Raw genomic sequence first — 144,179 nt, forward strand, 5'->3', positions numbered from 1 at the left:
AAACATACCGGGCTTGTTAAAGCATTGGATCCTATCTTTGCAAGATCCCCTTTTCCTGTTGGGGATATGCTTTAAGCCTGAGGTTGAGCACGGGGAGCTCCGACAGCAAAGCAACATAAACCACTCCCACCGCTGCCTGCTATGACACTGAGCGGAAAAATAAGATAATTTCACCAGCACCTGCTCCTGCCATGAAAATGCATGGAGAGGAGCAGAAAGCTGATGGAAAAGTGCCCCTATTCAGCACGAGCACTCCCATGTCACGGCAGATTTCCTTCCGCAGGGACGCGAGCTGTGTTGCCAGTCGGTGCAGGGCTGTGAGGTGGCGTGGTAATTCTGGCCCCAGCAGCCCCTCTGGGGCTGTTTCAGCAGCCTGGCCAGCCCAGCCGAGTGAGTGTTCCCCTCTGGGACTCCTTGTACAACAGCAGGGAGTCAGAGCCGATGCTTTCCCACTCGAGCATCATCAGTCTTGCCGTGGAGGAGTGGATGAGCAACCAGAGTAAAACCAGCAGATTGCTCCCAGGCACGGGCATCGCTAACGCTTCTTACACAGAAAACAGACAGCCTGATTTTGATCTGGGTGTGCGTGAGTGCCTGGGTCTCCCTCGATGAGTTTTTGAATCTCCAAGTTTGGTGATGGAGTTGGCATTTCCAGGGCCGCATCACGTTCACGTCAGGTCAGGTTCTGCCAGCAGGGAGCCCACATGCCAGAGGGAACATGGTGGGGATGGACCTCATAGCCTCCCAGCTTCAGCAAGAGCTTCAGCTGAAGCTTTTATTTCCTTAGTAAGTCAAAGCTGAGACAGAGATCTGTAGAAAACCATGCGGTCACAGCCCTTTTCCTTGCTGCTCTTCATCTTTCCTACCCGGCCTCCCAACACGCTCTACCAGCCTGCTTCGCTTTGGGAGTACAACACTTAAGAGGAAAGTGAAGTTAAATCTAATGGGCATAAAAATCATGTTTTATAATTTATAACAATTTTATCCCCTGTACATCTTCACGTGTGCCACAGGCTTTTCTCAAGGCCTCAGTTCCACAGCCAGGACTCTGAAATCACAAAATGATCTCATGCATTTTTCTTTGCTCTCATTTCAGTCTCCCCACCCTTTTCCACTGTATTTGCTACAAATGAAGCATGCCTTCCAGTATTCATTTTTAACACTCTTTTTTAAATTCCATTCTAGCCTCTTCCTCCTCCTTGTTTATTTTTTTCTTCCTTTTTGCCTATCTTTTGTCTATCAGTCCTTCTTCTTTCCTTCTGCCCTATTTCAAAATCTCCCTATCAGCTAAACCTACCGTCTCTAAAGAGCAATGTTGTCTGCTTCAATAGGAGCCAGGTTAATCCCCATGGCTTTCATCTTCACATACTTTCACATACTTATTTATTTATTTTTCCTGCATCCTGTTCCTGACCTCCCTTCCCATCCCCGTTCCTGTTTCAGTCTTTCTCCCCTGCACCTTGCTTGAACTTCTCTTTCCACTGCTCACCTCACACCGCTCTGCTCCAGCCCCTCCTTGCTTCTCTCCTGCCCTTTTTCATCTAACCATCTCAAGACAAACAAGCTGCCTAATCTACCATCTAGCTGGCTATTGAGCTTTCCTGTCCACACCCACCGCTGCTGTATGTGAGCACCTAATATATATTAAGATTAGGATCTCTCTTGTACCCTCCCCCTGCCTTTCCAAATTATGTTGAAAAGATTGATGTGTGTGTTTTTATTCCAGTAGTTCTGCCTCTTCCTTCAGTGCTCCTTGATGTCCTGGAGAAACAGAGAGCCAGGGATGTGTTGTACAGAAAACTGTTGTTAGTGCTTACCCTTTAAATACATGAGAGCTTCACTGCCTTTCTCCCAAAAGACGTAATGACATTCAAGTCAGTGGAAAGACTGAGACTAAACTCACCAGGAGCAGGAACAGACCCCTGGGAAAAGAGAGGTTGCAAGGGGATGTGTGAAAAAAAAAGAAATGGATGTGAGAGAGGTTTGCAGAAGATACGGGAATAAAAGGGGTCATTAGAGGAAGCCCATGTCACCTGAAATGTGATCTTCTCCCTTGTAATCAGGATCTCCCTTGAATTTTGTATTTTCCTAAAACCAATCATCTCTTCCCAGGGTGGGTCTTCAGAGGCTGACCGAGACAGCAGGGTAAAGGAGGATCCACCCACCATGATTTCAGCTATTTCTTTGCCACAGTTCATAAGAAAGCCATTTTCCCACAGCCACTGCTTCCCCCGAACATCTGCGCTATTCCGGGAAATAAAACAGAAATGTGGGACTTCTGCTTCACCCAAACTGAACCACAGCAGAAATATGTGTAGGTCTGGAAGGGATTCAGTAGCCCTGACAATAGCAAAGAGGAATGGATCCTGCTCCTCTCCATCCCCAAGTCTTCCACAAAAACAGAAGAAGACAAAGAGAGACCCTTACTGGAGTCCCTGGTCTCTCCATGGGGCCAGGAGGGAAAGGACACAACAGAAACCAGCCAGAAGGGTGGAGAGATACAGACCTCTCCTCTCCTAGATGCAAGAGAGATGAGGAGATGGGAAGCGAGGACAAAGGTCTCTTTGTGGTCTGTGAAGTGTCTGGGAAAAGCAATAACCCTGAGGGCAGGGTGCTGGGGGTTACACGGGAGCCTGAGCACAGCCTGGCGGGTCAGAGATCTCTTTGGTGCTACACTGGGAGAGGGGCAAAGGCAGAGTCCTTCTGCACCCACCTTTTGGAAGGCATGCTGCCAGCTAAGGCTGGCTAGGCTTCTGCAGCAGGCAAGCACTTCTCCAAAACACAGGGGATAAGCGCAGAAAATGCAGACAGGAAAAACACCCTGAGCTGCGAGCCAGATTTAAAATAAATAAATAAAAGAAAAGGAGAGAGAAGGAGAGAGACTGGAAGAGAGACAGTATATGGAAGGAGAAAGGGGGAAATAAAAACAGGATCATAGAAAAAAAAATATTCAAAATCTATTAGTTCACCAAAATGCAGATCAGCAATGTTCTGTTAGATCAATTGTGCCAGTAAACTAAAACTGCCTTGACTTGCCCGATCTAGTCACCAGAGTTCTTTAACTGTATTAGCAGTAAATGATGTGTATTTTCCACAAGGTTCTTGCCACCAGAATTGAGCTCCTGTAGGTTTAATTTCTCATCCTTTCCTTCAGCAGGAGCTGAAACGGAAACAATGAAAAACTGGATTCATGCTGCTCACTATTTCTCCTCTCTTGATTACTCACACTTTCTACTACTGGCTGTGTAGTTAGCAGCTCCTCCAGCCATGGTGAGGCTTTGCAGCACATACAGCATGACAGCAGCTGCATGTCCTATTCTCAGATCCTGAAACCACAGTATTTGGGGAAAAGTCACATTCAGACATGCAGTCCCTTTACCAGTCTTCCACCGGTACCTAGTCTGTGGGGCTGCTGCCTCTTGCCACAGGCTGAGGGAAAAGTAAAAAGGAAAAAAAAGGAAGGTACAGTGGTTGGAGAAGGTAAGTTATCGCTTAATTTTAGGCATGGGGCTCTACTTCAGTAGCATTTGTGGCCCAACCATCCTTTATCATACCCAGCAGATCCCAGTGATCGCCATACTAACTAAGCTTGCACTGAATCTCACAGGTCTGTTGTCCTGGTATTCCTACAGAAGGGGGATCCGAGTAAGTACTAGTGCCTGCCAGAAGTACATCTCACATTTCTGCAAGGCCCCAAACCTGCTTCTTTACGTATACCCACAGGCAACAGCTCATCACTACTGTGTAAAATGTGGCCTTGCATTTCCTGAATTCAGTGCAATTAAAATGTCAGTCCATAACACTGAATAAATATAGTTTATTTTTCCACTGATTGTCTCATAGATTCAGAGAAATATCTGCAGGAAGCAAAAGACATTAATTCTATGTCCATTCAGATGAATTACAACCCCAAAATAATAGCTGTGGAGTTGTTTGCAAAAATCAGTAGACTACAAAAACAACAGTGTGTAGTTTGGGAAGAAAGATAATTGTGTTGATGTACACAAGAAGAAGAAGGGTTGCAGTATAAATAATGCAAGAGCAAAGGAAGAATGGACAAACAAAAAGAGTGTATTATTGGCAAAAATCAATAAGAATCATCATACAGTTTTTATAAGAACCAACCTTTCCTGGATACGTAAGTGCATGGGGTGTACCTTGGTAGCCTAAAAATCAGAACGTTAAGGAGAAGTAAGGAAAATCATGTTTTTACCACTTGTCAGATAAAACACAACATATTTCTGAGTAATTAAGGCAGTATGCCTGCTGGCAGAGTAGCAGTGTACAATACTGTCATCGCTATATTGGGGGAACTCGGACCTGCCAACTCGGAGAAATTGTGGCTTCATAGAAATTAGCAATTCTATCTGATTAGCAATGAAAATATTTTTTTCTCCTTCCTGATACAATGTCTTCCCTTTTGGGGATCGATTTCTTGGGGATCTCCACACATCAAACTTCAACACAAAGAGCGTGCCTGATGTAGTTCTGGAGACCAGCTGCATCGCAGAGCACAATTTAGGAAGCATTCTCAGAAAAGCACTTCTCTGATATTTAAATGCCCCAGGTGGCGAAGAGAATAGCTTTTCCGCCGTGCCCACAGGCTGCTTTTCCCTGCTGCAGTGAATTGAAGGGACCCCAGCTGAAACAGCAGATCATGCACCGTGTTCTCGGTGCATCTCGGGGTGCTTTTCTTTCCCTCCATAAGAGCGTCTTGATTTCTTAGTGGAAACTGAAGGATGCTTATGTATCTTCGTACATCCTTGCCACTCACAAATAATGGATAAGACTTGAGAAATGCATTTGTGTTTTCTCTGCAGAGAAAACTGAGAGGACTGAGGTCAAAGAAAACTCACCATCTCCCTGACACCAGTCAACATGTGGCATCTGCACTTAACTTTGCTCCACATGCTTTTGTGTTATCACTCCTAACTGCTTACGTCTGCTACCTTGAGGCTGGAGCAAAGGTGTCCCACTCTCGTTCCTTTAAAAACGATTTGGAAAAGGGAAACAAAGAAAAGTGAAGACGTTTCTCTAGAACTGAAAGGATGACTGGGGGGTAAATGCTCAGGCAGCATGAGTCACGCTGCTTTGCTAGGAAGGGCCTCTTATCCTACACTGGGGGTGGATCACTCTGGGCCTTTTTTACTCAGAATGCTGCTTATAAACTGAGCAAAGCCCAGGCCATGTCCTTTGGGGTAACTGGGTGCAACAGGATCGCCTGTAAGCCAGCCAGCAGCAGATGAATTACCCACTATCGAGGCAGTCCCCCCGTGTTCCCCACGATACGTACTGTCAGCCCGTGGGCAAACAGCGAGCTATTTAGTCAGTGCTGGCCTCCCCTCCCTGCTTCTAGCTGCAGCAGCACCGTGTTAAAGGGAGCAGGAAGCAAGGGAAGTTCCTACTCCCAGCCATGTATATAAACAATGGTTGCATCAATGCGAATGGAAAGGGACCCTGTCCAAAATAAACAGCCAAAACCAGTAAGTGCTTCAGGGCCTGACGGCCGGTTTCCACCGAGCCCAGCCCTCACAGAGGACGCCTGGAGATTTATTTCCCCTGCCGTGGAGCCGGGGGAGGAGGAGGAGGGAGCTGGCATGGCCCGGCTGAGGAGGGCAGGCCACTGCTGCCATGACGGCCCTGACCCGCCACAGCCCGGGGGGACAGCTTCCGGCAGAGGGACAGGCTGGGGACAGGGACATCTACGTCCTCACCCCGTGTGGCCCTCGGGTTCAGCACAGGGGTCAGGGCCCTGGGCTGCCTGTGCAGTGGGAACTTTCCCCCAGGACTTTCTGGCTAAGTGGCTGCTACGTAGATGCAGGCCAAAGGGCCACTGTGGACTTGAGGGCATCTTCCGAACCCTCCGTGCTGACCCCACATCTGAGGAGGGGCTGGTGAACAACATCCTCCTCTGTATCCCGTTTTCCATGTGAAGGAACCTGGGCAAGGAGGCTCTGTTTTTACTCCAAAGCTCTCAGACGCCTAAAATATTGTTTATGGCCCAACAAAAGCACCTGATTCTTGCAAGTGCTGAACTGCTCAGCATCTCTTCCAGGAAGAGTTCATGCATTAGGCAAGGCTGACTTCAGGCTATGGGGGTGATAAATCAGCTTGAAAGAACACTAGGGATTATCACCCTTGTTCCCACTGCAGCAGCTTCTCTGCTCTCCTTTCCCATGAAGGCAGCATCCCCTGGCAAACTCAACAAGCAATCCCTCCTCTTCTTTCCTGATGGTACAAGCTCCTGCCTCCACCCTCCCATGTTTTCCAGGTGGTTGCTGGATGAGCAGGGAGGGAGAAGAGGAGGAGAGGTGGAGCTGGGCATGGCAAGACTCCAGTGCCACAGGGAAAGGACGAGAGGGAGGCTGGCTGGGAAAGCCAGCACCACACAGAGCTGCCAACCCAGCAGAGATAATTGGGCAAAATTTGCTGGGAGAGGCTGCCTCCCTCAGCTCTCCACCTGCTCCGGTTGCAGCAGCAGCAACAGAAAAGTCAGCTTTAGACAGAAGTGTGGAAGCAAGAGAAGAAATTCAGTTGTTCCTGCAGCACAGGCAGGTGCCATCTCCTACAGGAGATGAGCTGAGCCACAGAAGAGAAGAACTACATCAAAATCTGTGCTCCTCTAACTCATCAGCCCCCAAAAGAAAAATCTCCAGCCTTGTCAGCAGTCTTGGGGCACATCTGCTGAGAACGGCACCCCACAAAATGTGTTTTTACCCATTAGCAACTTTGAGCGCTAATGGAGACCTTACTTTCAATCCTCTGAGCAGCTTCTAGTTCACCTCTCCGAGTTCCTCGAAGAGTGTTTCCAGCCCCTTCAGGACCAACCTGCTCACCTGGCTCCCAGCCTTCCAGCTGGAGCTTGATTTTGCATGGCATCCTTTAATTAGAGAGCAAGATAGACCTTGTGGTCAGGGCGCTCCAAGGGAGGGCAAGTCCTGGGCTCCAGTCCCCGCGTCCAGACCTGGGACTTGGCACGCACTGGTGTCTGCACATGAGATGAACCCAGCATTCCTGTTGCTTTTTTCTCCTTCCCTCCCACACACTCCATAAATATTAAAGCCTTCCGCACCAAGCAAAATTGCTACCACAGCATACTTGGCATCGCTGCCCCATAACACCTTCTAGTTTCATGGTTCAGATGCTCTCTGGGGAGCTGGGACATTGCACTTCACAGCCACCCCTCAGACAGATGCCGGGAAGCCACCCAGCAGTGGTGGCAGGGCGACACCATTGCTGTCAGCTGTGCTCTGAAGGAGCCAAATATCTCAGTCTTAAAGGCCACATGGAGATGTCTCCTCTTGGTGATGGCCACCGCGAGTGGATGGAGGCACCCAAGTCCTGCTCTGCATCTTGGCCCGAGCAGCTGCTGGTTTCAGCGATACTCAGGCTCATCAGCATACAAATACCTTTTGAAGATGGGACTCAGAGTACACTTTCACAACTGGCTTAATACCATCGATGTGAAAGTGGCTGCCAGCAGGGACAGTCCCACTCTGCCTCCCGGCAGTGTGTTCCCAACCCTCCTTCTGCACTGATACTGCTGCTAATGCAGCTACCTGTTCTCTGAATGATGCTGGAAGCATCAAGCTGGAAGATTTTTTGTGTGTGCTAGTTTTCAGCTGGATCAGTTCTGTGGTCTGGTACCAGTATCACTGCAGGAGCTTCAGTGGAGGACAGGGGACAGGACAGGACCAGCCCTCTCAGTGCTGTACAGACTTAAGCCAACCAAGAAATAGCCACCTCTGTGTCTTAAAATACATAGCCCTTTGAAAACAGAATGTGTATTCTCAGATTGATCTTAAAAATAAGACTTACATGTTTACATTTACCATTTTACATTTAGATGATGAATTATTTTAGCTTTCATTAATATTGTATGAACAATACCAATGAAAGCTGAAAGAAATCCACCCTCTGTTTCGTTAAAACCAGGTTTCTCAACTTGTTTACATGGGGCGCTTTTTGCATTACACTGAACCTGAATACCAAAGCCAACATCATAAACGTATACAACACAATCCGCCAGCTCCTGTGCTTTTCCTTGTTTTTGTCTAGGCTCGTTACAGGGTGTATTTTCTTCCCAGTGTGAGTGTGACGCTACAATTAATACTAATGGCAATTATCAGGGCACATCAAAAGACGAGCACTGTACACATTAGCAGCAGAAACTAGCTTTCTGCACTGTTGGCTCTGTCTTCAGCACAGCACTCTGGTATTTCTCAAAGTACGGACTGGTGATCAGCCATCATTCTCAAAATGTTCTCAGAAAAGCAAGGCCTCCACATCAAAAATACTGGGATAATAAAAGAAGCCAGGTTTAATTACATGATTCAGACAAGGAAATATCATGGAATCGCCTAACATGCTGTTACTGACAATTATAGTTGAGTTCAAAACTGAGACCTTTCTCAGTAATGAAATGAATATTGGTTTACCAGGAATTCCAGGGAGGAAAAGCCTCAGAGAGCTGGGAAAGGGAATTGGGAAGGGACGAGCCCCTAGGACAAATGGTCTTCAGGGAGCAAAGAAAACGTGTAAAAGGCATGGGCAGCCCGAGTGAGCAAGCAACAACCAAGGCAGGTGGTCGGAGCCACCCTGAATGTCACCCACTGGCAGATAACTCAGATAAAAAACGAGTGAGGTCAACAGAGGTTCGGATGAAAGAAAGAAAGGCTATGGCAGGCTTCCTCTGTAAGCTGTTCACAGCTGCGGGGACAGGTTCCTTTGTGGTCAGGAGTTTCATTAGCGTATTGAGTTGGTGGCTTTGTCTGCTTCTAGCTTCGGCAAATGTAAATAGGCAATTTTGTAACTAGCCCTGCAAAAATGCCAAGTATCAGCGTACCTGTCAATGTACCCTAATGAGTGCGTGTTTGCATAACTCTTTAGCTAGGTGCATACAACCAGGTTCAAGGAGTATGTGCCATGAGAAATACATGCATTCCAATTCCAAAATGATCTGATAATAAGAACGCAATGTAAAGTAAATGAACAACATGCACGAAGCCTTGTAGGTTGCTTATCCTACCTGAAACCTGAAGAAAACCAGACTTCAGTTCCAGACTTCCAGGGGAGTTCGCTCATTCCCCTTTTCCTGCTGACAGGCCTGGGGAAGCCATTTCAAATCTGAGCAAAGTGAAATGCAATACCTCAGAAGTACAGATATTAAAACTTGAAAAAATGCTTTTAGGTATGCCTAATTGGGACCTCGTGTCTCCTTGGGTCTGCTTTTAGACCATCCACCTGCAAGAGAGAAGGGGAGCAGGATGTTACACATGAACGTTGGAGAGCTGAAACTCTTTGCACGCAAAAAAAAAAAAAAATTAATAATCATTCTCAGATTCCAATAAGATCCCTGCTGAGTGTGGTGTAAGTGAAAGCAGCTGACCAGTCAGGCTTCCTGCAGACCCATAAAAAAAAAAAAAATGCTGAAAGGGTGTAGCCTATCTAACATATCTAATCTCTGCATTCAAACAGCCTCCATCCATGCCACATCTGCTTGTCGGCAGACAAGTGCTGACTTGGCAAGTCTTTAATCTGCCAGCCTCCAGGTGTTTTGATAAACCACGAATGCCGTCAGCGTGGGCCTCAGACAAATCTCTCCTGCCCCGTGCGTGGTGGAAAGCCCTCTGAGCGTGGGCAGCAGCCCTGTCGCTTGGCAGCGGGGAGAGGATGCTCCTTTATTGCCCTTCCTTGGCTCCCCATGAGAATCCACGCCAGTTTTGGGGCAGTTATGGGGCATGAGGCAGAGGGATCCCCCTTTTTGTGTGCTCCCTGCTCTCCTGCAAAGCCCAGCTGTGGTGCACACAGCTTCACCTTGTCCTACCCTGGCATTCCTCCCTCCGCACCAGCACGCACGTCAATGGCAAAGCAGCGATCCCACGGCGAGGGGATCATCCTGCTTTGAGTTATTGCTGCAGACATGGTTCCTGCCTTCCTGGTTCAAACACGGATGAAAAGGGAGATGTGTCTAAAAAGGCTCGGCCCCAAGCAGTGCGTCTGTGCCTCTGGGATGACAGCCCTGTTGCCTGCAGCCCAAAGTTGCTAAGGTAAAACAGACTGGCACCAAAAGAAGGAATCACATTAGGATCACTTGTATGTAGATAAACATGATAAAAAAGGTACAACACCCTAATTGGTACTGTGACAAACCTCACAAACATCTCTAGGTGAGCTCATTTGCTGCCTCGTGATTTAATGCGCAGGCCCTGGTTATCTCTCCTCTCTCTCCAAGCTTCTTCCGTGCCACCCCTTGCAGAAGAAAACTCAAAAGCGCAAAAACTAGAAGGTGTTTCCCTCACTCTGGATCAAGCAAGTTTGAGATCGTTTGACAGGAGAAGGAATATTGCTTCTTATAAAGAGTGTTGATTCTGGCAGCTGGCCGCTAACAAAGAGGTGTACCATTACTGCACTCCTATTTGCAAATTTCCTTTTGGAAAGGAGCTTATAATTTAAATCCTTAAAACTAATTTGGACTCAGACTTGTCGTGCAAGTCTGTGGCCGGGAACAAAAAATGGTTTTGCAACTTCAGAACTAATATGTTTGGGTATTTCTGCTTGTTTAAAGGTGACGACGACAAATAGCAGAAAAATGCATGCAAAGCTGGAACTGCAATCGAAACGCTCACCTTGCATGCACTCTGTCCAGATTTTATGGCAGGTTATAATCCGACGTGAACCTTTATTTTATTTTTTTTTTTCACCTGTGCATATCATCATCTAAGATCCTTGAGCTCTTTGGAATATAGTACCTCGCACGCTGTGAGCAAGATATAAATAATAAAAGGCAGTGCTTCCAGACAATCCCCTCCCATACTCAGTGCTTCAGGGAAGTAAGTCTCTGGGAGAAATTGCTGCAGACTTTTCCGCAGAGAGATAAGCTGTGCACCAAGCGAACAGGCACAAAGAGAAGCTTCCTATAATCTTTTTTTTTTTTTTTTTCTCCTTCTGGTAGAACAGGGTGCAGATCTTAACTCCATCATAATGAGGTCCTAATATACCCTTCCATCTGGCCGCTGATGGCTGCTCATCTTTCGCTACTGATGACTCGTGTGTCTTGGTGCAAGTGCCTGGGGAGAGAGGAAGGGAGAACAAAGCAGAAAACCCAGATCTCTTCATCAGTTAAAAACCTTTTGCAAGCAAAAAAAAACTTCCAGAGAGGCAGGAGGAAGATGACAGCCTGGCCTGACTCAGCCTCATCCACCCCCTTCCAGCAAGTATTGACCGCCGCGAGCTCTTGGCCACAGCACAAGAGGCTTGTGCCCGGGAGAGGAGGCTGAGGAGAAATGCAAGCCCCCAGCGGGAGGGACAGCCACCAGAAATGGATACGGCAGCCCACCTCTGGGAGGGGACGGAGAAAACCCGCTGGTGCCAGAGGCAGAGATGATTCATGCAACGCGCACTTAATCCAGCCTGTCCAGGACAGCTGCCGATGGTCAAAGCAGCCTTTGAAAGCCGTTCTCTCCGTAGGGCTCGTGCCCGATCCCCCAAACCCTTATTTTATAGCTATATACACACACATGCCTTGAGACCAAACCTCAGCGTTGCCCCTGTTTGTCCTCCCGTTCTTTTGTATATACGAAAATAAGAGTTAGCTCATAAACTGCAATGACGTGCGCCGGGCACTTTTATATACGAACTGATGCATCCCGTGAGGAATGTCCTTGAGGCTCCTTGGCTATAAGATCCCTTGGGCTGTAATCAATTCACGAGTGCAAACTGTTCTGCGTCTCATTATTTATTACTCTGCTTACTGTATATCGGGCCTATTTAGTTTCAACGAGCTAAAAACTCCAGCTGCTTGTCGCCGTGCGTCCGTATATCCCACTGCTTTGCACGTGGACACTGCAGCTCCACGAGCTGGCTTTCTGTTCAGGCCTGGCGTGGAGAGCAAGGCACTTATCAGAATATTTGGCATCATAAAGATACTTTAAGTTAGATTCGCGTCACATTTCATTATCACTTACAGGTATCAAAAGCGCTTTACTGGAGCAGACTAAAGGTTTGCTGGACTTGGTATCCGATCAAGAGCACTTAAAGTTACCCAGTCCTTCAGAAGAAAATGTGACTCCTAAAAATAAACTTAATTGTATTACCTAGCACCACTAATGGATTTTATTTTTCCCCAGTTCAGCATCTGACATACAAAATCCGGGCACTAAAACTTTGCATTTCCATCGTTGCTTACTGCAGTGTCAGGTGCTGGTATTTACGTAATTGCCCGAGCACTTTTCAGGCAAAGTTGCTTTCCTCAGCGGTGCCAGCCACCAGCAGCTCCCTTCCTTGTCCTTCGCGTGCCACACACATCCCTGTTGGTATCTGATATTATTTTCCCCTCCCCTGCATCATGAGATTGTTCTCTTGATCCTCAGAGCCTCGATTCGCCCAGATAACCTTGAAAAAGGGGAACTCTGAAGCAGCTCCCAGGTGGAAGGTGACAGAGTCTCTCCTGGTGGGCGTCTCAGCGGTTTCTTGCCCAGGCTGCTGCCGGTCATGAGGCAGGGCCCCACGCAGGAGCCACGTGCAGCTGGAGAACCACGGGGTGGTCACCCACACAGGACAAGCCCTCAAAATGCTGTGTCATCCCCTCAAAGCACCATGTCATCCTCCTAGAACCACATCTTCTGCCACCCACAGACAGATTTGTAAGGGAATTCCTCCTTTACTGCCAACTGCTGCTAGTTTTTAGCTGCTCTTTCACTGAAAAAAAATCTTTTTTTTTTTTAGGATGCAAAGCAGAACAGATGTCGTACAGGGCGATCCTGCACTAGCATAACACCAGCTCTTTTCCTAGCGTTACTCATCCTTCAATTCAGCAGCTCCCTGCCTCTTGCGCAACCCCCAAGCAGCGCAGAGCCTGAAGCTGGAAGTTAGCAGGGGTTCAGAAGTTAGTGCTGCTGCGTTAGCTGGTTGAGTCCGGACTTTTACAAGCCCTCCTGAACGGGGCTGGAAGGCGGCTTTCAGCAGGCCCAGCACAAGGCAGCAGGGCCGAACAGCTTCTTCCTCTCGCCCTGGGGTTCAGGAGAGCAAAACCCCACCACGAGGCACCCCAACTTGTGCACCCCATCGGCTGGGCCGTGCAACCAGGGTAATCCCCCTCGTTGCTCCCTGGACTTTTTCCTGGCATCCTCCCAAAGGGGGAGGGGAAGGGAGGGCTAAAAACATTACAAAAGAGAACAATCAGCACTAAGCTTAGAAAATCATCCGGCCTCCTGAAGTTCTCCTTTACCTTAGAAGGGCAAGCCTTCTAAAATATGCATTTTAAACATACTTGCAGGCTGATTCTTTTAGCTGCACACACACATCAACTCGTACGATGCCTGGAGTGCCTGTGCTAATTTACTACAACGCACCAACAGAGGAGCTGGGAAAAAAAAAAATAAATAAATAAAAACACAAAACACACATACAACAATGTAAGCAAAATAAAAATCCTTAAAGCTAAGAAGAAAAGTTATCTTTAGAAGACACAAACAAACCAGCCCTGTATTTGAGATCAGTAACAGAGAATGAAATCTCAGTGTAAGAAGGTGCCTACACACACAGCATGCCCTTGCCTGCAGGCTTCCTACCTTATGGAAGATGTCTGTACTTATTCAATGGCTATACACACACTTTAATGTAATCAAAGACACTTTCAATATTAGAACTTACTCGAGGTCGAGCCTAAACAGCAAACCTGGTATGCAGACCCAATTCTGAGGCACATTACTTCAGCAAATGGAATAATAAAGAACACAGAAAATGAAATCGATACGATTTGCATAACATAACACCAGTTAACTTCTAGCTACCAAAGAGGGTTGCAAGGAGAGGAGAAGGGGGAGGCAAGCGTCCCAGACCTATTCTGAGGCAGAGAAAAGGGCTGCCTGCAGTGCATTCAGATACCTCCTGAAAAAAAAACACAAGTCATTGCTAGGCTCCGCTCCAGCCCCCATGAATCGCTGCCTGCGAGTAGCCATGACTCCATCTTCTCAGATTCTGTTAAAGAGGCGCTGACCTTCACGCTCCTGCTCGTACAGAACCCCTGCACGACTGGGTTGGGAATAGCTGACCAGCACTGGGGACGCCTACGGTGTGCTTAATTCACTCACTGCCAGTTTTAGATCTGCCGAGTTACCATCGTACCTAGTCACTCCCTTTGGAAACAGAAAAAAACAAAATCCAAACAGCAAGTCTCTTACACACACAGAGAGATTTCTGTGTCTACAAAGGCAGTGCCGGAAATAAGAACAACAGATGAATTTCAGATGTTAAAAATATCATTTAATTAATGAAACATAAATCATACCAAAAAGTTAAGTCACTTTTAGTCAATACATTTGCATTTATTTTAGAATATACTCTACATCTGAGTAAAAAAGTTTTAAATAGGCTTCAGTACATGTACAACCGTGGAACCCTTCATCCTTCCCAGTGAACTGGGGTGTTTGCGAGTCCACTGGGTCCCGTCCCGGGTAAGACGAGCAATTTTGAGCCGGTCTCGTTATTTTCATCGGCTTCTCTTTAGCCTCAGACCGGCCAGCTATGCAACGCGCTCATACACGTACAAATCCACCCTCCCTGCCTGGAAGAGGCACAGCTCGCCCCACACCATACAAAAAAAAAAAAAAAAAGAGGAAAAAAAAATTAATAAACTAGTATCGATTAATTTACATCTCGCTCGCTCTCTGTTTTGTGCGTTGGTAAAAACGACTGCAGTCCCGGGAGCACGCGGGGAGACCCCACCCCCGTTAGGAAAGTAGTGCAAAACAAGGGAGGGGGGGGGGTCCTGCGGAGGGAACCCCGCTCCCACCGCCGCCCCCCGTCCCATCTCATCCCATCCCATCCCATCCCGTCCCGTCCCCCGCCCCGCGCTCCCACCCTCACTGCCCCCAGCTGCCGAAGCCGATCTCCTGCTTGTATCGGTTGGTGAGCACGTTGGCCTTGCGGGTGAGCTTGGAGAGCACCGTGTGCAGGCCGCTGAGGTGGTAGTGGAACTGCTGCTCCAGGTCCTCCTCCGCCTCGCCCTCCTCGGCCGGCCCGCCGCCCAGCTTGTCCTTCTTGCGGGCGGCCTCGTCGGCGGCCGGCGGCGGTGGCTGCACCACGCCCCACTCGATGTCGTTGCGGATGGACTTGAGCAGCACGTAGTGGCTGTACATGTCCCGCCGGGAGAAGTAAGCGCCGGGGCTGGCGGTGGGCAGCGGGGCCTCCCGCTGCGGGCAGACGGCTCCGGCCGCGTCCAGCTCCTCCAGCAGCAGCGGCACGTCGCGCAGCAGGCTGGGCACCATCACCGTCTGGTCCATGTTGTTGACGGCGCCGATGAAGCGGTTCATGGCGTTGAGCAGCGAGTACTTCTGGCTGTACGAGTCGCAGAGCTGCATCATGACGGCGGGGATCACCTCCTCCTGGTCCTTCTCCTCCTCCTGGCTAGGCGCTGCGGCTGCCCTCCGCCGTGCCTCGGCTGCTGCCGTCCCGTGGGGAAGCCCTGCGGGGAGGAGGGCGTTAGGGCTCGTGCTGCACCGAGCTGTGCTCCCCCTCTTATCCCTTCCCCTCTCCCACCCCGGAGCCACCCTACAAGCGGCCCCACCCTCCCCCCTCCGCCCGAGAAGCCAGGAAACAGCCCCCAAATGACACCAACAAAGGCACCCGTGGATGATGGCCGGCACCCGCGGATCCCCGGCACCCACCGTGTGGCGCAGCCGCTCCCCGCCGCCGCCCGTGTCCGCGCTCCCATCCCCGCCGCCCTATTTATAGGCGCCTGCCTGCCGACGAGGTGTTCCCCAGTGCCACCCCCCCGCGCCGCCGGGACAGATAAAGGCGGCGGGCGGCGGCCCCGGGGCTCGGCGGCGGCTCCGCCTCTCTCCCCACAGCCGGGGGAGGGAGAGAGGGGAGGGAAGAAAGGGAGGGGGGAGGAGGCCGCGGCCGCGGGGACGGAGCCGCCTCCGGCGCCCGCCCGCCTCCGCCGGGGGCCGCCGCGGACTGAGGGGGCCACGCGGGCCGCGCGTGCAGCCCGCCTTCCCGCCGCCCTCCCATTGGCTGCCGCCCGCGCGCGGGCGCGCGGCGCCGCGTGCACGGCTCCGCGCGCGCGCGCTCCCCCCCTCCCTCCCCTCCCGTTTCCCATAATGGCGCCGAGCCGCCCGGCCCGCCATCACCCCACGGCCTCACCTCCGCGCCCAGCCAATCAGCGGCCCGGCTCCGCGCCCCCCCCTCCCTCCCCAGCCAATGGGAGGGCGGCCAATGGCATTGCTTGGTGGGGGGGGGGGGCAATCAGGAAGAGCGGCCCCTTCCCCCCTCCCCCCCTCGCCGCGTCCCTGGTAACAGGCGGCCTGCCGCGGGTCACGTGGGGGGGAGCGCGTTGCCATGGCGACGGGGCAGCCGCGGGGAGGGGGGGGAGCGAGGGGGGGCGGGGCCGGCGGGCGGCGCGCGGGGCGGCCGTTAACGGCCGGCGGGCAGCCGTTAGCGCCGCGCTGCCTCAGCAGCCCCTCAGGCGCCGGGCCGGCCGGCCGGCTGCCGTGTTTATCTATCTATCTATCTATTTATTTATTTATTTATTTATCTATTTATTTACTTTTATTTTTTGTTTTTTATTTTTATTTTCAACTTCCTGGCGTTCCGGTCAGCCCTGACGCGCGGCGTGCGGTGCACTCTCTCGGTGAATTAAAAAAAAAAAAAGGCGCCTTAATGCGAGTCTGCGTGCTCAGTGTTAAACCTGCCGGTAACGTGATAACGTGTGGCTCCCTCACCGGGTGAGGCCCATCAATGTGTATCTCTAACCCCCGAGTCACGCCGGGGCACAAAGCTTTGCGTGCAAGTAGCGCTTCCTTAACGTGTTCCTTCGTCTGTGCCTGTTAGCGAGCCACTTCTGATATCGGCAAGTCCTCCGTCAGTCAGCCCTCCGTAAACTCCTATTAGGAGCGCTGAGGTAGGTGGGTGCTGGGGAAGCAGCACCCGGCCGTTCCCCAGAAGGGCTGGCAGTGCTGGCAGCTCCCTTTGTAGGGCCGGCCGATGCCCAGATTGGCTCCTCAGCCAATTCAGGTCCCAGCGTGCGTGCTGGCACGGGGCTGGTGCTGTTGTTTCACACTTCTCTCCCACCCTTTCCCTTTCGGGGTCCAGTGGTACCGAGCTCTGAACCAAGGAAACCCGTCGCCCCTCATCCAAAAGGCACGCATGTGAATTTATCGTTTTAATTGATGTCTCTCCGTGAGTTTCGTATAATCAGCACTTGTAAGCTTAACATGCTAATGAACGGGGTAAGTAGGAACCTAATACGTTAAAGGAATGCAGACCAATTTGTCTGAGTCCCGCTGAGATCTGAGGCATAACTTTCGCAAAGATTTACTCGCGTTTCTGCCTCTTCCTCCTGCTCCTGCAGCTCCTCTGTGAGGGGAACGATCCTCCAGCAGCCATGGACACCTCCAGGAAGGAGCACGAGGGCTCAGGACGAGGCCGTTTGGAGAAGGCAGTGGCGATCATCCATCTCCTCTCCCCCCGGTGAGCGTGCAGCTCCGAGCAAGGCTGCGTCGTGGCAGGGAGAGCCCCGGCAGGCTGCAGGCAGAGCCTTGCTGCGAGCAGGATCACAGCGTGGTGGGAGGCAGCCTGGCGCGGGGCTGCCGGGAAGGCCCTCGGAGCCGCACGGCTCTGCAGCTTGCGCTCGGCGGCCTGCCAAGCCCCGGCTTCCTCAGCAGCGTTCCTGGAAACCATCCCAAGTTCAGCTTCAGGCTGCTAGCCGGGGCCTGGAGTCCCTCGCAAACAGCGCTGGCGGGTCAAAGCAGCCTGATATTCCCCAGACAGGAGCTGGGAAATGCTGCTCCCGTGCTGCAGCCCTCCCCCTATCCTTTTGGCAGCCTCATCCGTCCCCAGTCCCCACCGTCCGCCCGTCAGAGTCGGCACTGCGATGTGATGTGCGGTGCCCGGGACAATGGTGATCCCTTTCAAACGGCTCCTTAGCACTGCCATAATAAGCCTGATAAATAAAACATGGGCTGCAGGCGCGGATTTACTGGAGAGGGCTGAGGGGGCTGTAGCTCCCTCATTAGTATCTCCCGGTGCGGCAGGCGCGCTCCTCATTATGTGGCACGGTAGCAGTTGCCTAGTCATCCGCGGTGCGGCTGCAGCCACTCCAAGGATGCACCAGGGATCCAGGGTTTTTTTTTTTTTTTCTTCCTGCATTAATAACAGGAATTTACCACGGAAAGAAAAAAAAAAAAAAAAAGATGAAAAACCCCACCAAGTTGAATCTGAAGAGGATGAAGGGGAAAAGAGTGTGATACCGAGCCTGATTTTCTCTCTCTCATGTCTCAGTAAATGCGGAGAAATCCACCTGGCCTTGCCACCTCCGCTGCCCTGCCTGGCCCGGCGATGCTCCGAGTGCAGCATCCACCACAACCTTCCCACCCTGCATCATGCAGGGCTCGCTACACACGGGCTGACAGCAGGAAAGGCATCGCCTGCAGCGTCCGTGCAGTTCCTGCTGTCCGCCCTGCGTCCATCCCGATGGAGAAGTCCCCGGACAGAGGGGACAAGCCCTCTGCTTGCCCGTCCCTCCCCAGGCCCCGCCGTGCCTCGACTTCCAGGCGCCTGCCTGTGTGCCTCGGGGGGCCCGTCCCCCCGCTCCCCCTTTGGCAGCGCAGGTGGTAAGGCGGGCATTGTCTCGGCGCAGGGCTCTGCGTCGGATAATCTCAGCGGCTCAACTGTTTTTATCTGGATCTCCCTCCTGAACTGATAAATCTAAATTGCACATTTTCTAAACCGCTTAGCTTAGGGGTAAATCTTGCAGGTATTCTCCGATGGCGAGCTGCTGTCTTTTGCACCTGTCTAGCACCATCTACCGTAGCTTCGCTGTACTGTTACCCCTTCCCTTCCGTCAGCGCGCTTGCCGGTCCTGCAGGAGCTGCCTGCACCCCGAGGAGCTGGCGGAAGGACGTGAGCTCTATTTTCACTGGAGAGGCTCGCCGAAGCTTTCCCTGCTAGCTAGTGGAGCTAGAATTTGGGACGTGGCAGGACGAGGGGTGGGAACGGGGCTTTGTCTGGGGCAAAGAGGGTCCAAACAAGAAGAAATTTTCCAGTCGCTGCTAGAGGATGCCGAGACTTCAGCTGGGATCCCTGCCACCCATTGGGGAGCTATGGGGCTGCTGTGGATTTGTACGATTAACTTTACAAAAAGCACCTAAAGCTGGAAGTCAAAATCAGAACTAAATTGTGCTAAGCATTACAGATGGCACATTTTTTTTCTTAATAAATCTGTTGATGTGAGTATTTCTGCAGGTGATAGATTAACATAAAAACACTGCCAGTCTGTTCCAGGGCTGTAAAGCACAGAACAAGGTACATCTTACAATTTTGGTTGTTGTTGTTGTTGTTATTAATCCCCAATTTAACTCTTTGAAGCTACTTGCCAGGAGAAGTAGCTTGTTTCAGTAGCAAGCAGCATGTTTTTCTACAACCCTTGTGAAAACTGGAAACGAAGTGGATTTGGCAGCTTCGCCTTTAGAGCGCTGCAGCGAACCCGCAAACCTAAAGACCACAGGGTTTTGTCCTGGCTTTGTTTCTTGATGAAGTTCTGAAAAGAGTTAAATTAAATCCATGCTCTAACCATCTGTACAATTCCTCCATCCCCCCAGCGCTGTGTAAGGGGCGATGCAGAAGTCTGAGGATTACCCTCCCCGGTAGTACCATGCATTTGCTAGCTTAAAATTACTCCAACAGCACTTTTTCATTTGCATGACTGGAGAGAATCTGTTTTTGCAGTAAGTTTGTGTTTCAAAGTGGATTTCGGTGTCCATCATTATTGGTGGTTTACAAGACTTCTCCTTTCTTCCCCCCCACCCCCCTCGCCCCGTCTGGGGAAGTGGGAACAAATGAAATAAACCCATCATAAAAAATAATTTTGTCCAGGTGGAACATAAATCAGCCAAAAAAATATTATTCTACATGGCAAATAAAAAGCATATGCTGTATTATTTAAAGCACAGCCTCCATATTCACATGCAAAATTAATGCTACAGTGGGAGGCAAAACTGACGGAGGCAGACAATGAAAATATTAGGAGTAAAACATGATGCCAGGAACAATTCAAGCAGAGCCACTTGCAGGGTCATGGTCATATTCCATTTCAAATGGGCATGGAAATACTCTGTGGGTTATTCTTCTCCAGAGATGCACAGATAATAAGCACCTGCTCCCCATGTCTGCTCGTCCCTTTTAACTGTTGATTTATTGAATGTTTCTGAAAGCTGTGGCCAGGCTAGCGAGGGACACAGACCTCGGCGCCTGCGGGAAGAAATGGGAGCGGACAGAAGCGCGCTGGCAGGTGCCCCGCCGGTGCCACGGGTTGCAGCGCCCAACGGGGTCCGAAACAAAAGCTGCATTTTGTTCCGGGTCCCGAGCAGAAGCACCTTACTGGTAGGTAAATCAGGAGTCGTCTCCTTGCATCTGCTTGTTCCTCCACACCTGCAAAAGCCACCAAAAAAACCCTAAACTATGCTCCTCTCCTCAAACCAGAGCAAATTTTGGTTTCAGAGCAGGCACATTCAGCAGTACATTAGGGCCGAACGTAATCTTTAGACAATGTTGAAGCCGGGTCACTACGAAGACGCTTTGAATTTCTAAGATCTTTTTCCTTGTAATTTAATAAAAACAGTAATAATTGCATAAAGGGCTTGCTTGGCGTAAGTTATGGTCTTTCACTATTCTCTGCTATTTTCTTCTCTCTAGCCAAAGTGGAGCTTTGCAGCCCCGAGGTCCCAGTCATGGATGTCGGTGAGACTGAAGCCCCGCTGCATGGGAGAGGCATGTGCCCGTTTAGAAACAGCAGAGAGAAGAGGCTGTTTAATTAAAAATGTGAATCTGGAAGCGCCGGGCTATTGAGAATCGTTCCGAGCTGCATATTTTACATGCACGGCTAAGGAAAAGGCTCACCGTAGCAACTGGAGTAAGGCACGGTTCAGCTCCTCCACGATGCCAGGCAGTTTATTAACCTGGAACTGCAGAATCACTCAAAATGACATTTAGCGGTGCTGAACTTCTGACACAAATCCCCCAGCGCAAGGAAGCGGAGGGGCAGCCCCGGGGCCGATCGCTGAGCCCTGCTGAGTCTTTGAACAGCAGCGGGAGAAGTGCTGCAGGGGAGCTGGAGCAGGAGGATAAAAGAGCCCTGCCAGAGCCAGAAGCCGTCGCGTTTTAACCCCGGTTCTGGCCGCCGCTGCGGGCCTGAGCGGGTCACCTCAGGCCGGGGATTTGGGAGCAAAGCAGCTATGGGGAAAGCCGAGCTTTGGACACGAGTGGAGCTTTTCCAAATGAAGTTACAAAGAGTTTTGTCGAGACCGAGAGGCCTCCTGGTGCATTTCACAGCTTAACAGCTGTATTCCCCCCTGCATAAAGCACAGTTTTCTCTCCTCCCCAATGCCTTGTGCCATTGGTCCGTGACCAGCATCAGCCAGAGGCCAGGTTTTTCACTTCTGCAGGTACCAGTGGATTTCTGACTTGACAATCAAGAAAAAGTTTCCCCATCCTGACCCATGTGCATGCTCCACGTGTGCTCTGCTGCGTAACTGGAAAGGAGAATTGGGGTGCAGAGAGCACTGCCAAATGTTCCCACACGCCTCCCGGTACGGGCGAGATAAATTTACCCTCAGATGTTTCTCACCTCCAGTAATCCCAACCAATCCAGTAATCTCAACCGGTATAAATAAGGCTGCCAAGGTTTTGCAGCAGGAGAGTTATCGTTTAGCTGACAGTGCCCCTTTAAGCGCTCAGACGCCGTCGTGCCGAGTTTTTCCTGTAGCCAAACAGGACCAGATTGAAATCAATAGCCCCATTTCGCTTGTCACTTACTTAAGCTTGATTTGAACCCATGTTTGTAAAGCTGAGAGGCTTTTCTCTTCCGTCGGTGCAGTGCGGTGCCTCCCGCTGCCAGCCCACCTGCGTGAATTTCACACTCCTGCTTTTAAAAAAGAAATATGACAGACAAGGAAAAAATGTTTTAATACGTGTACCTCGACAGATAATATATAATACCTCTGTTATTAAGACAGGGCTGAAAGGAGGCTGCCTGAAAAGGAGGCACATCTGCTCAGAGCACAGAAAGTCTTTCATAACTCATTCAGAGTTATTGGCCTTGCCCACAATATTAGTGATAAAAATTGATTATCCATTCCTGCTTGTTTCATGATCCATAGTTATTTTTTCATTCTTATTACAAGTTGGCTCGTGCAGAGTGAGACCGTTATTTAAATGCCCAAGGATGAGCACAATACATCTTACTTGCTACGAGCCACACCAACTGAAAACAGGATTTTTTTTTCACATTAGCCCGTCCCTGTCCTAAATGGAGAGGTTATCTGGACTTGGCAACTGTCAAGTTTTCTCTCCTCTCTGGGGAGAAAAAACGCCCTGAGGTCACTGTCTGCGCAGCTGACTGCTGCTTTTTATCCCCAAGTGCAGAGTTTGGGAAAGTATCCCAAACTTAACCAACTTACACCGAGGCAATGGCTAGGTATGGTGTGGGATCTGACACTACCCCCAAAATAGGATAAACTAAAAGGTTACAGTCATGAAGAGGAGTTTATTGACAAAACCATAATTCCCTTACAAAAAAAAAAAATAGGATGGCAACACCAAGATCAGTGCCTTCTTTGCCTTAGGCCTTGAAGATTTCGGTGATTTGATCCAGAACTGGATCCTGGAGATTCCTCCTCTCCCCTGTAAACTCCTTTTAGCATAAGCAGATATTATCTGCGCACGAGAAAGAGGAGAACAGGCTCCCAATAAAAATACCTCGCAGCTCAACTGCATAGCTGGTAGCTTCTCGCAGGCAGTAAAACAGCCAACGCGCAGACTGACACAAAGTGGAAGGGAGAGGTGTTTCCCCGGGGGACTATCAAACACAAAATCTCTTGTAGCTCAACGAGGAGATGAGCTTTCACCCACATTTGCTGGGAAATCTCCCCTGGAGGAAGGGCTGCTCGTCTCGCCCAGGGTCCAGAGCTCCCGAGGGCAAAACCAAAAACCAACGCCGGCGACAGCCGTAAGAAAAATATCTACGAGTGCGTCCCTTTTGTCCCTCCTAGGAGCGACGCCCGACCCCGACGGCTCGCCCCACGAAGGCGAGGGGTGCCAGCGGGCCCCATCCCACGGGGATCCGCTGATTCTGGGGAGCCGGGGGTGCCGGCCGGGGCGGCGATAGCTGGCGCTGCCTTGCCACCTAGTGTCGCCGGCACGGATTGCAGGTCCCCGCCCGCGCCCACCCCCCGCCGCAGCGCTGCGTCCTAATGGCCGGGTCTTGGGAAGAAATCCGGGCTTCTTATCTCGCTGGAATTACAGGAACTTCAGCTTTTTTACATTAATTTGCATCAATATTTTATGCGCCGTAATGGCCGGATAACCCCGGCGCTAAGAGACTCTATTTCATGTTGTCAATAGCGATGGGAAGGGGATAAATTACCACCGGCCGCACGCGCTATCTGTGGCTCATTTGGAAACGGCCCTTTAGCTGATTAGATATCGCCCAAAAGTAGATATTTAGTGTCACTCAGCCCCGCTGCATCTCCTGATTTAGTGCCGAAGCCGTGGCGGGACCGAAGCCATTAGCCAAGCGCCGCCGCCGCCGCTCAACTTGTTTGGCAAACGCAGCCCCTCCGCTTGCGGCTGCCGTGATTTACATATGGAGCCTTGGGAGCAGAGCCAGGTGAATAATTTTCGGTGACAGTGAATAATGAGCCCGATCAGTTCTCCGGGTCCTCCCCCTCCTTTGGTAATTGTCCATGAGTAGGGGCATGATTTTCATCAAATTTATCCGTTCTTCTGAATTATTTGGTGGATAATTTCAGGGAGCGTAGGATGCCTGCAGAGTATGAGCGAGCAGTTTTTTGGCGGAGCACTGGAACCCAGGGGATTTTAGCTGGTGGACTGCAAGTACAGAAACACTGCGCCAAGTCTATTGGTCAAGCAGCACAGGGGTTACCCGTGTATGAAAGTGTGATTTACTTTCTAAAATCATTTTCCCTGTTCATGTAGAGTGTGCTGACTTTGGTGCCATGACATTTTAAAGATTGTAATTAGATACAGGAAAGAAAAAAAAAAAAAAGGCGAAAAAGCTGCAATGCAGTCCAACCTGATTTTCCATGAAACACAGATTAATATTTGCTGAGCCTTTTGGGTTTAGTTTTCATTTCAGCTAATTCTAGTCACATCCAAAATGGAGAGGGCGGATTAAAGTTATTTTGTCTGTCCCACAGTCCGTTCCCAGAATGTAGCACTAAAGTCTCAGCTTCATGAACTGAAGTTGACAGTGGGGGGTAAGACAGACGGGTTTGGATTTGGAATTTCATTCCCTTCATTCCCCAAATCTCCTTGCTGGTAAGCAATTGCAAGAAACCGATTTAGAAATAATTTATGATATTGTTCTATAAAACTTCCTGCTGCAGTTGGATCCATACACCCATCTTCACAGGCACAGGAACTTGTCGTAGGTGAGCGTCAGCATTGCTTAGGTAAGGCCACGAACATAGATCATGTGCTGAGTACGTTAAAAAGTAGATGATGACGGGGCAAAGCAAAAAAGGAACTGATCTGAGCTGGGGACTGAGAGGCAGTCAGGAAAGAGCGAAGAAAATGAGGATCAGCCAAGGAGCTGTATTCGGCACACCTCCACCGCCGCACAGGAAAACAGGGCAACCAAGCGGAAAACTTGGCAGCCTTCAAGAAAAGCAATACCACACCCTGTAGGCTTGGTGAGCTATGAAAAACACCGAGGATCGACTTTACATGCCAGCACAGGATTTATTGTCATCTACAATTCAAATCTTTACTTAGAAGGTTATTGGGTTTGTTATCGAGAGAGAATAACAAAGAAGTGTTTGAAGACTAGATCCAGTGAGACCTGGTTTTCTACCGATTTATGGCTTGAGGCTCAGCACCTAGGAGGACTTTGTACTGCATAATAGCAGTTATGCTCACACCGTACCCTTTCCCTCAGCTGGGAACATTAATAGGGTCTTTTCTACACGGCTTCCCGCTTTCATGCAACCCACAGGAAATTTTTATCTTTGACATCTTTGGCCCTCTGTCAAATTTACTTAAATTGGCCATTGAATTTAAAAACCGTCGAGGTTACCTGGACTGCAAATCAACCCAGGTGATTGAATTAGCCTTGCTTCCTTAGCAAACTCAAAGTTAATCAACACGGAGTTAGGGGGATGAAGACTTCAGGCTTCAAAACGGAATTGAACGGCGGCAGAAAGGATGACCTTTTTGAAGCCAGGCAAGCATTTTCATCATTATCAACAATAATGACTAATAAAGTAACGACAATAACAACTGACCTTTTACGTAATAGCTTACATCCCAAAGTGCTTTTCAAGCTTTTTTTTTTTTTTTCTTTCCACTTTCAAGAGTAATTTTCTCGAAGTGCATTATGACTTACATTTTTTGCAGCATTGCTGAAGGCTAGGCCCCCTTCGGATAGGACAAAGGCAATCACGTGGCTGGCAACACACTGCGCGTCAGCGGAGGGAGAGGAAATTTTAGACAAAGACATTCAGATAGAGTCTCTCTGCAACAGAAAATACCAGGTTTTCTTTACTATTAAACCAAAAAACCCAGGACCTGGTTGGTAGATGTCTTACTCATTGTTTTCTTGGCTAGGCTAGGCAAATAGCGGGCATTATTGTAGATAACACACCCCAAAGCAAACGTCTTGTCAATACGAGGAGCCGAGTTAGGGTTGGAGTTGTGCTGTGAATGCCTAACCACAGCAGTTGATTTTATGAGCCGTGCAGGGATGTGCGATGGCACAGATTATAAAAGACACACAGCACGTGCCAGGTGCAGCCTCAAAACCAAACCAGTAAACGCTCCCATCCCAAGGACCTGAAGGCCAAAGACGTGTTCAGAGGCAGAGAAGTGGCCATCAAAAAAAACCCTTCAGAAGTATTGCTGATGAGCTGCAATTGAGTTCAGCTTTTGGGACGGTATGGCTTTTTTTTTTTTTTTTTTTTTTGGTATTCTTATAAAATAAGAATAGAGCCTCAGATATATGGGGATATGTATGCAAAGAGACAGAGAGAACAAATTACTGAGTGCTGTTTTTTTGACATTTACAGGTTCTGAAATTGTTGGAGGATATATATTGAGAGGAGGCTGCGCTCTCGTTACTCACCTGCCATCAGCACACAGATGTGAGTGTTTCCTCTGCAGTTTAGCAAACACACAGAAAAGGCACTGTGACACTTACTAATTAGTTTCCCTTTGTGGTATTTCAGTTATTATTTTTGTTGTTATTAGTGTTATTATTGTTATCCCAGTGAGTGTGCACAGAGAATGACTAAACGGTTTGGGTAGACACAGCACGATTAGGGAAGAAAGAGGTTTCTAAGCACTTCATTTTTTTTTTTTCCCCATTCCTTTCCCTCCAGCAACAAGAATAAAATCCTGTGGTTTTCATGCGGAACCTTGTGCAGGAGATGGGCAGCAAATAATTAAGCATTCCTTTCCTACAGCCCAGCTTAGGCCTTGTCTGCAAACATGCAGATAATACCGCTGCAGAAATGAGGTATTAGCGGCTGGGTTAGCTTACTGGTAAGGCAGCAAGCGCAGAAAGGAGCTGTACACAGTCGGCACTTGCTCACTGCACTGATCGTTGACAGAGGGTGGAAGCACAACAAAAACCTTAAGGATGGGGAAAAACAGCAAAGTGCCATGGGCTGCACAGGGATGAGCGCCATACAGGCTTAGGGGGAGAAAGGAGTGGCACGTCTTCAGCTTTCCTCGCGCTCACAGGAAAGGGAGTTACTGACATAACCCATGTCCGTCTCCCTAAATTAGACACGAGGACAGCCAGAAAGTGCTGCAGCAGCCCCTCAGGTACATTGGGTCCACACCGGCTGCCGGCATAAGGCTGGTGGAGCAACGTGCATCCTGGCTAGCCAGTGCTCCACCCTCCGGTAAAGGAAACCTGGGGGGCTCCTTCAAAGCTGCTTTGCTCTACAGAAGCTCTGCTATTTTTTTTTTGGAAGGGCATAGGGTAAAGTAACGGATGCAGCTGGAGGTGGAATTGAGTTGAAAGAAAGGTAAGCTGGGCTGAGGTTTCCTTCTGTACTGTACTGATGCCAGCACCACACGCAGCTAAACTGAGGTGCGGGGCTTCAGAGATAAAGGGAGTTAAGGAAAGGGCTGAAACAGTCTTCCGTGTCAGTAACACTGTCAGGAATGCCCTTCCAATTCCTTTTTTTTTCCCAAAATGACAATATGTGAAGTTGTCTGAAGAAGGATAGGAAATACTAATTGTGCGTAAAAGTTCTGCACGTGCTGTAAGTGAGCTTTACCGAGCAGCTTACAGGGGTGAGAGGTCAATTTTCATTGAATTTCAATGGGACTTGTGCATCTGTTGTTTCACCGTCTTGAACAAAATTTTAAAAGTGTTGGCTTTCACAGCAGCAATACTCACTTCTTTCTTCGTAGTGTAGTGAAAACATCAAAGTCTTTTAGCTACAAGCCAATATAATGGACCAAAATTACCATTTTAAGGTTGTAGGCTACTATGTTCATTTAAAGGAAACATTCTGAGTCTTTCTAATCCCCATTCAAATAAATCCAGTGACTACTTTAAAGGATATACAATGATCTACTGTACCCAGCCAGCTCTGCATCTTCTTGAATAACTCACGGAGAGAAAACAAAACAAAACAAAACAAAACAAAACAAAGCTCTGGCCAAATGCCAGATGGAGATATGGTGCAACCTCGTAAATTAAAGTAAGGTGGGGGACAGACAGAGGCCCTTTTAGTTGGGTTTTGCTAGTTAAAATGGTGGTGGTTATCAGGTGCTGATAAACTCCTGGCTACCAATCGCCCAGAGCAGATTTGGACCTAATAAAGCTGTGGGTATCTGGGAGCCGCAGCCTGACATTAAAAGTCCATAAATATTTCAGTTGACTCCACAACTCTGCTGTGCTTGAAATCTGAGTTATTTACTGGAGGGCTCAGGCGTGAGCACAGCTGGAGCACTCAGGATGCCACAACGAGCAGCACGGGTGTAGCACAGCTGATTTGGGCCAGCCTCATGCTTGAATCTCTCAGGATGGAAACAGGGGTCCTTCCCCCTGCCCGCCCCTGGACTTCAGGCTGTTTTCTCTCCTTTTTCAAGGCAGGGAGCAGAGTCACTGCAAAGCGCTTTCTCACACTCCCCCTTGCGTGCTCTCCTCCCCAGCACCGTGGGAAACACCACGGGAATGGCTCTGGGAGGGCTGACTACACCACCCTTTACTTTGAGTTTTTTTCTGCTGGTTGTGGCATTTCCTCTTTGGCTGTGTTTCCTTCCCCGCTCTCCCCTTTTTTTGCTAGAGATCTCTTCCCGTGACTTTTTGTTTTCAGCAGCTTTCCGAAAGCAGAGACACTTGATCATCATCTCAGCTCCACCGAGCATGTTAAATCTGCGCTGCACATCAGCAAATGTCACGCTCTTTGATGGACTACAGTTTAAGAATAAAAAATACGGCCATCCTAACGAAATAGACACTTGTGACGGTGGGAGCCAGAGACCATGGAACATTTTACAGTCGTTGCCACAGCCTGGCAAAGTCCTGTTATTTATTTACAGCCACATTTTGGCCTGCAGCATAAGCCTGACGGGTGGCTGAAGGGGAAGGAGGAGGAGGTGCTGAGTGGTGATGCTGGTAGGTGCTTCACACCTTTGCTCTCACCTTTTCTCTCTGTCCAGTGCCCTAGCTGCCATATTTAGTCTGTGTCTGAGCAAACCAGTTTCTTTAGTAAGCGTTTGAGCTGCATTGCGGGGTGTGAACGCATCAGCCTGCTTTAACCTCCTTTGCAGTTTCTAAATTTCCTTGTTTACCTCTTTCATTCTCAGCTTGTTCGCTGTCGCTAATAACCAGCAGGCTCTACTCCCTTTGTGGCTGTTTTCTCCAGACGTAATTAAATTGTCTGGGATTGACATTTGGCTCGGCTGAGGTTTGGGTTGTATCTTCTTGGCTGCCTCAGTGTCCTCCTTCATTTGGGATTCTGATCACTGCCTGCCCCCGCATGGCACATGATCAATGGATGCTTTCACTCCTGCCAGACTCCCTTGTGCTTGGAATAAGGCTGGTAAGTATTTCTGGCACTCGGAGCACTCCGGAAGGGTATTTTCAAGTCTCAGCCTCAGCTGCAGCGCCTACCGTGCATGCTGGAGCCTGCACCACACCACAGCAATACACGGGGGGCTCTGTCTCTTCCCAACGAGGCTGTGAGCAACCCAGGGCTGCCGTCTCCCTTCACACCCAGCTGCAGCTCTGCTTTGGAGCTTTCCTTCATGCTTTGGTGACTGACAAAACCCTGCCAAAGCAGCTGATTTACCAGAGTCCGCTCTCCTGCTGCTGCCAGTGCACTTGCCAAAGGGTCTAAGGACAACCTGGTGCCTCTGCTGCCCCTCTGCTTCTCTTCCACTGGTACGAAGCCTTCTTTTGCAAGTTCTGTATACAAGCTATGCTATCTGCTCTGCTGTTTTGCAATGGTGCTTTTAATCCCCTAAATTTCAGGTTTGGGAAACAGTGCAGATAGTGATGATAACAGGCCTCATCTTCTCCATGACATGTCGTCGTGTCCCTGGGTGACCGCCGGTGTCTTTCACAAGGCTACAGTTAGTCCCCTTGCTCCTGGGGAGGACTTCTGTTAGTTTCTGCTCTCACTTTTGGTGACATACACCCTCTTGTTCAGGCCCAAAGGCACGTGTACGTGTAGGTCATGAGAATGACCTACTACTTTTCATTGTCAAACCCACTGACCTTAGTTGGTGCAGTGGCAGGTCGCCATTCTAGAGATGTCCGTGTTGGATAGTTTGATGTTGCAAGTTTTAGTCACCATATTAGGTTTCCTGAGTTTTCTGCACCTTTGCTTGCCCACCTGCCCGTGGTTATCTTTGCAGTGACCATCGCCATATCTTTTCATAGTCAGATCCTTAACCATCGGCACGTCTCACTGCAGCTTGCTCATATCCTTCCCATAAAGATCCTTCACTTTCTACCTTCAGCTCCCACCTTTTCCCACTCTGCAGTCTCAGTGACTGCTTCTATCTGGGAGCATTTCTGTGTGTACATCAAATCTGTCTTTTCATCATCCCTAGCAGAAGAGAGGCTAATTATTTCCTCTGAGTCTGTTTAAAGTACCCTTCCACGTTCCCTACATTTTATCTCCTAAGAGAGGCAGTTGCTCTGCAGGATGTATTTCTAAAGTAAGCAAAGAGCAACCTGCCAAGCAAGCAGCCCTCCGGGGCCACCGTGGTGTCGCCTGGCTGTATTCAGGAACTGCTTCCCAGCTCCCTGTTCAAGGCACTGTGAAAGTCAGCTGGAAACTGGGCGCCACACGAGACCCGTTTCGGAAACACGGTAGCTTTAGATTTACTGCTGGGCTTAACACTTCATGGGAGATTACCTCTGTGTGCAGAGATTGAACCTTGCACGACACGGGCTCCTCCAGCTTGCGCTGAACGAAGCATCCTTTATCAGTGACATAGTGGGAGATTGTGTTATTAGCAAGATGAGTTGCTCTGATCTTAGGCACGAGGGCAATACATTAATTTCACCCTCCCTCGGTTAGGCAGCCTTCTCCCAGGCACCTGCGGTGCACAGAAGCATCTCTGTCCCTGCAGCATCAGCCCTCGCCAAGCCCGGGCTGCGCAGCGCGGCGGGCAGTGCTCCTCCTGGCAGAGGATGGAGCTGCCGTGGGCTCTGCGTGCTGGCGAGCAGGCTGGGTGAACAGGAGGAGGCTGCAAAAACCTGGTCTTGTGCCTGTGGTCATGAGTGTGTAGTGAGGCACCTTTTCTAAGCCCGTGGTGTCGGTGCCGAGGTCTCCAGGCTGAATCTTCCCCAGATGATCCGAGTGTCTAAGTGCACGTTTCAGCGGCACCTCATCACACCTGGGCTCATTGGTGAGAGAGAGATTTAGAGAAACAGCCACTGCTGGAGAGAGGGGGCTCCTCTCCTCCTCTGCTCATCTCCCTGGCTCCTGACTGAAGTCACTCCTAGGATGAAGGGAGGGAACCCACAGACACACGGCACCCAGCACAACTTGTTCTCCACCCGTCTGTTGACAGGTCTGTGATCGATCTGGCAGATCGATCAACAGAAACCAAACCGGGGCCAGTTTCAGGGGACTGCCCTTTGCTTGCCACTGACTCCAGAGCTGCCTCCGGGACGGGCTGATGAGGATCTGCCTGATCTGATGCCAGGCGCTGCCAGGGAGTGCCACGGTGCATCCCTCCCCGTGACTGAACTTGAACTGCCTCCGCATCACAAAGCAGCGAGAGCGACTTCGATACGCTCCAGAGGTGAGCCGGCAAGTACAGCTGCGGAGCTTGAAAGGGAAGCACCAGAAAGCAGCAGAGTACAAGCTACTGCTTGTCACCGAGCAGCGACGAACATGAGTGCAACCAAAACAACAGCATTACCCGATTAGCAGCACCTGCAACCACCAGAAGCAGATCTGCGAAGGCAGGGGAGCTGTCAGCTGTCGTTGCAACACCGCTGAGCGTGCCACAATTCAGCGAGTGGGAATAAAGCGCCGTGGTGTAACAGGTGTAGTCGCAAGAGTGCTGAAAGGGGCACTGTCAGCGCTTGCAGACCTGAAATTAGAGCTCCCCATCTTGTGCGTGGGTGCGTGGGAGGTGCGAGGGCGTGCTACACGGCGGCGCTGCCTGACAGCTCCCCCGAGGGATGCAACAACTCTGCGCCCAAGCACAGCGCTGGTGAAACTCCGAGACCTGCCTGCTCACGGCCCAGAGCAAGCAGAGGGCTGCCGAGACCGGGAACACCTCAAGGAAAGCCTGGGGTACGCCTTGATGGGCCCACTCTGCGGGCGTGACAAACACGTCTCCATAAAGCTACCTCTCCGAGACGAGTGCCAGCTCTAAAAGCACTCAGCCACTTTTAACTTGTTCGTCATCTGTCATATACTTTCCCTTCCCATGAGGCAAAAAAATGTATTCAAGTTGAGCCAGCACACAAGATACATGGGTATATATACACAGTGATATTGTTGTTGTTGTTATTGTGATACATGGCATAATAACTGCCTTTTACACGTGTACCCAGACATGATTGCCACCACACACTTACTTTTCTTTGTTACAGAAAATATTCAGTATATGAAATGCCGCCCGAGTGCAGTTTATCAGGTTGTACTTCTTCCACGAGGGGTAAGTGGTAAAAATAAAGAGTATTGATACATTGGGAAGTCCATATAGGGGTTTTTCATGGCTCGGGATTCTTCTGCTCATCAACCTGCACAAAACAGAGACGATGGGGATCGCATGGGGGCTGGTGCATTGTGCTCACCCTCCACTTCACAGCTCCTACAGGACAGGTTAATAGGCTGCCAGACCAATATACGTGGTTTGTTGGCAACAGAGCTGACTCGGGGCTGTGCCTCAGCTGCAGAGATGTGCCCCCTACCCCCTGCCTTCCTCGGGGGCACAGAACTTCATTTCCTTAAGGCACCAAAATGCTGAGAACCTTAATTGGGGAAGAAAAAGGCGAAAAGATGGATTTGAATGGAGTGTTGAAAACTGCGCCACCTGCATCAGTGTGGGCTTCCCAGGGGCTGCCGGGAGACCTCTGCAGTGGGGTCTGTGGGTCCCGTGCCACCAGAGTTGCTAAGGTTTGGCCAGCTGGAGAGGGACCGCGGTAATTCCAGCACATCAGAAAAAAAAAAAAAAAAAAAAAAAAAAAAAAAAAAGGTCCCTTAGCTATTGGCCCCTGGTGCCCCAGCAGCCCTGCCGGAGGAGTTGCCCCGCTTGAGGCTGACCACAGCACGTGGAAGCACGTCAGTCGTGAGGAGGAGGAGGCAACGCCTTGAGCTGCAATCTCCCAGCCTGGTGCTTTCAGCGATGAGCCTCTCGTTTTTCTGGATACACGGCCTGGCAGGGTGCCCTGAGCCTGGCAGTGCTGCCCGCAGCCCCTGCCCAGCCCCACAGCCCCTGCCCTCACCAGCAAACGGCCCCAGCACCCCGCAGCTCCCTGCTCCTACACCTGCCTGCCCGGGCCTTGGGCAGCCGATGGGAAAAAGAGCAAGGGGGGAGAGGGGAGGGAGTTTTGCTGGGCTAGGGTAAGTGACAGAGAGGATTTATGAGCATCTCCCACTGTAATACATGCACTGGTGTGCTGCTCACAGCTCCCGCTGCAACTAAACAAGCACGGCACTGCCAGCTGGGGGGGGATCACCTCCCGTACTGTGTGCAGTTTGGGGCCTCACAGTATAAAAAGGACATAAAACTACTAGAGAGTGTCCAAAGGAGGGCTACAGAGATGGTGAAAGTGTATGAGGAGCGGCTGAGGTCCCTGGGTTTGTTCTGCCCCGAGCAGAGCAGGCTGAGGGGAGGCCTCATGGCGGCCTGCAGCTCCCTCAGGAGGGGAGCGGAGGGGCAGGCGCTGAGCTCTGCTCTCTGGGGACAGCGACAGGACCCGAGGGAACGGCATGGAGCTGGGACAGGGGAGGGTCAGGCTGGGGGTTAGGGAAAGGGTCTGCACCCAGAGGGGGGTCGGGCACTGGGACAGGCTCCCCAGGGATGTGGTCACAGCACCGAGCCTGACAGAGCCCAAGAAGTGTCTGGACAGTGCTCTCAGAGACGTGGTCTGATTTTTTGGTGTTCCTGTGTGGAACCAGAAGTTGGACTCAATGATCCTCGTGGGTCCCTTCGCACTCAGGATGTTCTTTTTTTTTTTTTTTTTTTTTTTTTTTTTTTTTGGTGATGTGAAAACACTTACCCTGTTCCTCCTTTGAAAGGCCACTGGCACAGCCTGGTCTCGAGCTGGTAGCTGCCTTTGCACTGTGGAGTCTGACCTTGGCTCTGTGGCTGTGACATTAGAGGACACTTTCCTTCCTCAGCTTCAACCATTCCTGCAAAAATTACTCTTCCTGCTATAGCAAGTAGATGAATAATGGATATTACAGGTTCCAGAGCACTGTATGAATCCATAGGAGACCCACACCTGGTCTTCCTCAGCTCTGTGCAGTAAGGTCACACCAAATCCTTACCCATAGGTTTATGGAAAAAATCAAAAATCAATCAAAAATGGGCAACGCTCCAGAAAGCAAAAACTGCAAATACGCAAATGTGAAATACCTTTAGGCTACCAAAAAAATATAATCCTCGAGCCCAGATACTTTACATGTGCCAATTACTAATTCAAGTTTCAAAACTAATCACAGCTAGTTGACCTTTTGAAAACTTTTAAGTTGGAAAAAAAAATGCATTTTTTTCCACTTGTAAAACTTTCCTCGGAGTTCTGCCAACCCTTCCAGCGAAACGGGCTGAAAAGGGGGTGAAACAACGGCTGATATTAAACTGAGGAACGTCCTTTTTCCCTTCACACTGCAATCACGGTGTGGCACGCGAATCGGCCTCCCCTGTGCCAGCATCCCCTCAGTCCCCAGTTCTGCAGCCAGGCAGCTCTGGTAGTGAGGGGCTGATGTAGAGATTTCAGCCCTGCTGAAGGTCCCTCAGAGTATGGCTATGATTCCACATGAGAAAATAAAACTAAAAATACGTATCTTGCTGCCTAATCCTCTTTCTCCGTGTCGTCTGCCCCTGTTAGTTCCTGCCCCTACACTCACAGCCTCAGCTCCGTGCCCGACCATATTTCCTTGCCACATGCAGCGGGACGATGCTCTGATTCTGCACGGCGGCCCCCAGGCAGTGCTGCCATGCACGGCAAGCCATCATTGCACTCACTGCTCCTCTGGGCGTTTCATCTGGCTGCACGCAGTGCGGGGAAGTGCCGGGGACGTGGCCACCACGGAGGTGTTTGGGCTGTGAAGATTCGTGTCAGAGCTGGTGCTGCTCTCTCCCTCAGCTCCCCCCTTGCTGCTGGGGCTGCAGCACCATCTCCTGGTCCTCCTGCCGGGCAGCCCCTGCTGCACTTGGAGCTGGCTCCTGCCTCGTGACAACGCTTTGCTCAAAGACACGTTCAGCAAAGGTTCACGCACCGAGCATGGGCACATCCCCACCAGCTTCATAAGGTCTGCACCCAGGGACATGCATCGTTTTGGGCGCTTGCCTTCACCTCCTCGATGAAGACGTTGATTTCAGTGCACTAAACGAAGCAAATGGTCGATGGGCTTTTCATGGCGAAGCCGCCTGCTCCGGCGCTCGCCGCGGTCCGACTGCCTCCTGTTTGTGGCAGCCCTGCTGCCAGCGTTTTCAAACAAAGCTGGTTTAGAATAACATGAATCTGAAATGGATTATTATCGGGCTGACTGCCCCTTGGGGTCTAATGAAAAGCACTCATTAATTCTCAGGGCAGGAGAGCTAATTACTTTTTTTAAAAAAAAAAAAAAAAGACTGTGCTAATTGCCAATAACTTTTTTATTGAATTGGCCCCGTAAAGCCATTTTTTTTTTTTTTTGATTTCCCTTTCAAACTGTAGCACCAAAAGGGCATCGGACAAAAAAAATAGGGCGTGCAGGGCTGAGGTGGGCTTCACCTCGCAGGCAGAGAGGAGGCAGTCCTGGTCCCCGGCCGCACCAGGGACTGCACGAAGGTGAATACAGCAGCACACAGCAGCAACCCGCTGGCCCAGCACGCTGGCTTCTGTACCTGGGAGAAGGACTGACACATCCAGCGTGTGGGTCACAGCGAACTTTGGGATGAAGAAAATTCCGGGCAAGTTTTGCTTGCTTTAATTACAAATAAAAAGACATCAAATCATCGCCATATGTTCTTTCGACCGAGCAGTAACCCACAAGCATGGTGATACAAGTAAATCCCACAAAAGCACACCAAGGCTGTAGGAACAAACCGCTCCTGAGCCTCAGGCCATGCCATGGGTTTATACTGGCCACGAACACCACCGCCCGTGCACTGCAATATTTTTTTTGCAGTCTTGCAGTCCTTACAGCAGGCCAAAATACTTCCTGTTTCAAGCCCCTTTGACTGAAAAAAATAGAGGGATGTGGGTTTTGCTCCTTCTCCCACTCCAGCAGTTCTCCCCCTGGGCATCAGCCTTCCCTCGCACCGTGTCTGCTGCTTCTCTCCTCCTGCAGGTGAAGCACCCGAACCGTGGCTTCCTACCCTGCCAGGCAGAAAGCTGTGCTTCACCTCTGGAAATACTGCTTATATTTAGATGAATACTCTCCTTTTTAAGAGCACATAGGGCTTTTATATATGACTTTTCACTTCTGGAGAGGAAGTGAAAAGGGGGAGCTGGGGCAGCACCGTGCAGCAGCCCCATTCCTCCCTGTGGTGCCCCACGGCGCAGGATTCACTGAGGACTCTGGAGAGCAGCGATGCCAGCAGCAGGGACACGCTCTGGTCTTGGGGCAGGCAACAGGGAAAGGGCAGTGAAGCAGCAGGGCAGACTTAAACCCGTGGAGCAGCTTCCTCTTTTATTTACAAGTCTCTGCTCTGAATTGCTTTTGAAGCTCAAGGACGGACTGGTGGAAGAGGTGGTGTCCCCACACTTCAGGGTCCCCTACACCTACTGCTGCTCTCACACAGAAATACCAAGCCTTTTTGTCCCCATTACCAACTTACAAATAGGGAAAATGGGGGTGATGAAGAAAACACGACTTGCTCACGTGTTTCACGGGGTACAGAAGCGCATTACCCCGTGCACAGCCCTCAGCACAGGCAGCTCCTGGGCACCACGCTCACACGAGCGACACCGCCGACTGCAGGCAGCCAGGCTCATCTTAGCGCCCTGCTAAAAAAGACCTCGTGGTGGCACGGGGCGCCTGCCCTTCCCCATTTCAACTTTTCACGGGCCTTTGATCAGCCCTTCAGCTCCCCGCACATTCAGACGAGGAAGAGACGAGTGCTGCCTCTCCACGACTGCAGCAAAGACGGCTATTAGCCCCCCTCCCCGCCCCTCTTCCCCCCACCCACACGCTTACCAAAATCAAAGAGATGCTTAATGCCAAAATCATGCGCAGCGCGAAGGACAGGATAATTAAACGCTGCAGATTGTATCAGTCACAAGCGGAGAAATTGCAAAGCAGAGGGTATGGATTTGTCACATGGTGAAACCAGCTGTGGAAGGTTTTTCTAGGAGCTTTGAAACAATTCCAGCTCTTTTTTTTTTTTTTTTTTCCAGGGTAATAACATTTTTCTGTCAAAAGCAAGTTAGTTGTTAAAATATGCATAAAGGCATGTCACTCCAAGCTGTGCACTTGTGTTTCATTTGCACTTCCCCCCCTCCCCGCCCTCCCCAAAAAGAGTTTTGTTACAACTAAAGAACAAAAAGGAGGCGGCTAGAAATCTGTAATGGTTCCATTTATTAATACGTATATCACAAATACTCACAATATCAATGCATTCTCGTTGGCATGCTAGACAGAGGCATTATTAAAAAAGTCCTATTTTTTAAAAAGGTTTTAAACTTTTGCTTTCCCCCAAAAATATTTCATATGCCTGTGTGTGTTTGTTTGTTTTTTTTTGTGATTTTTTTTTTTTTTATTTTGATTTGATTCAACGATGTATTTGGTGGCTGCAACCTCGATGCAAAAAGAAAGAAAAAGGAAGGACGGGAAAAAAAAAATAATCTGAAGGCCGCAGTACAGCACGGTTCAGTTAGTTCATAGCTATCTACTGAAAATAAAGGAAGCAAAATTACTGCCTTCACGGTAAGCAACAACACAGCTTAGTAACAGTATTACACAGGATCAGGTTCAGAGGCAAAATGCACTAGACAAAGCCTACCGGGATACGCACTAGGCATACAACACTGAGTAAGAATCAAAGATGTAGAAGAACACCAGGAGCAACGCTTCCCTTCAAGCACAACATTTTAACATCATTTTCAAGTATCTTTATGTTATGTTACCGATTCCTTTTGTTTTTTTTGGGGACGGGGAGCAGGTGGGAGGAAGGGGGAAAGGGCGAAAACCTTAGTAAAGCAAGAAACAAACCGAGAAATTAAGGTTGAAAAACCGAAAGAATAGATATTTCATATACCGGTCTTATATGAACGTGTGCGACACTTATTAACCATGGCGAAAGGCTGGTCGCGCCCTCCGGTCACTACATGCACAGCCTGCTCGATGCTGTTAATGAATTAATTACCTGTGTTAACTTACAATGCAACTACTGCGTGACGAGACGAGGAGCAGACGGACGGCGCCGCGTCCCCCGCCCGGCCTGGAGGTCGGGGGTGGAGGCCGAGCGGTGCCGGCGGCTCTCGGTCACGCCGGGACTCGACAGGATGGTGGCAACACTACACGGGGGGGCAGAGGTCGGGATTTCGGGGGGTGGCGAGCGCGCACGCGGGCGCACGTGCTTGCTTGTGGTGGGGGGGTGTGCGTGCGTGCGAGAGACAGTGTGTGCTATAACATTCGTGTCAGTCTTTCTTGGGTGCTGCTGCAGGTCCCGGTCCTGAGACAGGCTCTGGACGTCGCGCTTCTGAAAGACTGGAACAGAAAGGAAGACAGAAGATTGGGATGGAAAAAAAAACAAGGAATCACGTGGGAAGACTTAATTCCCGATGAATTAAGCGGCATCTTCTGTCTGCAGCACGCGCAGCAAGGCTCACCTTGTTACACCATCTCGTACTGGTTAGCAGTAATAAACCGGGACAGGCAGCACGCCAGCAGCATCCCGATCAACTGTTGCAGACAGGAGGGGAAGCAGAAGAGAAGAAGTTGGGTTAAATGAATGCAGGGCGAAGGAGAGGCCACGGCAGGCCAATATTTCTTGTCCTGGTGTTATCACCCGCAGCAGAATTTACCCCCTGTTTTAGGGACCGCTCTGATTAGAGGAACAGCATTAAAATCTCGTCCTTTCCCACCGGATCCTCCTCTGGATTGTTACCCAAGCCCGTTTATATGACACCCAGCAGGTGTTTTTACTACTTTTCGATCCTGTTTCCACTCCAGGCCCAGCCAGGCACGGATGGGCAACCAGCGGGCCCCACTGCGGGTCCTGACGGCCCAGGGTGGGAATGCTCTCCTTACAAACGATGCAGCACTCGATAAACCAATGTTGTAAATCCAGAAATAAAATAAAGTTTTTTTTAAAAAAAAAAAAAAAGTCTTTCACTGTTCCCCTGGATATTACTCAGATTATTGGAAACAGATCCCTCGCCCCTTCAGTAACCTCTGAGCCAGCTGTTTTAGTGTTTTGTGCGCAGCAGTTTGTTGGCTTTTCCTGCACAGGCCAACAGCATTAACGCGCTGTACATAACTCTGCCTCCCTTTTCTCACTGGGATCGGCCAATTAATTAACTCACGAGCAGACCCACACTGTCACCCTCCATCACCGGCCACGGGGCGAGGCATGAGGGCTGACTCTGACGGAGGATCAGCCTCTCCCTGACTTCGCCCCAAGCATCCACAGCAGCTTTTACCAAGGTTTGGGGTCCCCTGGCTGCTCCAGCTCCCTTGCTGGTGCCCTGGGGTGCCTGGTGGGGACAGTTTGGCTCGTGGAGCAGTGCTCAGGAAGGCAGATCCCAACCCCGTCGCACCACCAGGCCGTGAGTCTTCCCCTTAGAGCCCGCAGCTAATGGCTGGCTGGCTGCTCGCCCAAATTGGCTCCTTCTTTCATTTCACGCTTGGGAGTGTTTGTCATTTCCCCTACAGGATCAGTGCTCCCCGTAAACACTATCATCATTGAAATATTCACCTTCTCCACTGGCCAATTGCTCGATCCCCTGTTACGCTACACCTGCCTTACATCGCTTTGTGGCGGCATCTCAGTACTGAGACCGCTCAAAGGCTTCATGACTCCCATAGCTGATAACCCTTCCTCAACAACCTCCAACAAAAGGCTCAGCTACTAGGCTTTGCAGGCTGTATTTTCACAGCTGCCAGAAGAGATGTGGGTGCTGGAAACGCTCCCCAGCCTTGAAAATCTTACTTGATACCAAGAAGACATTTTAGCCAAGAGAAAACTCCATCCCAAACCCCAAACCGTTCCCCCCTCATCCTACAGTGTTCCTGCGTTCAAGTTAACTCATCTTGTGAGCCTGTGCCACAAGATCCTCGTTATTTCCTATCCCTCACTAGAGCCTCAGTCTTCCTTTGTTGCTATTTCAGACGGCATTTCATTGCACAGCCCCAGACGGCCACAGAGGGGAGGAAAGTTGGGGCAATGCCTGGAAAACAACCATGTTCTGATTTAGCCAAGTCACCCGTAAGATGAATGGCAGGTTACAAAGGGATGCATCTTCCTGATCCCTGGTCCACTTACCAATTCCTGGCCTGGACTATATGCTGGTTTACACATTTAAGTCATTATAGTGCCAAAACATCCAACTTCTGTATTTCAAAACTGATGGTCTGCATATCGAGCCATTGCGTACACTGATTTTGTAAGGCACTTCCAGGTGTCACTAGGGCACAGCAGGGCTGTAACAAATATCTTAGAAGTACTCTGAACACATATAAAACCTCGTATTTCACAAGGCGTGTGGACTTTCACACTGAACCACAAGAGTACCATCCCTCCTGTACCAAGAAGAGGCGACGTTGCATTAAGCTGCTGAATTTCCCTCGCGGTGCTCTCTCATTACAGCCATAGCTACAAGTTCCCTGTATTTCAATCAGGTTAGAGGCTCTCCGTCTGTGAACCACAAATGAGCTCCCTCCACCCCCTCTTGCTCCCCGTGTTTGCTCCATCACTGGCAACCTTCAGACGGACGCCCCTCATCCCATTGTGCAGCAGGTCCCTGCAGCTCCTTTGATACACCAGAGGAACCAGCATAAAAGGGTTCCAGCAAAGAAACTAGCCGCTAGAAGTTGCCTTCATTTCCTTAGCTCCCATCATCTCTCAAGTGCCCCAGCTCAACTTTTATCCACTTATTAATTCTTTTTTTTTTTCCTTTTTTTTATAGTCCCATTTTTTTGAGCTCTAAGAATGACAAAGTTCAAACATCACTCCACCAGGGAAAGTGCCAGACGTGGTTCTGTAGTTGTCTCCTCTCTCACTTTTTCCTTTTCTTCCCACTTTTCTAAGATCACCTTGGTCTCCTGAAATATTACACAAAACCCAGAGAGTTTGTCTTGATACCTCTGGTCTTGCTGCAGGAAACTTGAAAATACTGACAAATTCTTTGGCTTAGAGCACTGGAAAACCCACATCCCTCAGGTGCATCTTCCTTACTACCAATCTGTTGGCGAAAGTTCACTCCAGACAGCTCAATGCAGCCCATACATTTTTCATTTCTCCATGGTATCGAGGGGTAATCTTAGGCATATCTTGGATTTGATCACTGAAATCCGTCCACGGCAACTTCCTAGCAATCTTATCTCCCACCACATACACGATGACTGTTTTTTAAATATAATTATTTCACAGGAATTAAAATTGAGTGGGAGCTATCCCGCAGGACACACTTATTACGTCTTATTATACGGAAGAGAAACTGAAGTGCAATTTGAATTTCCATTTTATTTTGGATCTGCATTTCCATTTTTCCATTTTGTGCCTTGGTATCTTCACCACTCCTCGTTCCCTGGAACCCCACCAAACTCTATAAACACAGATGCGTTGAAGTAACCGCGAATTCATCGCTGGATCAGGTAAGCTAAAACTGTTTTTTTTTTATCCATCAGGAATAACAGTACAGTTTGATGATTTACCTTGCCGTATTCTCAATATGCAGAGCTTCAAGCACCCTGCTCCCCTGCCTCTATTTCATAAGACAGCAAATTTTCCATGTCACGTGCTGCTTACCCCAGCCAGCCTCCAGTGCCGCGGCACGCCTCTGGCACAGCTCCTATCTCCGTGCTGAACCCGCAGTGACTGCTCTGTAGAAGCAGCAGACGTGGTGCTACATTAAATTTCAAGTCGCACGTTGCATCCCCATGTGGATCCAACTCCCCAGCCCCGGTGCAACGGGGTGCAGAGCTGCACTCCCCTCCCTGGGGGCTGTGCCAGGCCAAGTCTCAGCCCCCATGTCTCCAGACAGGGGCTGCAGCAGACGAGGCTGACGATGTCTCTCCCAGAACTGTGTCCACAGCCAGGTAGACATCACCTCCTCTATTCAGAACAGAGTGCTCATTTTGCTGCTCAGAAGAGCACCTGCTAAGCCGAAATTATTCCAGCTGAAAGTCAGCATCGGCATCTGATGCCAAAAACTCTGAAATTGCATTTCATTATTGTTATTTCGAATCCGAGGCGCAGTGCCTGCTTCTCAACACGCAGGCAGCGACAGCAGCACAGTGGATTCGTTCAAGCCCCGTCTCTGACTGGGAGGTCTGTGCCAGGCCTGCGAGATGCAATGCCATTACATCAGCCTTCCCCGTTTTGGGGAATCAGCACATTCCTCATGCTAGTCAACACCTCACAAATCACGCGAAGGAAAGGCCCTTGAGCATGCTTTGCTGGAGACGAGCGACACGTCCTAATTTGCCTTTTATTTAGATTAAAACTGTTCTCAGTAGGAAGAGCAAAACCTCGCCTGCAGCTGGAAGGCTGCCTGGCACTACTGCCAGCCAGGGCTGACCTGAAACCAGTCTGTAAACACCAACCCTAACCGGGTCCAGCAAAACAGATTAGTCAGGAAATGGCAACTGGACACCTTCTCTTCTTCTTCTACTCCTTTTTTCTACTCAGCACACACACCTTGGGTTTCCCCCAGAAGGATCATGCTCTGTATGGTTTGCCTGCCCCTGCTGCAGCACTGCCTGCCTTCCTGCATGGCGTTCACAGAACAACTCATGGCCTACAGCAAACAGCCAGGCACGTGCCAAAATGCTGACAGCTCTGGCTGAACTCCCCCTCCCAGCTGCAAGCAACTTTCAGGCAAGGTGTTTCTTTGCCTATCATACGTGTGGTAGACTGATTAAAGTTTTTCACATAACATCAGTCCCAATCAAAGCATTAACCCTAGCAGCGCATAAAGGACTCGTAAAGTTCTGCTTATCCCATTATTTTGGAGGGTTTTACAATAGATATTTAAAAAGATGCTATACAGCCTTCTAGCTGTATGGAAACCGAAGTGAAATGAAGAGTTCAGAGTCCTACAGAGGTAATCAAGTTATAATCAAGGTTGGAGAAGAGCATCAAGACAACTTCGACAATCCAACAAGAACTAGAATAGACTATTTTTAAAAGAAAATCTCTCCCCCTGCTCCATGCACCAGCTCCAGACTGCTGGTTTCACTGCTTTGGATCACAAAGAGCTGACACCCACGTGCACGCTCCGGGTGCCTTGAGGCATGGTGAAGCTAGACCTAACTGAAGATTCATATAAAACAGGATGAAAAGCCAAAGCATGGGGCTTCTCACACTTGAGACCAAGAGAAGAAGGAGTCAGGTTTCCAGATATGCCCAAGGCAGAGGCAGCAGCTGGCCTGAGCCCACCCGTTTCCAGGGCTACCCTGGGTTTGTGTGTATGTTGACCAAGAGCCATTTTCCACACAGCTTGTGGACTGTTACTCTGAAAAACCTGGAGGCCACAGTAAACGCTGAGTGAATTAGCCTCAGAGAGCTCTTACTAAATAGCGTGCAGCCAAGCACAGACTGAACAGATGGGGTAGCCAGGGCAAGAGGGGAACTACATCTACTTGCCCACCACCAGCAATGGCACTGGGAAATCCTTCCAGTGCAGCACAGTACAAACCTGCACCTTGCTGACTGAATCCATGAGCTTTCAGAAGTCAAATAATTTGTCCTAGCACCTCTCTTCTTCATACCACTGGATAAACATAAGTCATTCAAGAGACATTTGTATTTTCAGTGTTGCCTCAGGACCCAGGTTTTTAATGTTGTGGGAATGAAGCAAGTGAAAGTCGCAGGACAGTTTTTGGATATGACACTTGTAGTTGTACCACACACTCTCCACAGCGAGAAGGCAGACTGCCTCTCAAACGTAAGTGGATTGGACATCAAATACATCATCACGCATTTTGCTGCACCATTCTGTAAGCACTTCTGCATTGCTGGTGTCTCCCCTTCCCATTTTTGCTCATTCGCAGGAGAATCCTTGCCATCGTGCATGAAATGAGTAGTATAAAGGAGCACAGGTCTTGTTGAAAGATGCAGGTGCTTTCCTGCCACTTCTTGATTAAAAGATTCTGACCAGTCCTTTGGTTTCCCTAACCCTTGTCCAGGCTATTCTGTTTGAATATCAGAGAGCAGCAAGCACCTTCTTAGTTCTTCTCTTCCCCTACCCATACCAAGCATTTTAGTGCAGGCAAGGAGCTGGTCTAATAATCTGCTTTTGGCAGATCTCTGCTCAAAGTGTTCAGAGCTACAAGGAAAAAGAAAGATCAATCACCAAAACCCAGTGCCCCTTGCAGGCTAGGCTCCCTTTTCCCCTTCTCCAGGATGCAGAGGCCTGAAGGTAGACCCTTATTTGTATTCTTCACTCCTTTAAAAAATAGTAAGAGCGCTTAGAAGATAGAAGCTTATCCAAACAATGGACAAGCTATTTGTCTTCTTTGCTGTTTATGCTCCATTTAAGCCAATGTTTTATTGGGTTAACCTCTATGTGACCCGGTGAAGGGACAAGTTGTTTTCCTTGAGCTAGTCATTAGCTCAACCGTAACTGATATTCCCAAGGAGAAACTTCATTTAAGTTGAAAAAAAGAAAATCAATGAACAGATGACCTCAGGACTAACGAGCATGCTGAGCTCAGTCCCTTACCATAATCCTTCCTTCCTTGATGTCAGGATAAAGAGAAAGAAGAAAAAAAAATGGGGGAGGAAAGCGTTTATGCACTTACCTGTGAGAACGCAATCCCAAAAGCAACTCCAGCTATAATTCCCATATTTGTCTCCATAAAACTGGTCACCAAATCGTAACAGCCCTGGAAAACAAACATAATAATTCTTTGTATAGATCTTCCCTGGCATGTACACATACATACATACCTCTCATTTAAAATGTTCTTGGGCTAGACGATGTTTTTGCTGTTATTTCCAACAATGTCACCTTTTTTTTTCTAACAGCAATTCTGAGTGAATGATGGAATATGATGACAAAAATAGCTCTGCTTAGAAACAAAGGCATCCGAGTATTTTTAAAAGCTAAATGTGATGTTGCAGTCATTTTCACTCATTTTCATAGGTCGTATTAAAGAAAGACAGTTTGCAGTGATTGAATAAACATTATACCTTTGATTTGAAACCACACCAATAATGATGTAAAGTCATGTTATAACACAATACAGGTGCCAAAAATGAGTAAATGATGCTGATCTCTGAATATTCCAGATGTTTAGTACAAGCACACTTCAGGTGTCCAGTAAGGCATTCTGCTTACCTTCATCAGTCAAAGGAGACCAGGCAAGGTTCTGATTGGTATGCAACCTCAAACCATCTAATGAAGTTATCAAGTGTTCTGTATGAAGCTTCCTGGTCTGTTTGCTCTAGGATATAAAGTTCCCTGACCAGCTCCCCAGACCCAATTTTCTATCTCTAGCTCAGACCCTGACTCCATCAGCTGACTTGCTTCCTCCTACCCCATCTCATGGCACCCACCAATGCCAGAAAATTCATACATGTAAGCTGCCCTTCTCTTGGACAAGCTTTTTTCACATGTCCTGTCAATGTTTAGCTTTACCCAAGTTTCTCCAATTGCCTACTCTGTCCTTCAAAAAAAGAGTTTGAAATTAATTTTCCTAGTTTGTGGTCCCTAAATGAATCTAAACCCATGACATAAAACTTGAAAAAAAATATTAATTTGTCTTTTATTACTAACTCATTTGCCCACATAACACAAAGCCGCATCCCAACCTTTTGCCACACTTCCCCAAAAGACCAACAACACTCTGCATAAAGTCATTCCCATGGCCTTGCATGTAATGTTATAACTTTATCCACTTTACTGGAAGTTGGAAAAAAACCAGAAATAAGAGTGAGTTCCCCTTCCCAGTTGGGACTCTAGTCCTGTACTGGAGATACATCGCTACGTTCCTCCTCCATCCACACACCATTTCTGCAAGTACTGGAAGAACTCTGCATGATTTCAGAGCATTACACTGCTTGTGAAGAGTAACAGCTAGAAGGAAAGGACAATGTCATCTGTTGCAGACAGGCCATTCATGACCTAAATTATATCATTTCTTTAACCTCTTCTGTAATATCAGAAGACATTTTATTTAATCCTGGGAGTAATGAAGTGGTAAACCTAACAGTAACTGAGGACCAGCACAGCCATAATTCAGTTCTGAAATGTTTAAGCATATGTATTAATTATGTCTTACAACACTATACAGTATGTTAGATTCAAGCTTGCATATTTAACACATCAAGCAACTATAGCTGTGCGTGTGTCGTACATATTATGAAATGAGATTAGATTTCTCAACCAGTTCTTTCATTCAGTCTGACACGCTTAATGTTCTCCTAGCTTTTCTGAAATCTGTTCTGTTCAACAGCCTTCAAGAGAAGCAACATCTAACAGCAATGGCAATTTGAGGGAGACAGAAGATCTCGTTAAAAAAACATGCAAGTGAGATAGGTGTGATCATTCTCCTCATTTGAAGACCGTATTTTCCCAAATCACAATCATCTGTTTCCTGAAGTGCACCGCATAAATAAGGCTAATTTCTCAGCCCTTGCTATGCACATGAAGAAGAGTGCAAGAAGCAGTGGTACAAATATTTGTGAAGCACTGTGTGCAAACATCTGGGTGCTGATTCAGAGGTCAGGAGTGACGATGTAGCAAGGATATGATGTTTCTTCACACATCTGTTCCTTTATTAAGATTTTTGAGAGAAATAGTTCTTGGGATTTGCTGCTAAGGAGCTCTGAAGATTAAAAACACAATATAAACTTCAATTAGCTAATCCTAATGACAGCTTTTAAAGTTAGGTATTAGTCCCATCTGATTTCAGGGATCTGACAGACTACATGATTTACACAAGGTCACCAAGCAAGTTAGTGGCAGAGTTTGCAAAGAAGACCCAGGAATGTTTTCATTCAATCCTTCAATTAGATCTTTAGCTAATCCTCTTTGGGTAACGTATCATTATTCTTCGGGCAAAACAACCCTTCCTCCAGCTTTGCTTTTTATTCCCACGCCCCTTTCAGAAACATCCCACCTTGCTCAAGAGTTAGGGACAAATCCAAGATCCGACAATTGCTAAACTTCCCCATGGCAATCAAACCCAGTAATGAGGTCAGCTGCCTCCTGAGGAATCAGCAGCTCTCTTCCAGCAGGTGACTTGGGCATTAGACAAGAGGGAGGCTGAGGAGCAAGCATGACTGCAAGCGAGTCACTGGCACGACTAACACAAGTTCCTTCATCCCACAGCTGCTCCCTACACATTTGCAGGTGTCCTTTGCCAAGAGGAACTCACAAATGGACGGGGATTCCTCTGTGCATGCAGAGCATGGGGAGTAAGCCTGGCACTTTTGGGAAACACCAGACTGGTAGTGGGAATGCAAGCAACACCTGCACTGTTATGCAGGCAGGAAAGGGTCAAAGAGCATGGCCATTCCCAGACGGATCCCCTGTTAGAGGACAAGGCAGTCTCTGAGGATGCACACACAAACCAGAAAGCTTTCCTGCCGGGGATGCTGGCTGCACTGCACATCCCATAGATCCACACCAGTCCTGTCTCTGACTGTCTTCCCACTTTTACAAAAACAAAAAAGTTGCTACAAGTTCATAAAGTGCGAACGAAAGGAGTTGCTCATCCTAGATATTCTACATCTATCCTATACATAATCCTTGCAACCCAGCAAGATTACTTTGCTGGTGACGACTGTGAGTTTCATAACAGATGGACGTCACTACTGTTCCAGGTACATCTGCGACAAGTGGCTCTCATTAAACTATTACAGAAAAGAAAGTGGTTAGAAAAAGTCAGTGGGAAATAATAATCTATTATCCTTTCCTTTTTTTTAGTACATGCTAGAAAATGTCCACTTGACTGCTTTGAAAAAAAAAAAGATGTTGCAGGCCGTGCTCAGCCACCACTTCAACTTTCTGATCTATAGGTGACTGAGGTGAAAAAGACAGAAACAGAAAGCAGAGAGGCATTTCCGTATTTCCTCTGCTATCTACTCAAGGCATTTTCTTCTTTTTTTTCTTTTTTTTTTCTATGCAACACTGAAAACAGAAACAGCAAAGCAAACAGTTCTGAAGTCTGAGGTGTGCTGCAACTTAGCTTGGTGAGTTGGCTACAAATTCATTAGTTTTATCAATACACTGTCTGTTGCTTTTCTTGCAAATCTGAAGTAGAAAGAAAGAACTGATGATGCACCAGCAATTAAAGGAAAAACCTGAGCTGTACTTCTGCAGTCCAGTGCCTGTGATATATGCTGTATTGTTTTCCCTTTATTCCTCCCTTTCCTTGTGCTTTCTGTATTTTTATTCCCCAATTATTCATTTTCTTCCTCTATTTCCAACCTGCTTTCCCAGTCCTGTGCTGTTTTCCCAATCTGTTCCTTCAGGTGACCCCAAGCTGTGCTTTGATTGCAGTGGCACGCGTTCAAAGATTTTCTTAAGAGCCACTGCTCAACGTACCCACACAAACATACACTTGTCAGTCATCCCTATTTTCTCTGTTTGGGATGACAATTATGCAGTGTCATTTCTAGTAGCACTTCTAGCACTGAAATTTCAAGTAGACCATAAGCAGGAGTAAAACCTGTCCTTCCTTTCACCTAGACACATCTTTCTTCTGAACAAAAAAGCACAGCATTCAGCAGGAGAGCACAGAGAAGCACTGAATGACCTAGCTTTCAAGGGCAGCCAAATGCACGTGCTGCACACACTCCTTTGCCTGATCAGCACTGCTCCTGTGTGCAGAGCTGTACCTGAATCAGTTATGAGGAACGGGAACAAATTTCCTTCTCATCAGCAACGTCACCACAACTGGTCATTGGAGAGAAATCAGCTTAAGGAATCTGAAAGCAAGTGAGGAGCAAAGCCCACTCTTACCATCACTCTACCCCAAAACACATCCTAACCAACCAAACACTTGAAACTAAATGCCACTGTTCCACTGAGGTACTGGATGGTTTCACAACAATTGCCCCTGGCACAATGTTACTAGTACCTTCTGGTTTACTTTAGTGGCAGCCACGGTCATATTGCGCAGATCCTGAGTGTTACAGTCACTGGAGTTCATGCAACAGCTTGTAGGGATGCCATGTTTGAAGAAGTAAGGGCTGGTGCTCCAGTTGGTATAGCTCTGAATGCCACAGCAGCTCAGCTACAAGAAAAAAGAGGCAGATTAAAATAATTAATAAAAAAAGAAAAAAGAAAAACAAAAGAAAAACAAAACAAACAAACAAACAAAAAACAAAAACAAAAAAACAAGCACAGAACTGAAACTAGTACAAAAGCATCACTGCCCACTTAAACTCGTAAATAAAATAAAGGCAGGTTCTCTCCAGATTTGAGAAGTAAATACTAATCCCCACTATTTATCAAAACAGTGATCAAAAAAGTGTCCGGATTTCCCATCAGGAAGACAGGAACAGATGAACTACTAGGAAGAGGCATCTTACGAGAAGAGCTATTATTTGTAACCTTTAACAAAGGTCTAGTCATAAAGCCATCTTTTTTACTGAAGCCATCTTTTTTTTTTTTTTTTCTTTTTTGCTCATTTATTTATTGGGTGAAAGATGGTCCTGGAAATTCAAGACAGAGCCTCACCATGTGATCATAAATATGACCTTAAAACCCCAAAATGTTATAAAGTATTAAAATGAACACAGACGGGGTCAAAGCAGTACGAATTCCTAAGGTGAAGCAAACTTCCTTAACTCACCAAAATAATTTCTAGGAAATTTCACTGAGCTGCGAATAGGAAATCATATGTTCACAGATATGTTCACTATAAAATCAGCCGAAAAAACATAAGTCGGGAAGGATGTTCTGCTCTAGATGCTAAACCAGAAGACTGTCATTCAAAGATATGGAGCGTGTGCTGAATTCTCTGCATGAAAAAGGCTTATAAACGCAGCTCCTGTGAAAACAGAGCTACAAACGGCGTGAACATTTTGCTATGACAGAAACACCAGACAGTTACTCGGAACTATTTAGTTCAGCCAACTCCAAGGAATGAGAAATCCCAACAAAGAGTTAACGTTTCGCAAACAGGCAATCTGACAGCTGAATATACTCTATTTAGAGCAGCACTATAGTCTGCTGGGCTGGAGGAGCCAGGTTAGGGCAATTTCAAACGTGCTGAGGGGCTCTAAATAACAGTTGTCACCTCTAGGACAGACCTAGAAGCCCTCTCAATACAGTTACATTAAAATTTCATCCATTTGGCAAGTTCCAATCCTACGAAAAGCCAACTGGCTCAAAACACGTACTGTGAGCTGCAGGGACATCTTTTGGCTATGGAATAACTTCCTGTGAGAATTTAAATGTGAATTTTACTGCCCTTTGCTCCAGTCGGTGGACTTGGCCACTTCAGATTAGTTTGGCCAGGCTGCAGCATTTGTTCATGCTCTACTCTCTGCTGGAAGGCACGGAAACCTCCCATTGCTCTGTCACTGCACCCCTCAGGTCCCAGAGCCACATTTGTCTTTCCCTTCAGACAAAATACACTCAGTTTCTTCCCTTATCTCATTAAGTCTCCTCTGCCAGCCTCTCATTGTGCTTGCAAACAGAACAGCTGCACTTGATCAGCGATGCAAGATGCTAGATTACAAAATCCTGTCTGATCCAGCTCAGATTTACAACATTTTATAATCCTATTGACAGATTTCCCTGAAGAATAAGGGCTGCCCACTTTCCACCACAGATAAAACTGGCTCCTAAATGTAATTCAAGCTCTGGGTGAACCACAAGCAAGAAGGATGGGCCCCATCTTCACTGGACAGCTTGTACTGAGCTCATTACAATTTAGCCATCTTGTACAAGCATGTCAGTTGAAATACTTTTTCTTTCGATCAGTTTTGCCACTCTCTAATTTGGGCTTACATCAGTTTGTCTGAATCAATTGTAAAACGTTTCCATGCCATTGGTACATGTTTTTTAACATAGCCCAGGCACAAGATTAGAGGTAATTGCAATTGATTTGATGAAACAACAGAATTAAGAGCATACCAGCACAGTGCTGTTGCAATACTGGTTTTGAAATATTGCCATTTGGTATCTCCTGGTGCCTTGGGCATGGTATCCAGCAAATCTCCCAAACAAAGCAGGGCGTTCTTGGAGAGACTAACTACTCTACGAGTAGCAGATGTTCTGGGCAAAACCTATTTTTACTGGTGCGTATGGGAAAGTTCCCATTGACTTTGTCAGGGCAGCATGTCCTCTCAAGCATTCAGAAACCTGATTTCTTACAGCAAAAACTTGCCCTGCAACCAGACAGGGCTATAATCAGAACTGGGGAGCAAGACCAAACCTTAAATGCTGCATTTTGCTTCCAAAATACAGCTTGCAGTCATCAGCACATCCTGCTCTGTGATCAGATCTGAAGGTATGCTTTGTCTCTACCAGTCTACTCATTTTTAATCTCCACATTTCAGACTTACGCTTTCCTGTACGTTATCCACTGCATGGCTCCGCTCATCGTTCTTGTTGTAATTCTGGATTGCTTCAGTGTATGTCCTAAGGAAGGTATCCTTGATCTAAGAGGGGAAAAACAAAACACAACAAAACAAAACAACAAACCTGCCCACTCGAAAAAACACAAAGCGTAACATCCGAGGCACTCTTTCCAGGAAACAAAAGCATTTCTAAGCTGAACAAGGCAATGAAACCACCCCTTCACACTCTTCCTGAAGTATGCTTTCAGAGATGGCAGAGCTCCTTCTTAACCCTCAAAGTCCACTCATGGTATTTCCCAAGTGGGGCCTATCAGACTTGGCCTCTTCCAAGAGCACCCACCCTAGCACACTGCTTTATATTTTTAAAAACAGAATTCTGACATTTTGGGTGTTAATGTAAAAACACTGCGCATTGAGCAGGTTATTGGGAGGCCCGGGAGATGTATGTACTGGTTCAGTTGAACGGGGGCTCTCTAGAAGGAAAACCAGACAGCAAAAGGATGGCTCCACGAATCCCACTTCAAAGCAAATGCTTCGGAATCACAAATCCTTGGCATATGTAACGGGATTGAGGAGATCCCATGCTGACAGCTTCAGACCACATAGCTCAGTCTTTAAACATTCTTGAGACTGAGAGAAAATTGTTGGTTTTGAGGATTTTCCTTCCTTTTCAAGACAAGCAGCAGAAGTAGCTGCAATCAAGAAAAGCGTAGAAACGTGACCACTGAAGGCACACCAGAATCGTTAGTGGTTAACCAGGGAAGTCCCTTAAGAAACACGGGGACGATATGGAGAGGAAGCAGGTGGATGTATCACAACCCGCTAAAGGTGCTAGGAGAAGTCAAGCTTGCCAGGTGACCAAAAACAGATTGGAAAATGACTTATCCTATAAGAAAGATGCTTTTTCCCCAAATACTTTGCTCCAGCACTGTGTTTGAAGGAGGCTTCATGCCTCCCTCTGCTCAAGGGGGATCTGTCTGATGGGAGCTGGAGATTGCTCGGACTCCTTGGCACAGCACACGGCAATGACCCAGAAGCCATCAACGTTACTAAGTGTGCCCTGAGGAGCCAGGTGGGCACCGAGTGCCTTGAGTACATCACCTGGGCACACAATGAAAACGAGACCTTTCACTAAACATCAAGCAGGTGTGAGGCAAGGAGCAAAATTATGAACAGTTGGGGTTATCTTCCCAGCTACGTTGCTTTGGTACCCAAGGAGATTACACCCACAGCAAGGTGGGGGACAGAGCTATGTCAGAAAGCCAAAAATACCAGTTTGTGCAAAGGAAGGGAAAGGAAGCAGTCTGCACTTCTCTGCCAGACAGACCCAGCCAGGAGACAGAAGACAGGGGCCTCAGAAGAAACCACGAATCCCCTGATACAGTAAACGTTATCCCCAGCACCGAAGGCCATTGGGGAAGGAATAAAGCTCTCTCAGGTGAAGAAGGTCAAGCACATTGCTGCAAAAGGTACTTCAGCTGGGTGGTAAAGGGGATGCGTGGCAGATGGTTTGGTCAACCCAGGTGGCTGTGACCTTCGCAAGAGATTTGCCTCTGCCAAGAGGGAGCAGCAGTGTCACGCCGAGGCTGCCACCACGGTTTAGGCCCGATGACATGGCACCTTCAGCAGGTGGGCAGGTCTTTCAGGTTCAAACTAAAAAACATCCACCACTTGCAAGGGTAGACACCAGAAAAGCCTATACCAAGGGAATTTTCACACTGAAAGACGAGACTAGAAAAGCAGTTAATACAAAAAGAGACAAAGAAGGTCTCTGGGGTTGTTCTGGTTCAGTATTAACAGCATGTAGGTGTATGGACTTAAAACCAGAGACAGACCTGATTAGAGTGGATAAAGCAGAAGTGCTACTACAAATCTAGACCGTCATGTGTCTCTAAAGCTTCTTCCTGTCCCAGTTTCCTACCTCATGCTATTTCTAATCTCTCCCTATTCTCAGTATAGAAACACAATCCCATTCCACATCCTCTCCCCGCCCTCCTCCCTCCACTCCCCCGCAAAGAAAAAGATTTACAATACATCAAGTCTGATCTGACGTAAAAGTGCTCTCTGCCTTACATAAGCAAGTGCTTGGCTGGCTGAAGAAGCTGTGTTTAAGAAAAGATCTGGCCTGTTTTGCAGTCTTCAGCATATGTAAAAGAGTAAAGATCTTACATGATGTACACACACACAAAAAATGATAGCTCCGGAGTAAATATCAGACAGCTGAGGCCAAGAGCTTTGGCTCAATCCCTTCATTTGGAATCGTATCATTTTTTAAGAGCTGCACACGTTATTGTTGAACATCGGCCGCATCCCTGGAGATGCAGATGGAGCTGCCGAGCTCAGCGACCTACAAATCGTCCACGCTCCAGGGCACTTCTCAGCAGCTCCTGCCCAGGGAGGCACTGCCACATGCAACCTCAGCACATTTCCACCTACCTCGTGGCGAAACACAAACCCTGAAATGCCAGCCACTAGCTCAGCCAGGAACACCAGGGATAAGAACATGGCATACTGAAAAGAGAGGAGGCAAGAGATGTTAGAGTATTACAGGCTTTTGTCTCAGCACAAATACTGCTCAGTTATCACATGAAATTTAAATTAAACTTTCTGATCTAGACACCCTTTAAAGACATGAATAAACGTATTTTGGAGATGATACCCAGGTTACTGCATGAACATATTTTATGCATTTATGCAACTCACAGATTATACGCATTGTCTAATTGCTAAGTTTTCTGACCCCGTATTGTTTAGCATTTTCATATAACTTAAAACACGTTCATGTACCAGAAACAGATCACAAGCCACTAAGGTTTTGATCTTGCAGGAAGGAATACAGACTCTTTTTATTTGGATGGCACTCTGCTAAAGTAAATAGGCTTCCCCAGGTGTTTTGGCTCATGTTTATCTATCTCTTGCTGCTAGATTGGGATTTCCAGCCTGACTCCTGAAGTTTCTCAAATGAATGAACTGACTGACTTCACGGGAAATATTCTCATGGTAATAGTAGACAGATGTCCCATATAGTTTGCTGAGCCAAGGCCCGTGTTTGGATTTGGGAGCAGCATTTGGATTCAGAGCTAAATAAACCTTGGAAACAGTGGCTTTCAGTGTAGCCACTCACAAACTATTAAAAATACATCTAGGCCAAAAAAAAAAAAAAAAAGAAGGTAAAAAAATGCAAAGTAGGGTGGTAAAATTTGAAGCTGGGGCTTAATCTTCTCATGGGAAAATGCCTGTTTTCTCCATGTGCTAAATAACTCAACAGTTATTTTAAAAAGGAAACATTTTAAATTAAATTCAGTCCTAATAGGATTTAATGGAAAGAGGGAAATTTATTTTTAATAGAAGGTTGTTAGGGAAGGGAGGACAACAGTGAAGACAACTAGAAAAATAATTCTCTGCAACTAATACTGCTGTCAAATCTCTTCTGTATTCCATTCAGGAAAGAAGTAAGATTTTGAAATATTTCTCATGTGTACAATGAAAATAAACCTATGTGTTTGGAACAGCAACATGCCACACTAAGCTAGGGGACATACCTTAAAACAGGCTACATGACTAACAGAGCAACTAGCAGAGCCTGATTTCCTATGGATTTATATATTCTTTCACACTTTCCCATCTGGACTGCAGGAACTCTGACAAGCCTCTACACACACCCTGACAGCACATCACCAGCAAGAGACAGCAGTGGTGCACCTGCAACAGTGTTAGGTACATGCCGACTGGCCATCCACACGTACCCACTGCTCAATCTGCAGCTCCTGCCTCTCCCCTGCTGTGCCATCGCTTTAGAAAATTAACTCCCTTTAGGATGTCCTTTTCAAAGCCTGCTTCACATCGGAGAAGAATCGTCTCATCTCCTCAGGAGATGAGCCCTAAAATGGCATGGCAGCAGATGCATCTATTGTCAAGCCCTTTTCCACCATGTCAGCGTTTCACAAGTGGTATTTCCACCTTTCAAATCGTTACGCATTTTAAATTTCGCTCTTGAATATTCCTAGGAACACGGTTCATGATATGGGTTTGTTTAACTGCTAGCAACTTTACATTTCAAGGTGAGCTGGAAAACTTGGACAGAAACTTGTAGCAAGAGAGGTTAAACTGGTTAAGGTGGCTGCTGTACCTCAGCTTAGCATACCTTGACTCCACGGTGCTTTTGAGATGTGGAAAAACATACAGTACAGAGCTGTGCTCTCTGGGGTTGACTTACTTCATTCCGGTGAGTGTTAGGAAAAAAGCAAGACTGGTGTGCATTTAGAAGGTACCAAATATTTTTCCACGGATTTCACATCAGAGACCCCTTTAATCTACATTTCAAATAAATTTTACATTTATGGTGCTGTGAGCACTTTTAAGATTGTAAATACACCTGTCTGGCTCACAGAGACACAGAAAGACCGTAGAACTGCTCGCAGAGCGGCACTTTACCCTTGCTCCCAACCACGGATTGGCCTGCATGCTGCGCAGTAGCGAAATTCATTCAAACTCAAACAACAACTGGTTTTGGCAAAGACTTTTTTTCGCTTCTTTATCCAAAAGACACACGTGTTGAACATTAAGACCCATAAAATCTAGCGTATGTGCCTAAAAAAACATGTTAACATCTGGCGAAGCTTGGGGCAGGAGCGGGAAATCATAATAGGTTGACAAAGCCTCTTCCCCTCTCCCATACAGCACCTTGGCGTCCTTACCAGTTTCAGCATCCATGGGCTGCCGCGACAAGTGGCAAAGCAGCCGAAAAGCCCGAAGACAATGATGGTGGTACCCGTTCCGATGAGCACGTAGGGAGCATTGGTGGAGTTCTCAGCGATGAGAGAGATGTACGTGCCTAGAGTGAGCTTGCCCCAGACGCCCACTGCGAGAAGGATAACACCTGTGATCTGCAAAGGAAGGGGAGAAAGCTGTCAGTGAAGGCATCCAAATCCAGTGCACAGTGATCCTGAAGAGCTCCGTTGGTGCTGTTGTGTTGGCAGAAGGGAGCTGCAAGACTTTTACTAGCTCCAGAGGGATGCACAGAGAAAATTAATTTCCAGTCTCTGGAGATGTTACATTATGGCTGCCATTGGAAGACAAACATCTAGGACTAATCACTGCAAGGCTGATGATTGTCAAGGGAGAGTGCAGTGCTTGCTCATAGCCCCTCTCTGTCTAGAAACAGGCTCTCTGCTCCTACAGCATGCCAAGAGAGGTGGCCAAGTCCATCATTCTTACCAAAAGCCAATAATAACTGCCCATACCTCACACATCCCGACTTTTGCCACAAAAACTACCTGGACAACAAAACTTGCTACCTCCTGTCCTGTCCTTTTTTAATCTGAAGTGCTCAGTTTCAGGAATGCAAGCATCCCTTGCAGTGCATTGCCCTTGAAGCTGAGCCTTCCCCTCTCCCATGCACAGCAAGCGAGACCCCTGGCCACACAGAAGCTTTCCCCCTTCAAGTACATGGCCTTGGGGATACCCAGCTTCATGCCTAAAATGTGAAGACAATGCCCACACCCCCAAAACCCAGTGGGCATGCATGGCTAGCAAGAAGAATTGTGATATTTTTAATTAATTGAAAAGCATTAAGACAGTCCTGAGCACCAGGCCTGCAGACACTGCCTGACCTCCTCCAAACCACTTTCCAGCTCCTGAAGGCCACTACCAAGGGGCTGAAATGGAAGAAATGCCCTGACAGTATTCTTTTGTGTGCTTTCCAACTTCTCCCTTGTGGACATCTTTATACTGCTGTGAAAACTTTTAATGCCCTGCTGTCACACCAGGGCTGCCCTGCGGTTGTTTATGGAGGGGACTGGTGCTGGCAGGTGTGTTGCACAAAGCCGAGCTACTTCGTTAGATCTCTTTCAGCCACTTTTCATAAGGGTTGATGTGAATTAATTCAAGGAAAACCTTCTCAAAGGAGAAAGGAAAGCAGTTTCTTGGCTTTTTATATCCAGGCTCGCTCAAAAAACCCACACAGAGTGCACCCTTGTCACTGCCTTCCCACTGGGTCATTTCCACTGTCTTGCTGCTCAGTATTAGCAGGTGAAGGAGCCTGTCATCGTTTCTGAATGTGTCTGACAGAGTCACAGCAAAGCTGCTCTGATGCTGCTCTGATGCTGCTGAGGTGCAGCACTTCTGCTCCTGAGGGAACCGCATTGAGCGGAGCTGCTGAAAGATCAGAGCCACGCAGGGAAAATGCCAGGAGGAGAGAGGATACAGAATAGGTGCTATGAAGAAAGATGTTGGAGAGGGATGTTGGGGGGAGGAATGGAGTGGAAGAAGCGAAGCCAAAAGAGAGAGAGAATAAGGAGAGAAACCGAAGGAGAGGAGGCCAAGCAGAGAAAATTGAATTAATGTCTCCTCAGAGGGAGGAGAGCCTTTCCATAACAGAGCAAATCATCTCATCTGGCAATTTTAACACTTCTTAGCTCATTCTCTTCCTTCTCCCACCACCTTTCGGAGCTGTAGGGAAAGAAATGCCCCCACTTGGCTCCCACCCACAGCACACCAGGGTGCAGCACTGCCAGAGAAACCCGTCAATTCCTGCGGTTTCCCGAAACCTCCCCTTCTGCTCCCGACCTGCCACAGGTGTTGGTATTTCTGTCACACCTCCAGAACAGGATTAGCAAAGATTTCTACTCCCCTGCCCACAGGGGAGTTAAGAGCAAATCCAACTCCTCTTCATCCCTCAGTGCAGATCTGTGGAAAGTGCTGAGTCCTCACTGTTGCGGCCCGTCAACCAACAATTTAACGTCAAAAAAAAAAATCACCACGTAGCTTATGTAACCACAGGCATCAAACACCTCCTGAGTTTAGTCCCATCCCTCCGCAAAGCCCTTCAAGGAAAGGAGCATCTCTCTCTCTGCTCCTATACAAAAGCTTGTTCAGACAGTCCAGATTAGCAGGTTAAAAGCAAAGCCAGCAAGAGAGCTGTGAGGGACTCCGAAGCCCAAAGAACAAATGTTGGTTTCTTGCCTCCAGTGGGACAAAGGTCTGGTTTCTGTGCCTGAGCTGAGCTGCTGAAAGTTTTACCACTGTCCTCGGGGAGAAGTAAAAGCAGCCTCTGCTGCCAAAACAAACAAGCGGCTTCACATTGGAAAGAGAACTCCAGCCTGGCAATAAAAAGCATTTGTATTCTGCTATTTGAAACAATTACTAACCCTTTACTATGTGTTTTAAGAGTCTGGTTTCCCTGTACCTCCAGGGGGCCTATCCATTTTACGATATACAAAGACTTTGGGAGAAAAGGAGCAAAGTCTATTGGCGGCTCATTCCCCTTTTGTTTCTTAGTAGAGCTCTGGTGTAGATGGGTTTAAGGAAATCCTGCATCGGGGGTGAGGCCTAAAATCCCAGCAAATCTCACTGTGCAGAGGGATGGGAAGTTTCCTGAGAGAAGTGCTGCAGACACCCTTGGGCTGCAGTCATGCAGCTTGGAACTGTGCTCATGAAGAGGAAAAAACAGAAGACTTCCTTGCAAATATTTTACTGACCTTTATTTAACAGAGCACGAGTGGCAGTCTGACCAAAGCCCACTTCCACCCAAAGGCAAACCTCATTTCCGTATTTTTGAGATACACTTTTTATCCCTATCTCTCTGTTCCATCACATAATTGAGGGAACAATCAATGTACCAGCTTCTTTTTTTTAGGTTTGTTTTCTTTAAAAGCAGGAGGGACATTCATGGCAGGAAGGTCTAACAGAAAACTCACAGTACCTCCTGCAATGCACGGTCTCCCCCTCATCTGCCCTGCTCCCTTCCCTTCCTTTCAGACCATTATCACACATTTCAATGGGAAAAAAAAAAAATAAAAATCTAAGGCTGAATGCCCTGCCATCAAAGCACACTAAAAAGCCCTTTTAAATAAACTAGGAAAGTTTGATACAAACACAGGAGCTGGGTTTGAGGGGAGCACGCCCCACAGCGCTGAACGCGGCACCCTGCTCACCGCCACGCTGGGATGTGGAGCCAGCAGCAATGCTGGCAGCTGTACTGCAGGGAAGCTGTGAAACCTTGTCAGGTTGCTCACGAGGGAGATTATCAGGGCATCTAAAAGTCACCTCAAACAGGCAACACTATGAAGGTGAAGGCTTGGGAATCAAACAGGATACCAGGATGCTTTAGCACTCCCAAACCTAGCCATTTGCATTCCCTTGGACTCCTCAGCATCCCTTAAAAATAAATACACAGAGTAAAAAAACAAAAATAAAAAATAACAACAACAACAACAAAACAGTCAAGGAAAGGAGGGTCCATTTTTCTTTAGCTCACATCCCAGACTAGAGATCTACAGAAAGGCAAACTGTGCAACTAAGCTACCCCATGCTCCACTATATAGAATTACGGTTCTTCCAGTTACTTCTTGCAAGTACCTCCTTAATCAAGGCAGGCTGATTCACTTCTCTGGTGCCTCCCTAAAACAATGGCAACACCATTAACTTCACGGGGTTCTTGTACAGCTTTAATATCTGCAGTGCTCCGACGTCCAGGTGAAAGATGGCATCTTCCTCCTGTCACTCAAAAGCTACCAAGAACTGCTTACCCTCAGCAAATCTGAAACAACAGTGGCAAGCAGCTATATATATTTCAGATTTCTCTGTTATTCAAGGAAGGAAAACATTTGTACTCATTGGGAGACTCAGGCTGGCTCTGTCAGCTTTTAGTCAGTAGGCTTCAAAAACGTTGAGAGCATGGGTGTTCAGAAGTACCCTTGTTCTTCCCAAGGCTCTGCTCATTATGAAATCAGACATTTTATATATATGAGCCAGGAAATTTTAGATTTCATGGGAGAAAAAAAAAGTACCTTTTTATTTGAGATATAGGGTCTTACTCATGTGTGCTTGTGCATGCATGTATTTTTTTCTCCCTGTAGAGTTAAGCAAATCATCAAGATAAACAGTAGCAGATATATGCATATGAGAATACGTTGTCCCCTGGAGATGTGCACAATACTTAGCTATCCTAGCAGACACAGGACAGTCACTACAAACCTTTTAGAGCCCACCAGAGCCACAGTTCAGATTCCACAGCCACGTTACACCTAAACACCTGCAAAAGCTGGCACGCATGGGGCAGGAGAGCAGCAGCAAAATTTGTCCTTTGTGTGGGCCTGCTAAGAATTAAGCTTCGTCTTGGAAATGGGATGACGTTCCTGGCAACCTGCATTCTCTGCTAAGGTTTGGCTAAGACAGACAGTGCAGTGCCTATTCCCAAGCATGTTCAGACCCGAGCTCCTTGGCAGACAGAGAAAAAAAACTACAGTGCTTCAGACCAGAGATCTGGAGTGGTACAGTACAACAAGGCCATCCCACCATGGCTCTGGGTGGCCTCGCCAGGCCTCAGCCCCATCTTACGCAGTGTCAGCTGTGACAAATGTAAGGTGACAGGAGACCGGCCTGGCCACTGCCTGTTTGCCCTCACGGCCTGACAGCCGTGGTGGGCCTGCCCCCTCCCTATTACAGATTAATAGAAAGCAAAAGCCCGAAATATCAGCTTAAGAGAAAGCAAAAGAGCAAAACCCCAACATGGCAGGTTTCAAGGCCCTTCCCATGCACCCTCAGATTTTACAAGAGCTTTGGTTTAAACCGTAGTAGTCCACACCCAGATAAAACAATCACGGTGCCAGGGAAGGCCTGACTTATGGGTGCTCAGGGCAAGCCCAGTGCACACAGCCAGCCTCCAGAAACTCGGACAAGCTTCATGCCCACGAACGGGCTCGCATGCTGCGTGTTAGTGCCGACTTTTGTCAGCTCTTTTTAATTCTTGCAAATTGCCCTGCCTCTCGCGCGCAGCAGGGTGTTTAATCTATTTTGACGGATGCTCCCTGTTTGCATACATTTCTAGGACAAAGCGCTCCGTTTAGGCTCCTGACGTATGGCTCTCTTCTTCCTGCCTCACACGCAGCTGCCGTCAGTCAGGGAAGCGCGAGGGCCTCGTAGCCTCGTATTAAATCCTGTTTGGGGAGTGACTGTTACTTCTGATTCACCCTAATTCAGGATTTTGTCTGTCTGTTGTCACCCTAATGTGCATAAAGACAGTCATTTGCCTCACAACTCCTGCCTCCTTGTGCTGACCATCCTCCTGCACTGTCCCCCAGCTGGGGAGGGAGAGGAGGGACAGGCACACTGCCTGCCTCCCCACCATGCAAACCACCTCAGGCAGGGAGCTGGTACCTCCACGGGTGCCCAAGGTGCTGCGGATGTCCCTGTTGGAGGTAGGATGGTGAAACCTGTGGATACTGCAGTGGTACTGCATCGACCTTTCAAGACAAGCAACCTTGAGATACCAATCACTCCTCCTCGGGACCCCCAAAAAAAATTAAAAAAAAACAAAACACAAACAACACCATGCAACTTCTGGTTCTCTTCTGTGCCATTTCTCCAGCCTTACACATTATTAGAAAGATATTTCATGCTGGATTTCATCAAAGATAGTTCATTGCAAAAATTCACTGCCGCAGAAGCCCCTTGACTCATGCTTCTTCAGCACAGAAACCCGAGATGTAGCATTCAGTTTAACTTTACTAGGCCTGCCTTTCATTTAGGTCAAACATTCAAAAAAAAAAACAATAATGTAGCAGATATCCAAGCAGAGCAAGGATTGTAAGGACTAGATGCAGCTAGAGATTGCATTGTTTAGGGCTACAAGGCCTCACGCTGATTGCTTCTGAACTCAGGCTTGGCAAATACAGTCCTGAAGCCCTTGACTGACTAGATGGCAGGAAATGAAGCAGGTAGTCAACCTGGTCATTTTCCAAGAAAAACTCCACTGCAATCAAGATGTTCCCATGGCGTGTTTGAATCTGGATGAATCAGCAAGTTCTGGCTGATTTTTTTTTAAAAAAAAAGAACCTGAAAAAAAAAATTCAACCAGCTCTACCCCTTCCTCTGACCACGAGCCCAAACCTCACTGGCCTCTCAGGCATCTTTATTCACTTCTGCTTCTTCCCAGCTCACGTCTCTGTGTATAAGTACTCTTATTCAGCATCTGAACATATCGGGGATTGTCAGTAGGACTGCGAGACTGCACGTGGAGCTGACTGGATGTAGTGAAAAAGTTCATGTGCTTCAGATGGGCAGAAATACAACTGCACTGAATGCTAGGCGTAACTTCACCTGTCCAATAAGCCCTCTGCTCTTCAGAGACACACAGGCAGAGATACGGCCAATAGCTTCAACACGAGGGTATGTGCTGCAGCTTTACAGGAGCCAGGGACAATGATACCCTGATAATGCTATGCATTTCTGAAATCAGAACTGATACTGAACATACACATTTTCTCATTAAGGGACAACACACAAATGACTAGGAATTACTTATTTTAACAGGACCAGAACAAAAAATAAATAATATCAACCCCCCTCCTTCTGGGTAACAGAGGAGAAACATGTAAATAAGAGAAGAGGATTCAGAGAATAACTTTTGAAACTGCACTATCTTTAATTCTGTCAGAATAATGCAGGAAAACATTATGTACTCCTTTAAACAGGATGCACGCTGCATCCTAATGGAGTCTGCTTTCTTCACACCCCAAATCTCACAAAGCATTTGCAGCACGGTATAAAGGGAGCTGCCGTCTTAAACCGAGACGGGAGATATAAAAGCTACTCCATCTCACATCAACTGAGATTTCAACAGGCCCAAATGCAGAGGAACTAATTTATACACAGGGCTTCCATATGGAACATTTAAAGTTTATCATTTACAGAGGTGAAGATAAATGTGCAGCAGTAATTGCTAGTTTATTTGTCTACATAATTCATGTCCTCCTGTTCATTACAGATGTCAGCTATTTTGCTTCCTAAGCTCTGGCAAAATAAGACTCAGTACCCAATCCTGACTGATACTGAGCACAACAGCAATCCCTGCTGATTTCAGAAGCAGCTGGGAGAACACAGCATTTCTCTGGACCAGTTTTTTACCCACAGAACCAAAAAGCAGGAGGTCAGCTTCATTAATCAGGCTCTCGTTGTAGGTATCATTTTTACCGTTTCATTTCATATTCACAACCTTGCTAAATGATTGATTGCAAAACGTGTGCGACTTGAAAAGAGATCCAAGGCAGCAGAAAGGAGGCAAATGCAAAGGAAATAGGCATGCTTTTGATATTTTCAGCTCCTTGATTTCAGTCCTTCCAAACACCAGCCTCCTTGCCTTTTGGTAGAGGCGTGCTGTCTCAGCACCTCTCTGCTGCAATCTTTTCCTCTAGCGGACTAGAGAAAGTCTGTGCTTAAAACGGATGAAGCCAGGGGAAGGCAGACAAGAACTAATGCAATCCATCTTGGCTGAAGCTGAAGGGTCTAGCGATAGGTTTAGCAGGCTGTGAGGAAACGAGAGAGGACCACAGCACACAGCTAATTAGATCTACCAGACTTCTCCCCACAGGACGGAAATTTTTTCATGAGGAAAATGGTCGACCTTGAGCATACCCTGCATTAAAAGCATGCCTAGAGAGGCTTAAAAATAACTGGCCTACCTCTGAAAATTTTATAAGTTTCCTGAAATAAGCAAGGGATCACATTCAAAAATGTTCTTGCTTTACAGCCTGCCAAGCAAGGGGAGTGGCTGGCTTTGAATCTTTTTCTGCCTCAGCCTCTGGGTTCTCATCAGGCAGGCAGGGGACTAAAACAAACATAAATCTTCTTCGGATCTTCAGTGTCAGCTCTTCACAGGCTGGAGCAAAGCAGAAAGAAAAGATAGGATGTAATGTGGAGATGCATGTAAGGCAGCAACACAGCTGAATTTTCTATCTTCGCATCTAGTGATCTTGACTACACCTTAGAAGTCACCCTCAGTTACGTTTTGCACAGTATTGACCTCTGCTGGAACTAAAAGAAAGCTGTATCTTTGGAAGGAGGCAACTATTCCACATCTTTCCCTCCCCTTTGGAAAAAATAAAAGATGCACATTGGCAGAAAAAAAATAATAATACACAAAACTGCCACCGAAGGTGCCGTCACCAGTGTTACTGCCTAGTATTTCCACAAAAAATAAGCGATTAAAAAAATATCTGATCAAAGAAAGAAATATTTTTTTTCCAGAACTTTTTTTTTTTTTTAAATCTATTTATTTATTTTTAAGTCCACCGTAACTATACTGTGCTCAGGGAAGACTCTACCAAAGAAAATTTTTTTGTCTCCCCTCTTTTCTAACTCAGGCATGTCCCTCTCCTTCCTTTCCTTTCCTGACAGAGTTTCCCCTCTAAACAATCCCTTTAAGAAAACCCAGTCCAAAGGATGCAAAGAAAAATGCCATGACCTTAATTTGGTAGCTTGCATCCCTCTCCATGATCCACTGCTTGTCTCACCTTGGTCAGCTGCAACCCTTCGCGTTCGGAGCTGTCTCTTTCTGTTGCACAGGTAGGATGTCCAGCACTACAGGTCTTGGTTTGTCCCTTTGCCCTAGCAATCTGTTTGAATTACGATCCACGTGGCTCGGCATCCATCTAGTCCTAGCTGCTGTCACAGAATGGATTACCTCGCACAGCCCTTGCTCGTTCCTTCCCAAACCGTGAATCCTGTATATTAGGACTGCTGGTCCATGCCCTCCCTGCAGAAAATGACATTAGGGATACCAGCACGGGCAAACTATGGCAATAGGGATGCATTCACCACTCTCACATCCCCACCAGGTCAGAGCTGGGTACCTAGTGCATCCAGGTCAGCAGACAGCCACCAGCTTTGCTCTGAAATGCATAGCAGCAGATTTTGATTAGATACACCAATGTCAAGCTTAACAACCTCTTCTTCCCCAGCTCCTTTCCGTGTGTGGACTGACATCCTATTTTTTTTTTTTTTTTTCAAAAATATTTCTAATGTTTGCTTATCTTCCTTGCTGTGATGTTATTACAAGCGCATGAATATTTGTTATAAGTGAGCCACCACCACATTAATATCCTTGGAGCTGAAATTGTAGGGCTGTTTAAAAAAACACTATGGAAATGAAATAAAATCCCAACTCTCAGACAGACACCAAAGTGACTACTAGGTTGTCACAAAGAATGCAGTTATCAGGCTACTCACCACCAACCCTGCAGAAAGCAGTGTGTCCTTACCCCTAACTTTAATGGTGCCTCTTTCAGCATCAATTGAGTTAAACAACCTCCAAAAGTAAGTGCACATTGTATGTACAGTCTGGGTGTTTCCCAAAACCCCCACACATCCATACACTAACCATACATGTTATGGGCTTCAAAATAAAAAATAGGTTAAACCAGCACTTAGAAAAAAATTAAAAAAAAAACAGAGAGGATAACAGCCTCCCTACGGTGCCTCCTTGCCACCTGAAGAGGACAGTGTTCCTCTAATTAACAGCGGGGGTAAAATCCAAGTCCTCCAGTTCACTGAAGGATGAAAAATTGGATATGTCCCAAGAAGTCCTAAAAGCACTAACAAAGAGAGCAGTGGGGGTGGGGGGGACGGACATGACAGCTTGAAAAGCCCCTTGCAGTGTGGCTCAAAACTAATCATTTCTTGCTAACATAGTAGCAAATACCTATTCTTATAGATTATTTTTTTTCCATAAAGAAATAATTAATTACATGCCTCTTACTAGGAGATTCAGGAAGAATAATGGGATTTGGTACCTGATCTCCATTCTAAGATCACGCGCATAATAAATGGTTATAAGAAACAGTCATATTCCCCTGGTGGAAAACTCAGCTTTATCCCACCTTGCACTTAGGGAAATACTTAGAAATTTTAGTACAATTAGTATCTTCATTATTAGGCAGATATTTATTTTTGTGTAAGACACTTCATTAAATGAGAAGAAATGTTTTATTTTATGGTTTGGTTACAATCTATTAATTGATGTATCTCCTAAGTCAGCTGCAGACCAAAATGTGGTCATCTCTGGGTAAAAAATAAAATGCAAAAATACATTTCTGCTGGGAATTTTCAGTACTAATTTCTTGAAACTTAGCTTTAAATATGCATGCCTGAGTGTTCACGGAAAAAGAGCTTCCCGTTAGGAAGTATCAAAAGCAGCATCCCGCTCTGCAAACTGCAACACCTCATTAGAGAAAGGAGGAGCCCCCAGCACTTATCTCCTCAGCTTGTGGAGCATGGTGTAAAACCTGCACTGCTTTGCACAGCCACAACCTTGTCTGCAGCTCAGTTCCTCCAGCTTTGGTTTTTCTTCTGAATATCCTTCTTCCTCCACTAGGTATTTTCTCTACAGAGTGCCCAGCCTGTCGGGTATACGGGTGTGAGATTACCTGTTGCTACCAAAGTCTGGATAGGGCTTACCCATTAATGAGCTGGTGTTCAAGGAACGGCCACCGAAGCGGAGGAGCTGACGAGAGGAAATGAAGTCACCGCCAGGATTTCACAGCAGGACCGTGGGGTGCCTCACGGGACAGAGCGTGCAAGGGGAAAAGCAGCCGAATAAAGCCCAGGTGTTTTAGGAGTTGAAACAAGAGCATCCCGCCTCACCTGACTCTGAGCTAGCTCCGCTGCCTGTGCCACCAGAGACGACTTTTGCCCAGGGATGTTGCTTTCAAGACGGCAGTGCTGCGTCTCTTTCTGCTCCTCCTGGGCAGCGCAGCAATGGCTGGACGAGAACATTGCCACAGAGCTTGAGAGTCACAGCCACAACTGACCGGTCCTTTTTCTTCATTTGCTTGCCTGGTTTACAAAAATTTAGGGAAAGCCAAGCTTGCTGTCTTCCAGATGTCCATCCCAGCCAAACTCTCATGCCTTCTGAAGTGTCAAAATCTATTTTTCAACAATTAACATAGCACTGGGAATCGCCAAGCTTTCCACAAGTGTAATTTCAAACACGTGTACACTCAGTTCATTATGAATGTGAACACGCACTCCTAAGCAAAGAGCCAGTGGATATTTTGAAGGCCTAGCACTATACACAGTGGGGTGGAAGGGAATAGCTCAGTTGGAAGGGACCTACAGACCCTACAGATCATCGAGTCCAGCTGCCTGACCTCCCCAGGGCTAACCAAAAGTTAAAGCACACTGCTGAGGGCAATGCCCAAACATCTCTTGATCACCAACAGGCATGGGGCATCAACCACCTTGCTAGGATGGGAATAGAAGGAAAAAACTCATCTTCAGTAAACGGATATTGCCAGAGAATATTTTTCTGTAGGACTTGAGACTGTGGAAGCTTAAACTCTCTGTCTTACACCCAGGCAGCAGCCGTCCCTCAGAATCACACTTTCAAACCCCTGCAGTAGCAATACACAAAGATGACAGCAATGTGCGTTTAAGAAGCACTCAAACCTTAAAACAGTTCTCCAGTTTTATTGAGATACAAGACTTTAAATGAAAATTATGCAAGGTAATCAAGACTAGGAGTATCCCCTATTTAAATCCTTTACTGTTTCTTACATGCAACAGCCAAACTTCTATAATCCCTATGTGAGGAAAGTTAACCAGGAAAACGAAATGCCTGGAAAAGCAGCTGATGGTGCTGACTGTGCCCACCAGACCAGTACGATAGCCAAAGCCCATGTCAGCACAGGTATGATCTATGACCACATGGAAAGACACAGCTGTACCCCGAGCCTGGCTGGGGTAGGGAAAACCTCTGCTGAAGGAGGTCTGGTAGCGTCAACAGGAGGAAAGGTGTTCTTCTGCACCAGCACTAGGGCAGGCACCATAAACTGTGCCAGAAAAGATACTGTGAAAAAAGTACCAAAAAAAAAATATAAATAAAAAGTCATCAAAGACTGCAAATCAACGTAAAAAGTAAAAGCATCCCCCGCAGCACGAGAGCCAGAACCATTGCTCTCTTTGCAGGAAAAGCAGAGCTATCAGATTGTTTACCTGGTGTTCTTACAGAGTTAAGATTTAACAGGGAGAAAACTTGAAACGAATTAAGAACTGCTTAACAAGCTCATTAGTCACAGCACACGACGGCAGTGGTACGAACCTCTCTTGGTACCACTTTGCATTCAGGCTCCTCCGCTCCCAGCACCCTTCAGAAATAGCAGGCTACAGCCCAGAAATGGGCAATAATAGCGGCGTGCAGAAATTCAATAGCACTGAATTCAAGGTCACACTGCTGGGACCCGTGCCAGAAGTTTCGAGCTCCGAAATTTGCAAATCGTAGCGGAGGGAAGGGGATTTTTGCCTGCCAGCTGACCGCGGCCCCTCGCGGCATGCGGACACGAGAAAAAGGCGCACACAACCCCAAGGATGCATTTCCAAAGCCAGGGATCTCCACCAGTGGGCTGCCACGGGGGTGGGAGGGCAGGAGGCGAGGGCAGCGACAGGGTGGCTGCCTGCAGAAGGTGGCAGATGGGCAGCTTCACCCTCTCATCCACAGGAGGGGGGCTGCTGGGCAACGGCACAAGGGGGATAGCAGGGGGCCTGCTAAAAACCCAAATTGGCTGGAACCCCTCCAGAGGAAGCGGGGGGCCCCAAGCCTCCATCCGTCCACTCCGTGCCAGGGCTCCTCTGCCAAGAAGGTTGTCAGCTGCCGTGTTCGTTTTCGGTTCAATCCATGCAAAAATCAGCTCAGAAGCACACGCGGTGATCTGGTAAGGGCTTTGTCAGAGGTTTCAGAAGGTTTTTGATATTGCAACCAAACCCTTAATGTACCGATCCCGTTCTGTTGGAAATCAGAGGTTATTTACACTCTCCTAAACATACTTAGAAGGAGCCAAGAGCTGCCATCCCTCTGTATATTTGCCTCTTATATTTGCCTCTGCAGCTCTTTAAGGCACCACGCTGCAGGGAACTCCTCTGGTGGATACAGGTCTGGTTTGGGCAAGAAACATAGACGTGGCGGATCCCCACTGTGTCTCTGTAAACCTCAAATGAGCTTCCCATTTCAGCTGATCAAAACCAATGTTCTTACAGTATTTGCTCTCACCCACACCTCGGCTCCTGCCCCTCCCAAACCCAGGCAGCAGTGCATCCCAGAAAGACAAAAAATAGCCAAACAAGGCAAAGTGGGAAAAACGTTTGGTTTGTACCACCCCAAAATAACCCAGTCTTGTCCCAGGCAAGGTCTAGCACTCTGTCTCAGCACCTACCCAGCAGTTTTTCATCCTGCTCCGTTTGTCCTTTGCATATGGCACTGTTTTTCATGTGCCACTCCTACTAAAGAAGCCGAAGTCAAAGCCAGAAGCCGCGCTCCTTAATACTCGTCTGCTTTTTTGGAGCGAGGAAGGACACATCTGCTCCGGATCCCAACAGGAAGGCATTCCCACAAACTGTGGCGTGCAGATGCTCCGTGCACTCCCCTGCACTGCTGGGGGATGCTCCAATAACCAAGGGTGTTCGCTCAAGTCCTATCTTCCTAGCAGCAAAAAGGAGGAGGAAGAAGCCCAGTGAAACTCAAATTTGTCGGTTCCTCCAGAGGCTGTGCAGTGAATGGACACGGCGTGCTGCCAGTTGTTAACTTCTAAGAGTTCAGAGCCAGCCATTTGTGGAGAGTGTAAGTGTGCATTTTTAGAATATAATTCTTAAAATCAGCAGCTGCCTACAACAAACCAGACACACACACCCCGACACAACTGTGTGGACGGCAGGGTCCTTCTACACAAAACCAGTTGCCAGCTGGAGTGATCACCACCACCCTTCGCTGCAGGTTTAACAGGGATATCACGTCTTTATCTGCAAGGCAGTCGGTCGTTCAAGGTGAGAGGTGATGCTCAGCTGTGTGTGTGAAGATGTGCTATCAGAATACACGTACACCTATCCTCGGCAGAAAAAAGACGATTTCTCCACAAGCCAGACTGGTAGAAAGGGGCAAGTAGCAACAGGGCAGCTTTGAAGGACTGCAGAAGAGAGGGAATAATTCCCTAGCATGCTCCTTGTTCTGTATTTTTATACATAATCTTATACTCTTGCGTAAATGGTTGAGGTAAGTTCCTATATTTGTGGCTACTGCATCTCAAAATAAAGGCACATCCCTCACCTAAGAGCTGCTTTTCAGTTCAGCACACCTATTGGAGATGCTTGATGCAAATACTGACACTTGCGTGTTTTCCTGTCCAAAAAAAAAAAAAAAAAAAAGTTTTTATCTAGGCTTGCACTCAAGCTGCTAAATTCCAGCTGAAGCACACATTGAAAAAGAATCCAGCCACAAACTGGAACAAAATTTCAACCCGGATGTTTGAAGCCCTGAAGTTGTGTGGTGTGTTAATAACAAACAAACCAAACCAAATGAAACCAAACCAAACCAAACAAAGGAAACCTTTCAATAGGAAATACCAGATAATCACAGTAAGGGGTGATGCTACCAGGCCACTGCTAACACCCAAGTACCTACACTGATTTTATTTAATAGTCTTTTGAGATGCAAATACTCAGGCATCTCCAGCCAGACACGTGCAAAACTCTACCTACTGCAAGTTACGGGAGATGCTGGTACGTCCCACCCTAAATGGATAAACTAATCTGCATCCCTGTTTTCCATCAGGACTGTGCAGACATCAGAAGAGCTTTTAACCGCAGGTCTCCCAACGCTTTGGTATGGATCCAGAAGCTGTGGGACACATGCTTATCCCATCCTTATCACCCAGCTTTGCCACAGCACCTCGGGGAGCACAGGCACTGGCACTGCCATTACTCGTAGCTGAGTGCTCCGAATCACTCAGGAGAGCCTCAGAAGTCTCCTGATGTGCAAAACTACAGTGATGTGCTTAACAACAGCCGGACCAAACTGTACCCAGCCTTGCGTATCTTATTGCTATTAAAGATAATTCACTTTGAAGTAAGTCTCCTCTATTCCTGTGCATTTCATCAGCTCCAATCCAGTGTTAATGTAACACTTAACACACTCCCTAACCAAACAGAATCAAAGCAAATAAATGAAGGAGGTGGGCTGCTTAAACAAGGAGGGAGAGAAGATTTCAGACTCTGGCCCCAGAAAGCCTTGATGAGCACCCACCATGTGGCTCCTGGCGCTGTCCTCCGCCGTCTGCCGAAAGCAGGGCAGGAGCAGCTCGACAGGATTACTGCCCACGTCTTCCAGAACTGGACATTTGCAGGCAAAAGTGGGAATCTGAAGTTTAACGAGTGGATAGTTGCCCCAAATTAAGCTTAAACCCCGGGATGAAGCTTCTGCAGGTAAGTCCCCAGAACGCGAGATGAATTCCTCGTAATAAGAGAAAGGGATGAGGTTTGCTCTACGTGGTAGCTTCTCTGAGTTTCCTTTGAAATGCCTGTAACCGAGATAAGTGATGAAAGCCTCTCGGTGCATTTGGTGCTAGTGTGCTTTCAGCTTCACTGGAAACCAGGCTAATAAAAAAAAGCCCATGTTTACACATAGCAGACAAGAAATATGCTGGGGAAGCAATTTCATTTTCAAGCCTGAATGGAAAGCACCGCAATTAATGGAAAGCAAAAAGATAAATATAAAAAGTAGGCATTAAAAAAACCTGTTCTATATTTTCGAACAGCAATTAAAGGAAATGATTCAGTGCAGGGCTCCTGTTGAAAAGAAAAGCATCGCCTCTTTTTCAAGAAGAATTACAATTTGAAGGGAGGTCTCATGCTAGTATAATGATAGTTTATTTACAGATATTCAATATTTATCTTACTAGCATTCATACTACCAGTAAGACAAGCTAATGTTCCCATCATTATACACATCATTCTGTTTTATTTCGTTTGACTGGTGTTGTAAAGTTCGTGTCTGCACTGTTGCCAGTCATTCTTCTTCAAGCCTCATCTGCAATCGTAAAAGCTTCCAACCTGGGGAGCCACCTACTAACAAGAGAAAATAGAAAGCATTAGGAGGTTGGGCATGAGCCATACAAATTCTTAGCCGATTACTCTCTCACATACGTTTACCAAGCTTTCCTGTTTTACATCACCAGCTCTTACTACACGCCGCCAGCAGCTGTCACTAAGACCGTGATGTGACTGGCTCCAGAACTGCAGGGATGCAGCTCCCAAACGTGCCGTCCTATCTGGCTGGAGCTGATGCTCGCTGCTAATCCAGGATGACACACCACCGACGTGGTGGCTTACCAAATGGGCTGGGAAAAGCTTAAAGTATGGGAGTCTGGCTGCTTGGAAATAACATAGCAGTATCAGTGAGAAAGGCAACACTAAATAAAGTTGCTACCCACATAAAATTAAAAAAAAAAAAAAAAAAGAGAGAGAGACAAAGAAAAAGGAAGGAAGAAAAAAATAGACTCAAAAGACTATAGGAAAAGACCAGAAGTCCCTTTTGCGTTTCATGTTGCCAACCTTGGAGTGCTCCAAGGTCAGTGGGTGGAGAAGACACAGCCCAACAAACAGCAGCATCTCCTCTGAGAGAGCCTACATCGTCGCTCACTTCTCAGTCTATAAACCTCTCTTGGGCTTCAACACTACAGCTGAAGGAGATGAGCATAACAAAACTCAGGGTAAGACTTTATGAAAGATGAAGGTGATTTTATTTTACAGAACTCCTAGGCTGATTTTACTTACTGACACTCTCACACTCAGCAAGCACCAAGATGCACGTGCCCACCCAACCAGTGTGGCCAGGACCACCTGCGTGATCACCACAGAGGTCAGCAGACATGGGCTGTCCGGTCCTCACAACATCTCCGGGTTCTCCTTGCTCTGAATGTCCTGCCTCTTTATTTTGCTTTACGCCTCTCAGAAGCCTTAGGAAACACTCCTGGATCTCCCAGTTCTTTTGTTGTCTTTATCTGAGCATCCTATGGCTCCTGTCTCGTTCTTCATTGCCTTGTGCTGCCTTTAGGTCAGGTTTTTCTTCCTTTCTCGTGCCAAAAGGATCAGACTCCCCAAAGATATTTCAGATACTTTGTGAGTTAAGCTCAGAAGGACTGAAACTCATTGCCCTATAGGTTATTAAAGCACAAGGCATAACATTAATGAATGTTTTCATTTTTTAGTCTCCCAGAGGGGACTAACCCACGGCACATCACCACATATACGGCACAACTGGGGAGTTCGGCATAGCCAGAACTGGTGGCCCCATGTCCCCTTGCTGGGAAAAACACAGGATCCCAACAGCACGTCCCAGACAAGGCTGAAAACCCGGCTGAAAAGGCAGCCTGGTAAGTTTGGAGTAGCTGTGATGCATTTGGTCTGCTGTCACTACCCACTTGCTGGGTACAGCGCACACGCAATAAACGGATGCCAAGTTCTCCAAAGCCAATTTCCTTTTCACTGAAATGCCCCATTTAGCCACCCAGAACACTCTGATTTAGCAATCGGAACATCGCAATGTTCCCCACAATATAAGAATATTTCCCCCATTATACTTAAACATTATTGCCAGTACGGTTCGGGGCTTGGCCCTTAAGTACATAATGCTTCGGAGTAGTTTTATCGTAGCTATTTTGTGCTACAGCTGACAGCACAGCAGTACACGCAGTTACTTAGAGAGCAGGAGCAGAGAGAAGATAAATACTGAAGCAAAACAAGAAAACACAGAGAACAGAGCAGAAATAAGTGCAAAAACGAGCACAGCTTCAAAAGCAAAAACGTGTTTACCTGAAGAAAACGACTTGAAGTTTGTTACTCTTCACCCCACCAGTGAAAATTAAAGCTGCTTTAGGAGGCTCCACCATCCTTCCCTCATTCTCCTTCACCTTTGGCTGCTGTTTTGCTCCCTCGCTAGGTTTTGCTCCTCACAAGTGGCTGGGCATGCCCCTCTACAGAGACTTAGACTCTAGAGCCCGGAGGTAGGTTCAGTCTCCACTGGAAAGTGATGATCTCTGCTCTCCCCTACCTGATTTCAAAGGAGTTGGCTAATGTGAACAGTATAATCTTGTCCATGGGGTTTAAAATCATAAGGTATTCAGAGCCTTGACTGCTGCTCAAAGTTGCACCCATGGGTGGCAGGGGGAGGATGGGGCTTGTCAAGAATGCCATTACTTCCCTCCATTTCTTCTCTGTTTGTCCACCAAAAAATACATTAAAAGGGTGGACTTCTTCCCTTCTTAGCCAGATGCTACTGTCTTGCAGTCACGTGCATGAACACCTCATAGTTTTCTCCAATAAACTATTTTTTTTTTCTTCAGTAAGTACTTGATCAGCTTCCAAGTCCCTGGTAAGTTTGATCTTCTGGCAATACATGACACATCTGAGATCAGACCAGTGCTGTTATCTGAGAAAATGAGGACTCAAAACATCCACCTAGTTGGTCATGGCTAAAATGCAGCAATGGTTTTGGAAAGAAAATGTAAATGTTATTTGTAAACATGAAAACACCGGCAGGACTCCACTGTGAAACATCATGTTAAACATCAAACGTCTAGGTCAGACGAACAAATCAAGTCCTTCAAAAATACAGTAGCCAGAATCAATGTTTGTGTTTAGGTTATGTCACACTCTGAATCCAACGGCAAGAGGACACTTGTTAAAGCTGGGACGACCCCTATACAGGCACTCTATTCTCCACTATACTGTATTACTTACTTTCTTACATCACGTAAAGACTACTTTGAGTATTTTTCAATGCAATCTGTTCTTGAACTATCATGAAAAAATGTCCTTTCTACATCCTTTTCCTTCTCTCCCAACAGGACTGCAGAAATACAGCCAAACTTCCCTTTGAGCTGACCTGATGTAGTGAGCCGAACACCCAAGAATGCAAAACAGGGACAAAAGGAGATGACGGACTGAAAGGGCACCACCTGATCCAATTTGATGACAAATTCATATCTGAAAGGGCCTCTGAAACACATTTACATGGGTTCAAGATAAAAGAAAATAATCTGGTTCAAATGGATATTTTAAAGTCAACACAAGGAAATGCTCCCTTGCAGCATCATTACAGGGACTGCACTGTTTAACAAAGCAAAGATAACTGGAAAGTAAAACATACTAGAAATTAGTGAGATCATTTTCACTATCCAAACTGATAAAGTGCCAAGAGAAACAGAAAAGCAAGTCCTACCTATTGAAAGAAACAAAAAAAAAAAGACACCGAAGAATCATCATTTGCAATCAGGCATACCACTAGGTATGTACTGTTGCCTGCTCCACTTGGAATGGCTGGCATCTGGCAGCAGGCTATCAGCGAGGCATTATCTTCACTGTTATTTCTTAAACTCATAATGTCCCATTAAAATGCATCGATGTTATGAGCATAGTTTTTTGCAAACTTAAAACCAGCATTAGTTTTCAAACGGAGGTCACCATCATACATCGTTAGCAGCATTGCCTGCATTACTGCTGCTAAATGAAGCCGAAAATGTTTTATCAATTTAAACAGATGCCTTTTTTCTTAACAAAAAAAAATATATTAAAAAAAATAAATATATATATATATTTTTTTTTTCTAGTTTGCCTTGCTTTATTGAAGGAAGGCATGGAGATAAGTAGGAGCTGGTACAAAGCCATGCAAAATAGCTTACTGAAGCGTAGTTATTGCATACTAACCCCAAGATTTTTTTTCTGAAAAGCTGACTCACTTGGACAACAGAAATACAACTGGAACCATCCAAGTTCCCTTCAGCAAACCTGCTGACAGAGCAGCACACTGAAAACCGAGCAGAGGACTGTACAAAGCCAGCATGACGAAGAAGCTGGCAGAGCAGGGGAAGCTGCTGTAGCCACTGCTGACAGAAAAACTGTTGGAGTCAGAGAACTCCAGGCATTGGAGTTGACTTATTTTTATGAAAGAATGTCTCAAAAAAAAAAAAAAAGGAATATCCTAAGGAAATTTTAGTGGTGATGTAACTGGCCAACACTTTCACACAGCGGAATACTGTCCCGCAGAGGATGCTGGAGGACATGGAAGAGTTTCAGAGCAAAGCAGAAGGAACACAATTAACTGAGCAGTGTCTTCTGCTAAGAATCAGATCTTTGGCTCATGTTGGTCTCGGCAGTCAGGAGTTACAGAGGAAAGGCCTGTACCAGCTGCTCAGAAGATGAGCATTAGCTACCAGTGCAAATCGGGTGTGAAAGTAGCTGGTGCAAACAATGAATTTCCAGGAGTCACCCGGAAATAGGAGTGCTACAGAAGAAAGCACAGAAGAAACCTCCTCTGGAGCAGAGTAATGATTCTGGCTGTCCACGCTGAAACATGATAAAGTGAGAGTGAGAAAGACCCAGAGGAGGACTGGTCAGCTCTTCCACCTCTGACGAGGCTCCTTAGCTTTGAGACAGGGTTTGGTCAATACAGGACAGCATCAGACACTGTAGCTAGCAGTCTAGTAGAGAGTCAGGTTTGGAGACACCAAGTTTAACACACACATTTACTTGCAGCAGAACCTAGGAAAGGATTAAAAGTGGCATAAGAAAGCAAGTTGTTATCTTTTTATTCTTTCAAATCTGCATCGGAAGACTGAGGCTTCTCAAACTCTGGTGTGTGACTGCAGGTCAGGGTCACTGCTGCCTGCAGGGCGCCTCCATCAGCAACACAATTGCTGCAAAAAACAGTTTCCCAAGCTGTCTATTGGATTCCTCTTCTTCCTTCAGCAGCAGCACGAGTCACTCTCATGACTGCGTGAGTGCAGGGTCTAAGGTTCATTTCCAGTCATGCTCTAACTCGTATTAGCAAGCACACATGACCCAGGTGGCTGTGAGCAACAGCCAGCTTAAATGAGAACTGGCTGGAAAAATTCGTGCAGGTAGTTTTGTGGGGAAGGTTTCATCCTGGTTTAGTGGTTTTACCTTCCAACCTGGCAATGCCTGTTCAACCTTCAAACCCCAGCTCAGCAGTGTCAAGCATATGGCTCTGTAAGTAAATCCATCCAGCATTACTAGAACAGGATTTTTCAGATCTCACTTTTCTTTTTTAAATATGTAAGCAAATGTTTAGCTCTTCCAAGTACACAGAGCACCCACATAACAATGATTCTATAGAAACACTGAAATTAAAGGCTCAGAAGTCTCCATCCACTGAGGCAACTGGTAGACTACAGCCCATTTATTTTAACAGCTTCTTACAGACTTTACGTATCTGAATGCTCAGCCAGAGCTCCCATGCCTTCTATTTCCTCCGTTGCTCCCTCTGTCTAAAAACCCAGTGCTTACATGTGGCTGTCAATGCTAACTGCTAAACCATGCAGACTACACCCAAGAATGGGCATTGATGGGCATCAGAAGATAAAATACATGGGCAGCAGCTTTCTTAACTACTACAAACCAGATTATCAGAGGTTGTAAGACGCCCAGCATGTAAATAGGAAAGCTTTCAAAAGCATTAACACATTCAGAAGGGATAACATGATAGAAAAGAGGCATACATTTCCCAAAGACTGCCTTGCTACACCGAGGTTCAGGTGCCAGACCACCCAAAACTCCTGGGAACCAACTGCACCTTCAGGTACCTGAACATCTTTAGAAACCGGTTTCTTCATAAACATCACCTTTTCTGGACACTCTCATACCTGCATTAATCTGTCCCTTTTCCCATATCCTTTGACGTGTATTCATTTTTCATTTAAGCTGCCTTAGAATAACACACCAAAATATTTGATCTTTCAACTTCCTACCCTTAGCCTTTTAACACAGACACAACATACTTACAAAGCAGTTTCAACACAGATGTGTAACCAGAAACACTAGCAGAGACTGTTCCCGTAAGGAAAAGGTCACATTAAATACAGTCTGCAAAGAACATCAAATCAGTGACATTTCTGACCACCAGGCCTTCAGGAAGGATCTGTGCTTCCCGCTCACCGGGCTCTGCTTGGTGTTGGGCTGATTCTGAGCAGATGGCTGCGGAGCACGTTTTGCTGGCGCCGAGCCATCGTATCGGTTCCCTTGCTTGTTAAGGTCGGCTTGTTTATTTATTATGTGGTCTGAGAAACTTGTGATCGGGGCATGATGGAAATGCAAACACGCCAACAGTGAGATGATGTCGCTATTGTTAGGGGGGATTATCAAACTTTGATTTTCTATGGCCAATTTCCCATTCACCATCTCTCGTCTAATAAACCTTTCCCTACTGTCTCTCCAGCTTACAACTGCTAATGAAACGCTTGAGTATTTCTATGAGAGGTGATATTAATGTGTTTTTCCTGGTTGTTTTCTTCCTTTAGAAACAGCACTGAGAGGATGTCAGCTGAGCTCCTGCAACCATTTCTTGCTAAGCTCAAAGGTTAAGGTACAAGAATAATTGGGGTAAAGACCAAAAAAAAAAAAAAGCTTAAATTAGACGCAGCATTATTAGATGCTAATTTTCATACAATTGCTCAGAAGATGCATTTTTAGCCTAGTAACATTCCCATTATTCCTTTCTTAAAAAGTTCCTTTATAAATGATAACTTTTTATGTTAAACTTTCCTATCACTTACATATGCCCATATTTCAAAAATACTTTCAAAAAAAGCAAAGCGAGAACCACGTACACGTGAACGAACGGAAAAATAAAAAAAAATCCACTCCAAACTAGGATTCATACAAACTGTGCTGCACAGACTCAGTCAGTATTCTGCTCTTTGCATGCATACTTAAACAGAGCTAATCCTACACATAAAAGCGGCAGGTTTAACAATTACAAGATAATCGTTAGACAGACATTAGATCAGCCAGATGTCCAGAAATATACATTTAATCTCAACTGTAGTTTTACCTCCAAAATTATACCGCGTTCTCTCTTCTCCCCCCCATGCCTCATTTTTAAATCCTTCCATTATTCACTCCATAGCTTTTTATTATCCTCCCCTTAACTCAGTGCGATCGGTTAAGTTCCAGTAGATGAACACATTCTCCGTATGAATAGGAAATCCAGCGTAGGCACATCGCTGGCTGGTATTTACATGTAAAGTGGTAAATCTTATAAGAAGAAAATTAAAACGACATCAATTTATACTTTGCATTAAGTGGATCAGAAATCTCCCCTCTCCCTTCCCCCTGCTCCCTCCCACCCCCCGAAGCCTTGCTGACGACAGTAGCACTTAATCTTTTTTTGCTGAGGGATGCTAACTGCACTGGGCTACGTGGACTGTTCCTCTAAGTTTTTTCTGTTATTAAATACTTTTTTCTGGTTGATTGCTTTCGGGCTTCGAGTCAAGTTAAAAATAAATGAATGCAGTGCAATTATTAATACCCGGTTCTGAATCAACCTTAAGCATGTCAGACGCTGCGGGAAAACACAGTTGAGCAGAAGTTCTGACTAAATTTATTACCTTTATTTTGAGTTAGAGGTAAGACAACAAAAACACAACACTTCTAATGACTGATAGCATCACGAAGCAGGACAACAAACACTGGGAATACATTAATTTCTAACCACTTTGATGAAAACTGAAGGTGAAGCCGCTCCTGTCACCCCACCCAAGCTCCTAGCGAGGCCTCCTCGCTTTGCTCAAAATGGCTCTCGCCAGAGAAGGGGAGCCCCCTGGTCACAGAGGCTGACTGCCCCCCAGACAGACAAAACCCTGAAGTGGTTTTCAGGGCAGCAAGACCTGAGCCAGCAGACAAAGCTGTGTGGGAGCACCTGGGGATTTCTACCAAAGGCCAAGGCCTAAAGGCTGCCTCCCCCTCACAGGCAGAGGCCGCAAGCATCCATGCTTAATTCTCCCTCAGCGGCAAGGGCAGCACCTGAAGCTAGGGATCAACCTCTTGCCCCTCCAGAGACCAAGGTCCTGGCTGGAGGGACAGAAGGACGGCCCCCATGTGGGTTTTAATGGCGAGGACATGATGTAGAACAAGAGGGTTAAGGCTGTTCCTCCACAAGCCAGGGAGCAAAAGGCACGAGCCTCCATCTTCAAGAGCCTCCACCCTCCCACTTTTTGGGGAAGGAGGGAGAATGGGAGCAATGATGAAGGCACAGCATCTGTGTGGTATCTATGATACTGTCATCTTCCACCTCAAGCTATGCACTAGTACCTGCTGGCTCCATGGAAAAGCAAGCACTATGAGTTGTACTTTGCTGAATAAAATACCTTGTTTCCTTTCCCAGCTATCTCAAGTGACAGTCATTCCTCTTACCGCAGCAAAGCACGTTAGCAGAATGAACATTACCCAAGGCTAGAGTGTTATTTTATTTCAATTGTTTCTATTTTTTAAGGAGCTTCTGTTAGAGTAGCTAGCATGGGGGACACTGTCAAGAAGTTATAAAATAGCTCCAGGGATGGCCAAGAGCAGCTTGATTGCTAAGGGAGCGCCCTCGAGAAGGCTTTGGGTTCTTCTGTGAAATGTAACCCATGGCAGGAGGACAGCAGAGGGCATACGGCTTCAGCTGAACCAAGCAGGTCAATGTGTGCTGAAGTGACACACACACAGGCCGTCAGCTGTGATCAGTCACCAACCACCATCCTCTTTACACTGTGGCAAAGCACATGGAGAAAGATGGAAATGACACTACTCCACACCTCCTTGCATTCTGGTATCACTCCAGTGTGAGATTCTGGCTGAGTTTGGGCCAAAATACACCTTCTAGGGCAATGTAGTAAGCATGCCCACGGCCAGACTAGCATTCACACCAGCATACATATGCAGGACGGTGATCCTTGGCTGGATTTTTGTAGCTACGATCATGTTTTGTTTTTCTTCCTCAGAGAAGTGGAGCAATTCAAAGTTCCCCACAGAGCTGAACTTTTCAAGGGCTACACCTATACAGAATTCAGCTCCTAATTACATCCATTTGCTCACCTGCTTCCTTTTAAAAGCAAAAGCAGTGTGCCTAAAACTTCAGGCTGAGGGAACTTAAGAAGTCCTTTTCATACTCCCATTCCTCCTCACAAGGAAAAGCCCGCCCCACTGTTCCAACAGGACACCACAGGCTGACCACAGCCACCACTGCACGTGCAGCACTGTCACCCTAAATTTGTTTCCTGACACACGAATAGCAACTCAGATGTTTTTCTGGAGGCCTTTTCCTCCCTGCGTTCTCTTTCGCTGCACTTCCTCCCACTGGCATCCAAGTGTCCTGAATACATCACTGGAAAAGGAGCCGCTGTCATGATGACAAAACAAATCCTGCCATGTCACCCACCATTCTTTATCCATTAGGCTTTATCCTTTTTATCCAATATCCTTTAGGCTGTATTTCCTGCATCTCCTGCACAGCCAGTCTCACCAAGACCTTGCTCCTTTGGCAATGGGCAATAGGTAGGGACACTACTACACAAGCACCACCACATTCACAGGCACTTGTAAATAATTTTGCCAACAGGGAACAGGGAGAATACAGACTGACTGGACAAACAATGAGGAGTGATAAAGTAAGGCAGCAAATGACGAGACTGAGGGAAATGAAACAACAAATGTCACCGCAATGTTTCTACTGGTATTTTACAGCCCATCTGTGAAGTCCTATGTTTGCTAGTGCATCTCTGTAGTAAGAAGAGATGTAAAGAAAAGCAGTCATCGATGTACAAATGGTTATTGCTCTAACTACAGCTGGTTCGTATCCTTGCTGTGCCTCTGAACTGTCCCTCTTTGACTGTGAGCCAATCCTCTTCCCCAAGTGCAATATGGTCAGCTACTTAACAAGGAAAATTCAAGGAGGTTAAGACCACAAGTATGTAAGACAGCCCTCCGTCAAAAAAAAAAAAAAAAAAAAAAGTAAATAAAAATACAAACCCTGCTGCCCTCTAAAGACAGCACCAGGGATCTGGTTTATGGTAAGTACCTCAAAGATGACAGATGAAGGTGATAATCCACCTTTAAGACGGCTAGGTCACCATTTTGTCCTCAGATCTTTTTTTTTTTTTTTTTCCCCCAAAAAAAGCAATAGATAACTTATCCCAACTGTGCAGCTGTTACATTCAGGTCCAGATTTCGAGCAGTCAGTGCTAGACCACCCTAGCTGGCCATGCCACGGCAGACAGCTACCTGCATACTGGCCTTGCTCCAGAAACCTTTCCCTTGGCAGCCACCCCTGCAGTGCAGACAGCTTGGCCTCCAGAGGAGGAGGGTGCTGGAGGCTGCTCAGGTGACGAGGCACAGGAGCCCCGTTAAGCCACTGTCCCCCTAAATTTGGGCTGGCTTGGAGGGGGCACGCAGCAGGAGGTGGCTGTGGCGGACCCCTGAAGGAAGCATAGCGGGTGGCCCTGGCTCTGCTGGTCCATTTGGCACTCTGGCCGTGCTGTCACGGGAAGCTGCACAGAGCCACGAGGCAATTAAAGGAACAGCATTTCGTCTGGGCATGTTCAAAGCACTGTGCAAACAGAGGGATTAATTAATCCCCACAACGGCAGCGCAAGGTAAGCACCACTTCCCAGATAGAGAAGGATACGGGAGAGGCAGTAGAGGAAAGCCAAGAATAAAATGCAGACCCATAGGCCTGTCAGACTTGATTCGAGTCCCTCGGGCCACATAGGAAAACATTTGCCTTCAAAGAGAGAGTGATTTATGATGATCTGGATCTCAACCTTGACCTGTTTTAACAATTACAACTGGACAGGAAACATCTCTCCCAAATGTGAACTGAAGCTTTTGAATCAAAACCTTCTATTCCAGTGCAGAGACATTTAATGTAGGAAAAGAACAACCTGCAATAGCAAACACCTCCTGGCTCTGTGGTGGCAAGCTCCCAAGCTCGTTCCCCCAAGCAATTTGAGAAGCAAGCAGTGCTGGGACGTTTCTTACAACTCGGCTGTGCTACTGGCTCTCAGTCTTGTGCTGTGAGCAGCAACAGCAAGCAGAGAGCTGTCCTGGCACTACCACAGTCACTAAATTGCAGAAAATACATTAAAATTCACTGAATCGGTACTTTCTTACAGAAGTGGTTGGTGTAACCATGAAACAAGGCCTCTGTCTCATACAGTTTTGGGGGACCCTGCAGTACCCAGAGATTACCTGCTAAGAGGAAACAGTGCAGTTAGCAAGACAGGACACAGCTTCCTCCAATAATACACATACTTGAAACGCATTTCCAAGCCTGTCAGTGTCAGCAGGGGAGAAAATCAGAAATAGGGCGTTGTTTTTTCTCCTTTCTAATGATGATGACTCCCCTGAGGGCCCTGAAATAAACCAGGTGGCTGAAATATCCATGTGCTTCGGGCTCCTTTGGCAGCAAGTACAGGTGTATCATCCCCAGGCAACCTGCAAAGCTTTGCGAGGAACACCCTTTCTTTGTGGAGCACTGGGGCAGGAGGCACCCCACTCACTGCCTTAAATCCAGGCTGCCACAAAACCCTCCCATCTGCTGAGCACGGCCAGTGTTTTCTCAAGCCTTTTCTGCGCAGAGTTCAGCCCTGCAACGCCGATGGACATAAATCGTGACACTTGCCTCGGGTTTTCTTCGGGGGCAGCCAGCAGGGCTGCTCAAAGAGCCATCGCTGGTGCTGCTCTGCCCTGCTTCCAGGTCGTCTAGCAACAGACACCGAGAGCTGGAGTATGAGGCCAGCGACTGTGCCAGAGAAGTCAGGGCGATGAAGAAATGGCAGCTGTGCCTGAGGAGTGAGAACGGTGCAATCTCTTAGACAAAATCCAGCCAGAAAGGGGTTTGGGAGCAAGCAAGCAAAAAGAAAACAATAATGATAAGAAAAAGGAGATACTCATAGCCACTGGCTCATTTGATTGCTAGAGAAACACGGGACAAGCTTTTGATAACGCCGTGGCATCCACACACAAGAACTGGCAAGACAGCAGAGCTTGCAAAAACAGGAGCCACGGCAGAAAAGCCCCTCCTTGAACGCAGCGCTCCTCGCTGCACAGCTAAGAAGCTGGGGGATTATGCTTCCGAGTATTAGCTGGCCTGTTTCTTCTTTTGTTGCCGGAGACTGGGGAGGAAAAGAAACACAGCCGTTCAAGCACGCTGCCTAAAACTGGAACGAGAGCAGCAATCTGCAGCATGCCACGCAAAATTAACCATCATCCCTTTCCACTCCCACTGACGTCTCACTACCCTCACCCAGTGACAAGACAGAGGCAAGGATTACAAGGGCAACCAGGGGAACAGAAAAAAAAAAAAACAACATTATGAAGCAAGCTGCCCTTCCTGTTAACAGCACTTTCTGTCTATCTGTTCCTGCTACGGGTCTTCATGGAGAAACCAAGGCATCTGTCAGTGATGCAGCACCTGAGTATGTCCAGAGGGCTTCGTTCGCACCTCCTCAGCAGCCACACAGAGCTCAACCCCCTGGCTGCACCTGCTGCACGCATATGGGCATGTTGCCCCTTTCATCCGCGGTTCTGCCTCTTCTCAGCACATAAGAAGGACAGGCAAAAGGAAAAAGGAACAAAAAGGAAGAAAAAAAAAAAAAAAAAGAAAAAATGAAAAAATGAAACAAGGAAAAAAGGAAAAGGAAAAATGAAAAAAGGAAAAAAAAAAAGGAAAAAAGGAAAAAGGAAAAAAAAATTTAAAAAATTTAAAAATAAAAAAAAGGAAAAAAGGAAAGCTCAATGGTTTTTAGCAGAAGCAAATGTAATTCTCTTTCTAGCTGAGAATGACAGCCTAATTTTGTTTCCAGACTCGGCCATTTTCTCAGAGCGAACCAGCAAACTTCAGCTCATTTGGGGAATTAATTGCTAGAGCAAGAGATTGTAGAAGAGACAACCAAAATCCTTCACCTCTTCCGAAGCACTGCTATCATCAGGCTTATGTCCCATACATCAACGCAGTTCTGAGTGAAATTTCCCTGGCAACACTTTTAACCAAGACGTAGCGGGTACCTCCAGCTCACCATTTAGTTTCTGGTGTCTCGTGTATTAACACAATTTATTGGAGGGTCTGGTCAAATCCCACCTTTCTAGGAGTGTTCCCACCTGAGGGTGGAAGGACCACTCCAAAATACAGTATCGAGATGAAATGGTAGGTGTGTGTGTATATATATGTGTATATATATATATATATTTTTTTTTTTCCAGCAAAGCTACTGCAGTTTCAAAATATAATATCTGACTTTAAGCACACGAATTGCATTACCTGGTGCTGCCACCAGATGTCAGAGAGCAATAGAGAAAAATGACTTGCAGCTGCCCTGAGCGAAAAGCTGGCATCGTGGAGGGGAGGTAAGGAGGGGAGGCCAGCCAGCCATCTCTCTCTGTTATGGCAGTGAAGTCCACATGACTCTACCCCTATTTATTGCAACGTGCCTTATCACACCACGCTATCTGATACGTAGTCAGCCTTCTTTCACATAAACACCCCCAGGTTTGGAGGGTGCCGTCAGGGGAATTAAAAAAAGGAGAAAAAATTAAAAAAAAAAAAATAAAAGCGCCTGGATTTCTGAAGCTGGAAATTCAAAAGAAAAAAACCCTAAGGTAATGCAGCAGCGTTATGTAGGTCTTAAAGGCACCTTGCTCTGAAACCCTCTGTTTGCAACGCGACGATCAGCTCTGCTTTGTGCATGTGTAACAATATTATTACATCCACTGTTATCTCCTCTCCTTTAATTATCATGCTGTTGGCAGCAGATTTTACACACTTTATTCAGATCCCCACCCTCTCCAAATCCCCTGTCAGCGATGAATAAAATACAGAAGGATGCATTAGACACTCGTCAGCAGCCACGGTCTTCCTGCCAAATTTAAAGAGCCCCTTTAAATCACCCTGTACCAGAGAACGAGAGTATGAACTGGAATGCACGATGGGGAAGGAGGGCATGCAAGGTGATTTCAGCATGAGTCTGAGATGGTGCATGACACACAGGTGGTAAAGCCACAGTTGGGTTTGGATTAGAAGATTGAAATGTTAAAAAAAAAAAAAGTATCCTTATACTCCACTACCCTGCATCCTCCATATGTCGCCTTTCTAGAAACGTATCCTCCAGCCTTTCAAATCCTATTACAACTATTTTATGTGTATCCCTTCAAAATGATGGATACAAAGCTTGGAGGATGCTGAAGCCTCTTAAGAGGATGTAAAATACTTACGCTGCCTTGTAAAGTGAGTAAGAATTTTAAAAAATTGGTTTCTTGGGTCCTTTCCAAGGTAAGATGCAGGTGCTACAAGTCCCACTGGATAGGAAAAATTCCCACCTCTCTTACGGTGTAAATCTTCTTCAGGAGCACTCCAAGAAAGTGACTAAAGTTACAGCTGTTTAAACTGCACCTTTGAATGGTTTCAGGCAGAAAAATGTGGAAGTCCAGAGGAGAAAAATGTTTCTATAGCAGGTTGAATAACAAAAACCCATGTCTAACGAAGACATTTAAGGACTGAAACAAGGCTGAGAGTGCGCATCGGGTACGAAGGAGAAAGAAGCCCGGCGAAGCAGCCAACAGCATATGGTGAACTAATGATTTTTCCTGAAATTCAGTGTGTGTATGGTTTTATACATTGCATGAATATGCATACGCATCCATACGCAATCACAAAAAAATAAATAAAAAAATCGAAGGAGCTCATCCCAGCACCCAAGGGTCACCCAAGAGGAGCAGAGGCAGGGGGCCATTGTGCAATGCCCTGCACATCCACCTGTGGGCTGGAACTTGAAGGATGGTGTCAGCACAGCACGGACAGCACTTTGTCTAATGAAAACTGCTTCAGAGGGGTTGAGGACCGAATGTCTCCGTGACAAGACGGCCCCGTCCTTCTGTTAAGGCATAACGCGAGGGAATTCCTGTGAAGAGCAGCTCCGCTTGCGGTGCTGTAGCTGGGTGTTGCATGCTATAAACACAGGCACTGAGGCTGTACGTCAGCTCCACAGCACGTCAGGCAGCAGAAACTTCCCGTACGATATACTGCAAGCAGCATTTCCTCCTTAAAAATCCCCATCTATGCACTGGTGCTTTGGGTTATGGCAACCTGGGTGCGAAGCAGATGCTCTGGATTATAGTTTTGTTATCTGGTGCCCAAGGCTGCTTAGAGCTCTCTTTTGTACTCTTTGAATTTATTCTATAAACAGAATTTACAAAATCTCCAAAAAATGTGCTGGCGTCCTTATTTATTTATGAAACAGTGAATAATTCATGACAGAGGGCAGGCAAAGGAAAGAGATGGGGACAAACGAGGTGCTCAGCATTATAACTTATGTACAGATTCAGAGAAAAAAAACAAAAACATTTGACTTTGGAAGGTAACACTGCAAAGTTATCCGACAGCACTGGCTTTAAAGCCTCATGGTGTCATTTCATGCTTCCAAAGGCACATCAGCAGCCACAGGAGAGATTAATGGTTCAACGCTGCACCACGGAGATCCAGGCACCGACCTGCTGAGCTCGCTGTGTGCTTTCTCATAGAAATGGCCTTACCCCTGCGAGCGAGGGCAGGAGGCTGTACGAAGCACACCGACGTGAGATGAGTCTCCTTGCAGACCAGTAAGTTGAGTGAAAGGCAAAGCCTGAAGAGCTGGGCTCTGACTCTCACAAAGGGCTGGGCGCAGCCACAAATTGGGGTACAATCCAGATTCTACAGCCTTGAAAGCTGTGTTTGATAGATTGAAGTAAACTACCCTAAAAAAAACATGTCAACAACAAAAAAAAACACAACACCCAGAGGTCAATAGTAGCCAGTGTACTTCACAGAGCTGTTTGTCCAGCTCTTTAGCCAAATGCAGAGCAGGTCAGTCACGCTCTGCAACGACAGACACCAAAAGGAGTTGGTGTCTTGTCAGCATTTGAGTTTGACAGAATGAGGTCAAAACCAGCCCTGCTCGGTCTGATATGATGCAGGCTTCTGGATCTTACCCTGCTCACTGAGAAGATGGGAGACCTCCTTCTCCTTTCACAGAGTCACGTTGTTAAAAACTGCCAGAGAAGCGCTAATGCTGTAGGATGACATGCCAGCTACAAAAAAAACAACCAACACCACCACCTGCAATACGGTGAACGTTTTCAGAGAGGGCAGGGGATGCTGGGCCACTTTGTGGCCTCTGCGTTACAGATTAAAAGCAAATCGAAACTGCTAGCTTTCACCAAGAAGATAAACATAACAGTTGGGGTCATGAAACAAGATGGCAAGGCTGGCAGGAAGGATTTAAGACGTCTTGTTCAACACTGAATCCAAACCTTTGCCTTCCAGTTCCCCAGAAGAGCCACTCTCCTACTCTTAGAATGAGCAATAGATGATTGAATATGTATAGAAATCAGCATTTGCATCTTTGGCAGATGAATGAACGTATTCTCAGTAGCTACATCGTAAATTAAAGGAACACTTTAAAAAATATGGAAAGACTGCAACCAGTTGTCACAGAGGATACGTTAATTGATCTGGGCAAAGAAATCTCCATGAGTGCACTGTTATTTTAAAAGCAAACATAGCTGCTCCCAATTGATGGCCTTTCTCACGGCTTTTAAAGATTGAAAGTTTTAGATGCAAATACAAAGGGGAAGACAGATTTAATACCAAGGAGCTTTCAGTGAAGCCACTGACTTGCACCAGATTGAGTCCCATCTTGAGGCACACTTCCTAAAACCACAGAAAAAAAAATAAGAGTGGATAACTTGCCAGATGAGGCAGGTACCAAAGCATTTAAGATAACTGCACACCCTCAAAAAAAACTATTCAAAGTCAGTATAAATCCTGATGTACTACTGGCATGTCTTGTTATTAATAAAAAGAAAAATAGAGTGAGCAGGATGTGATGTCCTCCCCTAGCTTCAGCTCCAGCAAAGCAACGCTTGGCAGCAAACACTGTCACAATCTCTTTTCCAGGAGATAGGCGCAGGTAAATGGTGCAAGTCAGGGAGCACAGGGGGGGGGATGTAATTTTATCCACCTACCAGCGTGGAAGGCAATCTTAGCTAAAAATGGCCCGGGATCTTAGTGCATAAAGACGGTGTCTTCAGCGACCTTCCAGTCTCGAGAGTTTCTGTATTCCCAGGGGCTTCCGACAAAGCTGACTGACATGGTGAGGAGATATGTTAAAGGGAAGCACTGAGACTGTCTCTGCAAAGAGATCTGTGCGTACTCTAATCAGTGAGGTTTTTTAATCAGACGAAAGCTTACTATAAATTGAAGGGGTTGCACAGAAACGTCAATAAGGTCTCTTAACGTTTCAACACATCTCCTACAATTTACCCGGGGAACGCGAAGCCTGATCTACTGCTGAATTACAAAAATAAAAACAAATCAATCTGAAATCCAGGTTAAGCAAGCCAGCTGGTTTTGGCGTTGGCAATAAACTTATAATCATTTAAGCAAAAAACCCCAAACCTCTGCACATTTACTGCTTCAGATACTCTGAGCCCCTAGGACAGAAGCAAGCAGTTAATGACCGCCTCCCAGCTAATTATAGAGCTGGTTTCGCTATCAAGCCCGGCTGGCAGAGCGGTGTGAAGGCAGACAGCTTCGTGACACATTCACCAGCAGTGCTCCAAAAATGACCAGCCCTCGCCTGCCCGAATTTCACAGCCACCATTTAATTGCTGGCTGCCAGGCCGGAGATACATCGGAGCAACCACCTGCCTCTCTCCCCGTGCACGCCGCCACGCACCCAGGGGTGGCAGCTGATTTCTGCTGCTCTAGCCTCACGTCTTGGTAACTGCACTTCCCTGGGAGTGCAGAGCTACTAATAAAATGAGAGCGTGGCGTGGGGCAGAGCCATGGCACCAGCCTGTCCCCCCTCCCTGGCACACACCTCTTCGAGCTTGCAGCGAGCCCGAAGATGTGTCTGAATGCAGCGCGAAGATGAGCACGTGCACCAGGAGAAGCCATGCAGCACGAGGAAGGCAAACAGCCCTCTTCTTGGTGTATGGAAACTCAATGGTAAACCTTATGGAGGAGGAAAGGGAGATTTGTTTCTCTTCCCTGAAGACCGGGGTCCTTCAGCATGCTGATCCCGCAGGTTCGCGCCCACTCCCCTGGGGCGCTGGTTAGGAGCAGTAACTGCTGCCCATTTCTGCTTCAATTCCAAATGTTTGACAAGAAAGCAAAACAAAGCGGAGGGAGATCACTCCTACAATGTTTTCCTTAACCTGGAGAAAGCAACAGACCTCACGCTGGCCTGCCCTTGGTCAAAACAACTGCAAGGACTGCAGCACGTTATTTCCATCTCAGAGCTGTTTACGGAGTTTTGTCCTTCCCTCAGGCATTTTCCTGCCCATGATTAGCAGCGATGTGTGAAGATACTTCGGTATCAGTCCCCTTTCACTGGAAATGTTCCAGTCCACCAGCCTGGAATGACTGCTATGAAGTGCAGCGTTCGCCTCAGCCACTGAAATCTCTCATCCCGTGCAACTCCCCCAGGTTCCTTGCAGTACTCTCAGCGGCAGGCAACAAAGCCCTGTAAGACCAATACTTAATGACAAGAGGGCTGTACTGCTGATCAGCATGCAAACAAAACGATGCCACACAACTCTGAGGACTGCACAGCCAGTTAAGTCTAAGGATACACCTAAAATAAAATCAGTTTCAAGTAGATGAGAAAAAAAAAAAAAAGAAGAGATGCAGAAGGGATGAAAATACTTCCAACAAGATGGTGCGCCCAGGCATATTGCATCTTAGTTACTTTTCAGTCCACGCAAGCTTCATCTTCTGGAATCAATTCCAGTTGCACCTAAACAAAATCTGATCAAATGTGCTGTAATTACTTGTACCCTTAAAGTACCAACTCATCAGTAAGAGTGAAATAGAGTGAGCTCATCAAATGTGTCTCATTATTACAGCCTTTCACAGCAGGAGTCTGCATCTTCCCTCACTGCAGACATCTGCTATTATCATCAGAAACCTAAAGACAAAGTTGCACAAAGGCTCTCTTTTTTTCAGGACTATTTCAGCTTGAGCATTTGTCACTGCCACGCACACTATTTCCACTCTCCCCAGCTGTCGCACCTAAGACGCACATAAAGAAGTGCAAAAGTATGATGAAAAATACCCACTGGAAAACCCACGCGTTGGCAAGGGACCGAGGATATATATAGCACTTGAACCTACATTTGCCTTCAGACTATGAACTGCATTAGCTCTCATGTCAATGGAGCCACTGAATATGGGGGCTTGCGATGCCAGCGCTCCCCAACACCAGGATCTAGTTGTGCTATTGAACTTAAAAACCAAGAAAACCAATATTTACTACTTACCAGCTTCCAAGATCCCTGTATTCGTGGCTGATTTACATTCCCTTGACTGATTTACATTCCCCTGCATGATTTTTATCTGAGGTTAAGACAATTTTCAAGCGAGGAGCCTGCACAAACGCTAACCTTGTTTTGGACATTCATTCACTGTTGCAACTTGACTGTAGTCAAATTGGCAGGAACACCAGTACACAAGCATCCGGTGAGTTTTCACTTCTGCAGGAAAGCTCCATATCTCTGTGTATGAAATACTTTTGGACTTTTTTCTATCCGTACCTCATTGAATTCTGCACCCACAGATATTTCCACAAGCAACCAGGGAAGCAGAGTCTTGACGAAACCAGCAACGAACAGAGGACCCACACAAATGTCCATAAAGGGTCACTGTAGGAGTGAAAAGGGAAATCAAGTAGGTTTCCCCCTTTTTTTTCTTGTGCTTGTTTCTATTTCATTCTGCTGTTAGTGAAGGAGAGGAGGAACTCCAGGAGATGTTTATTAAAATCTGCAGCACACGAGCACGCACATCTGGAGGGAATGCAAGTACACCGGAGGACAAGATTATATCAGATTATTTCAGCATTTGAAGCCATGCTTTGAAATTCAACACAGCTAAGAGCGCAGCATCACACTCACCCAGAAACAACCAACCATATAAACACGGGTTGGGGAAAACTCTTCAGACAGCAGTTCATCAGAGAAGGCTTTGAGGTGGAGCAAATCCTAAGGTGAGTGTGATTCAGTGAAGTCATACTGTTAAGAAAACTGAATGAACCAAGAAGTATAAGCAGGCACACACATCACCTACAACAGAGGTCATCCCTCCATTCTGCTCAGCTTCGTAAGGACGCGGATGAAGGATTATCTCCTGCCCTGAGCACTTCAAATATATATATATATATTTGAGGACCAAAAAAATAGAGGTCAAAAAGCAACAAAGAGATCTGGAAAATATGACTTGTGAGGAGAGGTTAAAGAAAACCGTGTTGTTTTCATCCAGAGAGGAGAATGCTATGGGTGGGCTGGTAGAGGACTTCTAAGCACATAAAAGCATTTTTCAGAAGTAAATAGAACAACCTGTTCTCCATAACCAGATAAGGAATAATAACCAGGTAGATAAGAAATAATGGGCTGAAATCTGAGCAAAAAAAAGGCTCAGATCAAACATTATAAGAAGTACATCTGATGATATGGAAGCACAGGAATAGATTTCATGCTGCGTTCTTTAAACACAGAGCAAATTACCAGTGGTTACGAAGGGCTCAAGTATTGCTGATCATACCTGGGAGCATAGAGAAGAACTTGAAAACCTCCTGGCATCCTCCTCCAATCCATTTTTTCCTAGCTCTCTGTGAATCTCAGCTTTAAAACTGTAAGCACTAAGAGCACAATATTATAACTGTAAGAACTGCAACAAAGCACAGCAGCGCTTCCACGCCCCACATCCCTTATTAACACTGAAAATTAAGTCACAAATGGTCTGTGCGACCTAGGCCAATGTGATGACAGGGAAGTGCCTTTTACGAGGGACCAGTTTCAACTGACATAAATTCAGTAGAAGAAGAGAAATTTCAGACCAGCACCACCCTCATCTCCCAGCAGAGCCAATGGAGAGAAATTACCCTAAAAATGGCCATGCTTGGTGTGTGCTTTAGGACACAGGAGACTGTGCCAGGGAAATGCTCTTCAGTGGCTGGGCAGAGCCTTGCTCAGATGCTTTCAATTCTACCTATTTCCCAATCAGTGCAGCTGGCCACAAAGAGATGCTCTACAACACCTGCACAGGAGGTCTCAGATGGACTTCAGATTCCTCTTCTTAAAGGATTTCAGCTGCATCCTTTACTACATAAGGGAACAAAACACCTCAATCTGCTTCAGGGCTCTTACTGAGGTTAGCCTACATGGGATGTCAACATATATTTAGAGTAAACCTTGTCTGAGAACTGTATCATCAGCCCTGGCTCTTGAGCACACACACACACTTTTCTTTTTTTTCTACAACACCATTTAGGACGCTACTGGAGAGGAACAGTTTATGTCCTATCTTTGCTGTACCATCGGTCCTAACTTCTTGCAGGAAGGAAAAGCATAACCTTTCAGATCATGTTTCAGGTCTGGGGGTCTGCTTCCACCTTTGTGTTCACAGGATTTGAACATCAGAGAAGTGACCACACGCTGAAATTCAGCTGCTTGGTTTGCTGGGTTTTCTTCCTTCTTCCCAGCAGGGACAGCACAGCTCATCTCTGGTCACTCACCACTGGAGAGCTCTTGCGCTACGATCCCTTTTCCATGCTAGATATCAGCACAGGATGGACAGATGGGCTTACCCCAAAGTTTATTTCTGTGGACTAACAGGGGAACCGAGTCGATCTCATCGGTCCTTCAGACCACTGACAGCCCTCAGGCAGGACCCAGGCAGCCCCCGGTGCCTGTCCGTCCACACTCACTGCAGTCAGGATTCCTTACACACCCACCCACACTTTTATTTCTCACTTTCTTACTTTACGGCATTCATTCCAACCTCTTTGGGGATGGTAGGGCGAGGAAGGCCCATAAAATTCCCCTACTGCAGAGCGCAGAGATATTTTCTAATTGGAGAAATCTAAATATGTGGAAGTCAGTGTCCATTATTATTCTGGAAACTTCGTACGGCAATAAAAGATGGGCTGAATCTGGCAAAATTTTTTCATAACAGAACATTTTCAGAAGCACAGAGACGCTTTCCTGTTTTTCAGTGTAATAAAGCCAACAAATATATTACAACAGGATTTATGCAGCCTGCCAGGCAGCTCAGCAGCTAGCTCTAAAGTGGAAGAAAGGCAAACTTTTAAATGTGAACATCCCAAGCAAAACACATTCAGAGAGCCCCTCTCCTCCGATAGATGAACCCATGGACAAGATTTCTGCCAAAAACGGCATGCAACGTTAGCTGAACAATAGCCACCAGAAAACTCGTGAATTCCCATTTAGCCGTGTCTCAGATGCTGACATAAGATATGTGGCTTCTCTTCCCTGAAATGGCTCTAGGAGAAAGGAACAGAGAAAGGAGAAAAAAGAGGGGAGAAAAGAAAAAAAAGAGAAATTCCACTGGAACTGACTTTAGGAACAAATGCAATGTCAGCTGGAAGAAGCCCTTAGTGGCATTGAAACACCACTTTGCTATGTTCATCTGTACAGATTTGTTTGACTGGAGATGGCTTCTCTCGGGGACGTTGACACAATAATTGGGAACATGCTGACATCTGCATCAGAGGCTGAAGCTAGACAGTAGTCTAGGCATTAGGAAGAGGTGGCAGGATCACCCTAAAGGAACTTGAAAACTTGCAGTCAGGAGAATGTTTTAGGGAGGCTGTCTTTTAGTTCAATGTATAGCAAAAGGACTGGGGAAGTAGGGCAAATGAGACAGCTTCCTTTAGGAATATATCCAGGAGTTTTGACTCGACCTGTGTTTCTCTAAAGCCAGAATTAGATCTTTGTCTCACAGGCCGGGCAGACAGACAAGGGGAGCCTCAGAGGAAATTAGCAGTCCAGTACAAGGAACAGGCATCTTCCCTCATGGCCTGGTGCTCCCTGGGATGCCAAGACAGGGGCTGCTTTGTCCCGCTCCTAATCAGGCTCAGGCAAATGGTCAAGCCAGTGCCCAGCCACCTCATTCTGATCATCCTCGTCCAAAACAGCTCGCAGCACACAGGAGTTTATCCACAGAGAGGGTTTGCAGGTAGCTGTGCAGGTGGCCCTGAAGCCATCAGAAACAGCCAGGGGCTTTGCCTCAGTGAATGGCATTTGCTCTTGCAACGTCGTGTTTTCTGCTCTGTCTCCATCACAGACTGATCTGACCTGATATATGCCCTGCAAGCCCCTCCAAAATGGCCTTTTCTCTGTTCTGTGTTTTCTTCCCAGGGTGACTGTTTGATCTGGCCTTCAGACAGGAATCCTCGAGGGCAGAGGGCAAAAGGGAGCTGCAGAGAGGACAGAGGGGACAGAAATCACACCAGCTTGTGGAGAGCAGCCCAGGCGAGAGCCAGCACCATAACAGCCAGGCCCTTCTCTCGCTGGTGGGGACGGCTTGTGTGATGGGGGTGCGAGCTGGAGCCGTCGAGCTTTACCTTGACCATGGATTGACAGGAGATGAGACCCTGTCAGCACAGAGAACCAGGGTACCTATCATCCAGGGGTCTCCCCTGTGATGGAGGTGGGCTGCATTAGCAGTCCCCATCACGGGGAACTGCCGCAGTCCAAGCAAGAAAGGGTGACAGCACCCTTCACCATCCTGAAAACTGCAAAGCATTGCCAGAAGACTTTTAACAGGAAGACAGGCGAGAGCTGGCGTGCAGGATTACCTCATCCTGCTACAGCATCCTTCCCCCTCCCTGCGGGCTGCCGCTGCCTCAGGCAGCAGAGCAGGCGAGGACACTGCGCTTCGCCTGCGCCTCGCCTCCCACGCCGCTGAGGCCGCAGCGCTGCATCACTTCAGGAAAAACACAGTGTATTAGCCCCTCGAGTCACAGATATACGGCCCTTTGGGCTGAGAGCACGAACAGCTCCTTTCATTTAAAACAAAAGCGGCTCGTGCACTTTGCACTGAGGAGATCCAGGAGCAGGCACCGTCCCCTCAGAGGCTGAAGCAGCAGCAGCCCCGCACCAGGCCGTGCTCCCACACTTAACGCACAAAAGAAAAGCCCCAAAGCAGCCTGCAGGTTTATAGGTACCGTAAACTCTATTTTAGACAAAAGATTGAATTTCTTCTTTGTCTAAACCCAACCTAGGTGCTGCAGGAACAGCTACGCCTTGAGGGGTTCGCTGAGGCAAACCAGTCCGAGGAAAGATCAGAGCAGGGAAAGGATCTTGTAAGGAGGGCATGCTGGCCGGTCCCTGCCTCAGTGGCTAGCCCCCTGACCAGAATACAAATGCTGAGCCTCGCTGACAGGCCAGTGTAACATCTCAGCCCCCTTCCCCAGCCACCCGTTCGGCTCACAGCACAGAGACAGTGCCTGCATTGTCCGGAGCACACTGCTCCCAAACAGAGCAAGAGGGAGGCCCGCAGACAAACGCCACCCTATGAGGCTGCACACAACCTCAAAACCTACCGACAGATACGGCTACGGACACGCACGCACAAAACGGGCTACGGGCAGAGCAGGCAGCAGTGCTCGGTCGCTCCTCAGCCTCCATTTCAAGCTAGCACATCGCCCTGTAATTATCTGAAATAACCTCTGCTCTGCTCGACTCCTCTACCAGTGCGAAGCTCACGAGAAACATGGATCATCAGGGGAGGTTTAAAAATACACCAGAGTTTTACAGCAGCAGCTAGATAAATGAACCCTTTAGTTTCCCTGAGTGCTTTTTTTTTTTTTTTTTTTTTTTTTTTAATATTGCAAGTGCTAATTAGCAAGGATTTCCCAAGTTTGACTCTGTAAAAACATAGTGGTGATGGACTTTTCTTACACTGCAGCTCTAAGACAAGAGTGCCCTGCCACTGTTTGAAAAGATTTGTGCATTTAATTCCTAAACAAAGGTGCATTGTAAACGCCAGAAGTGCCTCACTTTAAAATAGATCAAGGACAAAAAGTCTACCGTTAACGCGAAATAACTGAATTTCCATACGAAATACAAAGTTGAGGTTGACATATATTTTGCTGACTGGTCTTCCTTGCAGAAAGACATTGGTGGGAACTAACTGAGAGCAAGTAAGAGACCCTACATTTCAAACAGCATATCATTTGCAGAGGTTTTTGGTTTTGGTTTTGTGCTTTTTTTGTTGTTGTTGTTTTTTTTTTTTTTTTCTCCGCACCTCTATTACTGTGCGAGCATCTGATTCACTGGGCCTTTTGTGTTTTTTTCTTTAATTAAACATTTCAAGCCATTCACCCTCTCTGACTAATGAACCCTGCATATTCTTGTTCTGTGTGCAGATGGGTTGTACACACAAGTGTGAGCATTGTGACCTATGAAGCATAAAAAAAAACAACAAATTTTGATTAAAAAAAAAGAAGAAGAAAACCCCACTAACGCAATTTTAGAAGCTTGGGGGAAAAATATAGTCTGGGCGCAGGGGAAGCTCAGGCTGTCAGAGTGCCAGGAAAATCTGCAAGAGTCACATATGAAGTTGTAAAAGATAAATATACTGAAATAACCAAATAATTATATGCAGGAGTTGTTTTTGTAAAGAAACAACGCTGCTTTCTTTTAAAAATATTTTCATCCCGTGTCATTTCACTCCTGATCTGTACAACTACTGAAATCCCATTGCAGGACACTGCACAGATTGAGTTGTTATTATGCTTGCAGGAGGAAAAACACTCGGGACGGGTCCCCGTACACCTCCGTTTAGTTCAAGCTGCACCATTACAAATCACCCCTGTGAAAAGGCGTGGAGCAGATCTCTTCTGCTGCGAGCTGAGACGCCGAAGTGGAGAAAATTATTACATACGGTGTCGAAAATGTTTCCTTTGGCAGCAGTTAAGAAAATGCCATTCATTCTGTATACAGCCTGCTTGCTCCTGCATAATAAAGAGAGCAATTGAACAGTCTTAAGAAGTTTACTGGGTCACATTTCTCCTGGACTAGGGCCAGCATTCCCATTATTCGCCAGTGCTGGGCGCCCATTACTCAAATCTTCTCCTGGTCTCAATCCTTATTGTTTTACTGGTGCTGACAGTGCCTGAAAACAGAAATATGAACCCTGAAATTAATTACAGTGCAATGCATGTTTCCAGAGGTTGTTTAAGGCAAAATACATTCTCAAATGGCCATGAGAAGTGGATCGGCATCACCTGGAATGGGTTGGTCCCCAGGCAAAGCAGCATACGCCGCTCCTCAGAGGCATGGACAAGAATGAGAAGTGAAACACAGTGAAGGGTAGAATAATGTGAGGACTTGATTAAGCAAGCCATTAAAGTTAATGGGACTAGTCACATGAGGACAAATCATGCCAGCAGGTTTGGTGTTGCAGAAGAGTGCAGAGGATAAATGGTACTTTCCAGCTAGGCGTTAGCGCAGCTTTCTAAGGCTGCCCACCCTCTCTCTTCCCTCCCCACCACAACCAAGGCAGCAAATTTGCCAAAAAGCACGCGGCACGGAGCCCATGCAGCAGTGCTGCCCTCCTCCTGACAGGCAAGCTCAGTGCCCTGAGCCAAAGGCCTGCATCCCGTGCTTCTCAGGAGAAACAGCAAAACACAGAGACATCGGCAGTCACACGGCCAGTGGCCAAGGTTGCTGTGGTCGGGGAGAACTGCGAGAAATCCAGGCAGCTTTTGCAAAGGGAAGCAATTTCTTAAGCAAGAAGGTGTCAGAGTATCTCCGAGTCCCCTTCAAAGCACCCCGTTTGCTACCTGGATGGGGACAAGCAGAGCACCCCCGGGCAGCAGCCAGCACTGGATGTGGCCTTAGAGCCTGCCCTGTCCTCCAGAGTGCTGCTGGGGTCACCTGCCAAAACCTCTTCCCCCACATCCCCTGGGAAAAGAGAGGCACGGGAAGGATGCCCGGCAACCAAACGGACCAGGAAAGAGGCATGGTTAGCAAAAACAGCAAATTTTTCTTTCTCCCTAGCTGTACAGTTGGGTTCCCCGCTTGTTTAATGGATTGGTTTTCTAGAAGCGTCAGTAGTTGTCTTTTTCTTAGTAACTAAGGAATAATTTTTTAAAATAATCTAGTGTTTTAATACTTCACGCAGCAGTTTTTAAGCAAAGCTCACAAACTACGTTTCACCAGCTGTCTCCATAACCTGAAGGCAACAAAGGTGCACAGAGCTTCCCACACGCAGAGAAGAGAAAGGAGCTGTGCACACAGGGAGTCAGCGATGGTTGTGCATCAGGAAGAGGGTGAGGGGAGAGAAAGGAAGATCAGAAAACCCATCCTCAAAACCAGCCTGCCCCTGCACACCACCACAGCTGGGTCACTGCAAACAACCTGTGCGAAGAGGCGCACAGCCTGAGCACACAAGGGCCAGACAGTCTGGGATAATCTCGACTGCCTGCCCACGAGGTCCGTGTGTGCCAATTTTAAACCAGTTCGGATCTGAAAGCAAGAAGGGGAAAGCGAGGGTTAAAAGAACAGATGACGAAAGGGGGAAGACAGCCTTTGAATTTCTGCTATTAGCAGAGATAAGGAGCCCCGGCAGCTTAATTTCATGCCCAAGAACTAATTTAGTATGTACTCATAGCGCTGCCGGTGTACTCAGCAGAAAGAGCCATTTCTTTTTGTACTGCTGAAATGTGCCCTTTCAGGAGGTACTGAAAAGCCTGCAGGAAAGTCTCTGTTTTATCTATTTATTTATTTTTTCTTATTTTGGAGAAACTGTCAGCAGCTGATCTCTTCATTCAGGTAGCTAAGCACAGGCTTAGCAAAATCACGCGCGCTGTTTTGCTGATGCTCTTGTAAGGGGTGGAAGGCAGCCCTAACACCTCCCCTGCTGCAGAAAAGGCCAAGTTTTATTCTTTAATCTTTATTTTATTTATTTTTGAGTTACAGTTTTGAGCCTCCCGTTCGCTTCCCCTCACAACATCTTGGTGTGAAGAGGGGCAGGACTGCACCGATGCCTGGCCACACCAGGGCAAGTATGTGAAAAAAAAATTAAAAATGTAGGTGCTGCACCTCAGTCACTTGCAGTGTGCCACCCCAACGCTTCGCACAGCAGCAGTGTGACTCTCTAGGGCTCGCAGAAGCACGATGGATGCTCCCAGAAGGAAACCTGAGCCAGCTCTGCTCTCCGAACGCGCTTCCCACAAAAGAGGCAATTTTACCCACGCGGGCTAGGCCACAGCCCACGCTTACATCTGCACAGGTTTAAACAACCACGGTTCAGTTTCCAGCCCGTGTAGATCGAGCCGTGGCAAAAATTCACAATGGAAACCTGTGCCACGTGCAGGAAGGAAGGCTGGGCTGATCGGCGGTGACTCAGGGGCGCTGGCACTGAGGAACAAGCTGACAGAACACGCAATTAACAGATTAGCTTTCCGCTCTCTTAAATCAGCATTACAGTCTTACAAACACCCAAAAACACAGCGTTTGGCTTCCCCAGCGCAGGCTACACCTGACGTTTGCCCAAGCTTGGCTCCCCAATTTCCAACCAAGCTCACCCCCTGCACCCTCAGACGCTGTGCTGACAGCGAGGCCCTGCTCCGCTTTTGAAGGAAATAAGAAAGATCCCTAGGGATTGGGAAAGCTGCTCTTTGGAATGGCTGGTGATTTTTGTCTCAATCTTTCTCCTTTAAAGCCGAAAACGTTTTTCCCCGACCTGCCTGGTACTTATTTTCCACCGGGACCTCAGGTGAGGAAACCACTGTGTTTGTTCTCAAAAGCTCAGCAGATTTTGTACTTCATACAGAGGAAGTGCGTAGCGTGATTTTGAAATCGGTGCTAAAGGAGTTAATATTTAAGTACGAAACCCTTAATAAGTCAATCTTTAAGTAAAGAAATCCAACCCGTTTGGACTCTCCTTTTCAAATCCCCTTTCCTACTTCCCCTCTGGGCTAGGAGAGAAGGAGCAGCCCGTGTGATGGAGCACGAGCTCGGCTCACAAAAGCAGCCCCTCCATCCCCACCCCGCGCTGAGGCTGCAGGAAGAATCGGGGAGGACCAAATATCTGCTGAGCACCGATCCCAAGGTCAACGCCTCTTTTCGGAGCCACTTCATCCCGAAAACGATGAGCTGGCTCCCTCAAAGGTAGCTCAAAATGCAAGCGTGGCTGCTACACGCCAAAACATAGGGGTGTCAAGTGGTGAAAGGCAGGGAGCCCCCTCGCAGAGAATCGCAGCCACTGCTGCAATATTAATGAAGCTCTTTAGAGGAGGGAGGCGAAAAAAGGACTTTGAATAATGCATTGCAGGCACCGGTACATCAGCCGTGGCTTCTTTATGCGGGAGGCAGCTGGCATTTTAAAAATAGACAACTTTAAACTTGATGGGGGTAGCTCACCCGAGGAGGAAATTATCCGCAAATGAACCATCATTTCAGGGGACAAAGCCGATAAACAAGCCGAGCACAAAGAAAGTTTATGAGCACCAGGGCTCTGAAGCAGTGCGGGGCTGTCAGCACAACCCTGCTGACCGTGAGCAATCAGCCTGAGCGATGGTGAAGCCGTGGGTGCCTCAGCACATCCCGGAGCCTCCACACCTGTGGAGCTAATTGGAAACTGGGGGTCCTCGGGCTTTGGGACGGCATTAAAGGCTCCATTTCCCCAGCACGAGCACACCGATTTTTTTTTTCCTGTTAAAAATAAGACAAATGCATCCCAAGGGCAAAATGCAGGAGAGCAGCGCTGAGCAGGGCACCCAGGAGCAGAGCACCTCGGCGCCTGCGCCCACCGCAGGTGCGCAGGAGGAGCGGCTGCCGCGCTCAGCCTGCACAGTAAATAACTGCGGCCTCATTAGCAGAGCATTACAAATCCAAGATGCAGCTGGCACAGGATGGATTTAGCGTGGTTGTCCTATTCAGCATCCACATAAATCTCCTTTCTCTGGCGGCTAAGCCTCCGCTGCACACAGCCGCCCTGCCCGGCGCAGCTGAGCACAGCCGGCACACGCACAGCCAGCCATCAGCAGCGGCCAAGAGGCTGGTGAGCCCCCCCACTCCGACCAGTAGCTTTCCATAAACCTCAAACTGGGGCAGAGCCACGGGGAAAATAGGCTCCAGTGAGAGCTCTGGCTCCTGGGCTGTCAGACAGACTTAGATGGGGGCCAGAAGTGATTGATTTTAAATGAGAATATCAACAGGCGAGCAGCACCAGAAACCCAGCTACACGAAGGCAGGAATGGGAATCCTTACACACAAGCTACCTGTTACCTGGGAAAGAGAGACCAGATCATACTGGTGGGGCTGTAAACCTGCCTCCTGGCTGGAGAGAAGATTGAAGAACACAATCAACGCTTTGCTGCTTTGTTCGACCAGAACGCAAGCTAGAGGCACCCACAGTAACAGATTCAGAGCAACTTTAGGATTTTCAGTGTTATTATTGTTGATTTTATTATTATTTAAGTTAGACATACACAAGAATACCATTTTATTATTTGATCTTTCAGGGCAAACTGCTTACCATTTGTCTTTCCATTCCTGAAACCCAAAGGTGTAGCCCCGGTGTGCTTTAGAAACACCGACAGACATGTCAGGAACAAAGACAAAAATTTCAGGAGCACAATATTCTGAGTAACTATGGCACTTCATAAAGAGAGCTTCAAAATAAGTGATGCCAGGGCTCTTCCTCCACCAAGTATCTTTCTATGTCATCACAGGTCAAGTTACCTCAATTCTTCCCATTTTTCTAGATGAATCACCTTTCACGTACTGTTTGCTGAAATACAAAGCAAATAAAAATAATATTTGAAATAAAACCTTCTGTCTTCACAGGCATCCTCTGCCCAAAGTTTTGCCTAGCTCAAACTTGAATTTGAATGCATCAGGAATGTGAACGTCCACAGCAGAAAGCAAGCGCAAATCTTTACACTTTACAGCTATCCTGTGCTTTTCTTGCCAGTCTCAAAGGCAGGTAGACAGTTCATTGCAGTACACTCACCAGTGAGCTAGAGGAAAGATCAGCGATGGGTGGTGTTATGACACCGATATTCTCCTTCCCAAACAGGTAATGAACTGCCTTCTCCTCTCGCAGTGCTCGTTAGGCAGACCACACGAAAGGAACCTGCCAATTTCCATCTACCAGAAAGGCTGACACGCGAGGTCGAAGCATTACGACAAAGATCTTTTTGCCAGTCACCTTCTAATATACATACAGCTCTTTGAAAAGGGAAGGCACTGCAGTTAAACTCTGGAGTTAAGCATTGGGAGGAAGGTGGTGGTTAAATCACGAATCTATGTAATGTACACAGCCTTTACCATCGTTTCCTAGGTAGCTTTTCATGTCCATCAAGAACAGATTTTATCCCCAGCACCCAAGCTAGCGTATGGCACAAGAGGAAAGCACCTTCCTCCCCATCCAGCTCCTGATCACCCAGCTGCAACAAGGAGGGAAAGAATACACTTCTGACTGCTCAGGAGACACCTGACCGAACCGAAATTCGTTTGTTAGGGACCCTCTACCCTCTCCTTTCTCAGCTGGGAAGAAAGGTTGGAAGGCCACTAGCAAATTAATGAGGTACTTCTCAAGAGCAGAGCTTAAGGAAGAAGTGCAAGGGAGAGTTGCCATTAAATACTTTTATCCCTTCAGCAGCTTGGGTATAAAAGCTGGTGCTCCCTTCCTTGCTGTTCTCCAGAAGGCATGCCATGGATCTATCACACAGCTAACAGAGAATAAAAGAGACAGAAAAGACTCAGCTGTAACCTCCACCAAGGGCAAGTGCATTTGACCATTTTGCACAGTCATGTATTGAGGAGCTCCTGGAGCAAGCGAGGATAAACTCACCTCTTCTTCCCCTGAAAGACCGACCATGCAATTCTAGCTCCATCTCCACTAATGAGACCACGGGTGCAAATGCAGGGCATGTGACTGGGCAAACATTTAAGTTCACTGCTCAGCAAATATCCTTGCAGCAGTTCTGGCTATCCCAGGAAGAGGCAAACTTACTGCAGTTCTCAGCTTGGTCGATTTGTGAGCAAAAATAAATTCACAGTGTGAACAGCAATTCACCTGCTTGGTGTCAAACACTAATTGAGAGATTCGGAATAAATTGCAATAAATAAATAAATGTCCTCTGGCTGATTATATAAATTATAGAATGATTTGCTCATCAGGAGAAGTAAGTATGTGTATCAATATATGTATGAATAACACGTCTCTCCAAATGGCTGAATATCACTTCACCACACCATAGACCACACCGTCTATGAGATGCCTTCAGAGAAAACCAGAGGTTCAAACATTTTGGAGAGCTTAGATTAGCGAGGATACTTAGAGCACACCCACAGTGCACACAGTGCAGCAACGTGGAGCTGCTGTACGTCTGGAAACAACACAGACAAACCTGTGCATCCCTGGTATACAGCCAACGAGTCCTCCCGAGAAGCAAGGAAGAGCATGTCTTTAATCCTGACCGTGTTTCTTCCATGATCTGGGTGCCTTTGAACACTCCTACACTGTGCTTGGAGGACAGGTCGAGCTCAGAGGTTGCTCAGCTGTCTTTGCAGAGATCTGGGCTTTGCAGTCCTGATTCCTTTCGGATTTGGATCTTCCTTACATTACAGTTAATTTCTGCCAAACTAACAGACTAGCACAGAATTACTCTCCAAAGGCTGTACCCAGAAACAGGGCTTTGGAGAAGGCCACGCAGTTGTATTGCTGATGTCCAAGATGGTAACACTTCTAATGAAGGGTACTTTTCTTCCAACAGAATGAGCCTTGAAATGACCTTCAGCTTCAGACTAGCAATGTTAAAGTGAAAGCATATGGAAATACCTTTAAACATGGTAATTTTTGTGACAGCATTGCCAGCGTGACTCCTGTCACGCTACGGAAGGGCTCTTAGTCCACCGTGAGCAGATCCCTTCTGACTTTCTAATGCTGAACATGTGGAGAAAAGACTTGTTAGCACAAGCAATCAGGTTTGGGAAGAAAACAGAATAAATCTTTGTGGTGGAATCCTGAAATCACCCCAAAGAGAAACTTCTGAAGTATCTCAGCCCTTCCTTGAAAACTCAGAAGACAATATGGTCACTTGAGTCCTGGGAGCTATTCATTTCTATAAGCTGAAGTGACTGCCTCAAGGCAAACAGCCTTCTGCAGAAGAAAGCCAGTTCACAAACACAGAATGGCCCAAAGAAGGCTTTAATTACCTTTGTGATGACTTTAACACCACATAAGGCAAAAGGTGCTTTAAGTGGAGGGAAGCGTGTTTCCAAAAGGCCTCGCGTTAATTTGGTAAGAGGGCCCAAGTATACCACTTGTCTCTCTGCTTCTTGAATAACCAGAAAAACTTCTGAGTGAACCCACACAGAATTTGGCTTTACCCTAGACTCAAGCAACGAAAGTACAACTTTCATAACCCAAAACGAGAGAGAGAAATGCTTCCAGTCCAAGCCGAGGTGAAGTGTCTTCCCCTCACCCAGCCGCCCAAGGAACAGGTCTAATCCTGACAGGACCACCTTCAGCATCACTGCCTGGACACTTTTCATGTATTTTATCTACTAAGGGTTATCACCCTCCTGTAGGGAAAAGAAGCCAGGGCATTACATTATCCCATAGTTGACGTAAGCTCTGGTCACCACGCATGAAGCAAGGGCTGCTCAGCCTCTGTCCACCCAGAGGGAAGGAAAAGGGTTTTGATTCAGGAGGAGGACAGAATAAAATGAAAAAGGACAGCCACCTCCCTCACAGAGATTTGGTTTCTTAGTTTCAAGAGGGGATAGATGTTAGTTAAGAAATATACTGTCAGAGCCCTCAGAAAGGCCTGATCTACCAAACCTCAATCAGAAGGCCACATCTAGGCCTTCCTCTCAGCCTTTGCCTGGTAACACCCCTCCTTCGCAAGCAAGCAACATAGCACCGTACACAAAGCAAGCTGTAAATTTAGTGGTTTTGGCAAAGGAAGCCTCGGAGACCTCAGCAGACCCAAAGATTACCTCAGCAGACTGTGTTTAAGATCGCAGCTTTCTTCATCTGCTCTTTTCCCCTGCCCCATTACAGATGCACCTACAGCTACACCAGAAAGCCACCTCAGAGTGTGGACGGTGCTGCCTGCCCCACGTTAAGAAGAAATCACTCTTTGACACATCCCCCTTTCCTCTTTCACCCTTTGCCCGCTACGGTATCTAAGCATTTCAGTGCACAAGCCAGGCTAGAAGCGGGAAAATTGGTCCAAAACATCTATGACTAATTCTGTTTTTTTTTTTTTTTTCTCCTGCAGCTTTTCATCAGTTACTACATTTCAGGCTATCATGTGGTATGGCGCAAATGGAAGTGAGATTACATAATGGCACTGACTGCTCTGCTCTGTGTACTTACGTTGTCACACAGGACTTTTGATTACAGGATAAGCCGAAAAGGGGGGAAAACAGCAAGCACAGCAATTTCTTCCAAGCAGGGATATAATTTCGATATTACTGATACAGCCCAACGCGAACCGCATCCATTAATTCTCGAACATGCCAAGAGCTGGAATAAAGAACACCACAGATCAGATGCCCCCGATTCCAGCGGAGTTGTGTTCCCTCCTGTGAGACGCTCATGCAGAGATCCAAAACGCACATGTAGACAACAGTGGCTCCCACCCTCACGATCCTCCCTGTCCTAGCTAGCATGGGCCATCTGCTACCACTTAGCAGGCAGCCCTGCTAAATACAAGATTGGTACCACTTATGTGAAAAGGACGACTTAAACTGCCAGCAGAAATGCTATTACAAAGCCTTGCCTAAATTACAGTAAGAGCAGCTCGTAATTTACCCATTTGGAAAGGGCAATTTAAACCATGCCAAGCGAGGTGATAAAAGATAAGAGACTAGGAACTAAGGCACAGGCCAGTCTCATTCTCTACCTGATACCACTCATGGAGGAGAAGTAGGAAACAGAAATCATGCTGGAGCTTACCTAACAATTCCCTTTTTTAGATGGTAAGATGCAGGAATACCAGAGGAATTAATGACCTTTTGCAAAATAGAGTCCCTGCTGAACCCATGTTCACCAGCCCACAGAAGATAAGAACAAAAGGGTGCGTGATCTAAACTATCCTGCTCTGCTCTCTGTCCATCCAACCTAGCAATAGCCATTACAAGAGACATTAGGATAAAGCTGTGGCGGTGGAGGAAGGGGCCGTCAGAAGAAAAAGAGCCTGCCGTTCACCCAAGCCTGCTCAGCTTCAAAATGAGTAATAGGATGAACGATCAGTGCTTTCCATCAGCTGCCGCCCTGACACCACTAGCACCAAACAGCAGAATACACCTCAACCTGCGGATAGTTAAAAACCTTAATTAACTCTGACATAAAACCAAAGGTATTGAGCGTTCATTTCTTCCAGACAGGCCTCACTGTGGGTGTGGGAGAAAGCAAAGAGCTATAGTATAGGCTACAGAGCAGGCTCTCAGCACAAACTCACTTCTCCTTGAAGAAATCCCCAAGCCAAGTGCTTCCTCTGAGTAGTAACTTATCCGACACCCTTCCCCTCACAATCTATTCTGGTTTTCAGTGGCAGCTTGGGAACCTGACTCTGTCTGTACCAGCACAACTCAGCCTGAGCCCAAGGAGGTGCTAATGCACTTTTCCTGCACCAGAGCAGACTCCAGAGAGCTGCCATCCCCAAGCAGACTGCACGTTGTAGCCGTCCGATTAAAATTCAGCTAAGAAAACTGCCAAGAAGTCTTCACAGTTGTCATAGCATCCATTTCACAAGTAAATTAGAGACAAATTAGTTAAGAAGTCAGTCCAATTCCTAGGAGCACTTGGCAATCTCCCTGAGAAAATCTGTGGCAAAATCCACAAATCACAAAATTCTGCGTGCTGGTCTTTACGCAGAGCTCCACGTTAGCAAAATCCTTCTCCATTGATGCCCACAGGGAGGTAAAAATAAGCAAACTAGCTTGTTCTGAGGTCGACGCTTAAACTCGATCCTGCTTGCCACACTTGGTACATACCACGGAGATCACAGATCACAGACACTGAGCGCGGTGAGGATGAGGACGTTCCTAAGTTAGCACACCGTTTCCTTCCTTTGGGGTGAGCGTGTCAACAAATCCTTTTTACTCACCAGCCAAATCACCTTCCAAATTAGAGGCGGATATCCATTGACAGAAATGCGCACTTATTTCCCTGAAGGAAGCCACCCTGCCCAAGGCGTGAGGGCAGGAGAGGTGCCTGCATCCTTCCCAAGCAACTGGTGGCTCTGCTCCCTCTCCCAACACCCTGAGCAACCCGATGTGCTGGTTGCAGTGCATCCCGTACGTGGCTTCAGAATAAAGAAGCATCGCAGCCTGCCATTTCATAGCTCTGATACAGCCAACTGCTCCATCCAATAATTTCTTTCTGCAAGCACTATTCATTAGGCTTCTCAGAAATACTCCCTGTACTCTACAAGCTACCTTAACAGCAGGGAAAATTCAATTTTTATTTCAACTCGCTATTCCAGCAATTGAAGTAAGACGTCAAAGTGAGCCCTACTATTAATAATGATTACAGTCAGGGGCTTAAAATAACTGATTTAAAATGGTGCCCAGTTTGACTGCCAAACTGTTCCTTAGACATCTTGCTTGACTTGCATCAGTGTCTCCTTCAATAAAATGGGCAGAACAACTGTTATTTTTCACGTACTACCCGTGGAAAATAAATCTGAAGATTTAGTTTTCCCCTAAATAATTACCCAATGCCTCTTAAGAACAACAGTAGACAAAATAAATATAAAAATAATTAACCTAACAGGAGCAGCCAGGCTCCATTGTTTTTTTTTTTCTTCTGATTTTAATCCAAACAATGTGCACTCTGCCATGCCCTCTGATTCTGGTCATAATACTCAGCATTTATTCATCTACCAGCTGACTCGTGCGTGATCCCGCAGCACACTGTCTCATCAACACATCTACAGATTGAGTATTTTGCTCTCGCGTTTTTTAGTTTAGGCTTTGGTTTTATTGAAGTTGCCATATTTTACACACAATTCTACCTCCTTTGGGGTCCATCTAAGCTCCAGTGGAAACACCACCCTGGAGAAGCCCACATCTTCTTGCAGAATGGTGCTGTGCTGAAAAACTGAAGGGCAAACGAAACAAGTCTAGAGACGTAAGGTAGAACTTAACAAGTCTTCCATCTTGACAGTTAAAGGGAAAAATAAAAAAGGTTTATCCTGCTTTGATATCCAGCACAAGAAAAAGCAATAAAAACCTCCCAACCCCAACTCTGACTCTGCCATTGATCCTTGAGTGAAGCCATGACAAGCCACAGGCTGTCTGCTGCAATTTACTAATCAAGGTTGGCTTTGGCAGATGGGCCTTAACTGAGAAACCACTGACTATTTTATGGACAAATACCTTCAAACTTTGGTGTGCTACTGCCACAACTCCTAAACTAATGAGCCTCCTTTGATTTAAATGTGTGATGTTATCTTCCCTCTACATGGCTTTGTGACTTCCACGTCATCCTCACGAGCAATGGACAGCAGGACAGAGAAGTTTTATGGTCCTCAGAAACCACACAGATATGGCAAAATAGTCTGAGTTAGGAACAGAGCAGGTACCAATGGCACTGCAGGTTTAAGATCACTAAGATCACTGTTACCCACTTTATTTTGAGGGGAAAAAAAAAAAAAAAAAAAGAAGAACAAAAGAAAAGGAGCAGGAGTGAGTTATGGGAACTCTGTGGTATCCAAGTGAGAAGAACATTCTGTTTCTCCATACCTGAATATTAACCATGAGAGAGTTTTAAAAACAATCAGCTAACCACGTAGGACAGTCTGCTCATATATGGTTCCCACTGATTTTAAGCAGAGCAAGATGACCTTGCGAGATATTTTACACTTTTCATATGGACAAGCCTCCGTCTACCCACACACAGTCATCAGCCTCAGCTGATTTAATTCCTAAAATGTCATTTCACATCATATGCTTCTGCTTACCAGTACAGCACTAGTACCAGATACAGAGCAAATACGCTTTCAGAAGGCAAATGTTACTGCTAACCAAACTCTGGCTTGGGTGTACAACTGGCCCGATGGGGAATGGTGCTAGAAGCAAAAATGGTTAACTGTCTGTTTCTCGTTAATGAGGTGGTTCTTCTATCATTACCAGCTTGAACGTTTGCCTAAAAGCAAAGACACAGCACAGAATTTTGAAATTCTTCCTGATATCCTTCAGACGTGTAGGCCTGCCGTGTTATGCATTTTATATATTCAGCAGTGCTGGGAAAAAATAGGAAGTCATTTTGGTCTAACACCGGGCATGAAACAGCAAAGCCCAACATTTCATGAAATTAGAAGAATAAATCAACTTCGTGGTTGCAGCTCAGCTGCATTCTTGATCACTTTGGGACTGCACTGTTCTAGGAAACGGCCTGGCTCCTTACTTTAATACTGGATATCCTTCAGGGTGCAGGGATGAATCCTTTCTGGTCCCTTGGCAATCTGAGGTCAATGACTGAGGGGGGAGGGAATACTTTAAATCTGATACTTCTGTTAAAAAATAGCTATGGAGCAACATGCTCAGGTTTCGGTACAACAGGGACCGAGCGTGTTTTAAGCTCAAGAGTATATGTCTCTCTGCAAAAGTACTGCAAGTATATCATGCCAGCTCTCAGAAACTGAGGCAACTTTTCCGTATCATTTTGGACAATTTCACCAGCTGAAAACTCTCTCTCCCACAGACATATCTATTTTAAGCACAACTACGTTTCACAAAAGCAAGCAAGGAGCTGTTGCCTACAAAACACAAAACGCAGGGAAGTGGGAGGTTTTATTTTTGTTGCTGGTTTCAGCTGAAACAGTAAAATAAAATAAAAAAACATAATTGTGGGATGCGACACTCCATTTACGACCAGGCTCTGCTTGCCTGGCACATCTCTTGCAGCTTGCCACTCCACAGGATGGCAAGTACCATGGGACTGCTGAGGTCCAGGGGCTGCTTGCTCACCCCTGGGCTGATGCAGGGACCATCTCATCCCATCTCACACACCTGCCCTGGTCAGCACAGCCAAGGATGCACACTGCACAGCAAAAGCATCGCTCTGAAGTAGCAGGAACAAAGGGAAAAGACTTGAAAAAGAACATTTTCCCGTAAGAAAGCATTTACCTACAAGCCTGCAGGCAAAGAAGCACCATCGTATACCATCCTACCAGCAAAAGGCTGCTCAAACACTCTAGAGCACTGCAGAGGTGCCACGCATGCCCAGCAAACACAGTAAGACCTAGCTGCCTCCTAGAGAGGCTGCCTTGATCTTACCAACCTTGACAAAAATAAACCAGTAATGCCGTCCCTGCAAACCACATTTTTTTCCCTCTTGAAAGGTGTGACCTTCTGTCAGTACATCCTGATCCAACCCCTCTGCATCGCTCCTTGCTTTATGAGAACAGGGAGCAAGGAATAAATTTGGGCTTGGCCTGTATGCTCCATGAAACAATACCGAACCACTCCTGACAGCCAGCTCCCCGGCGTCCTGGGATCCTGATTCCTTCCCCACGAGTCTTTAAACTGCACTTGCATGTGACTAGAAGTCTGTAGGTGAGGCATAGATGGCCTGTAAGCTGCTCTGGGATTAAGGAGATCAATTTAAGCCTTTACGTCATTTTGCCTGCATACTTTAACTCAGCAACTTTTCCTCAAGCATACAAGAAAGAGAAGCTCAGTCCCAGACAACATGGAAGCTGATCTCAACATCAGCTAGCAACTGCAAACTGCATCTGCATCAATTGACTTAAAAAAAACAATATCTGTGAATCGTAAACAGAGAGGAGGTAAAAAAACACACCTCCAAACATACAATAATATCAGTTGTTGGGTTCCTATCAGACATAAATTTTACAGGTAAATGTAACCACACACTGCAATCAATGCACGCCACAGAGCAGGAACTACCACATGTAGCACAGGGCAGCTGCAACAGCAAAAATGACCACGTCGTTGAGAAGCAGAAATCAGGCTGAACTTCAACATCTTGAGGCTAACTCACTGGTATTTTGGTTTCTTGTTTGTTTTCAAAGGGAGACAGAAGTGACATGCACTTAATTATGTTACAATTGCAAGCATAATTAGAGCCATTTAGATGTTAAGTACTATTGAAGTGAACAGCATACAGAAGGATTGAGTGCCCATCTTTCCTTCTGTTACTACTTGCCTGGAAAGCGTCCTCTCTTGTATCTTAACCTATTCTTGTATCTTCACCTCTTGTATCTCACCCTAACAGAAGCTGCAATTTTTCTGACAGATTTCTGGTGTTTTGTCTTCTGATGCGGTGGTGGCCACAGCAAATTGTAATGAAAACCCTTTCGCCGAGGCATTATGAGGGAACAAAACAGAAAGCATGGGACATTTCCCCACGCACACACTTCCACCATACTGGAAATCTGCACTCATCCTCAATCACACGTAGCTTTTGGAGTTCCTCCACACCTGTTTCCATGAAGTACGCATAATGCCCTTCACCTTTGCTTTAGTGGGGTCAGAGTAGAGCATCTGACCTTTCACATTGTCCTTCAAACATGCACAAAATCGCTGGCATACATAGTTGCGGACTGCCTGAGGCCTGCAGTCTCCATGGCTGCTATGGGACCCGCCTCTCTGGTTTGGGCCCCAGGCCCCAGCCCCAGCCATGTCTTTGAAGCAAAGGAGCTCCTCACATCATCAAAAGGGCAAGCCTCGGTTCTGCCTCGTTGGACTGATTAGACACATCCCGTGACAATTGGTGATCCTATAAAAATGGCCTAAGTTTAAAGTCGAGGTCCAAAGAAGAATGTCATCATTGTCTGGAATGTTCTGGAACTTCTTGCTTCTTTGAAGATTTTTTGGGGGTTAGGTCTTTTGTCACAGACAGGTTCCATCTCTGAGAGAACTACTTCCATCAAAGATTTCAAGTTTTAATACAGCTCCCATTTATTTTTATAAAAACTGACAAAGATGACTGCTTTTTTTCATATTCTGTTGCCAAAAACGCTGAAAGGATTCTTCTAAACACCTCAAAGTCCCTGCCAGAGAGCAACCCATTGGAAACTCTGTCCAAATAATAAACATCTTCAAAAGTTACCGAAGGATTAAATCAGCACAGTCAAGCTGAAACTTCAGTTGCAGGCAATGCATTTAGGTCCTTGCAATAAGAGTAATTTCTAGCGTACTGGGGATCAGCTGTAAACATACTTTGCTGGAGGAATTTAGCACAATTTTCTGCTTCCGTGTACTATTTCCTCTGATGCGGTACTTATAATCTGGTCAGGAACACGATCCTGAGGAACTTGTTGGTTTCACTGCTAACTGCAATCCCCTGGCATCAGCAGACCTGAGCTGCCTGTTCCTATCCAAAGGCATTCGAGCCCAGGGGATTATCGGGGGAGGTTCTGCACTTTCCAGTTTTAGGGAAATGTAAGTGCTCCTCTTCTTGTGATGTTCACAGGGTTTCACCCTCTCCTTCCCTCTCATCCTCTGCTACATCACACACACACACACACACCAAATTTCACCTCAGGTCTGCTCCCAGGATCCACAGCCTTTTGCAGAGTAAGTCCGGCACCTCATCATGCCACAGGAAGGGAGGGAAGGGGGGGCACTCGCTCATTTTAAGGATTTTAGTACTTTCCCCAGAACTATATATATGGAAGAAGAACATCTGGAAAACATCTTGCAAAATGTGACAGGGAAATTACAGCAAAATTAATATTAACAGCATATTAACAGCATCTCTTGGGTTCTTTTATTGCAGCTCCTAAAAGTCCTGTGGCCTACTCCCAGAGCTCAAAGAAGCAGCTCCGCTACGAAATAACGATAATCCAGCAAGACAGAAGCATGCCATGCTTCGTACTGTGCTTCAGAGGCCCTTTAGTACACAAGAAATGTAAATGCTTCGCTCTCATAACCCAGAACTGCTATAAAGGCACCCTCTGCAGAACATGCAAGCCATCTGCCCACTGTGGTGAACGAGAGCTAAAACAGGAAAGAGGCCTGCTCCACAGATACGAAGGATTTGTTCTCTGAGAGATGATTAAATACTAATTAATACTGATAAGCCTAAAGAAATGGCACTATGCAAATAAAAATGGCTTTACAGTACCTGTCATCTGCTCCCTACAGTCTCCTCTGGAGTATCCTTCTAAACATTTGAGGTTTGCAATGCGCTGAGGTCAACAAGATTTTCACCCACAGATTTGGTGGATGACGAACAGATTCAGTAAGTACTACAGTAAAGCCAGCATCTCTGTAACACATCGCATTGGACTTAAAAGCACGTGGAAGACTGAAGGAGATGTTTCTACAAGTTCACATGCACAAACAGCCTCTCTAGATATTCATCTATTAACTCATTTGCACATAAATTTGTAGGACAGTTGCAACAACAGAAGAAACGATGATAAAAATCCAGGGATGGAGACAACTAACAGTACCAGGTAATCTAATTTACTTCCCTTACAGCACAGAGAATTGATAAACAGTCACATAATGAGAGATCAAATCAGATTCTTGGATCCATTTTAAATTCCCTAGGTTTATCTACGATAATTGCCTCCATTTCCTTGACAAGCAAGTCAGGAACGAACCAGCATCCAAAAAGAAAGGACTCTATTGCTTTCTTGACCAAAAAGTACCAACAAAACCTCCTGAGCACTCTTCCCTAGAATTAATATAGAAGCTATTTAGACCATACAGCCATTTTTGCTTTGAGCAGTAAGCAGCAGAAGTGTTTGTTACACAGATAGCAGTACTCTGTAGCACCCCTACCCCATCACCTGCAAAAGAGCAAGGACTTCTGCCATTGCTTGTTTATGAATTCATCCTGTGTCTTCCGAAATATACTGTAAACACTTCAAGTCAAGCACTATCCCTATTCACCAGTCCAAACTGATCTATCATGCATAACAGTTACCATGCCCAAACTAGAGAACTGTCCAGATACGAACTCCAGGATCAAGGTGTAGCAGGTAGCTCATCAAGACAGCATCAGAGTTACAAAGACAGCAAGGTAAGAAGGACCATTTAGCCAAGCAAAGCTAAATTACATTTTTGTATAATACTAATTTGCACCACACATACATTTTCAGAACATGAACAGGCAGCAGCAATGGAAAAACTACATGGATTTGCAAAGGATCTGTTCCCAAATATAATCAACTAAACATGGAAAAGCAATTCTCTGCCAAGAAGGAGAAGGACATTAGGTCTGGAGGCCCAGCAACCTCCTCCCAAAGCCCTCTCACCCAGGCATCACCTGATGCAGCCATGGCACTTCTTGCAGAGTCCAAGCCTAAGTCACAACTTTGTCTTTTCTATTTACTCTCACTTACCAGAGTTGTCATGCTAGCATGGCTCTCAGGTTGGACCACAATTAAGGGTTTTTTATGCTACAGGTTCAATAAAAAGAAGAAAAACCCACCCCAAACCCTAAAGCTAAAACAAGCTGGATGAGTACCCCAAAAGGGAACCTAGAAAGCTGACTCTGGAGCTATGTTTCTAAACACCATCTAGCCTTTTTTTTTTTTTTTAAATCTAGTTATTTATTTAACCAACAGAAATCACCTTAGGCTGTGCTGACAAGAAAACACCATTATCTTTAATCTTTCATGTATGTCATTATGTGAATGGAATGGGAAACAACCGAATTAGGGAGGCAACTGCATGAGGTTTGTGCCCAAACAACAGAGCACTTCAAATCCATCAACCTGCGGATAATGTGCATTTTTGAAAGAGTGATTTTCCTGGATTTCAGATAAATACATACAAAAAAATGAAATTTCTCTCAAAAAGTAGAGCAGCTTTGCAGGAAACTGAACCACCAAAAGACACAGCAATCTAAACTACATGGGAAAGCTAAAACATTTCCCAGGATACCTCCTTTATAACTGTTCAAGTAATTAAAAAATAAATAAAAGAAAAAATATAAGCATGATGAGGGAGATTAAAAAGACTGGATACATGCACAAACCAACACAGAAGCACCGAAAAAAAAGTTCTGGGGAGAAAACTGGTAATCCTAGTAACCCAGCTGGACATTCACAGTAAAGATGACTAATGCCACCAGTAACTCAAAGGGACACACAAAGTTAATGCCATATTATAATGAACAGTCTGAACCGCTGTATTTGAAGATGGGTCAGCAATTCAGCCATAAATTCGCATTACAGAGCAGGCCATCACGCTCAATCTTCGTCGGGCATTTCCCACGAAACGCCTTTGAGCTCCCGAAACCACACGCGAATGCCACCTCCTCCTCCTCCAAACCACTGCAGCGTGAGGACCCGGTCATTGCAGCGGTGCCAGAGAAGCCCCAGAGGCTGACAAGGAGTGGTGAGGATGGCCCCAGGGCTGCTGCCAGCCCTGGTGGATGTGGAGGGAATGACGAAGATGCTCCCACCCCCCCACTGCTGACCTCCTTTTCTGGGAAGCCTGCGAGAAGAGGGAGATGCAGGGGCTGCTCTTTCAGATAAAATCCCCCAAGCCCCTGTGACAGCAGGGAGCATCCTTCCATGACTCTCCTGTCACCTCCACAGGGAGGTACAAGGACTCACGGGTCCATTTTCCAAGCAGTAAGAACTAGGAAAACTAAATTGCTGTTTTGCAAATAGATTCTTTAGTCTCAATTCTATCACATTTCAAAGGGCAGAACGAGTTCTAAGAACCCGATTTAGTATCTCAAACATTGATCTTGGCCTGAAGATGCTCTTCCAATCAGTGAACCGCCCTGCAAAATATCTGAATGGGAACTCTCCTTGCATGCTCTTATTGCGTTAATTAACCTCAAGAATCCCCCATACCAGCAGAGCAGTACGAACAAAGCACTCACTCGAGCGCCAAGTGTCTCACAGGACCTAAAATCAGAAGCTAATCACCTTGCTACGGGGTCTGTTTGGGACAACAATAAGATTTGTGTACAAGAAGAAAACCATTTTCTGCAGAGGTATGACTTTAAGGACCAGGGGATGCATGCCTAAAGCTCCTTCCCAAAACACTGTGAGGCAGGCTGTTAATTTAATAACAAAATATATTCCAAAGCCTTTGCAATGAAATACTAAGAATACATACATTTTAAGACATCAGTCCATTTAAGAACTAGATAAATAAAAGGTTTAAGCATTTCATTCCCATATAGGAAATACACTTTGAATTCTAACCCAAAATTCACCTTCCCCTAAAAATAAGGCAGGTGATATCTCAGATTTCTATGCAAGCAATTTATGATACCCAAAAGGAAAAAAAAATAAATAGCTAACAACCAAGCAGTGTTTTTACTGCCTTTTTTAATCTACTGGTTCCAAACCAGATGTGTTCAGTACAGCATTCTGATTAGGAAAAAAATGGCTGTTGAATTTTTATTACTACGTCCCTTAAGGAGCAAAAGCAGTAACCCTAGGCATTTAATGTGTACTATGAATAACAATACATACGAGGACATAAAAAGCTTGTTATCTCTGTTTATGGAATTTTTCTACCATGTTGATACATTTATGGGAAGAAGTTGGGAAATACGGCGAGGGAGAAGAGAGAAGGCTATCAAAATAACAAATACTGTTAAATAAAACCCATTTGGAAATGAACAAGCTACGCAGTACGAAACATGAATAAGCTGCGTCTCCTCATTACCACCCTGCAGCTCCCATGTAGTCAGCGAAGCCTCATTTAATGCCTCCACTAAAAGCCTTCAGCGACATACATCTCACCCACTGATAGAAAAAGGCAGCTCGGATTTAACCCTGACAAACTATTGCTCATGATAGGCACAATCTGCGCACACACAGATTTCCCTCTTTCATACTCTGTGACAACACGGAGAGTTCCTTTTCGGCGTTTCGAAGCAGCTTGCCTGGATTCAAAGAGGAGCCTTCCCTCCTGGTCCCCTCGTGCCACAGTCCACAGCCACCCGGCCAGGCACCCGAAGGGCTCCCCCTGCACGTACCTCCCTGCCACGGGACCGCTCTCCTCCGTGTGTTACACTGCAACTCCATCCCCCAGCAAGAGACAACAGGGAGCTCCTCGAAACGTGTACGAAACGCGGGACTTTCTCCTGCAGAAACTGGCTTACGACCTCCCCCAAAAACATGGGGAAGCTGTCAGGTGAAAAATTCTACAGACCAGCCATTTTGCAGCTCTGGTTTGTTTTGCTTCCAGTGTCTGGATAAATCCAAGAAATCAAATTTTAACATAGCTCCTTTTGTTGAGCCTTTCCCATAGTTTCAGCTTTGAGAATTCACTGAGACCAAGTTTGAGTTACTCTGGCTCTGGAGCCAGTAGCGTGTGAGAATAAAAAGGGCCCTCCAGAAAATAACTGAGGGGGGACTGAGACAGTGCTACACATCCCCCAGCTCCCAAACTTGCCTGTGAAAAGAAAAATAGGATACAGACAGAGAACACCATGTTTCTGCTGGACTCCTGGCAATAGATGGAGCCTGCTCCAATTTATATTAAGTGGGTCGATTCAAACCCCCAAAAGGGGCCAAAAATGTGAATTAGTTTTTGTTCTCCCATGCTGAAAGGGAGGACCCATGATGAAGACTTGGGGTCTGCTGTCAACTACTCTTGATCTTTACCAAGCCTTTTGTTGTCTTCTCCCACTGAGATCTGTGTAGGCTCCCCTAGGTCGGTGCCCTGGGAAAACAGATGCACCACAGAGCACGATGGAAAAAAAAACACTTCTTTTTTGCAGGTTTCTGTCTCCAACTGTTCATTGTCCTCCTCCTTCTCCAGGCTCGAGGAAGGAGACAAACTGACAGCTGTCAGGCTCTAAGTCCCTCAAGAGCCACCAGTGGGCCATGCCCTTGGGGAAGACCGGGGTGCACTGGAGCCTGACAGCCTGTTTAGAGGAAAGGGATTTGCAGAGGAGCATCCCACCAGCACAGGCACACTGCTGTGGCCCAAACCAGAGCTCAGCTGTGTTATTTACCCTGCGCAGTCCCAGCTGTCAACCTGGCCTGGCATCAGCACAGCCCGCAGCGCAAATGCCCTCAGCCAGCTGCTTGGCTCCACGTACCGTTCTCTCTTTTTTAATGAGATTAGCCTTCATGAAATGTGCTGGCTCAACGGGCACGACGGTTTCAGCCCTCTGTTCAGGGGGTGTAATGGATAACAGCGGTCACTTTTAAAGAGACGTCATTGGTAAAGAGACCACGAATTCACCGGAGTTCCTGCAGCTGCTCCGTCCTCGCTGGAAGGAGAGGGGCTTCTCGCAGAGCCGCCGGGCTCGGAGCATGCAGAAGGGTGAATCCTCACCTTGAGGAACGTGCCTAAACTTAGCAGCCTGCCTACCTGCGACTGGCAGCAAGGATGTCCACGGCAAAAGCCAGCAGCGCACTGCGTGGCTACAAGTGTGATCAGAGGAAGGGGGGGGTGTATTGAATGTGCATGGGGAGAGGGGGTCTGCAGCGTGGGCATGGCTCCGCACAATGACTTTGGGTTGGTTTGGTGGTTGTTTTTTTTTGTTGTTGTTGTTGTTTGATGAAGGATATGGAGCCAAACAGGACGAGTCACAGAAGATGTCAAGTATCATGGCGAGGCGCCCGCGAGGCTTTGTTGGGAATCAATTCCTGAGCAGCGTGATGAAGCTCCGAGTCACCCTGCTCCACTGCCGCCTCCCCCAGCACCAAAGCCGTGACAAAACGCTGGGAGACAACCAGCCCTGCCCTGCTGCCAGCCGGCAAACCCGCTCAGGTTTGCCTTGTTATCGCAGCTCCCGATCCCTACGGGCACACGGACCGGGGCGCCGCCAGCATCCCCCCCGCCGCCCCGTGAATGCATCTGGGTCACCGGGGCGGGCTGAGCGGGTTATGAAACGCTGGGAAAGGGGTGCAGCAAGCACCCACGGGGGGCGAGGGGAAGGAAAGGGGGCTGGCGACTCTCCCCTTGCGGCGAGGAGAGGGGAAACGCGGCCGGGGGGCAGGTGGGGGCTGCCGGGGATAGGGAGGGGAGAAGGGGAAAGGGATGGGGAAGGGGAGGGCGGCGGCACCGCGGCCGCGCCGCACTCACCCAGAAGACGAAGGAGTAGATGATGAGGAGGGTTTTCAGACACGTTATGACGGGTTTGGTCTCCATTCTCCTCGATGCCATAATACTGAGCTCCCGGCTGCAGGCTGGGCGCGGGAGGAGGAGAAAGGGAGGAGGAGGAGGAGAGAGGGAGGGAGGCGGAGGCAGCGGGAGGTGAGCTCAGCGCTCGGCTCGCCCCGCCGTGCGGCTGCTCGCCGCAACGCCCTGCCGGCCCCCGCCACACCGCCAGGGGGAGAGCGGCCACACACGGCCCCAGGGATGGCCCTGAGGCAGAAAATGTCTCCCGGAGACACTGCCCGCAGCGAGGGGACGAGCTCCGAGCGGAGCCTGAGGGAGCAGGGCTCCCGCAGCTCTTCCCCTGACACCCCCGGCTCTGCCCCCTGCCGCCTCTCGACATGGCAGCTCTTGGGCTGAGGTGTAGTTGAGTAAATGTTGCCTCAGAAAAGCAGCTCGTGAAGCTGGGATGCTGCCGGGGCCTGATCCCTCACCTCAGCTTCGCCTGCAATCTGGACTCTGTCCTAAAACTGCTTGGATCTTGCCTGCCTTCTTTAGGTGGGGCTAAATGGGGCTGGCGGTGTGGCTGCCACCAAGGAAAGCTCGCTTAGAGCGAGTGTGCACACACACCCCGTGCCCACGTGCGCCTCAGTGACCCGAACTGCTGCACCAAGATCACGGGCAGGTGTGAAGGGAAGGCTTTTAGGCTTTTGGGGTTTTCCTTTTCATAGTTTATGCTTCACAGGCTTGTGCGCATTGAGGTGAACGCCGGAGCATGCCCCTCCTAAACGGTGTGCCTGGGCACCCCCAGGGCAGCGCTCCAAGCTATGCCTCTCTAATTCCGATTAAAATCGAAACAAGGTCAACCTCCTCGAGCTACAGAAAGATGCAGTTCACACAGCTGAGACATCCCAAGGTGATAAACCAGGCTTTACCATTCAAGGGACGATGTTTAGCAGCAGAGAGAACAGAACGGTCCCTGAGCAAGCGCTCTTGCAATGCGCAGAAGTTTCACCATGAAGAATGCGGCAAGATTTTGCTGGGTTTGACTTACAGCTTTTAAGAGTTGGTTATTTTAATGGATAGCCTACTGTTTGCAGAAACAATGAAGGCATTTAAAGGATGCTTGGAGGGGGAGCATGCCGCAGGAGCTACTGTTTTTTGAAGCATTCACCACTTTTGTGGAAAATTTGTATGACAGATGCATAAATCTTTGTTGACTTGGCCATTAAAATGTAAATAAGTGCAGTAACTGCAAAAAATTATATTGACACTAACAACAGTTATAAATATTCACTGTACAAAAATTACTGGAAGATTTTTGACAGAAAATAGCTAAGCAAGAGCAGGAGAGACTTAATCTGCCTGCCCCTCACACATGGGCTTTAGGAAAGATAAATGCTGTTGTCACAGGCTGGGGGACAGTAACCATTTATTCCAGTAGCTATGGTTGTATCTCCCCTCCCCTTCAGGTGTTTTTAATAAAGTGCAAACAAAACATAATATCAACCAGAATTTACATATCCACCCAAGAGGAAGCTGTCTTGGTAGAAGCAGGTTTTAACACAGGTGACGGCTCACATTTTTGCTGATAGTCTGCCATTTTAGCCCACTCTGTTTTGCAGTGCCTAACTTGAGATACTTAAGGTGTCTGAGCATAATCTTGGGCATCCTGAGAAGTGTTGACCATTAAAATATTGTCTTCCACTGTATGGCAGAGAGCAGCACAGACTAAATGACCATTTTTTGGAAGCAAGTGTCTCCTGCTTCCTGGGACTATCAAATGTATCTTCTGTTTCACACCCCAGAGGCAGAGGTACAGCAGCAGAAGAGCTTAGGGGAAGGTCAAGCTGATTTTGAAAGAAACATCAATCCCTGAGTTCTCTCAGAAGGGTATGTCATGGATTTGGACTCCATAAATGCCTACAGAGCCTCCCTTTCCAACGCTGTTAAAACCCACAGAAGGTTTCAAGCCCTCGCACCAGGGAACCAGAAAGAAAACAGAGGTACAAGGAGTCCACGTCAGGCAATGTGGCTCCTTCCTCCACAAACATCAGCCCTTGCTCCTTGAGGGGACGATGTCCTGAGAGATGATAAACAGAGACTGTGCTATCTGCACCCTAACCTACAGTCTCTTGCTCAGACTGCATTTGGAAAAGCACCGAGCTGCTTTCTGACATATGGTGAAACAGCATAAACTTTATTGGATGTAGATGCAAATTTTGGATTAAAAATGAGAATGTCGGAACAGAGCTGGGCATAAATCTGTCTGGTTACAGTAAATACCATTAAAATGTGACAGAAGCACCAAACCATCAAACATCTTAGGCTTAAATGGAATTACTGAACAAGTGCTGGCCTTTAAAACAAGTTTACCTTTTAAAATTATTTTATTGTATTTTTGCAGATTTGGGAGCGCTAAGCATTTCTTGAACAAAGCCAAAGCGAGTCCTGAAGCAAAGCACATTTTCAGTGCTGAAATCTGTGTTTGCAAAGTTAGGAACATAATTGCTCTTTACATCTCCCTGTAGAGAGAACATTCTTGTATTTATTTGAAAAAGGACATTTTTGCCTAGCTGTGTCATTTGAAAAATATTTCTTTAAAACACCAGCAGTTTGCAGGGGATTCATCTGACAGTCAGTGCCTATGAGCTCCTTTTTCTTCATAATGCACAGGGAATATCCTCTTTCTTCATAAGTCTTTCTGCAGCGCACCAGCCTAGAAGGAGCTGCAACAGGGAAGCATCACATTATAGAAAGTGAAGATGAAAACTCTCATCCTTACCTGAACCTAACATTCTTTATTTGATGGTTAAATAGAAGGTTGCTGGGGAAAGTGATGGAAGGATGTAAGCAGCCATTGTATCAAGTGTAATAAGGCCTAGCACCTTGCTGCAGTTACAGCAGGTGTGAGGAAATCCTGTGCTTTGTTCTCTTCATGCACACTCTGGCCTTCCCCAGATTCCCTGTGGTGCTGTTTAAGGTTAAGACTGTCACTTCTGCCATCCTTTACTGGGCATTTAAGCTTTCAATCCATACCTGATTTGGCCTCCACTGATACCAGAGGGTTTTGTTTGTTTGATTGTTTGTTTATTATTATTATTTTTTAATCCTTCTCTCGTTCCTTCTCCCTCCAATTCATCTGCCAGTGGCTGTCCTCAGCCAACCAAACCTCCATCCTAGGTCAGTCCATTGCAGATTAAAGATCAGCTGTTTGAAACAATGCAGAAAGCAACTCAAAAATACAAGTCCAAAAATTTTGTACTCTTGTATGTCTCTGGTAAGTTCAGGTAGCTCTGCACAGGCCCCATGCAGACCTCTGTGTTGTACTTTGGTCTCCTAAGAAAGCAGAGCTCTTGCACAGCAGCCATAGCTTTACATGGCTTGTAGCTGCTTGCTTTTGGCAGGTGCATCAGTGAGATCAAGCTGCCAGGCCCAAGCTCCAAAATGAGTCTTAGAAGGAAGCCTCAGGCTTTATATATTGCCAGGGAAGCCATGGAAAGTATGCGGCCAATCTCAGAGAAAGATTTGTCAGAAGAGAACCCATAAATCAGGAGATGCAGTGTTGATGAAGTCAGCTGAGGTACCCCTCCCCCTTTAAAAATGACAGATTACAAAGATCCAGTCTCCTGCAGCATAAAGACAGTGGAGCAAATATAGACATCATCTTCTGTAGCTTGGCAACAGGTGTGAGTTAGGATGAAACAAATACTGAGCCCTGATTTAGAAAAAGGGGCTTGTGGGATGGCATTGCTTTATTGAGAGACATAATGATGATGAGCGAGTAGTATGTGTTTACAGTGAAAGTAGAAGTAATGCTAAGAAACTTTCTTGGACCTTTTTAGAAAATCTTAGGATGCTTTACAAGAATACACATCATCCTTTACGAAAGATGCTTAGTAAAGTAAGGGTTATGTTGTGCCAGAAAGAGATGTCAAGGGAATAAGAATTGAGAATAGTTTTATGAGAGAAAAACAGTAAAAGGAGTGAACTTTACACCTCTCACAACTCAAACTAACCCCTTATAAGATAAAAACTGCTACAGATGTTAACAAAACTGTATTAAAGGTTTCACTTTGCAGCTCCCATTCTGAAACTTTAGCAGATTTGTCTCCAAAGCCACCCAATTGCTGCTCTGTAATGTCTTTGAACTGGGGCATATTCATTTCCAGTATTAAAGATTCTTGTATTTCTATTAAGTTTAGTACAATTCAACTGTTTATTTATTTATACCATATTATTTTGGGTTTTATTGTTTTGTTTTGTTTTGCTCTGTTACATGGTTGTGAAGTTTTGGGAAGGTTTAAGTCCTCAGTATGAGGTTTCTCTAGAGCAAATTTTTCAAACCCTTCCAGCCCACACTTTCGTCTGCTTTGTAAAGGCCACGTATGCTTTTCTTTGATGTTCCTCAATGGGAAGGAGTCCCTGAAATCATGGCCCACTCTTCCCCACCTGTTTTCCTTACCTGCTTCCACCCCCCCTTTTACATAAGAATGCCCGTTCTACACAATTTTAGGGCAACCATTGATAGCGTTGTGCACATGCACATGTGTGAAGGCAGGCGAAAGAGTGGGGTGGAAGGATGTCTTTCATCCCTTATACCTTCAGAGCAGGTACGGAGTATTGGGCTACTTCCACTAATGTCAGTACAAATATGCTTTTCGTAAGTTTTCCTGTTTCTCACAAATAGTTTGATTTAAAAAAAAAAAAGAAGTTTCTAGCATTTTTGTAGGCAGGGAATCCCGATGGCATGTGGTGATTTTCCTAATTACTCCAAATCTGTGCAAAGTGTCCTCTCTGAAGGGAGCAGAACAGAAATACATTTTTGACTAAGCATAACTGCCATAACAAGATAAAGTAAGATCACCATCATTTACAGAGAAACACTGTAGGACTTTGGGTTCTTGGAAAAGATTAGAGGTCAGAAAGCAAGAAAATACACAAAGAACGTATCTATATTATTTCAGGAGGATCATTATTATCCCTCCAGAGTCTGTTAGTTTTGACACATGGCAAGAAAAATGGAACCATGAAAGTTTATAATCTTCATCTTTAGCAACCAGCTGACAGACAATTAACATTTTCCAAGTCACTCAGATTGTTTTACCAGAGTAAAACAATCTTTTTTTTTACCAGAGGAAGGGAAACCATAACCTAAGCCTTGTGCAGGTATTTAAGCAAAAAGGCAATCTTAAATGTCTGCAGATAATGGATAGTGGGATTAGGAAAGCTCAGGTGTAAGAGAGCTGATAGGCTGTGGACCACATGGATGTTGCAAGGGGGAGGTCAGGACGTGGAGCTTCCACTGCAGTGGAAAGCATCATTACATTAGTGTGACAAAGCAGTGAAGGAGGAGGAGAAGCAATGTAGGAAGATGGTCATGTCAGGGACCTGATATTTATGTGGTTAACTTCAGGATACAGCTGACCTTGTGAGATCCAGAGTAACCCTTACTTTATACGAGATGGAGGAGGACAAGGTGCACTGTGCGGAGAGTCACGGAGGCCATGGTCAGCCCGAGAGCTCTTTCATAAACAGCCATGCTCAAGGTGCCAAAACGAGACGGTGCAAACAGTGAAAGGAACTTCGAGCTACAGTGCTGTGGTTGTTGCCTAGTGATGGACAGCTAAGATCCACCACACAGCACTCTCACTCACCCTCCTCAAAGGAAACAGAGAAAATATGATGGGAAAAAAAGCTTGCGGTTCGAGATAAGGACAGGGAGATCACTCAACAATTACCATCCTGGGTAAAGCAGTCTCGGTGTAGAGAAATTAATGTAATTTATTGCCTGTTACTAACAGACGAGACCAGTAAGAAACTCAAAGCAAAATAAAGACACCTTCCCCCCAGCTACTCTCTTTTATGGCCTCTGCCTGAGCATCTCAGGGAATGGTGGCTGTGGTCAGTCCCTGAGGCTTGGTCTCTGCCGCTCCCTCAGGGTCCCTCCCTGCCCCTGCACCCCATGGGGTCCCTCCCACGGGATGCCGTCCTTCCCCAGCTGAGCCTGCAGGGGCTGCCCACAGGCAGCAGCTCTTCAAACACTGCTCCCACGGGGTCCATCCATCCATCCCCCAGGAGCAAACTGCTCCAGCACGGGTCCCCCACGGGTGAGCGGCAGCTCCCCCCAGACCCCCTGCTCCTGTGGGGGCTCTCCATGGGCCGCAGCCTCCTCCAGGCCACATCCACGTGCTCCACGGGGGCTCCTCCACCCATGGGGGGGCTGCAGCGTGGAGATCTGCTCCATGTGGGACCCATGGGCTGCAGGGGGACAGCCTGCTCCACCAGGGGCCTCTCCCTGCACAGCCCTGCACAGCACTGCTGCTGCCTGCCTGGAGCACCTCCTGCCTCCTGCTGCACTCACCTGGGGGCTGCAGGGCTCCCTCTCTCCCAGCATTTTTTCCTTTCCTTAACTCTGCTCTCCCAGAGGCCCACTCAGCGTTGCTCCCTGGCTCAGCTCTGGCCAGCAGCAGGTCCCTTTTGGAGACGGCTGGAGCTGGCTCTGCTCTGACATGGGGCAGCTGCTGGGCTCTGCTACCGAAACATTGCCACATAAACCCAATACAGTTGCATGAATTTTAAGCCAACATGTTTTCTCTTGATGCGTGGCCTAGGTTTCTTTCTCCTCCTTCAATGTCTCCTCTTTATGCATTCAGAAAACAAGAGAATTGATTTTTAAAGTAGCCAATTATTTTATAACAGCATACTAGTAATAAAAAGAGAAAATATTACCACAATTATGTAGTCAGCGTGTTTTGTCAAATGGAGTTAAGCTATATAAAGCAGTAACATTTAAAAACCAATTCATTACAGATCAAGTATCCTGACAACAAATCTTAGAACAAGAGTGATATTTAGAACATACCTTCTGCCCAAGTCAGTGCCAGTCTAGGTGGAGATCTCGATTTTTTAGGACAGGCTGTTGTGTGTTACACACGGGTATCTGTTAGACGAACATAGAAAAGTTGCAGCTCCAGCTTAGAGGCCCAATTGTTGTCTCTGGAGCAGGCTCCTTCCCAGTGGTGCTGGAGAATGGCACCGATGGGGCACTGCTCGCTCAGACACTGCTGGTTTCTTGGATGAGCTGAGCAACTCTTCCCTTGCAGAGGATTTCTTGCTCTGCACCTACATCCCTTCCGTCTGGAAGAGCAATCTCATTATCAGAGGCACCCTTTGTTTATCCTCATTAGGTTCCTTCAGCGAGCAACCTCGTTTCTTCTACAGCAAAATGACAATTTCCTGAGCTATTGTTTGTAGAGCTGTGTGGAGCTCCAGTCCTCTAAACAGAGGAGCAGCTAACTGTGGGGGGATCGACCCATGTCAGTGTAACCAGTCATAACAACCTGTCAGACTCCTTAGCACACCCTCCTACCCTTCCTAACATCTTCACAGAATCACAGAATTTCTAGGTTGGAAGAGACCTCAAGATCATCGAGTCCAACCTCTGACCTAACGCTAACAGTCCCCACTAAACCATATCCCTAAGCTCTACATCTAAACGTCTTTTAAAGACTTCCAGGGATGGTGACTCCACCACTTCCCTGGGCAGCCTGTTCCAATGTCTAACAACCCTTTCGGTTAAGAAGTTCTTCCTAACATCCAACTTAAACCTCCCCTGGTGCAACTTTAGCCCATTCCCCCTCATCCTGTCACCAGGCACATGGGAGAACAGGCCAACCCCCACCTCACTACAGCCTCCTTTAAGGTACCTGTAGAGAGCAATAAGGTCGCCCCTGAGCCTCCTTTTCTCCAGGCTGAACACCCCCAGCTCCCTCAGCCTCTCCTTGTAGGACTTGTTCTCCAGGCCCCTCACCAGCTTCGTCGCCCTTCTCTGCACCCACTCAAGCACCTCCATGTCCTTCTTGTAGCGAGGGGCCCAAAACTGAACACAGTACTCGAGGTGCGGCCTCACCAGAGCTGAGTACAGGGGGACGATCACCTCCCTAGCCCTGCTGGTCACACTGTTCCTGATACAAGCCAGGATGCCGTTGGCCTTCTTGGCCACCTGAGCACACTGCTGGCTCATATTCAGCCGACTATCCACCATCACTCCCAGGTCCTTCTCTGCCTGGCAGCTTTCCAACCATTCCTCTCCCAGTCTGTAGCTCTGCTTGGGGTTATTGCGCCCCAGGTGGAGGACCCGGCACTTGGCCTTGTTGAACTTCATGCAGTTGACCTCAGCCCATCGGTGCAGTCTATCCAGATCCTCCTGCAGAGCCTTCCTGCCCTTGAGCAGATCGACACACGCACCTAACTTGGTGTCATCTGCGAACTTACTGAGGGTTCACTCAATGCCCTCGTCCAGATCATCGATGAAGATATTAAAGAGGACCGGCCCCAGCACCGAGCCCTGGGGGACGCCACTAGTGACCAGCCTCCAATCTTGACTGCTTGGGCTCCAAGCCAGCTTAGATAGTGGGTGCAGGTGTCACATCTTGAATCAAAGAGGTGTTTGAGAAAACACTGTGAGAAGCCTTTGGTGGGAATGGCTGCTCTTCTCTCAGGAGATGCTTTTTTGTGGGGCACTGCACCTGTGCACTCTGAGCTCCTCTGCATCTACATCACAGCCATGTTTGTGCCCATGTCTTTGCTCCAAGCTGGCCACCCACCATGAGTGGTCTCAGTTCACGAAATGAAAGAAGCATACACAGCCCATTCTTAAAGTCCTCCTGGCTCTGAAAATAAAAGCACCATATGCTCAAGCAGCAGGAGCAAAAGGACAAGCTCAAGGCAAAGTGAGTAGAGAGCAAAGGGCAAGGAGGTGCACAGGAAAGGCATGAGGACATCATGCTTCATGCTTCCCTGTTCCTTCTTATGAGGCAATGGGGGGACAGCAGTATCAGCAAAAAGTGTCAGGGCAAAGAGGTCAGGCCCTATACTTGTCACCAGCTGAGGACAGAACGCAAGCCATGGTGCCACTGTCACTGATGCATAAGGTTATCTGCATCACTGGCTATTCACGGTGGTGTAAACAAGACTTACAACTACACATACTCAGATTTTTAATTAATGCAGAAGACAGACAGACTGCCCAATTTAAACAAGGCAAAACTACAGCTATATACAGGTTTTGTACTAGGTTCGGGTAATTTCAGGAGCACATATAATACTATAATACTTATGACTTACTGACAGGATATTAGTCCTGTGCAGGAGGAGGACTAAAGAGATGAGCAGTGGAGGTGGTGCCATTTCCATGAAGACGTGAGAGAACCAGGTACACCTTCCAGTGACATGTTTTGATGCAGAAATTGGTTTTTAGCCCCTGAACAACACGATTGAACTTTAGAACATTGCTGAATTTTTAAAGTCATTTGAAATCAAATACAGACTTCTATATTTACTTTCTCCTGGAGATTTTTCTGTCAAATTGGGTCAACTTCTAAGTAAAGAAAGAGAGCATTTTAATCTGCCACCACTGCAGACTTAGCCTGAGATTTAAAAATTACTTTAAAAATTACTTACGTGTTTAGAAAAGTTGCAGATTCTGATTTTGGCGAGTGGCATTGTTGGTGCATAAGATGATATATAATCCAAACTCTGATCCTTTCAGCTTTGTTTGGTTTACCATTATTTTAGCATATATTTTTGCTGTGTTTTGTTCGTTTGTTCATTTGGGGGTGGAATATGAAGAAATAAAAGCTCCATAAAGATAATTTTGCAAACATAGAATAAAATATAAACCAGCATCCCCCCCCCCTCACACACACACATTTTTTTAAGCAGTACCATTTACCACCTTTATAAAAATACCATCTATTATAGACAAGAATGCAGATCATAAAACTGCTCTGCCCAGATCTGTAGGGGAACCAAACAGATGGCAGATCCCACTGCAGTTTGGATGAAGATCTCATAGCCAGTTATGCAAGAGAACAGCAAAGTGGTTCCAATGTCACAGATGAGGTGAAAATTGTGGCACGTGCAGCCTTTCTCATGCATTTAAAGGCAATGAATAATTTTGGAAACAACACTTACTGGGATACTTAGGCTTCCAAGCACAGAGTTGCACTGAGCCCAAAAAATACCTTCAATATCAGCAACAAATGTCCTTACTGGAAGGTGATATTGCAACAGGAGACCTTGCTTGCTTAAATGGTAATTTTAAATGCATATTCTACAATCATTTTTTTGAGTTATTCATTACTATTTCTGTGTGTGCATGTGTGCATATATTTTTATTTTAGTTAGATCTGCAGGTGGTTGTACAGCAGTTTGTAAATAACATTCGTTGTGAATTTTGGCAACAGAAATTATTCTCAAATAATGTTTTTTGTTATTCAATTAGTTCTGAGTCCAACACATCTAAAGCTGTTGGCAGCTGATTTTTTCCTCTGTGCTTGTGTCTTTTATGCCCCTACAAATTTCCGCATTGAGTAGTTATGGCTTTAAATGGAAAATTCCCTCCCTGATTTGTTGTATTCTTTTAAAAACAAAAACCTCGAGCAGTCTAGCTTGTGACATCCATCAGGCTCAGCTACACAGATCTGCAGGCTGTATTTCTCCCTTGTTTCTGTTATTAGCCTGGTTTTAGTTAATTTTCACTTCCAGATGTCTCTCGTGCCTGCTTTTCCTGGTTAACAGGATATAAATTACTTTGATATGCCAGAGCTGTTCGCTCTGCTTCAGTTTTACTTGTTTAATCTCTGGTTACGTTTTACAGAGCCTCATCATCACAAAATAGCTGTTACTGGCTAACAACATGGACCTCACTGCCGCTGCTTATCGGTGTGAAATGTGCACGGCGGGCTGAAGAATCAGGCTTGTTCTGCCTCACAGGGGGATGAGGCCTGCAGGGGGATGTGCTGGGCTCGGCTCCCAGGCTGCAAGAAACACCAAGACCCTGGTTGGGGTGGCTGCAAGAGAGGACATTTGGGTTAATGCTGTGAAGGGTGGCTCCTGCTTGCTCGACGAGGGTGTTATCCTCAGGAAACGAAGCTAAACTGAAGCAAGTTTAGCATCGCCTTTCCGTGAAGGGAAAGGGCTTTGATTTTAGTCATTATCAGTGAAAGAGGTGTTTCATAGCAGCACTAGCTGTCTTAGTAAGTGGGGTGGCTGCCAAGCAAATCAATCCTGAGCCGCATTGTCTTCTGCTGAGTCACTTCTGGTCCCGAGGTCGCCTCTGAGGGGGTGGAGGAGGCGGACAGCTCCTCCAGGTGCTTTCCTGAAGGGTTTCTGAAGAAGGGTGGTGAGGAGCAGTGGTGGCTGTTACGCCTTACTGGACTTGCCACATCCCCACCACACTTCTGCAGCTGTGGGTGGGCAAGATGCCTTTTCACAGGGACGTTTAGTTGCTGTACGTCGCTATAAAGCACTGCAGCACTGCACTATTTCCTGATGATTTGCCAAAGAGATGCTGCAGGGACACTCTCATATTGCATACGAGGATCCCAGGACACCTCGTGCTTTTCCTTAGAGGTTTTGAGGACTCAAAGAGGTGAAAAAGCCTGGGTGTCGGTCATCAGGCTTTAAGTCTGACCACCAGGGACAGCCCCCAGCCTGTTCTGTGCAGCCATTTCCCTGCAGGTAGGCCAGGCCTAACCAACATTCAGCTCCATTCTGCAGCCAGAAGGAACAGCAAGGCTCCTAACATTGCCCAAAGCTCACAGAAATATGCATAGTCATGCTACTTCTCTAGCCAAAAAGGCCGTGCTGGGGGAGCTCAACTCCCAGCAGCATTCACTTCATTTAGGGACCGGCTGCAGGCCCCTCTTGGGCACCTTCTGCTCACCAGCTCAGCCAAAGAGGGGTGAGAAAAGCAGTCCACTAAGCAGCTGATGCACTTACCTAGTTATCACTGCACATTAATAGTTATTAAGCATTGTATTGTCAAATGCACTATTTTTGGTTTTATGCTGGTCAGCTGAGGTCTTGCGCTGATGCTGATGGAGGATCACGAAGGGGAACTATGCAGCAAGTCAGAGAGATTTGTATGCTGAAAGTCATTTGTGCTTTGAGAGCCTGCCAAAAATAATGTTTCAGAGGGCATGTATAACACTGCCAAAATCAAGCTGATGAATGGCTGTATCATTGAATTTGGATGCAGAATGAGGGTCAAGTTCAGAACAGTCTAGCAGTAGGCTATTCACACAATCCAAGAGGGGTGGAACCAAGACGTTTTGTAATTAACACTTATGAAAAAGAACTTATTTAGCCCTGTTTCCTTCTAAAGAGCAACAGGGGGAGGGCAGAGAGAAATTAAATCTGGAAGGTAGATGACGAGGCAATTTGGGGGCTATGTAGTGCCAGGGCTTATGCAAGCATTTGGGAATTTCATCTAGTTAGGCAGAGTAAAACAAAGAAGGGAAATGTTAATGGCTTCTTCTGGAACCTGTATGCATCCAGAAGCTGACTCTGCAACACTGGTGTTCCTTCCTTGCTTCCACAAGTACCGTTGTTCATTCTTAGTGGTAATTAAAAATACAGAAATAAAAAGTCTCTAGATGAAATACTACATGCTATTTTTCCCAAACGTGAGACGAATTTACATTTAAATAATGAGGCTTAGATGTGAAAGCATACAGCCTTGCATTTCATTTTTTACTGAAGAATCTTATCTCCCTGGGCAATGCACAGGGGACAGAGCAAGAAGCATATCACTTTTCCCTATCTGGAGAAAGACTGTGAAAAAAACCCTCAGATCAGGTACAGAAGGTATCAGATCTTGACTGAGTGCCTCCCCTCCTTGCTTTTGCTTTTCAGTTCCATTTATATCCTTCTCTTTAACCAGTGGGTGTTTTCCCATTGCTTTTTGACTTTTTTTTTTCCCCTTTTTTCTTTTAAATGGCAGGTTACTTTCAGCTCAAGCCAGTTTTTACAGTTAAGTCAGGTCCACCATGACCACTGCTGAGGAGAAAAGTAAGATTACCTGAGAGATAAAACTGCCCAAAGTACTGCTGGTTACCATGAACTTATTGAAAGTGCAGTATCATTTCTAATACACACAACCATGGGACACTATTTGGAGGTTTATTGGGAGCATCATGGGCAATTTAATTAAAACAACTGATTATACAATTATTTTGACTACATTCTGCTATGATTTTAGTGATCTCCATGGTATCCTTTCTTATGCATCAGTCATAAGCTCTTGGGGTGATGACTACTCAGTACAAATTGATGGAAAATAGGGCCAGTCCTTGGTGTGGCACTATGTCCAGTTAATAACTGAAAAATGACTAAGAAAACCACTTAGTGAAAATTAGTTGTTTGTAACTGGAAAACCCATGTGAGAGCTCACGATGCACATGGCTCAATGGAAAACAAATGCAATAAAAGAACAGCAAACATAATTAAATTGAGTTTAGAGCTGAGGCTAGCTATCTAAAATTATCTGTATAGTGTTGACATAATATCTAGCTATGGAGAAATCCACCCCATTGGATCTGGACATTGTGGTTTAATAGGTATTAGTTGTTTCTACATCTGTGCTTAGATTACCGAATGGCTTGTACAGGGTAAATTAAATCTCATGGCAGAACATTGCATTAGAAATATTAGCTAAGCTTTACGGGCCAAATTGATTGCACAACTATTCCAAAACATAAGTGACGATTTATACCAAACCTTTTTGTTAATTTATTGCCTGCCCTTAAAATGGAGATTTCATCTTCAGATAAAAAGTCTCCGTTAAAAGAAAAACTGAGTTCTGGGAAGACAGAGGAGCTTGATTCAATATAGCAAAGAGGGCAACAAGGATTGCAGGGTTTCTGAACAACGCGTTAGTTTTCAGCTTGAATTCAGCTCCAGCAAAAATTGAGCCAAGATTCCCAGTTCTCTTTCCACAGTTGCCCCTGGACAGCAGAGCTGGTGGCTGTCCTTTCTGTTCAAGTGAGCAGTCAGATTTTCAACCATGTACTAAATAGTTATCAGTTTCTCATTCTTCTGCCCAGACAAGCCCATTTCAGTTATCTTGAAGGTCAGAGCAAGAGCAGGGCTGTGCAGACAGAGTTTGTCCTTAGCCAAAGTCTGTCATAAAACTCCCTCTGCCCAGCTGCTGCTCATACACCTTGCATGCTTTGAGGCTGGACCACAAACACGTCAAGGACTTCACCATACCTCAAGGATTACTTCTCTTCCTCACTGTTGCCAGTGGTGAGTAGTTTGGCTGTAGTGTTCCTGGTCACCCCATGCTTCCTCATGTGCTCCCAAATGGAAGAACTGCTCACCTCACCTGCCCACACGGTGAAGGTTAAGCCTGGGTGATACTAATTCCTTCCGCGTGTGTTTATCTGTGTACAGGCATTGATGAACTACAATTCCTCTCCAAACATGCCTGCAAACAAACAGTGCAATTCAAATGTTTGCTGAAAAAACAAAGGAGAGGGATGCAAGCCTGGCTGAGCTGGATTATCTGATTAGGCACAAATATTTGAGGCTACCCTTCCCCATCATTTTCTCAGCTATGTTCCAGCTACATACTTAACTGCTTGCCAAAATGATCACCCACCGTCAGCATCTATGGTAGAAAAATACTGATGGTCCCCAGGGAACTCTATGCTTCGTTCTCCTGGGCTAAACTGAAGGTGACAGTGCTGCAAAGCCTCGAGGGGGAAGGTAGGCCTGCAGAGGAGGGAGGAAGAAGAGGTGGCTGTACTTTCAGTAAACAAGGAGATCACATTTTAAAGGCCAGATCTTTCATTTCCTAAGTACAATCTGACCGGTGCTTTGCAGTGCATTGCTGCTCTAGCTGTAAATAAACATAAATTGAGGTCAGGTTACAAACTAGCACTCAGAACTTCACATGTTTACGTGTTATTTTTTAAGAGCTCCAAAAATCAGATTTATCCCAAGAGGCATTTCCTACAGCTGATGTCAGATACCTTTATAGTCAGAGACTGGATGAGCATCTCAGCAATGGTGAAAACAGCTTTGTGTTTGGAGAGCAGGAGCTAAATGGATAGTCCCCATCAATTTCTCCTGCTTCAGCTATGCAGCAGTGCTAAAAACAGACAAAAACACCAACAGCTTGCCTGCTTTTATGAATTCAGGTTGCCCTAGTTTATGTGGATATATGTGTATGTGTCTACATATGCACAGTTACTCTGGCAGGAAGAAGTGCTTCACCTAGAAAGACTGTAGTGTATTTTGGGGCTTTTACAGGCTTAGAAAGACATTGACAAAATATGGTTAATGCAAATGCAAAAAAAAAAAGACGTCTCATAAAAAAAGGGTGGGGGGGGTGAGGGAGACTATGATACATTTAGCTAGATGTGCTTTATGAGTAGGGTGCTTTATGAATCCCGGGGGAGTGAGTGATGCTGCTGGACACCGAATACAGCTGTATATATAGTATGTATGTATATATATGTATATATAGTGTGTATATATATATATAAAAAGACTCACATAGTTAGCCTTGCCTTTGCCATAGTAGGCAAGCAGCCCTTGGGCTGGCCTAAAAGAGTAAACAATCTTGGTTAACTTTTTTATAGAATTCATCAAAATGAAGAATAGAGCACACGTAAGTTGAAGCAAAGATGCTACTCAGTTTATTTACAAAACTTGTAAAATGCAAAAATGCAGTAATGAAATTGTGTTCTCAGGTAGGAATGAGATAATAGATTAATAGCTTCAAAGTGCTTCCCTAACAAATGAACACAATAAGCAAACAAATCAAATGGCCAGGATGTCACTTTCACTCTGTCCTTGTCAACAATGAAGTTGTGCTGAGAGAATGGGAGGAAGAACTGTTTGCTTTCAGACCAAGCCTAGCAAGCATCCCACCCGAACCCCTCCTCTGACTTGCAAAGGGAGACGCAGAGGTCACAACACGTGTTTGATTTGAACTAAGAACAAGCAAGGATGACAGGGGTGAGTGATATCCTTCCTTCAACACAGGGTAAGTGCAGCTGCCCCAGTGCAAACCATAACTCTTGCCATAACACTTCTTCAAGACGTGCGGCTGTTTCAGGGTGCTGGGTGCTGTTGCTAATCCTCCTGCCCATGCACGTGCTTTGTAGGACAACAGATCTAGCCCCCTGACACAGGAGGATAATGCACGATGGCAGCTTTTGTGCAGCTTTCCACCTTGTAAGAAATTCCTGACTAGCTCAGTGGCAGGCTGACGTTTATTTTTATAAAACTCTAGGAGGTGTTTTTCCCTGGGCTGTACACAAACACTTATTTGTACCAGGAAAGGAGGGTGGTGGGAGGAAGAGAGAAAAATATTGGACTGAAGTCAGCCTGGAAAAACAGCTATTCAGTGGGAGCTAAGCAAGTGCTGCTGGCCCGGTCTGGACCACGCTGACTCCCAAGGGCAGAGTTTCTCAGGCTCTGCTCGTTTCACAGCTGGTGACACACAAATTAATGAGAGACAATATAGGAAAGTCTCTGTCCTGCTGGATTTTCCTTAGAGAGGGGTGGAAAATGCAGGGCTGAACAATCCCCATGAAAACACCACACAGGAGAGGCTGCGCCCTCGGATGACTGTACCATTCCCTTTCCAAAACAAAGCTGAATTCCAACGAGTGCTGAAGATAAGAAAGGCTGGATTTATCCCATGTGGAGATGTGCTGAGAAAATAGTCCCTGGATATTTCTCTTACTAAAATATCTCAGTAGGAGAGTTCAAAAGCAGGTACTAGTGGGATTTATCAAAAGAAAGAGCTTTCAACCCATCAGAGAACAACAGTGTGCAGCCCGAGGACTCTGAAGATACGCTAGGATAATATCAAACTGTGTTGTTTTATTCTATAAGACAAACCATTATTTTCTTTCACATATTTATAACAATGATCATACAAATTGTGGTTTGATGACACAGGAAATCTCACAGTTCAGCTAGCAGGGGAGAGGAAAAGGTAACAGCAAAATGTGCAATGGCATTAAAGCAGCAAAGAGATGTAGTTATGCTGGCAATTACTCCTGGTGTCTGAATGTTTCCACTCCATCTAATTTTTAGATGAATTTTTTTAAACAAAAGTCCTCTCCAAACTCTAATATGCGTCAAGGGAAATGGATGGAGAACCTCGCAGTGAATGGGGTGAGCAGCATGAATGAGCCTGAGCAAGGAGTTAGCAGGGAGGATGCTTCCTGACAGCTTTAGGGAGAGGATGGCAATCAAGGGTTGTCTGAAGACAGCAGGCATCAGCTTGTCTGTCATTGCCAGGGAAATAACTGGAGCACTGCAGCCTCTGGATGTGTGGTAAGCAGACAGTGCAAAAGCAGTTCAACACCCCTGCTCAGAGCAGGTCACCATAAGCAACCACCAGAAATATCTAGGAGGTGGTCAGAGGAAAACCCCTACAGCAAGTCTGTCTGGGGAGCTACCAGAGCGTAGTGGTCTGCTTCTTCTCTGATGCCAGTCTAACAAGTAGAGAGGGTGCTGAAGATGACCTCTCCGGGACAAGGGCATTGACGTTAGCAACTCTTTTTAGAGAGGATGAGCCAACAGAAAATGGGTCGTGGGACGGGATAAAGCGCTGTGGGGCATTCAGACTATTGCAGTAGGTGTTTGTTTAACATGGCTAGAAATGCTGTTATTAAAATAAATATTTGTTGCTAAGATACTCTGTTAGTTCAGTACCCTTGAAATCTAGCTTGTGTCATTAGACCGGAGGCGCAGATATGTTATAAACGCCTTTAAATCAATAGCAGTCAGGCCTGGGAGGGAGGGAGGGAACTCCTCAAGCACTAAGAAGAAGTCAAGATGTTTCTAGCAGCTGCTCTGACCTGCAGAGCAAAGCTATCCCTGGAAGATAAGCAGCTTGCTGAGTGGGTGCAAGAGAGAAGACAGAGCAGGAGAACAGTGGTAAAAGATGAGGAGCAACAGCAGTAGGATGGGCCACGAGGGAAGGGAGCATGCTGCACTCCCGGCCTGATAAATGCCACCACATGTCATTCCCTGCAGAGCACAGACACAGCACTACTGACCTGGGCTGTGCCAGTCAGGAGGAGCAGCAGGGGCAGATTTTGGAGGCTGAGAGGTGGTCCTCTGATGCTAAAGACCTGTCAAGCTTACTACACTAATTTCAGGGGGTTTACTCCGGTCTGCTTCAAGTCTTGCCCCACGAACTGAGCTCCAGTCAGGGGCTGGAGCACTGCAGGTGTACTGCTGTGGTGCGTGAACTGAGTCAGTGCTGTGCAAACACAAGCAAGCACCCTATTTAGGTCATCACATGCCTACGTTTTAGGCTTCTTCTCCATAGTATGGAAATGTTTAGTCCAGCCTCCCTAAAGCAAATCCTCTGCATGGTTAAGAGAGGGAAAGAGGACACCCTAGAAAATTCCAGATACTAATTCAGCATCTTAGATTGAGCATCCCTCCCCATTGATTATTTAAGAAACGAGTAGGAAATGCTGGATGACTCATTCCACCAGAGGTACTGCTTTTCTGTGGAGGATCAGCAGCTTTTTACAGAAAAGTGGGTCTTTTCTTCTGCCTCTCCCTGCCAGCTCTCCGTGTAATATGACTAGTGGGCGGAAAATGTGCCTTGAGTGTGAGCAGCCTTGTCTCCAACCTTTCCTCAGCCTGAGAAGATCAGTTTTTGTCTGATATGAGCGCATGCCAGCCTTACGTGGAGGGCAGTCAGGGAGGAAGAATGAGGCACCTTCTGGCCCATCGACAGGGGACCCCTCTGCAGTCAATGAAGGGGCTCAGGAAAGCTAGCAAGAGAGATCTGAGTCTCATCTGGGAAGCAGCAGGAGGTTTTGCTCCTCGCAGTATGTCAGCAATAGCATAAATGATCACCAAGAAGTATCGGGTGTTTTGGGAAAAGACATCACCTGCTTCTTCCTGAAGGCCAGCTGAAGCCATTTTCCTCTTGCCTCTGCTCCTGGCTGGGTGGCTCTCACCTTCCAGCCAGGGGTTTTTGGGATCAGCAGGGGGATTCTTCACATGTGTAGGTGTCTACCAGAACAAGTCACAGAGGTGTGCTGCACCTCACCCACACGTGTGGGCACCAGAAAAGTTCCATCCTGCAGCACATGAAAGTTTGAAAAACATTGCTCCTTCTCACTAGAGATTGAGTGCAAGCACCAAGGTTGGATCCTGGTTTCAGACACAAGAACCCTGTGGCAATGCTGGCACAAACAGGATATTTCCCACGTGTTTCCCCTATTTCTTGGGGTTCCAGTAGCTGGAGATGGTCACATATTGAAGCAGTAGATGCGAGTTGCCCAAAGTCCCCGTGTGGCAGCCATAAGCTGTGCCACCCCAGAAGTACTTTACCTGTGTAGTTGTACAGGCACACCAATCTGAAGAAACCACGTTGTGTGCGGGTGTGTGGCTGTGTCACTGTTTGTGCTCTTTGCACTGCTAAAGAAAGCAAAGCTGTATTTTATGAGCAAACCAAACAATCCCAGCAAACACGAATTCTTGCCAATACGGCCGGCTGAGCACCAGAGGCTTCTGCTGACACAGCTAAGACAGTCAAGGCTGATTATTCTTCTCCCTCCTATCAACACACCCGACTGGAAAATATCTGTAGTAGAGGCTGGAATAAAAGCAATCCCAATAGTTTGTCTTTTCCGCAGTGCTCCAATTTAAACAGGGTCACTCAGGCAGAATCCGCGGGTGCAGTTTTACTGCTGAGATCAATTTCGGTGCCCTGCAGAATTGCACCCGTAGTAATTTAGTGTGGCTGTAAAATTAGAGAGACGAATTATTTCCGGGGTCTGTACACACAGCTCTCGGCTTTGTGGTTGGAGCCGCAGCAGTGCTCACGTGAGAGCAAAACGCTGCCAGAGATGCTCTGCTGCCAGCTCCTGCAAACAAAATTATTTTTTTTTGGGGGGGGGAGGCATGTGAAGAGGAGGAGCTCTCAGTTGCACCTAGCTGCTGTGCTCTCTGCTTGTGTAACTATTTTTTATTTGTAGGGAAGCGATTCTGGCAAAGCATAAATATTGACATAACAGTTTGGAGAATGGTGTTGAAGGAGAAACGTGTGGATTAGCAGGGATATTTGGCGAATCGCTCATGCCACATCTTTGCAGGGTGGTGGAAGTATTTCATTACTACTAACCTACCCTAGCAAATGACAGTCCTCCATCCTTTTCTTTGTCCCTGGTGTTCAGTGAGGGTGGTCAGCAGCCATATGGTGCCCTCCACAGTCTTCAAGCCAAGATCCTGCAGACAAATTACTAAATTCAGTAAAGCCAGGCAGGTAAAATCTGGATCCTACTGACCTCAATGAGGCATGGATTTTACTTTACGTGCAGAAGCTCACCCGTGTGTATAAAGTCTTTCCATGATGTGTTTTGCTGTTGCATAATAGTTAAATTATTTCTCAGTATTAATATTTAACATAGACTATTTTCCCCCCAGTTTTAACTGAGAGTTTATTACTCCCAGTCTGTCCCGAGTTTCTGGTAACTGAACCGTACTTCCTTTGCAGAAAGGGGATGTTCAGGGATGTTATTATCTGAACTTGGGACAGGGAGACAGAGAACATGGTTTTTCATTGCCAACTTGTGCAGCCACTTAAAGTGGGCAGCAGCATGTGTAATGCTTCCTTCTTCTCCACTGTTGATAGTCCCTGCTCACTTCTCAGTGGTGTGAGTAACAACCCAGTTTGCTGACCAGTGGAGGATCAGATCCACAAACATCCACTTTCTTATCTTGTCTCTCCTCCTAACTTCTCAGTAGCCTTGGGAATTTCACTTAGTCACCCTCCCCTTTTTCTCACATTTATAAAATAGGGATAATATTTATACACTCTCTTGGCTTTTATGATGACTGTTAATTACTGTTCATGCATTCCACTGGAAATTAATGTAACATGCAAGTACTAAATGGTATTTAATCTAATTATCAAAAAAACAGAATTATTTGACTCCATAGGCTATTGTTAGGTTTTGGTTCATAGTCTATACAGAAATCACACCTATTTCTTTCAGTCTGCAGAAGAATATGTTAATGGCAAAAGGTATGTAAGCCTTGAAACTGGTTGCTGAAGAAATATGAGACTTCCTTGATGCCTGTGATTCCTAAGGTCATGTTGTTTGGGGCCTCACTTCATCACATGAAAAAAATAATATTAATTTCCAGCAAACTAACCCCCATATTTTGTATCTCAGCTGTCCACACCTTCTGTTGCCTTTTCTATGAACCTAAGAAATATTTGCACTCTCTTTTACACCCACTAATGCAACTTCTTTCTTCCTTGTTGCCTCCCATCCTTTCTTAGCATTGCGTGATATTGTTTTCCCACCAGTTGCTATACTCTACCCACCATGGTAGGTTCTGCCCACCTGGGAAGAGGTTGGTCTTATGATTAACCTGTCCCACATCTTAGTTGCAAAGCTCATTTCATGTCTGTCTTCAGATCTCATGCTAAGTTGTTCATACATTTTCAGATTTTAGAGTAAAGAAAATAAACTCTGTTTTTTAATGATTTATGGCTGAAAATCGTTGAGGATTTTTCTGAACTCCATAGGCATGGCTCAGACAAAGAGTTTCTATGTCATCTAAGAGGAACACCAGATATGAGTCCATGCTGGTACAGCTGAATGGATGCTGCTCGGTCTCCAGTTGCCTTCACCAGCTCATGACATGGTGTCCGTCTGTGTGTGCATGTGTGGGCAGTGGTGGAAATGAGCAGATAGCAGCACTTCACCCATTTCGTGCTGACCTCTGCCCTCAGGAACACTAAGAAAAAGCAGTGCCTGTGCTGTGGGGACCACCAGCAAATACACCATATTTGCTCAGTAAGTAGATTATTGTCACCAATATGCCTCTTCTCTCTGATATACACAGGGTAGTTTTCATGCCCTGGAGAAGAACAACTCTTCCTTGGTGGCAAATTTAAAAGGACCTCCTTCCCCATATCTACAGTGGTCAGGGAGAACAGTGTGCCAATATTGGTGGCCAGATAAAAAAAAATAAAAATAAAACAAAATCATACTCCAAAAGCTATAGTGAGGATTTAAGGAAATGGATGTGAGATGTGTGCTCAGCCGCTTGTCTTTATGAGCAGTTTGGATCAATGTTCAGACAACAAAAGGTTATAATAAGTTTCTCCACTGGATATTTGTCTTCTCTAGGTATTTTGGTGATTCTACAGGGACTCGTTCAAGAAATGCCCATAATTTCACAAATTTTTAAGACTATGCACTACCAGTAACTCTGTTCAGGGAGTACAGGATAAAGCCTAAAATACTCGGTGACCAGTCTGTGCTACACAAATCACACAGCTGCTACAAATGAACCTCGGAAAAAGGGGAGCAGTGTGTTTACAGTGGACAGGAGACTTTTCCGGCTGTCACTGAACCTAACTGCTGCCCTTGAGATCACCCTGTGTCATGTGAGGCATGATTCAGGATGCTGTACAGCTTTTGTTGCCTCAGGCAGCATCTTTTTCCAGAGGAACAGCAAGAAGAAAACACAAATGTAGCATGTTATGGAGCAATGCAGAGTCATCAGCTAGTTCTGGCCTAGTCCCTGGAGAGGAGGCCAAGGTAAATGGGCATCACTCTGACCTTGTCTCAACTCGTGCTCAAAGAAAAAAAAAAAAAGGCAGGAGCGGAGGGGGTGGAGGGAGGGTATCTAAAATACTTTTTGTTCTGGAAATTCCAAAATACCTGCTTTTGGATCTTGTTTGCATACTGACAGCTCCCTTCCTCCATCACAGCAAGGTGCTCTCAGGCACCACAACCATGGCACACAAGGAAACATTTCTCCCCAGTAAGGAAACAGGGCAGATGTATAAGGTTTATATGACAAGGGTTTGGTAGTGGGGGAGTAGCAGGGGTGGCCTCTGTGAGCAGAGCCCAGCAGCTGCCCCGTGTCAGAGCAGAGCCAGCAGGGCAGGAGGTGCTCCAGGCAGGCAGCAGCAGTTCCCCTGTGGCCTGTGCAGGGAGAGGCCCCTGGTGGAGCAGGCTGTCCCCCTGCAGCCCATGGGTCCCACATGGAGCAGATCTCCACACTGCAGCCCCGCCATGGGTGGAGGAGCCCCCGTGGAGCAGGTGGATGTGGCATGGAGGAGGCTGCGGCCCATGGAGAGCCCCCGCAGGAGCAGGCCCCGGAGCTGCAGCCCGTGGGCAGTTTGCTCCTGGGGGATGAAGCTTGAGGAGCTGCTGCCTGTGGGCAGCCCCCGCAGGCTCAGTTGGGGAAGGACGGCATCCCGTGGGAGGGACCCCACGGGGAGCAGGGGCAGGCAGGGACCCTGAGGGAGCGGCAGAGACAAAATGCTATGGACTGACCGCAGCCACCATTGCCCACTCCCCTGCTCTGCTTCAGGGGAGGAGGTGGAAGAGGATGGGTGGGGGGAAGGTGTTTTTTTATTTACTTTTAGTTTCTTACTGGTCTAGTCTGTTAGTAATAGGCAATAAATAACATTAATTTCTCTACACCAAGACTGTTTAACCCATGACGATAATTGTTGAGTGATCTCCCTGTCCTTATCTCAACTGTTAAGCTCTTTTTATCAAATTTTCTCCCCATTTGCCCTTGAGGAGGGGAAGTGAGAGAGTGGTTGTGGTGGAGCTCAGCTGCTCGGCAGAGTAAAACCACCACAGCGGCAGTGATAGAGTATGCCAGTTTAACTGATAGACCTGCTTGCCTCATGAAGGACAGTGGTAATAGAAAAGCTCAGCATTTAGCCTGCGACAGTCCTTGCCTGACATCCCCAGGTTAACAGGTCTTTGTTAACATCAAGAAGAGACAGACTCTCAGCTAGCATGGTGCTAGGAAGCTCTTGGATTTGGACAAGCCAGAAATGTCACCAAGAAACAAGACGCAGTGAGCCTGTTTCATCTTCCTCCTCCCCTCAGACCAGTGGGGACCTGAGCAACAAACAAAGGAAGCTGTTGAAAGTTACTATTTTGATAAGTAATGGTGGGTAAATACCCCCTTGAAGCTGTACCTGTGGTTTGCCTAAGTTGATCTTTGCCTGCAGCTGTAAGCCTGGAGAGGAAAAGCGCAGGACACAGGGGACCAAAAAGTCAGGGCAAATCTTGGTGTACTGGGAGATACATCTCACCACATCGGCTGGGCTTGCTTCTGGCTACAGGACATGTCGTCACATAGGAAGCAGGAGTCAGCAGCAGACAGGGACAACCCTACACAGGAGGAGAGATGAGGCTTAGAAACTCATTGAAGCAACTATGAACAGGAGCACAAAATTGGGGAAAACCCACTAGTATAATACTGTGTGCACACATGATGGTGGGATGGGTGGGGTGAGACCTTCATGTTGGATGAATGGTGGCAGCTGATGAGTATAAACATAGAAAAGTGATGGCAGACAGCCTGGCTTTGTGCTCCTGTGAGAAATCCATGTAAAGGACAGGGGCCAAACAGAGAAAGCTACAGAAAAGAAACAATGCCTTTTGAGAAAGCAAAGCTTGCTTTTTGCCTGGAGGATAAAATCAAGCAGAATGGCTTTCCACTGGGAGAGGAAGAGATAACCCATTCGGAAAAAGGTGTTTTCACTGGCATCTTGTTTTCTTTTTCTTGGTATCACTGTTACTGTGTTGAGTCTTGGGATATGAACTGTGCTACAGCAACACAAATACTTAAATATATCTGAAAAATTAAGCACGTCTGAACAGAGAGAAAAGAGTAATGGCAACTGAAAAATGGGGAATTGTCATTCCACAGAGGAAAGAATTTGAGTACCAGTCAGAAAG

The 144,179-nt window shown here is 46.7% G+C and overlaps 2 protein-coding genes and 1 long non-coding RNA gene across 4 annotated transcripts in view; all 3 read right to left on the reverse strand.

Annotated features, from left to right (window-relative positions):
* The window catches only part of LOC116501832, a 15,008-nt gene extending 3,976 nt beyond the window's left edge, over positions 1–11,032 (reverse strand). For both annotated transcript variants that reach the window (XR_004254527.1, XR_004254526.1), the window contains exons 1-2: positions 10,629–11,032; positions 9,029–9,243 (exon numbers count right to left, since the gene is read on the reverse strand). This is a non-coding gene — a long non-coding RNA (uncharacterized LOC116501832). The remainder of the gene's footprint in view (positions 1–9,028; positions 9,244–10,628) is intronic.
* Positions 11,033–14,829: 3,797 nt separating this feature from the next.
* Positions 14,830–15,857, reverse strand: MID1IP1 (MID1 interacting protein 1). The gene is made up of 2 exons (XM_032207438.1): positions 15,669–15,857; positions 14,830–15,466 (listed from the first exon to the last, which is right to left on the reverse strand). Exon 2 carries the CDS (start codon positions 15,363–15,365, stop codon positions 14,865–14,867), a length of 501 nt encoding a protein of 166 aa, XP_032063329.1. The 5' UTR covers positions 15,366–15,466; positions 15,669–15,857; the 3' UTR covers positions 14,830–14,864.
* A 21,534-nt stretch (positions 15,858–37,391) lies between these two features.
* Positions 37,392–119,730, reverse strand: TSPAN7 (tetraspanin 7). Its single transcript, XM_032189161.1, has 8 exons — positions 119,599–119,730; positions 56,064–56,252; positions 53,803–53,877; positions 51,352–51,447; positions 48,915–49,070; positions 44,628–44,711; positions 38,492–38,564; positions 37,392–38,369 (listed from the first exon to the last, which is right to left on the reverse strand). The coding sequence occupies exons 1-7, from the start codon at positions 119,677–119,679 to the stop codon at positions 38,496–38,498; spliced, it is 750 nt and encodes a 249-aa protein (XP_032045052.1). The 5' UTR covers positions 119,680–119,730; the 3' UTR covers positions 37,392–38,369; positions 38,492–38,495.
* Positions 119,731–144,179: the final 24,449 nt, after the last annotated feature.

The sequence above is a fragment of the Aythya fuligula genome, chromosome 1, assembly GCF_009819795.1.
Source record: "Aythya fuligula isolate bAytFul2 chromosome 1, bAytFul2.pri, whole genome shotgun sequence".
Lineage (NCBI taxonomy): Eukaryota > Metazoa > Chordata > Aves > Anseriformes > Anatidae > Aythya > Aythya fuligula.

What these genes read in the sequence shown, in the direction of transcription:
- MID1IP1 (XM_032207438.1), bottom strand. Translation starts at nt 15,365, where the DNA reads ATGATGCAGCTCTGCGACTCGTACAGCCAGAAGTACTCGCTGCTCAAC.
- TSPAN7 (XM_032189161.1), bottom strand. Translation starts at nt 119,679, where the DNA reads ATGGCATCGAGGAGAATGGAGACCAAACCCGTCATAACGTGTCTGAAA. An exon ending in GCCCATGGATGCTGAAACTG is followed by an intron (nt 53,878 to 56,063) that starts GTAAGGACGCCA and finishes CTCTCTTTTCAG; the next exon opens with TATGCCATGTTCTTATCCCT. An exon ending in GGTTTGTGTTTCGCCACGAG is followed by an intron (nt 51,448 to 53,802) that starts GTAGGTGGAAAT and finishes TTCCCCTCTTAG; the next exon opens with ATCAAGGATACCTTCCTTAG.